Below are 144,179 nucleotides of genomic sequence, written 5' to 3'. Positions count from 1 at the left end.
CTAGATTTATCTCAAGTTACTTGTACTCAGCCTGAGCCAGACACAGCTTCCAGGTATTCGGTGAGCACCTTATACCCATGCTGCCCCTGTAAAACCAAAACAAAATGCAGTCATACAGTATCCACTCTGAAAATGGGCATGGGAAGGCAAACCCCAGAAAACCTAAAAATAATAAAGCCAAATAGCCAGTTATTTGTACAACATAAACAAATAGCTGCAGGAACAATAGCATCAGGCTACAACATCAATTTGGGATTAAAACAAAAATATATATTCAGAAGTATCTATGTACAGTGAAGTGCTTTTTCATCCATCACCTCTCTGAATCCTAGATGGGTGGCTGACTAGGTTCCTTCTGCTTTCTGGCAAACTTTTCTTCCCCAGCAAAGCCTTGGCAGGCAGGTGTAGCATTTCCTTGATCTCAGGGAGAGGAGTGATGCCAGCATATAACAGCAAGCAGTGCAAAAGATTTTATTTGAAAAACATGACTCATGGAAGCACAAAACAATGATATGCAAAAAGACAACTTCAGTTTCTTTTTTTTTTTTTTCCTACCTGCCTACTGTCTATTTGAGTTTTGTTTGGAGCCCGTTTTGCTTTGCTGAGCCTGTGATTAAACCTATAATGGTGTCCAGGTGAGGTTACCTCTGCTCAGAGTTGGAGCAGTGCAAGGAAACCTCCTCTGCGTGATGGGAGAAGAGGCACACTGCCAACAGTGACAAGGTAGGCAGCAGACATCTTGCTGAGGGATTAAAACAACCCGTAGACTCCAGGTAGTAGCAAAAGCCACTAGAGCAGTGACCTTCTGTGAGAAGCTTGAGAGGGCTTAGTGGTATTACCAGTGACACAGGCAGAGTGGGAGCGGTTTACTTGAAAAACATAGGCCTTATCTAGTGCAACTTTCAAAAAACAATTATAATATTAAAGAATTTAGTGTTATTAAGATATTTTTGTTCTTGATTAATCAGAGTCAGATAGTGTGTTGCATTAACAAAGTCATGCAAGAGTGTTAGCAGCTCAGATGATGCTTGCAAGAATTCCTGTGTTCCTAACAAGAAAAGTGTGATTTTTTTAAGTATAATCAGAATAAATAACTATAAGTTTTTATATACCTGTTACACTCAACTTAAAGCTATTAGTTAGCACACATGAGGACTTATCCAAATTACACGACCTTTCTGAGCTGCTTCCACAACATATCTTCTTCTCACTTGTGTGTCCCCCCCCTTTTCCTCCAGCGTGCTACTGAAATCCCATTTCACTGTTTTCAGAGGTAAAAGAGCAGGTTTTTTTCCAATTAGCCCCATACTCTGTTACCAGCTGCACTTCCGACAATCCTGGCTGTACGTTCTGCACCCACCATTGTTATGTGTCTACTGGCATGACCCCAGTTCTGCTGGCAATATCAAGAAAGCTATTGGAAATACACTTTTTTAATAAATGCCTACATACCTGTCGTGCTGTGGACTGTTGCCCTCTGGAGTTCAAAGCTGGGATGAGCATTTTCTCAACATAAAACATCTTTCCTGCTCAGGCAGAAGACTCGGCACTATTTGCCTCTTTTCCTTCTGTTCAGTGAGTTTACAACTAAGCAGAATTTTTCACTAAGCCTAGCCCACCTGTATAGAGAGCACTGAAATATTTGCTCCTTGCAAATGCATCTTTTGCTTTAGGGCCAAGCCATCAGTGGAGCTAATCTTGGTTCATTACATCACTAATGCTTATCTTGACTTTAGAACTATTTCAAAGAAGTTTAGAAGTCTCAGCATTTTTGGGCATCAGTGGTTTCGTGTTCCCACACATTGCCATTAACTATGGAAATTAACGTTCCAGCCCTAATAGCCAGTCCCAGTTACCACAGGGTGGAGGTGGGGGGCGGGGGAAGACAAGAAACTCACCTAACCTTTTGCAGCATCCTTTTTAAGAAAAAGTATAGGAAATCGAGTTGAAAAAAAAGAAAGTAAGAGCCCCTGCGGTTCTATTGTATTCTGTGCAAATTTGACTGTTCAGAGCCACAGGTTTTTGTTTGTGTTCAAAGCTGGTCACACAACTTAATTGGTAAAAGCTAGACATAAAAACTTGAGAAAGAGTGGGATTTCAGTTACTCATAGTTGCCAGTGAAAGACGGAAAAAAAAGCATAAAGTGGAAGGAAAGGAAAATACAGGTAGCAGAGTTTATTCCAGTGCTTGTGCCCAACCCCGCAGGCTGTTTCTGCGGTTTGCAGGGACTACAAGGGATCAGTATGGGCCGGAGGATGAACCGCCACCCACAGTGGATGTGCCAGTGAAATCAATGGAACACCAAGTCCTGTACACATTTCTTAGTGAGATATGCCTGTCTGTGGTGTGTGCATTATGTTAAGCAGCAGTGAAGTAATGAAATTACACATTTTCCTGCCATATTTTCCTTGTGCTGAATTTAGTATAAATTAAGTAGAGTACAGACACAGAAGACTGATAATTGAAACATTTATCAAGGCTTCTGAAAACCCTAAAGCTTTCTGCTTAAAAATACTTATTGATGGATCCTGATTTGTCATATTTTCCTATGGCTTATGCAGTCATGCTCCGTAAGTATGTATAATGTTTATCTGTGTATTCCCTTATAACAGCATTTGAACCCTTGATTACATATGGTTATGGTAGATGCAAGGATAGTGGTCTGAAAGAGAGTTAAACTCCTTAAGGTTTCATGAAAACAGGTGCCAAGGCAGGGCACAGAGACCTATAAATAATCTGACGGGGGAAATGGCTGTGTCAGACACTCTCCTTCTTGGACTACTAAGTGAATCCACAAGGAGACACAAATCCATAGAAAATCAGACTCCTGAAGTTCCCGTCATCCTCAAATTACCTATTTTTAAGTAAGCGTTTTGTAGGAAAGTGCCACCCCTAGCCCTGGTTTAGAAATACACTCAGAATATTCACAATATGCTTAACCAGATTTCCTGCAGGCTGCACTCCCAGACATGGAGACACATTCCCTCTCCTTCCTTTCATTGGATCTAGCTATCAGAACCCACCTTCACTTGTTGAGGTTTTGGTAGGGCTGGCTGACAGTGAAATTAGGCAATGTGCAGCCTGCGCTGTATGGGGTCTGTGGGAGTACGGGCATGAGGGAGGCAAAATCTCTGGTGGTGTTCCTTTGAGGGAACAATTTAGGCAGCAATCCTGCTGCCATTGGCATATGCAAGGAGCTCCACTGAACCAAATGAGACCATTCACAAATAGGCAAGTCAGCAGGATGTAGATGTCTAAATGGCATTGGAAAATCCGTCCCTTAAAGTCATTGATAAGGAATATTTCACTTGACAAGAGCAACATAATATAATCCTTGCCTTACCGTCGCATCTGAATAAAATTGCAGGCAGCCAGTGTTGTTAGTACACTTCCTAATGAAGATATACAGAGCCCTATTTTTGGAGAGTCTATAACAGGTCTTGTGACAGCCCATGGAGATTTATACTGCAGGATGTCCTCAGATATCTGCTGGTTTCCCTCCCACAAAGGTATTCTATGGTCCTACAGACTGCCTTCTGATGCATCTCAGGAGAGAAGTCTGCTTATTAACCGGTCTAGTGTGAAGTATTAACTGATGGCCTTGCATTACATTTTGTCATGCATTAAGCTTTGTATAGTCATTTAAAAAATCTAATCCATACCTATTTATTCTGGATTCTTAAGAGTTATTTTAGCAATAGTAACAGAAACATTTCTTGGCTTAATGCCAAAAAAATCAGATTTTTTTTTTAAAGAAGCTGAAATACTAATCGATGATTCTTTAGGCTGGCTTGGTTTTTTTACTATATTAAAAAAGTTCTGCAAATTCTTGAATCCCCCAAAGTCTGTTGAAAAAAATGAAATCTTCTTCTCCCAGACCACAGTGTGGTGAAATAAATTAGTATAATGATTTATGTTTACGGTTTTAGTCAATTCTGATAGAGATTATAGAGACAAAATGACAAACTGCCTTAGAGGTAAACTTAAATCATGTCAGCCAATCTTTAGTTTTTCCTTACTCTAATTGCACCTCTTGTTCATTTATCTTCCTAGGCAATCTTTAGAAGAAATACTAGTTCAATCAGTGCATGTGCAAACCACCAGAGATAAAAAGTTTAGCCTAATTTGTCTCACTAAATTGTAATGCCTCTAGTAAACAAATCTTAGTTTGAAAGGAAACCAAGAAAATCTAAATAAACACACTCCACAAAATGTTTCTCTCCTCTTTGCTACACATAGTATTGCTGATGTTTTATAGACTTTGCCTTTTGATGCAAGCAAAACAAAAACATACAAACAATATGCTTTTGCAGTTACCTGGGGTACTTGCTTTAAACTATTCATGATAGGTTTCAAGCACAAGTAATTTGGTATTATTACAGAAAAGTAATGCAAATAATTAAATGGCAGAATAAAATACTGTATTATGACAGTTGTTCAGTATATAATCAAAATAGATTAATTTTAATTTCTTGTTCTGTGATTTTGAAGCCAATACAGTTTTGCTGCTTACAGCATGCAGAATTTCTTAACTTGGTGTAGCTTTATTGCTGTTAATCTTATCTTCCTCTCACTCAAGTGAACAGTTTTGCCACTCACTTTGAGAGACGTAGGTTCAACCCATTAAGCTCTGCTTCCACAAATATATATCCTTTTTCAGAGGAAGTGCTCAGCATGAAAAATCATGCAAGTGTGTGAATCTTTGCAGAGTAGAGGCATAAGACAATGAACGATCACTGGATTGAAAGCATCTCTGCTATAAATTAATTCAGAGCATTCATTAGATTTCTGGAAAGTTAAGGTCCCTGAATGCAGACTGCATTTTCTAAAAAAATCCACAGCTCTCATTCTCCAACAGTATGTAGTGGCTCATTTTTAGAGGACTATTTCAATGGTTACACTTTTGTTGCCTTTCTAAAGCAAGAGTCCTATCAATGGGATGAATCTCATTAAAGGGAATTTTATCCTTATAAGGCTTTCAGGATCCAGACTTTCTGGGCATCTCAGATTAGAATCTGATCTCCATAGCTAGGTTTTCAAAATACATGTGTGTGTCATTATATAACTAAGCCCAGCAACATGAATCAGACCATATATGTGAGAAAATGAGCACGTATTTTCAAAAGCTTGCAGGATTGGGCCCTAATCCTTCATTTTTTGCAAATCATCAGGATCCCATCAGATTTTATGTCTAGCAATTTTTGTTATATATCACTGCATAAAGCTTGGTCCTGTGGCTCATGCTCTACAGGGAGGAGAAACATTTCTAAACAAAAAATTACAGCAGTATCTATAATAAGGTCATTGGCTGAGATATCTTGTTATTAGACAGCATGCTTGCCAAATACATATGCACTGGGTGGAAAATATGCTTTCTTTCTAATTAAGAAATTAGAGGGTAAAGATAAAAGTAGAGCATCTCCATTTCTGGACAACAGAGACATAACTCATGTCAGATGCTGCAATTCTTATCACTTTCTCATTATGCACATTTATCATGGTCATTCATCTACTTATCAGGTCTGCATGATGGTACCAACATCAAAAAAGCACAAACAGCCATAAGACCTCTAAAGGAGCATGACTTTGGGCCTGACCTTTGAAAATATATCAAAAATACATCATGTTCTGTCTCGTAGACAGCAAAAGATTAAAACTTTAAAGACAAGCCTGCAGTATATATATAAAACATCTCTATTATCCACATATTTTTAATGGTCTATGTCTCTTTTTGGCTGTCCTACATTTCTCATTGCTCTGCCTTGGGAGCCAGCTTCTCAAATGTTTTAAATCGCCAGAGTTCTCTTCTAAAGCTAGTCGCAGCTGTGCCAGTTTACACAAACTGAGGATCAAGCCCATGCTCTTTTCTGAAGAAGAGTCAGTCTGGTCTGCATCCTTTTGTTCCAGGGCTTTAAAAGGACCTGACTACGCTCTTATGTATTTTCTCTGCACCTCTGGGAACACCACAAAATCAGAAGCAGGTCCTATTCAAGCCGCCTCAACACTAGTGGAAACACAACAGGCCTTTTTTTTTTTTGTCTCTTGCAGAGTCTTTATACAGAGGGTCGTAGCTTGACTATGTGGATGACCTCATAAAAATAAAGGTTTCTCTCTGTTAACTTTGTCAAGTGATCAGCAGGTTCAATAAATCAGAACAATATCCTCTTAAGAAAACCTAACTCCACTTCCAGACCATGTTGACAGGCTGATTTTTATAGCTCTTCTTTGTAAGGATGGCTGTCAGAGGAGCGATATGTAGAGCATAATTACAAAATACCACTCAGACCTGTTGGTTGCTGCTACTGCAACCTGGTGGAAAGTGGAGCAAGTGGTTGAGCTCCAGCAAGCTGGTGTCCTTGCATCCATCTCATATATCCTTTGACTAGCCCCTGGGGGAAATTAAAGGTGAATGAGGGCAGCCTGCTTCCTTACCCGGTAACGCACAGGGAAGATAACACTGCATGGCAGAAATAAGTGTAGCAGATAACTGCCCACCCTGTCTGGAGATGCTCCTCATATCTCCTCAGGGTCTCATCTTGGGAGCTGGCAGCCAAAGGAGTGCGCTATGTACAGGTGCTTCACATGAGTACCCAGGAACTTTCTGATGCATTGCTTCTGAGGACCTTTGTACAAGTTTATCTTAATGAGAAAGAAAAAACAAAATACCACGCAAGGGTTCATCTTCTCATGAAATTAAACAAATATGAGTAAGGCCCAGTCTCCATTTTCAGTACAAACAAGGACAGGCAGTGGTTATGAGACCTCAGACATGGGTCTTTAGCTCTCTAGGTGTAAATTACAGAGGGTTGAACTGGATGATGAAAATAATCTGGCAAATGTAGCCTTTTCGTGAGCTGCTTAAGAATAGACCACAGCTTTACAAAATAATGGGTAATCTAAATCGTATGATGAATAGTTGATGTGGTTGATTTAAAAAAAAAAATGTGTCTGCCTACTTACAGCTTTTGCTGTAAATGCCACATCAATTGACACGCTGTGTCACACTTTCACTGAATGGCTTCAACATCATAATGAGCACCTGAAAAACCTTATGGAGCTAGGAGGTGATCAGACAAGGGGAGGCACGATCCCAGCCTTAGCGCTGCCTTAAGATCCAGGCACTGCAGAAATACATGTACCCTGGATGCCTTAATGGTAAACAATGTTGTCCCACAAGTACGTAGCTATATGGACAGTGGTGGTTGTGGTCCTACAAGTAACAGTTCCAGATGGGAACAATGTCACTGGGAGATCCAGCTTAGATTTGTGCCACTTTGATGGGGTCACCTGAAGACCCAATGTGACACCAAACATTCAGGTGTTCTCAGCAGTTCGCTAATACTCTCAGTGAGGGCCATTAAATGATATGGGAAGTGTGACCCATAATGGAGAGATGAGGATGAAAAAATAAATGTGAAGAAAGAAAGATGGCAGAGTAGTGGTCTTGGAAATCATCAAGGAAGGGTAGAGAAAGCCCTTTGCCGTTGATCTGAGATACACAGGATGAGACTTGTCAACATGTCTAGTCTAAGAATGCTGCCCTGCAGGAACTGCCTTTATGAGAAAGACCATGTTCAACCTCTAGAGTTATTAAAATGCAGACCTTTTTTCCTGAGAGTGACAGCAAAAGTCTAAATAAAAATGGTCATACTTCTGCTATGGGGATGTTTGACTATTACAACCAGGATATGACTATAACGCCATGTAAAATAAGCCACCAAAGACCTACCCTAGAATAAGACTATCAGTGGGGAGAGAAGGTGCACCACAAAAAACCCGTATGAAAGAAAATCTGTGTTTCTGTTACTGATCCCTTGAGACCATGCAGCCCATTGTTCCCACTTTCAGTGAACTCCTGCTGAGGCTCTGCAAGGATTTACAACTTTAGCACAGGATAATCAATTTTAATAGTAAAGCACAGCTCTGAAACTATCCAAACAAAAACAAACGGACAGTCACAAAGAGATAAAGTGTGTGTTTGAAAGCTGTACACTGAAGTTACCAGAACTGGATAGAGTAGTGGCATTGCATTACCAGACAGAGTTAAAATGCACAGGCAGAAGACAGATTACTAATGCACACAGCAGAAGCAGATTAAAACTGAAAGATGACAGGCTAACCATCACTGTTTTACAGACTGAAGACTGGGCAGATGGTTAAAGATGCTGATCCTTTTATGCTGCTTCACATGTGTATATGATGAGCCTGAAGCCTAGAGGGAAAAAAGAAAACACCCCTACATTGCTGAAATTATAATACAGCAATAGGTTTTCCTCTTTGCCCATGTTTGTTGGGTTTTAGTTATATTGCCATAGCATATCACACTCCATCTATTGCATTTTACAGAAAACACTGAACAGGTTAACCTAAAGGTCCAATAAATTATACACAGTGTATTCTGAGGAGGTTTAATGAAGAAAAGTATGCTTTAAAGTTTAATTCACAGCAGTTTTTTAAAGGAAGACTTATGGTCCCAAATGCCTTTAAGTGGATCTTTCAGGCCCCAGAGAGGAAAATGCAGTGCAATATAATTGCATAATATGACTTCAGTGATGGTATTAAGAAGACCTGCTGGTATTAAATATGAAACCTTTTGTGAATCTCAAATCGAATTTTGGGGATTCATTTACTATTATATTTGCACTGCTGTAAGGCATAGGCTACACTTCTTAGTTTTCTGCTCCTAAAACATTTACCTTTCTGGAAGGTTAGTTCTCAGGATAATTTAACTTGTAATTAAGAAGATAGACTTATAAGTAATAAATTTTAAAAGAAAGAGAGTGAAAACTGTCTTGTAACAGGCCTGTTTCATAGATATGCAAAACAGAGCAATTGCAATAAACTATTAGCTCCTGCAGCTTTGTACAGCAATTAAACTAACTGTAGAAGAAGATGCACATACTGAGAGAAGATTCACAATTGTTCTAGGAAGATCATTGGCAACATTTAATCAATCAGAAGAAGATCTCTTTGAGTATGAAATTTTAAACACACAAAATTAACACCTAGAGATGTCTATAGAAACATATAAAACACAGAATTTAAAAATAAATGCTATCTTGGTCGGTGACAGAAGCCCTCAGTTGTTGCAGGCTGCAAAATGGCATAAGCAGTATAGACAAAGCATGATGGGGCAATAGATCACAGTAATAACATTTGCAATAAACAATAACAGAACAAAGCAGACATCTATAAAAATCCCATGAGGAATTTGCCTTATCCATAATTTTTCTTTACATTTGAGAAACTGTGTCAGGAAAGGCCATTACAGCCAATGGCACCAATTAATTTCTGCAACTTTTAATGACATCTTTCTGGGTAAAAACCTCAGATAATACCCCAGGCTCATGATTGATAGAAGCCTGTGTTTGATTTGTACCAGACTGTTGATTTTTTTAGTATTTTTAAAGAGTCCCAGTGCAGCCAATCAAGCAATCAACATGAAATACTCAGATCTTCTCTTGTAAAGTACAAGAAAACAGAGAGACAATGGGACTTTCTTTGTACTGTTGACAGAGTATTGGTGATTTTATTTTAGTAGCTCTCCAGATGATGGATTACACAAATTTTTATTCCAGGAGAAAATTATAGCCAAAAAAGAAATCTTTGATTCTCATGCCATTCTGGATATTATTTTACCCTTAAAAGGACAGTTGAAATGCGGAGGAGATAAAAATGATTGATTTGGAGGAGTGAAACATAAGAATAAACTGATTTCATGTTTGGTTTTCTGCTTTTCAGCTAACCAACAGGTTTACAGCATATGATACAATCCAGCCTGGGGTTCTCTCATAGATAAATATTTGGAGAATTTAGAAAATGTGAACACAGGCAAAAAATTTCCTGTTTTTTCCAGAAGAGTTTAGCAACATCATTCTCTTATGCTTTGAGATCAACTGTAGAATTAATCAGAGCCTGAAAACAGAGGTAAATAGCTCTTCGTTGCTGTCTAGCAAGCTTCCTACACCCATCAGAATAGGTCCTGATGTCCCCACCTCTGTAGCAGTTGACATGTACAACCACTGTGATATTAAAATAAATAAATAAATAGATAGATAAATAAATAAAATCCCTCAATGAAACCAGGGAAAATCATCTATTTGTGGATTCATTCTACAGTGCGAGTGAGCATGTGGGAACAGTGATGATGCATGTATCTGCCTCTGTGTGTATGAGTGCTGTGGGGCGATGTCTGGATATCACAGCTTTTAGCACGAACCAAAACACAGCAGGGAAAGTGACAGGGGCTGATTTGCCTAGCTACCTGCTTAGCATGTGAGTGCCGTAATTGCCTTGCGCTGTTCTCATGGGTAGCCGGCCAGGCCTACAAGCAGCAAAAAGATATGTTGGACAGTCCTGTGAACTCTGGTTTATTGCAATGGCATAATCATGTAAGCCTGGTAAAGGGGCATGGGGAGAAGCAGTCACACAGCTACAGATCTCATACACTTGTAACACTGCCTGTGGAAATGAGACTCCCAGTGACAGAGACTTCTGATGGAGGCTTGGATGCGTGTCCTGCACAACTGCTCAGGCACTTCCCTGAGTCTCTGCGTTGACCTGTCTGTATCTGTTGGTGCCTGCCTCCGCATGCCTTTTTAATTGCTGTAGATGGGATGCAATGTCCTCATGGAGACTACAGCACAGGATGATTTCTCTGAGGTTTAGCTCTCAGGACAGCCTAACAATAACTTTTCTAGCTATGAACTCAAATTAATTTCTGAGATCTGTGGCTTTGACACTTGAAGATTGTTAGGTGCATGTAAATAAGCAATGGGAAAATGGATCCCATACACGAAAGTACCTTGAAGTGTTCCAATAACATATATTTAATTGATTTATTTGGAATATTTTCTGAATGCTAGAAAGTTTTGAAAGACTATAAATAACAAGACATGTACCATCTAAATTTGATCTTCTAATAAGCAGCAAATAACAGATCACAGTAATGATGCTTGGTGCATTGTATTTCTCAAGCTTAACACTGTTACCTTGTGAGGTAATAGTTGTTTTATTCCTCTCTCAGTGCTGATTAAGAACCCAAACTACTGGTACAAATGGTAATAAGCTGTTTAGCTAAGTGCTCTCACCTGGACTGCCAGCAAGGAAACTACCAGCTTACGGAAACGGGCTAATCCTAGCAAATTTAGTACATTAGTGGGGAATTCAGAACTGTAAATCCTATGAAGCCGATATATCTCATTCCCTCCAAGCTTTGTATACACAGTATTAGAATTACTCCTTTTTAAAAGACCTCTCTGTTACATTATACTGATTTTAATCGGTACTCCAAAGCTCTTGCAAATGAAAATACCTCTCCCCAAAACCTAATTTTCTTTTACTGTGCTCGTTCATAAAAAAAAAAAAAGAAATCTTGTATATCAGTCCCTCCCTGCCTTACAAAAAAGTTACAGTCATCCCTCCACAAGCGAGCAAATATTTCCATATTTCCCTTGGACAAAATAATTTTCCATGACAGTTTTATAGTTAATACTTCTTTCATTACAGGAAATCCTTGTTATCTTATCCATTATAGGGGTCATATCTGCTATCATTGCCTACCATATAGCTATCATACAACTATGATTGCACTAGAGGTTAAAATTTGACTCTCATAACATGCATTCTGCAAGAATCTTCAAGTTCTTCTTATCCCAAGCATTGCCCCTTTCAATTCCTTAGTGCTATCTCTTTGAAGAATAATTATCTACCACAGAAAAATAGTATCTGCTCTCATGTATATCAGATATGACAATTTCAAAGACTAGAAGCATTAACAAATAATTATGTTTACTTTTATTGGCAGACCTCCTCAAAAGAACAGCTCAGTAACTGCAATGTAGATACTAATTACTGTGTAATAACCAGGAAAGTGATTTTGGAAAAAATGCCACTGGATTTTGGATATAAGCATCCTATTTTTCTCTCCTGCTGCCTTTGTGAACTACTGGGAATACTCAAATTAAAAAGTGAAATATGTCACAAATGACTCAAGTAAGCATGCATTTGTTTTGTGAAAAGACGTGTGTTTCATCCCGGAGCCTAATTCAGTAGATTTATCTGCTACAATTACAGTGCTTTGATCACTCCAGAATAGGTGGTGTAGTGCGGGGTGTAGCTGTCCTTTTCCAATTCACTCTTCTTATCAGGATACATGTCTGTTGATTTGTGGGAAGCTGGCTGTTTTTCGTTCCTGACAAACTCCAGTGATTAAAATGTAGTGGCTTGCTCTTGTTCCCCTGATAAAGGTGACAGCTGCAGAGTTCCCAGTGTTAGTGGATATGGTCCATGCAGATTGCTTTTTAATGAAAGCAATATATTATCTTACCTAGAGACCCTGCAGCCTTACCTTGTTAATGTATTCTGGCTTGGCACCACATTCATCTATAAATTAGTTGTATTAAACATGCTTCTTACTATTTATCCAGTCTCTAAAGAGTTGTGTTTTTTTTTTAGTTTATTTTGTTTGTAACTTTTCTTCATACCTCCTCTAGCAGCAGCATCATACACACAACGAACAGCAGTGTAGATTTTTCATAAAAATTTCTAGCATTATATAATATAGTCACAGACACCTCCATACTCGATGACTTGATAATCCTTCACATTTAGCCATTAAAATATGCACTAAAGGATGTGGAAAAAACAACACTTGATTATACAAGTCATATCTGCAAAGGTTTTCCCCTTCACTGCAATTTTAAAATCAAAATGCTAGAAATAACTTATAAAATAAAACAAAACCCAAGATTAAGCTAAAAAAAGTTGTGCTTCAATTTTGTAGCCATGTCTCTTTCAAATTGTCTGAAATAAGGCGGATTGAAAATTCCAGTTGCATTGTATCCTTTAAGAAAATCTTGCAGGTCTCTGGAACACTCAAATGCCAAATTCATTATCACCATGAATGGGCTGTTCTTCAGATATAAGCAGTGCCTTCACTGTCAATAATTTATATTGTTTCCACCAACCTTCATCTTGAACTAAATTTCAGAAAAGGTCTGGAATATCACTTAGGGACCAAGTTCTATTCTTCTACTAGAAGCATTTTTCTAGCAAAAGATAAATATTTAAACCCAATTTCTCTCATAAAATATACATAAAAATACAGAAGTTTAATTACATTCCTGTTATTTATTCCTAAATTATACTGAGAATTTAGTACATTGTTATAATTCAAAGGTGATCACTACATTATCTTTAAAAATCTCCTATATTTATCATAATAAAAAAACAAGAAAAGTTTCAATAATCCAGAAATATGCACATGTGAGCTACTAACTACTGTGAAAATGTTTTATAAATCTTAAAAATTAAATATGCTATGGTCAGTACAAAGACTTTTTCAGTGGAGGGTATTTTGCATTTTGTACTTGAAATATTGGAATTTAACTCCTTTAGAGTGTCTGCGTGTCTCTGCTCCATTTGTATCTTTGTTAACAATGCATGTACAGTAGGAGAGATAAGTAAGGGATTAGCAAAGGATTAAAGGAAAGCCTTTGGTTTATATATGCTCTGAACACTGCCTCCACAGTTAATATTTTGAATTTTTACGTTTTGTCAGAAAGATAACAAAATACCATACCTGTTTATTCCTCCATCTAAACCAGCACTCTGCTTGTCCTCTCATTTCCTTAGAAAATGTTCTTTGATTGTCTAGATATTTTATAAAAATAAGGATACTCTGGAATTTCTCTTAGCAGCAGCTTTGATGCTAAAGAATTATGTTAGTTTCTTTTCTGCCTTGGTTTTCTCTGCATTGTAAATTTTCAAGTCACCTGGACCTGTGAAGTTTTCTTGTTTCAAGGGAATAAATTACCATCTTTTGCTTAAATACCACTGAGCTTGCGAATGTAGAGATAAAGATGGAGAAAGAAAACAGTAAACCTGTAATTCTGACTAGGGCCATCAAGCCTTCAGGTCGCATAACCCGGAAATACCAATTCGCAGCTTGGGTGGGAACTGCACTTTCTCATACTCCCTTTTCTCTGGCAAAGTTTGTTTCTAAAAATAGATTCACTTTTTCTCCCTGACAAACACGTGAGAGGTATTAAAGGAATAAGCACACCTCATGCAATCTTGTACTAAGTATTTTACATTCCCTCCAAAGCTCTTTGAAACCAACAAAACGGCTTCAGCTTCCTAAGTTATTTCAGACACGTGTATTTGCTCCTTGTCAATAGAGGTAATTTTATTTTTGTTTTCTTTCTTTTCCTTACAACCATCTAAAGTCCTGATTATATCATGCTGACATCTGAATAATACATATAGTAAATAACTGAGGTCATAATCAGAGATTTAATGCTTTAGTTGATAACTTAATATCATGAGTGAATTTGAGTCCCTGCAGAAGCCAATTTGATTTTTGCTGTTGCTAGAAACAGGACCTTGAATTCATACAGCTACAAAGCTGAACATCACCAATTTAACACTGTGTTTATGCCCTCTGTAGTAATCTAAGGCGGCTGTCTGCATGTACTATACATCATCATTCAACTGCCTGGGACTCAAGTTGATTATGTGAATGGGTGCCTGTCTTACCAGAATTGGTTCTAATAAAATGGAAAACATTTGATAAGAAATTTTCTTTTAAGCATTGGGTACCCTTACAAGATTGTTCTCACTACTTTGTATAATAGTATTGGCATTGCTGCCACTGCATTGCTGCATTTTGTGGAAAGTTCATAGTAAACCATGTGTTTCACGGGTCTAAAGTGTATTTTATTTCAGTAAATATTGTTTTTTTGTGGTTTTCATAAATAAAAATCTCAGTGATCAGTGAAAGAGCTTGTAAAATTATGTATTATGAAATGAAAATTTGATACCCATGTAGAAAGAGATTAAATGAAGCACCTGCATTCTCATCTCACTAGGAGATATTAAGGACCATAATTAACTTATTTTTTCTACATCTTGCCTTTGGCATGCATACATAGTCCCTTGAACACCCAGCCTTGAATTCTTAGGATGTATTCCATCCCCTTTCCTTTAATCAGCTGCGACTCAGGGGCACAAAGGCGCCAAATCAGACAAAAACCTCTGAACCTCCCCAGCCTGCAGCAGAAGCCTGCGTAACAGGGAAAGGCAATAGCCAGGCCCTGTACTGTTTCTGTGCTTGGTCCCAGATAAGGCTAGAAAGGTGAGGAGGAAATGTGGTACTGCAAAGACAGAGGATATGACTCCACCATCAGGGGAGAGCAGGGAAAAGTACAAAGGCTCAAAAGGAAAAAAAAGAATTTTCATTTTTGTCCTCATTAATCATTTAGACAACTGTACAGATCCACAAAACATATGCAAGGAAACCCAGAGAGTGCTTATTGCGGCATTTGTTCTCTATGTGTAACCAACCGTTGCTTTGCTAATTGGTTCCTCCGATATATTTCCCCACAAATAATCTGTTTAAAACAAACATTAGATACACTCTACAGATTGTTCTCCACCATCTTTTTTGTATATTGCTGTTGCACAAAGAGATTTTGATTGACAAAATAACATGCTGGTATAAAACAAGCAGAAATGCCATCTCATAAATCACAACAGAAAGAAAAGAGATTATCAAACAACTAAATAATGCAACCCACAGCAAAACATACCAGTAAATCACACAAACCAGGGTAAATTAGGTAACACTGTCCATATACAATTACACCGGTTCGCTCCCACGACAGCCTTTAAATGTGACATGTTATTTGACATGTATGCAATTAGGGCTTACAATCAATTTTTTCTATTCCATTTAAAATAAAAAATGTACTGTTTCCAAATCAAATGCTACCTTTTTAGTCAAGATGGACAAGAAGTGGTATCAGGTTAACAGCAGCATCTCAGCAGCGTAATGCAAGCCCATAAAGGATGGTTTTCCTGGATACTGTGGAAGACCAGATCCCAGGGCATTACTGCGCACTATTTATGCTCATTTATTATTCCAACTTTTTTTTTCACAGGACCTATTGTAAAACCAGGATCCACTGAAAAGCAAAAACTCTAAGGCACAATTATACTGATGACACGGTAAGCATGAAAGAGGATTTAGCTCTTTCCAGGTAGATACGCACTGTAACAGAGCTGTAGCATCTCTAGTGTGCAGTCCCATGGTAAAGTGACTGAAGGGACACCTTGGTACACTGCTGAGCACAGAGCTGGGAGAAGGGACATTGCTGCAGTGATGTTTCAAGGCTATACGAGTCACATACCTACTCTGCCACTGTTCTTTCATCAGGAAATGCAGAGCAGCAGTGCTTCCTTACCCAACTCATAGAAGCATTAGAAGCATTGACTGGTTTCAGAGAAAGTTTGAGCGCTAAGGTCACTAGAAATGTGTTCAGTGTTACAGCATCACTGGGTGATAACTGCTAGCCCGAGTCCCAGCCTCCTTGCACTTTTTGGCAACCCACTGACACGTGAGCACATCAAATGGCTCCAAGGCTCTAGGCTGACAGATGGGGTGATATGAAGTGGCCAAAAGGTTACAGAGCCACACAGATGCAAGCAAATGATCTGATTTCTGTCTTTTCCTTATTTCCACCTGTTCTGTTTCTCCATCCCTTCTCATGGCTCCCAGGTTCACAGCCAGCTGCATGGCCCTCCCAAAATCATTGTTTTCCCTCCCCATGAGCTGCTCCTCCTCCTTGTGACTCCATTTCTGCCACCACTGCCCATATGCTCTCTGCCTAGGGAGAGGAAGGCAGACAAACATGCTTACAAAAGAAGGGAGCTTGGGCAGATGAGAAACATACAAAACCCAGGGACCTGCAAAGGTTCCTGAGCTGCAAGGGGCCACAAACCCAGTTTCAGCTCTTAATCTCTGTGGAGTTTATGGTCCTTGTTGTGGGGGCACACGAGGGCTACACACAGGGTATATCCATGCTGTGCTGTGAGGTGCAGCAGCCTGATGCTCCAGCTGGTCCTAAGCAAGTTCAGCTTGATGCTACCTTGTGATGCCTTCCCAGAGATGGACTTGGTGCACAACTCTGGAGAGGACATGTAGCTTTCATCTCAAATTCTTGATTTTTCTTCTGTTTTACACACTTCTTCTTCACTTTTCCTCCAGAGCAGTCATTAAAGGCTAGTATTTTCCTGCTGGCTTCTCACTGTTTATCCAAAGCAGGTTATCCTGACAGATAGACAGTGCTGACAGTTCAAGGACTCCATCTGAATCATTACTGCATGCTCAAAATCCTTCTCTCTCCTCCATGTTTTTGTCAAAGAAACAAAACCTTTCTGATCCCCAGAAGAGCAAAGTTACAAAATTAATCACAAAAAAATTCTTTAAAAAATGTACACATTTTCCCTTATACTTAAAAAGTTGTACTTCATGAAGATCAATTGTGCAATAACTTTAACATTTCTTGTGAATTGTCCTGTAGAGAAAAAATTGTTCAGAAATGCATGTTAATCATAGCTTTTAAATAATCAGATGAGTACTTAAAAACTATGAAAAAGAAAATTATGATCTCCTTTATGCAAAAAACCTCTAAACTGGTATTAAAATAGGATTTTGTAGCCTGATGCTTTTATCCCTTCTTTCCCCTCACAGTCTATCTGTTGTCCAGACATTTCAAAAAAAGTAATGAGGAAGCGCTTTACAATTTCTTCACAAATTCTTTTCCAGGTCAACATGAAAATTTTGGCCCACCTCAGGAATCAAACATAATGTATTACATTGCACCTGAAGACAGAACGCCCCAAGAAGTGACAGCTGTGAAAGGTAGAATCCCAGGGAAAGGATAAACATCACAAGTAAATAAAAGTAATTTTTGTTACCATCCACTGTTCCTTTCCTTTTTGTTTCTGTCTTGTCTCTGAATTGTAGGTAGTTGCATCAGGGATTGATTGCGTAATCACAAATAGCTCTTGCTTAAAAAACACAAATAGAATGAGTGTGAATTATACACGAAAACTCTTCACTCTTTTATTCCTATAGAGAACATGAAACCTCAGGAAATAATACTAAAACAAACTCTTCTGCAGAGATAGCTCTAATCATGACTGTACTTTATGACAGGGTCTTACAACGAGGTTCCCTCTTGAATAGTTGTAGGCACCATCTCGTTGGCATTAATGCTGTGCTGTTGAATCAGGCCCAGAAATGAGGTGAATTCTGGTGACGAGTGCTAAATCAATTCTTCACTACCTATCCTCTAATTCTATGTGTAATTAAAAAAAATTCTGCCTCATTAGTGAAAACTCATTCTGTATTTTTTATCAGTTTCATCCAATACACTTGATATGCGAAGGGCAAATACTCTGGAAAGTTCTCATTTCGTCTTCTTGACTCATGATGGATGCAAACACGTGCCATTCTGAAATACTTTCCTGGAAAACCAGACAGGATTGAGAGCGTGACACCCTTTGTGGCTGTTTTTTCCTGAATATAGAGGAAGCAATTCAATCTCACTGGATTTCTCTTCTTTTCGAGACCCGCCCATTCCAAAAACATGCCTTAGTAAAGGGAGCAAAAACATCAGATGTGCCTGTACTGGTCACCGGGGCGCCATGGGGAAGAGCATTTTCTCAGATTGCCTGTTGCAGGGAAGGAGGATTGGTGCAGGGAAAGGGAAAAGAACACAGCTGTCCACAGTAATGCTTCTGCTGGGTTGTTAACTTTAATTTTAGTTTTGCAAAGGGCAGCACAGACAGGAGTCCGGCCAGCACTATCTCCCGTGTCATTGAAACGCTTCCACGCATCCTTTGATTCAGGGGCAGCACTTGGTAAATTTTATTTCCTTCCTCCGCTTCACTCCCTCCCCACTCGCAGACGACAAGAGGAGCCGGCGAGTGGGAAGGACACGGGGCAGCGCCGAGCGGCCGCGGCCGCAGGCGGCGCCGGGGCCGGAGCGGGGCATCCCCGCCGCCGCTGCCGGCCGGGCTGGGGGCGGCAGGGTTTCCTCCGGCTCCTGACCCCTCCGGCGCCTCAGGGGTCTCGGGGAGCTGCGCAGGGGTCTCGGGGAGCTGCCGAGGGGACGGAGACACCTCCGCCAGCCGCCTGCGTCGGGCGGTACCCGTCTCACTGCGGCCGAGGAGGGGAAGAGGCAGGAGGCGACCGTCCGCTGCCTCTTTGCGGGGCAAGGGCCCCCTCTACTGCCTTCCTCGAGGAACTGAGTTTCCAGAGAAAAACACGTTTTGGACACGGCCGTGTTGTTTTACAGTAAACGTTAAAGCCTAACATCTGTCTTGCTGGAGGGATGCCGAAAGGAAGGTTTGGTATCTCTTCTTTCCACCAAGGCTGTGTGGGAGGAAAGAGGTGATTAGGTCACTTCACAAGTGTTTTTCTCCACCTGTGCCCGTTGCTACCTGGCCATGCCACCATCTCATGGGATAACTGGTCATTTTTCTCCCCCTTGCTGCTGCTACCAGTGCCTGGATGGGAAAACACAGTAGGACACTCATCCCGTGTAGGCAGTCTCTTATCTTAGGCAGTGCTGTGAAAAAGTGGGCAGATTTTTATTTATCCCTTATTTATGATGTTAGCAGTAAGCCAATATACCATACAATCAATACACAATCAATTTTCATATCTGGAGGCAGACAGAAGGGCAAAACTCAGCAGTCATCTTCCCAGCCCTACAGTGACAAATGACTGTGTGGCAGTTCTGCTTATAAAACACTCCTGGTGGATCACATAAAAGATCAGGTCATCTACTTCATGCATGAGAAGGGGCACTGATCGTACTACAGTAAGGCAATTCTGGGCCAGCCTGCCTCCCCTGTTGTGATTGCAGCTGTATTTACTTACTAGGTAACACAGTTGCTTACTGAACCTCCTTGCTTTGCTATTTCCCTTTGACAAGCTTATCTGCTTCCAGTCTCTGCCTGGGCATCTTGTTGCTCGTTGCTACAGCCAGGAAACCCAAAGAAAATTATATAAGAGCTCAGATAAGCTCTTACCAAGTATTGGAAATGCATCCACTTCTCACTTTTACTCTGATTTTACCAGCCTGATGGGCGGCCACAGACAGCCTCTGCTGTAGGAAGGGCTGGGCTCAGAGACCAACAGGAAACAGAAATCCATAGTGCCAAACAGCAGAAGAGCAAAAGCGAAGAGAATTCAGTTTCAGATAAAATGAAAATCATCACCTTACAGATTACCTTCACCTTCCTGCCTCCTAGGGTGTACTTGAGATGTTCTCTGGCTTTATCCAAGTGTTTCATTCAAGCTTGATGCATTTGTAAAACTACAGTAAGTGTAACTGGAGGGACAGCCTCACCTGAATAAAGGCAGGCCAAACAGGCTTGTGAAGGCTTGCAGTCAGAGCACAAGCAGTAGCAGAGCTGAGGAGCTGTTGTGAAAGAAGTTGTTAATATTCCCATGCCTTTTTTTATGTAGCAATGAAAGAGAAAAGGTATTTTAGATCAGATCAGCTGTAGTAAATGCTTGGGTTGTTGTGTGCTTGTGTAAAAACTGGCCTTAAGAATACCCTGGTCCTCCAAGTTGATTCCTCTATAACAAATGGACATGAACTGATTATTCTGGCTAGCAGAAGAAATCAAACCAGGACACCACCTTTTCCTCTGCCTGGCTAAAAAAGCTGCAGTGCTACCTGGGAGGGGAATGGTATTTTCCAAAGACTGGTTTTTCTCTGTCATAGGCAATAACAGCAATCTGCTCCTACTGAGATCCTTTGTGGCTGTCATTTTGTAACAGGTTTGGTTCTATGTTTTAAAGTGCTCAGATAAAGGTGATAAATTTGGGTGCCATTTATCCCTGAAAAAGACTGAAAGCAGAAAAGCAAGTGCATCTCCAGCAGAGGCCAGTGGATATTTCAAAATAAAACAACTTCTCAAAAAATGTGCCAAATGCTGTTTCAGAGACCTGTATATACTTGTTTCTAGTTCTCTCAGCACTCACTTGCACCAGGCACAGGTATTCACATGTGGTATCACCCCTCAGTGCCTTGTCGTTCATCATTTCACAGTCCTCTCTGCCAATTACTTTTCCTGCAGTTTTGCTTTGCACTTTCTTTTCTGACACTGAGTTTTGTATTTGTCAGTGCATAAATAGAACCGGGATTGTAAAAATATTCTGCTTGGCAGCCAGGCTTGGCAGTTCCAATCAATTAGGACCATTAGTCATGATGGGATGGAGAAGGCAGCCCAGGCCCAGGGCATATAAATGTTCTCAGGGCTCAAAAATTCTCTTGGCAGGCCAAGACCAAGCGATTCAGTCTGCTTAAATTACTCTGTTTTCCAGTGAGCCTGTGCTGGTCTAGCATGGTTTGCCTCATACTTCTGGGGTAGGTGGGACCTCAAGAATTGTTTCTGTGATGCTGGCAAGGCATTTACTCACCTTGGGTCCTGAGGGTGAGCAGCAGGCATAGGGGAGGTGGTTGACAGGTCTCTGGTGAACAGTCCCTGTGGATGTGGATGGGCAGCCTGAGGTGTATGATGGGAGAGGAGCTGCAGAAGTGCCCAGCTTCCTGCACCCACACCGTGGTTATGGTCAGTCTTCACAAAAGTAATGAAGGTGGCACTTTTAGCTGAACTTCTGCAACCCTTCTCAGCTTCTAGAGTGAAGTATGGTCCAGCCCAGTCAAGTGATGGAGAAGAGCCCCATAAGAAATACATTAAAACAAAGAAACACTGGTGGTGGTCCAGCCAACAGCTCACCCCTTCCCTCTGACTAATCACTGAACAATTCCTAGCACTGATTTTAGCGGCACGTAGTGTGCCAGTGCAACGCGTGGTAAATTAATATTAGCTATTCCTCAGAGTTGTGCTAACATCTACTACACAAGTGAATTAACTTACCTATGTGTTTACTTACATGACTTCCACAGATTGAGCCACAAGGAAAAAAGGTGTTTCCAACAGCTATCTGTCTGCCGACAGTTGGGGCAGGATGTACATGCATTGCAACACTGTGTTATGTTAGTTCACCTCAGCTGTTGTGCAGAGCACAGGGAGAGACCAGGACCAAAAATAACTACATTACCACTGTAGCTATGGATTCCTTGGTTTCACTTGGCAGCAGATGCACCTTGTGAAACATAGGTTCAATTTCTCCTGCGTGGGCTGCCTGACCTGACACCAGTTCTAGCACCCAGTTTTCAGAAATAGTTCTGGGTACAGCAGGCTGTGGTAGTGACTAAGGCAAGGACAGAAGAGCTCAAATTCATCAGCTTGCTCAACACAGAGTATAGTTTTGAACTTAACATGGACTATGGTCAATAAGAAAAAGAAAGCATTCTTTGTCCCAGCTCTGCCCATACTGCAGTCAGCGGGTACCTGCATGCAGCACAGACCGTATACTGTACACACAGAGTTGTGTGTGTTATGCACACATAGTAATAGCTGATCCTTTCTATCAGATCTTAAAATGTTAGTTTTAGAAAACCATTCTGCTAGAAATGGTGCTCTGGTTCCAGCAGCGGTCTTATTTTGCTGAGTTGATGGTTCAGAGGCTGTTCTTGTGGGCAGATTAGTCTCAAGCTATGAGGACAGTCAGACATGACCGTACCCTGATCTTCTCTGCTCCATTTCTCAATCTGGTAATTTCAGGCAGCCCTTCCCCAGTTCTCAATACGGTTCACAGAGTTTCCTTGTCCTAACAAGCCCAAGACCAAAATTATAACCACAGGATCCAGGAAACAGATTCAGATCATCTCTCAGATTAACCTAAGTAGGGATCCATCCTCTTGGTTGCTAACTTCAGGCTACCTTACAAGCGTCTTCTGTTAAAATTCATAACAGACTTATTCACTGGAGTGAGGTATTTTCCCAGTTTTGTTTCTTGCCCCCCCAAAAGCATGCTTTAAATGAACATCTTTTTCCTCTGGCACTGTAAGACCTATTTGACCTACTCTTACTTCTTTCCTCCTGTCAAGGAATTCTACTTTGTGCCCCTGTACCATGAGCATGCATGTTCTTTGTTAGCCCCTGCTTAAGCTTCGCCAAACCCTGGATTGCTTACTTGCCCAACAAATATATGGGTCTCATTTACCTTTTACAGTAACCAAAACTGAAATTATTGATTACCTGTTTCCTTCAGGACATGTTGTTAAACTGCTTCACTTCCAAACCAGTGAAACTGCACATAGCAGAAACCCCCCTGAAAACATAAAAAGGTCAATGGTGCATTTGATGACATGAGTGCTTATGAAGCCACATAATTCATTTGTTACTACAGAACTTGTTCCTAGGGGGATTAACATTTGCCAATAAATATACCATATGCTGGATTCTGTATCGAGGTTTTTTAAGCTACCTTACTAAGTCATTAAGGATCTCCCATGACAACTATGACTAAAATGGGCCAAACCCACCAGGGTTCCCTAGACCAGTGAAACATGTGGGTTAAAGGATGAAGTCATGTCTCATTCGTGTACCAATTCTTCAGTGAGACGTTTACAATTAAATAGTTTGCTTGTGACTTGTCTTTTGGGAAGAACTATTACTCCTCTGTGAGGATATGGACTTAACCCTTCCTCCCCTGCAGAAGGAGAGGAAAGGAGAAAGAACACAGGTGAAGGTGAAGAAGAATTTGAGCAGCGATTAGTGGCCAATACGGTTTACATTCCAACAAGAACCATGGAAATCGAAGAACAGTTATTAGCAGTTTCCTATTACTATTGAATTGTAACTTATTTTTTAAATCAAAAGACCAAATAAAAGGAATAAAACTAATTTTTCAGAAGTTGGCCTCTCATAAGAAGGGCTCATGTGTTCCACTTTCATGCTGTCATGGTCTTTCCTTAGCAAAGTTGCCTGGAACTGCAGAGACAGAAAATGGGCTTTCCAGCAACTGCAGCAGGAAGCTGTGTGAGACAGACACAGGCATGAGCTCACTCATGGTCCGTAGCAGCCTATACCAACCAGCTGAGAAAATCTTTTTGCAGATGGTGAGAAAGCATCAAATTGCTGCTTTGGATCTCAGCTATCTTCCTGACTCCCAGGCCAAAGTAGTTAATATCTCTGTTGCCTCCTGTCAGCCTCTCCCATGTTATGCTCTGCCAGCAAATGAAACAATGGCTCTTTAAAACACACAACCTGTCTTTGTGCATGTACAGACCCAAGCACTCACACAAAACCGTGTTTGCTTTTGATATAAAAACATTATATACAGACACCCAACGCTGCATGTGCTGAAGTAAAACCTAAATCCCATTACTGGAGACAAATTCTTTGAAGAACTAAGAATGGCTGGGGGCAGTTCCACAGCATGTGAGAAACTCTGAGGATCTCCGGAGATGAAAGACATTACTTAATTGTAAACACTGGGAAAAATTCCCAGTAGAGCTGAAAATTAATGACAAAATTCCCAAGGAACTTCATTAGAAGGAATATTTGACTCATATGACATAGTACAGATGGCTAAATTTTATCATGATGGATACAGTGTAAATGACTAAATAAAACAGGAAAAGAAATGATGAAATGAAAACAATAATGGTGTATGTTTTCTAAAGTGATCTTAAAATGGATGCTTAAATTACTTATGTTAGGCTTTTGCATTCTTGAAAAACATTTTGTCCTGTTTAAGTTTCTCTTTGCACTAACAGAGAGATTTCCTGGAGCCAACCATGCTACACTAGCACAGAAACTTCCAGTTCAGGTAATATTCAGACGAATGTGTGTATAACCTGTAAGAATATATATGACTTCTTTTCTTTACCTGCTATGTAGAATTCATGTGAGAACTAGCAGAAACTTGGCAAATCTGAGAGGAAATAGAATAAGAGAAGAACAGTATGTGTCTGCTTACCTGTTTAAGCTTATTCTTAAATGTGAAAAACTTTCAATAAAGCCAAACCCAAGCAATTAACAACCAGCTAATCCTGTTGGCCTGACCAATCCAGAAATGGCATTATTTCAGTGCTACAAAAGAAATGGTTCATAAAACTGGCATACGGGACGGTTTTTCCAAACTAAATTTAAAACAGTTACAATAGCCAAAATGAACCAAGGCCAGAGCCTTACACGAAGGCACTATTCTGAACAGAACAAAGTGAGCTATCTGATTAACAGACTTTTTTTTTTGCCTTTCCATGCTGTGGAACCTGTTGTGTCTTTCTTTTTTCTCTCCTATGCTTTAAATAACTCTTCATGTCACTGTGTTTGAATAGATGAAAGTTGTAGTGTACCTGGTAATTTAAAATGAGTGCTGTGTAAGAGATCCATTCCTCCTGCAGTGATAGGCGGTACACAGAAGAAATGGTAGATTTTCTGCGTGTGTTTTGGAATACAGAGTACTTGCAAGTCCACGTTATCTTGACCATTACAGAATGGTTCTGCTCTAAGACATGTCAGGCAAATGACACTGAATGGGCTTTTAGCGAAAAACAGCATCTGACAGCCTGACTACTTGCAAATCATTAAGTTGCCTATTTTTTCTTTCCTATCAATAAGGTAAGATAGAAAGCAGAATGAAGATGTTTAGCCAGATAGGCAGCTGGCAAATCCAGCTTTTTGAGAGCAGAGGATGTTGATTAGCTGTGGTAGCTGTGAGAAGCCATCTCATTCAGGTAATTATGGTGCCTCTGAGATCTGCAGGTCTATTGCCTGGAGAAGTACCATGATTTTTGGCTGCCAGATTTTTTTCCCAGCAGTCATTGCTACAGCCACTGTAGACTTCTAAATCATTATTTTGGCTGATGAAACAGGGAAGGCTTGAGTTCATCATCCACAGGCTGATCTCACTGCTCTGCAGGTGTCAGGTCCTGGCGCCCAGGCAGAGAGGATCTCTGATGCCTTTTCAGCTGTGTTGTAACACAGGCTAAGTACAAGCACTGTGGTTATAAAACAGAATGCACTCCCCCTCTCCCCCCAGTATTCTGGCCGCCAAAATTTACATTCTTATCAACAAGTTTTGAAACAATTAAATATCAATGTAGACATGCCCTCTTTAATAACGACAAGTTTCCTCTGGTTTGGAGATGAGCTCTCGAACACCTTTTTAGTTCTCCCTCAACAAGTCTGTACCCCAACAAAGCACATATGCACGTGCTTCTGTGTTGATTTGGTCAAACCATTCATGTTTGCATAAGTATTGCATTAAGCTACAATAAAATAAAATGTGAGTCTGCCTTTATTCAGGAATATTCTGTCTTCAGCTGATATGAAGTTACGCTTCTCTCTCTCCTCATATGCACACCCACCCTAAGGAAAACAGTGCAAAGCAGTGAAGTCTCATTATTATGCATATCTATCACCGTTTTGGAAACTCACATAATCTTGTGCTACCTTTACCCTGAGCATTGCTTGCCACTTTCAGAGCTATCCTGAAATGTTACACGCTCTGTCTCCCTCTGGTGATCAACGAGGCCACACGGCAGCGAGCATCTCCGTGCTGCTGTGGTTTCTCTGTCACTGTAGTTTCTCTGTTACTTGTGTTCTACATGCAGGATACTGTTCAATTTCCACTTAAACCCCAAATGATTGCATGCAAACAATGTCTGCATTCTTCACTGCAAACCTTATTTTTTAACAGTTTGGTCCCTGCAATAATAATTTTGTCAACAGTTTGCTGAAATATGTTCCTGTAATACTTTAATGCCAGAAGCTGGAGACCACGTTAAAAAGCTATACTCTAAAATTTGCAGCACGTTGCACTTGAAGTGGCACAAAAAAAGCATCTGGAATACAGAAACTAATACTCTAAGAATAGTTGCTAATTGGATGATCATACTACTGACATGATTTTGCAGTTACTGGGTTTCAAATATAATTTCAATGCACACAGTTTGAACTTAACTTCTAAAAAATTTGTGTGTAAAATCTTTCCAAACTTATGTTGAATCAAGTTCTAAATATATCATTAGGAACATTTTGGCTCCTAAAAAAGGCTTTTATGTGAAGTATTTCTTAAATAGCTCCCTGGTGCCTTGCATAGCATGCTTTCCCTGCTTTGAAGTTATTATTCTGAACAAGCAGTGTTTGACTGGTGTATGTTCTGCTACATAAATGCATATGTGGAGCACAAAATGCCAGAGAAAACCTGTTAGTTTAACAGGTAGTTGCCAAGTTATATCTTATACCTACGTGACATCTTAAATTCTTCTGAGATATATATATATACACATTTACATACACATACAAAAGAATATCTATCCATCTATCTATCTATCCATCCATGCATCCATCTAGAGGACAAGGTTAGAAGTGAAAAATCGTTCTCTGCTAGAAATGGATTTCTCCTGTTTCTGGACCCCTGTCCTCTCTTTGCTTTCAGAATAAATTCATTCTGTTCCTGTACCTGACTTAAGAGTCCAAGAGATGGTGACTTCCAACAGCTTCAAAAGGTGCACTCACAGGAAGAGCATGAAGTGGCCTCTTGACTGCCAAGCACTTGTCTAAGAGACAGCAATGGAGATCTCCAAGTGGGTTAGCTTCTTGTTTTAATCAACACCAAACTCTCTTCCCTTTAGTCTTTGCTGGATATGGCCTGGTCCTTGCTTGAAAGGCTGTTCAGAGCAGATAACAGACCTGTTAAACACACCCGGATTCTGGCCTAAAAATTTTATGTTCAAGTACCAATCTCTCCTCTCTTTCTATTGAAAAAGGCTGGAAAGGGATGAATAACAGCTCCCTAAAGATGCCTACTATTTTTCATGTGGCAAATTTCTTTACCCAAGGAAAACAGAAATTCAAAAAGAGCAAGTGTCACTACGTTTCCAATAGTGGACTTTTATAAATAAAACCTCAAAATAAATTGGAACATACATAAGCATTTGATTGCCAGATGAATGTTTTGTCTATTTAACACTGCCTAATGAAATATGTGCGTATTTTATGTTTGTTGTAAAAGTGTAATAAAAAGCAAAGGAGGAGAATGCCTGTTTTTTATTGCTACAGCATAAAAAGGATTTTCTCCCTGTTTCTTTTTCTGTGGACTCTGTTGCAGGATTTGCTTAGCTTGTTCATATGAAGACAGCAAAAGCTTTCAGTATGGATACTTACATTGAAATTTCTTTGTGAATATTTTTCATATACTTTGAAGTACTCTTTACAGCACTTACTTTCAGCACTTTGAAGTACTCTTTACAGCACTTACCTTCAGCACTGTCAGGTTTGTGAAGACACAGCACGGTTCTACTGAAAACTGGCAAAATCATCTCCATTGCTGACACTGGATGTCACTGGATGGCAATTTTCCATCATAGAATTAGAGATACTCATGAATATGGTTGACTGTTTTCTAACTACTTCAAACTATAAAGGGAAAATAGCTTCAGAAAAGCAGTTTAGGAGAGGATGCCCAGGAACCCATCAGGCAGACACTTTCAAGACAGTGAGACATCCAAGTGACTTTTAGGTGAGAACAGTCAGCACTTTGCACACAGCACTGCTTGTACTTTGTTTAAAAGCAGTGTGTTTAAAATTATTTCTTGCAAATGCATTCCCAGGGCATCCAGAAATTATAGGCTATAGATTTTGAAGATATTTTTTCTGTTAAGATTTTATGAAGTCAAAGTACAACTGTGAACTGTAACATCATCTGTAAGGAGTGCTCTAAAGGGTATTCTCATTATCAAGTGCCTCAGAAAGTAATTCATACAAATGCAGCTGCCTCAGCCACTGTTTTGGGGCGTAAATCTTCACTCTAAGACACTGTTTATTGTCTCCTCTAGGAGAACTGTCAGGCATCATGCTCCAGGAAACAAAAGAACTTGGCTGATTTATTTACCTGGCCCTGCCCAGGTAAATAAAGGACCTGGAGCGACACAGATGTAACCAGCCTCCTGTTACGTATTGCCAAGTGAGACCTTCTTGAGCAACATCAGTGAATCAGCCTATGACACCAGCAGTAAACAGTCAGCAGTGCAGCAAGCGAGTGCTCTGCAGAACAAGGCACCCAAGAGAGTTAGCAGTACCTGTAACAGATTTACCCAATGGCATCTTACAAACATTTCCCTCTGAAAAACAGGAAAAGACTCACCAACAGCCTGTTTTACACATGTGCTTTCTCAGTACAGCTCTTATTTTCTGCACAGGCCTTGCTCCCATTGCTGGTAAAGCAGGCAGTTCTGTAGGGCACCAGCACTGCTGCCAATTTGCAGGTGTCAGGGCAGTGGAAACAATAGTGGCTATTGCTAAGTGAGAGGTGGGAGTACTTTCAGCGGCAGCTATTGCTGAAGATGCAACTCTCTTGTCCTCTTTTCCTCCCAGAACTTGGCAGAAGCAGCAGCAAGTCTGGCTTTCAAGAGCCCTTCGCCAGTGCACCCTTTTCATGCCAAGAACTCAGCCCTTTATCACTGGAATGGCAAAAGTAACTTTTCCCTGTGCTGCTGGGAGAAGCCACATTTATCTTGTTGATACCTCTTAGATGCCTTTTTATGCATATCTCCAGCAAGGGAAAGACAGAATCCATGTTTGAGTAACAGGGAAGGCAACTGAGGGCTAAGTACAGGACCAGGATCACTCCCAGGATTGCCACTCTCTCATTGCACACTTGCTCTACTAGCTTGCTTGGGCAGTGGCAGCTTCTCTTCACCAAAATGGGCACGTTTTAAGTTGCTGCTGGAGGCTCTTCCTTTTCACTAAACCTGGACTGATCATTTACCCTCTGTGAGTGATCTCTCCTGCTTTCTCCTGTGCCGCTACTGCATGTACAGTGAAATCTGAGGATGCTATAAAAGAACCTTTTCCTACAGCTCAGAAAACTGGCACATGGTGGAAACTGGCCTGGCACTGAGCAAAAGGTTTTTACCTGGTTTCTTAATGGACCAGAAACATACTTTAGCAGCTGCCACAATTTGGGTAGACATTTCCAAGGAAGCCTGAAATTATGTCACCTATTTGATTCCTTAGCAAACCTGTATGTGGATATTATTTGATCAATGTTCTCAGATAATAAATGACATATCACAGACCTCTGGCAGAATTGTTGGTTGTCTTGACAATGCTATAAAAGCCACAAGTAGTAAAGACCTCAACAGTTTTCTCTCTTAAACTGATCCTGCCACAATTGAATCACAGACCCATTAAAAGAGAGAAGCCTGAAAGCGATCTCAGGAGTCATCCAAGTTCAACCGCCTGCCCCATGGCATTTCTGATGGTTGTTGCTGGCATGTCATTTCTGACAGTTGTTTCTTCCACCTGTTCTTAAAATCCTCCAATTACGACTCTCTCACATCTTCCCCCTGGCTATTGATTCCAGTGCTATCATTACTTGTGGAAAGTTTTGCTAACACATAACCTCCATGCCCTTTGATACAGTTCTATACTCACTGCTTCTTGTTCTACCCATAGTAGGCAATGTGCAGAGCAACTAGGAGGGGCATTTATTCCCGTACTCCTTTTTAGTTGTGTACTGGAAGACAGTTGTCTTGTCTTTGTCACTTGTCTTTTTTTTTCGGTAACTCCTTTTCAGTGTTTCCTTAGGGCTTTGCAGTTGTGCACTTTTGTGTTTAATTGTTTAATGTATTTCTAGGTTTGCTGTGCATATCCACAGCTGAGAAGAAAAATGGAAAGACCGTCGTCTTCTACTGCACATCTGTACAGATATCTATCTGCATGCATACACAGACACATATGTATATGGCTGCACCACATTTTTTTGCATTTCAAAACCTCTCAATTGGTCCCTATTCTGCAGTTTTTCAAGGTTCTACAGATATCTGTACACCATCTACATGTAAGTTTATGTTCATGTCTATAGAGGAAGGCGGGTAAACGCCTTTCAGGCCTCTTCCCTTCCCTTCCAGACCCACATGATTTTGTCTTTTCTTAGTGCAGTATTGCTGACTGATAAAAGAGACATGTAAAAGCTAGCTCTGTGTTCTGACAGCCTCAGGATCTCTTATCAGTTTCCCAGATATACCCAGAATAATTACTTTCCTTCCTCCTGTACACTACTTGCCAGTAAGCACACTGGCAAAACACCTAGCAGTTAGAGTGGGAAAGGAAGTGGCTGTGCAGATGTCAAAAAGAGTAAAGTTTTCTTCAGGAAACAGATGGCTTGAGCTAGTATTTATAGATGTCCATAACGTTAGACAAAAGCAGTCCATGTTACAAAATCTGGATTACCTGTAAAACTGGTGATGCATTATTAAATGTGAGCAAGGAGGATGGATGGTGGATGCTGTGTACATAGCAGCCCTTCTTGATTTGGAAGAGGTTGTGTGGCATATTAAGAACCTACCTGATTTCTCCTGGCTTCAGTCTCTGATACTTGGGTCAAAGTTACATATTGACTGGTCAATATAATGAAGAAAAGATGGGTACAAATAGCGGGCAGTATGTCTGGTGTATGGAAGAAGCTGATATGGCAGTGATATTGGGCAGAGGCAGAGGATGAACTGCAGGTTATCCAGTGCTCAGGCTTTTTCATTTGGGCAATTTACACTCAACATAGTTCTGTGCTTGACAGACATTTTCGTTACAGGGCATGTGCTAGACTTACTTCTCATGCACAATTGTGTACTTACCTGCAACCTCAAAATGCATTTATAAACAGAGAAACAAGGTTATACAAAAGCTAATTATGTAACAGGCTATACTTGAGTACAGTTGATGTACAGTTAGAAAGACATTTCTAAACATAGAATAGGAAATGCAATATAATTTGAGAAATTATTCCTATTATGTGATTGAGAAACCATTTCATGACAGACAATTAAGCCTTGCAGTTTGATGCTACAAATGCAGGGACTACATTTTTCACAGACCTTTCTGTCAAATTTTCATCAAGTAGGTTTTTAAAAGGCTAAGAAATATTTCAAGGGTACTAGAAGCTGAATCTTAGTCTACATACAGACAAAACTTGTCTCACCATGAGAGCCATTCACTAATCCATTAATTCATACCTAGCATATGATGTGCTGACATTTTTACTTTACTTTTGACTGTATTGCATGGCAATATTCTGACATTGCTGTAATGGTAGGTGATGAAACATACAACAAATCAGCTCTCAGAGAACATGTTTCTGAGACAGTTACCATTTTATTATAAATAAGTGGATGTTGGAGTATTTTTTTTACTGTTATGCTCTCAATCGTATTTTGTTATGCCATTGATCTTATGTCAGCTTGAAGTTACGAAAAGGTTTCTGAATGACAGTTACAGTGAAATGAATATTAAATCTAAACGGTTTGTCTATCTATCTTGTCTCCTTCATATCCTTCATACACCAACTATGATGACTGTGGTTATTTTATTTATTAGTAACCTAGTAAACCAATGTATTTGCCCTCTAATATGGAGACTGAAAGGCAAATAAATAAAACATTACTAAAATGCTGCTCTACTAATGCAGGACAAAGCATAGTCCACCATCCTGCTGATGAAATATAGTACCATACTTGCAGTTTTGATACTGCATGTATCCATATGTTGCCCATCTCAAATATCTGAAACAAACAAATGAATCAGCCAATCATGAAAAAACAAGACTCCTAGCAAATGATTTTCATTCTTCAAAAGAGGAGAGCCAGAGATTACAGGAAACTGGGAATTCACTACTGCTCTCCAACACCATATTTGTCACCTTTGGTACAGAACTACACGACAAACACAGCTAGGTCTTATTCTGACATCTTTGGGGGTGACAGAACATGAAAAGCCATTCTGTGTGTCTGTGGTGTCCACAGATATAGTTTTACTAGGACACACATTGGTTCACTAGAAAATGACTTCACTACCTTGTTTTGATCAGAAATTTCTGAGTGGACAGGGGAGGACCTTTTCTGCCAGGAGTTGTAATCAAAAGCATTTTGTGCTCCTGTTAAAAGCTTTGGCTAACTGATATTTTCTGAAGATGTTTGCTGGAAAATCCCTGATCAGCTCTCCTGTCTCTGGGAAATGCTTGTGCTTTGCTGACAGAAGCCTGACTTAGACTCATGCCAGGAGGGACCTGACTGGAGGATTATAAACCAAACAGAAGGAGTTATGGCACCTGGATTCTATAGCTACTATGGGTACAAATATGCAGAGCACACGCTTCAGCCAGCTGAAGATTACAGAATCAGCATTTCTCTAATAGGCATGACATCAGAGTGTAGCACATGTAGGCAGTGGGGCCCTAGGTAGGAAAGAAACTACAAATTAGGAACAATAAAATCAGCAGTTTATATAACATGAGTTCACCTTCTCCAGAGATAAAACCCTCCAGAAACTACTTTTCATGCTTACATCAAGTTGGCCTCTCTTTTGCACTAGCTAGCCCTGAAACTGCTTTCTGCCCCAGTGTGCTCAGGAACCATGGATAGCCAAATGAACAGCATGTGTAGCTCTCATTTGAAACAGCCAGCCCTCCCCAGCTGTATTCAATTATCCAGTTATCTGGGATGGGAGTCTTTGACACAACATCAATTACCTAGTGGATATCTTTAACCACAGATCCTGAACATCTTCTGGCATCCCAATCCTATCTCATTTAGTAATCTCTATTGCCCTCCGATACTTGCATAATTTGATTCACCATGTGCTCTATGAGAATATACTCTGTAGAAATTGCAACCCTGCAGAGAGCCAGTGACTTTAAAATCCTCAGCCTCCAAAATAGGCAATTTCTTTCTTCCAGGATTTGACAATACTTACACCTTGGTCTGTTTCAAATCCTTTCACAGAAATTCAGTTTTATCCCCTGCTTCAGCTAGATACTACAGATGGCAGACTTTACACATCTCCAGTCAGTCAAGATCACTCAGCAGCATTGCTGCTTCTGCTGTTCACATGACCATAGTCAACACTCTTCATACTCTCAAAAATGCAAACTGCCGATTTGTTTTAAGCCCATCTACCAGACACAGGATCTCTCCTTCTTATGCTCTCTTTCAGCACTCTGGCAATTGCAGCACATGTGTCTCTTCTCACTTCGCATTCAGATTTTTCATATGCACACAGACGACAGGAGGCCCAGTTAGAGGTACTGCTGTTCCTGGCTGACAGATATTTTTGGAGGTTTGATTGTTTCTTTAAACAACACAGCTCAGGTCAGCTAGAGTGCTAGGTTTATTACTTAACTCAAAAATCAAAGTGTTGCCAAGTGACAGATAAGAACATGGAAAGCAACTCAGAATTTCATTTCTGTAAGTGCACGCTTTTATTATTTCTATTTGTGGATTTTTTTGCCGATCTCTCAATTGGCTCAATTTTATCCAGTAGTACTCTGTGCTTATCCAAATCCTATAAGTAGGGTGCCTGGGGCATTCAGTCATCTTGGTCCATGGTGACTGTATGGCCAAATGTGACATCACTCTGAAGAGTAACCCAAAGAAAGACATTTATCTCACTTAATTAAAGGCATCCAAATACTAAGTAACTCTTCCAAGAGCTCTACTACCTCAAATTCCCCTGTAGTAAGTAGGAAGGGACTGCTACTCCTGTAAATGATTTATCTATAATAGGTAGAATGAATCACATTCAGGAAGTCCCTTTCTCCTCTCACTGACCAGAAAGGAAGCCCAATGGTCAAGATGAACACAGCAAAAAACAGGCAGGAGAAACTGCATAGAAAGCAACTCCATTGTACTTTATCAAAATCCTCTTGAGTGTCCACATTATTTACTTACTAGCTCTGCAATTGCAGGAATTTAATTTGTATAATCTCATAACTTTTTATGTCCCTGGCCACTGCAGGGAGGTTGGAATTAGATGATATTTAAAGGTCCCTTCCATCCCAAACCACTCTATGATTCTATGATTGTCTTTGTGATAAAAAATTTCTTTGGCAAACTTCCTATGACTTCCCTATGTTCTATTAGAACGGTCAGTAAAATAAATACTCATGTATTTGAGTATTTCTCATCAAACCATAGCAGTCTTCAAATGGAAATAGATCAATATAATCAAAATAAAGCAAATATGTACATACATACTTGATACAAATAAATGTGTCAAGTAAAGATTACCTAGTAGTCTGGTTTTGGATGTTGTGCTGTATGACATATTTGCAGAATGTACTCACAGTTTACCAGAAACAAACTGAATTCAGTGAGAGATTGCATTTTCTCTGAAAGATTCAAAGAACATTCAGTCAAAGGATCATGACAGCTTTGAGAGAATATGGACTAGGTCTTAGCAGAATACTTGGTAATTTGAGCAGAGCTGAGCACATTGCCAGTGTTTGGCAAGTAACAATAAATGGTAATTTAAAAGTGCATTTATGCTTTCTTTTTATTTCTACACATTTTAAAGCTGAAAAGGGACCACTAAACATTAAAGTCATTCTTGACTCAACTGACTGACTGAACTGAAATCCTGGTACTGGACATTGTCTCATTATCAAATGAACACCAAAAAGACCAATAAAACACTTAAAGCTCAAAAGATGAAACAGTGAAGTATGAGAAGTATCTGCACTCAGTGTGTCCTATTAACACCATCTTTATTTCCTTTTTACAAAAAATAGAAATAACAACAGACAAAACATACTCAAAAAAAAATCAATGCTTTTGCCTTGATCTCACTGAGGAGCTGAGCAGGCAGAGTCCTGGCTGAAACTTTGACAGTATATGCCATTGACAAAGGGAAATAAAGATATATGACAATATATCCATGCAAGACACAAAGTACAAAATGTGTTCTGTGGCCCAACAAACACTTTGGAGGTTGCCTGTGTCATAACAATTTTCAAATTGTTATTTTTGCTCACCCATGCCTTTACACAGCACAGCTTACAAACAAGTTACATATACACATATATCATAAAAAAGTTTTGTATATGGTCTAACTGCTACAAATTAAGGCATCCTAACAGCTGCTGTTTTGCTGGTGAGGGTTATGTCTCATATTAGTGTTTCAAAAGGATACATTTCAGGTATTTCAAACAAAGTGAGACATCATGAGATGTGGTTTAGAGGAAGAATTCCTGCAGCTCTGTCTCTTCAGTATTCTTTTGACCATCGGATTTCCAGCTTTTCCTATTGATGTCATCATGCCTGGAGAGAAAAAGAAGACAATTACTCATGGTAACACTAACAATATAGAGGGATTTGCCTTGTGTTTGTTTACCCTGTTTTATTCTATTTGCAAGTATTGAACTCTGAATTAATCTTTTTCTCTGGGCTTATTTCTCTAGGCTTGTACTACACAAAATACTTTTTAATACTGTGGATTCTTACTGACTTTCTTGTAGCTCCTATTCTGAAATCAAAACTGGAAACTAATGGGACAATGAGTAGCTTTTTAAGTCATGGTATTAATTAGTACACTCTCATAATGTTCTGGTAATAAGGGACAGAATGTCCAAAAATTCCTCATCCTTGAGGGAAAAGTACCATAGTGATAAAAAGATCCACTACAACAAACATTAGACATACCCTGTTTGTTTCTGACTCTACCTGTAAGGGAATCATCTAATCCCCATTAATAATCACTAGAGAGAAATAAACACTTTCTGACGGTCATTCATTGGACTTACTTTATGTGCCTGCCTAAGTAGAAGACGGTGGCAAAGGCCAGAGGAAATACAGCAAGCAGTAATTCTGTTTCTGACATGGGGCCTATGTCTCTTTTAACATTGTAATTTAGGTAAACTCTCAATTCAGATCGTTAAGATTTTATTAGATACACAGATAAGGATAATTTCTCTGTAGTGTGTCTTCATTTCCATACTAAGTAAACTTAAATAAATTAAAAAAAAAATCTATCTATTGTGTATGGGAGTCAATGATAACTTTCCAAGTAAAGTAGAAAAAATAAACACTGAATATTTGTAACAGTTTCTTCACTTCCTTTCATATGTTCTTATTCTGAATCCCCAATATGTTCCCTATCTCTTCAATTAACCTTTCAGCTGAAGGATTTTGATTAAGCATCCAGCCCACAGCAACTTCCAAACAGGTTAAAAGGCTCATTTTTAGTTATTAATGCTGAACAGTAAAACTCCTACAATATAATCATGACTGGCTGTTTTGTTGCTGCAAAGGACAGATACTGGCAGGAGGTTAAAAACCCACAGTAAAGGGCAAGAGTATGTGTATGAAAAGTTTGCCTTAAACTCACATATTTGTGTACCTGATTCTTATAAATCAGAATAGCTTTATTCCAGTCTACAATCACCACAAAGAGCAACATATCCCCAAGAGACTGATACGTATGATGCTTAGATAACCTTGTGGTTACTTCAGGATTTAATAGAAGCCGACCCTCTCAGGGACCACAGTTGTGGGTCCCAATAAGAGGGCATAAGGGATCGTTGTATTTTAAAATCCCCTTCATTCATCTAAATTACTGTTACCACCTACCCAAAGCAAGAGCAAAAGACATAGAATTGACCTAGGGGAGGTAGAATTTGTAGGACTGAGTTTGAGGAGGTAAAAGAGGAGCACCTGACTTTTTGCCATAACCACTTTTTGGCACTGAACAAGCATTGCTGTTATCAACGGTATGTTTAGTGTTAACCATGAAGCTTTATTAAAGGGTGCTTTCTAAGGCTAAGATAATTTGCTTCAATTAACTACTGCATTAGCTTAGACTAGCAGTGCTGAAAGACCCCGTGGGTGTCCCCTGTGTAGAGGCTCACTAGGCACTTCAAAGAGCCCATTTTGCAGCTCTACAGTTGCGCTGTGACCTCACAGATGACCATTTTTAGCAATATAGATGTCTCTGCAGGTGGCAATGCTGAACAGACATGCCTTTTACAACTGTGCCTGCTGACCTGAAGGAAGCGTATTACCAATATTACTAACCAAATTTCTAATATCTTCTGGTGCCTGTGTCACCACAGAAATACTAAACATCCCCTCATGCAACAGGCACTGATGCATGATCATTACAGTTCACAACGGAACAACTGTAAATTGTCTGGGACAAGGCCTAAATTACTTTCATATTGATTTTATACTGTAGTAGTTTAAATTGTAACTATTTTATTAGACATACAGATAAGCACCCTTTTTCTAGAGTATGTATTTGAAGCGGTAATTTATCCAGCACTAGGTCTGGCAGTGGGATATCTGTTACGTTAGATCCACTTACTATTTTCGAAGCATGCCCAGTTTCCTATCTGACAGAAACCTGATGGGAGATTCTGCTGATTGACCCTGACATATGAAGCAATTTTTGCTGTTGATAGCTGTAGCTAATACAGGGTTTTGTATTGATACGGTGAGTTAGTGCTTACTTTAATGTACTGCAGATCTCACATGATTTAAAGTGGGGGAAAAAACTGTTCATTGGCATACATGTAAGATGGAAAAAACTACAAGCATTTGCTTGGAGTTGTAATACACACAAAACTATCCAACCCTTCCAAAAGGGGAAAAAGTATCCCAACCTATCCTGCACATCCAAAATTTACTCTAGGGCCTTAGGAAAAATAGGGTGTATCAAATTGTAAACGGACACTAGAAAATTTAATACAATCTTCTACTATTAAGCTGTGACCAGTCTGAAAAAGTAAATTACAAAGCCTTGATATATTTGGGTATTTTGAATGAAAAGATAAAGCAAACAAAATAAACAGATGCTGAAGAAAAAGAAGCTGAAAACTGGTGGACAGGAATGTCATCTGAATGAAGGTAGAATTTGTATAATGACTTCAGATTTCAGAGGATGCTAATAAAATCCTTTATATAAGGGTCTAGAGTTAAAATGGGTTTGGGACTGTGTCCAGAAATATAACCCCCCAATATAACAATCTACAAAGGTTTAAAACACCGAAGACTGCACTGTTTTCCAGAAAAGTTCTTCTTCAAAATAGCTCTGAAATGGTAATTACACAGTCTCCCCAGACCATCCAGGGAAAATTCAGTGTCCAGGGGCTTGTAGTGCATGTGATAGTGATGTTCTATTATTTATATTTCACAGGCTACAGGGCAGCATGCAGTGGACTAACAACAGGCACCCATTTTGCCATTCAAAAATCACAACACATGCTAAAAGGTGTCATGAAGGCTGGCTTAGAAGCTCTGAGAGCCTTCAGGTATGTGTTCTGATTTCTGAAAAGCACAATACATCTTCCATTCTTATGTGATTTTTGGAAATATGCCCACCTCCACGGGGGCAGCTTCAGGACAAGGTGCCTGGATCAGCAGCGCCTAGAGGGATAGCCAGGAGTTCAGGCCCAACCTTCACCCTCCCAGCAGGTGACTGCAGCTCTGTAGTGGCAACCAGACCTTCCCTGTCTCTCGCTGCTTCTAGGGAAACACCATGTTGCCAGGGATTTCTCACACAAGAACATTTACACAAGGCAATACCAAATAACAACAACTGGCTACATCCAGGAGACGGCTCTAATATAAGGATGAGATTAATGGTTTTGTATTACTCCATGGTCTGGACAGGCAGCTGGGTGTTTTGACTGGAGGCTGCCCACTGATGCTCCCTGAAACTGCTGCTGTGCAGTCAGTTTTCTGCACTGGAATTTCCCTCTTTGTTTTCAGGAGAGAATGAAGCCTCTTGGAAACCTTACAGTTCTGTTTCTGGTTTCACATACACTGTGCCAATGGCTTCAGAACAAGACTCCCACTTCCATTATGGAAATTGAGTTTTTAAGTATGGGAAGGTCCTGGCATTAGAAAACAAGCAAACAAAAAAAATTATTAGACATTTAGAAAAGAGTAACTTGAAAGCAATTGAGGCTTCTGAACTGCAGAATGACTAATTTATAATCCTCCCAGAAGCACCTTCAAATGTATAATTTTGGTGTGAATAGCAATAATTTCCAGGCCTAACAAAAGGATTTACATCTCAGTTTAACAGAAAAAGTATATCACAACAATTTGTACGTGTTAAGAGTTGAATAAAAATGACGGGTAATTTTTATAAAGCATTTGCTTATAAAATAAACACACATTTTGTCAAATGTTGTTTTTCCCAACATCAGATCTTGAGGGACTGGTCTCTATCTGCCTGAATAGTCCTGATGGAATACATCTAAATTAAGGAGTTCGAACACAGTCAAAGTTATCAGACTTTTAAAAAACAGATTTAACTTCAAAGTCTGAGGGAGACTAAAAAAAATGGGTAAAAATAGGAGAGAACTAGACTTAAAGTACAGCATTCTGCCTCATGTTCTCTGTACTCCCCATTTAGAGATGAACTGTAGTCTTTTTGCTCTCCTCATGAGAGGAAATTTAATTTCCATTCTCATCTGGTACTTGACTTTCATTCAACAGAGGCTGAATACTCAGCCAAAGTGCGCTATACTCCCTGGTGGATTTACGAGTATGAATACTTTCTATATTTGCTTGGAACTGAAATCCTGTAGCCAGTTCAATGGTGACATCAGCAGAAATCCATCATAAATTTCTGCTTTTCTAGGAATTTAGATATTCATATGTTTGCCTCTTTCCCTTCCTGTGCATCAATCAATTCCACTATTTCAGTTACAAATAATGTTAGCAAACACATGCAATTTGAGAAAACAAAGCAACAGAGATGCTAAATATCACCATGCATAAGCACATACCAAGCATAGTTACACAGAAGTTCTTCATTCAGTGTGCTAGAGGAAAGACTGGTGTAGCTGAAGTAAGGACCCTAAGGAAGTACAACATCATATCAGTTAAAAACATGCACTGGGCTTACCACATGCATAACATGGAAGTCTACAAAAACATGCAGTCAAATAGCCACAATAACATTTCAACAGATTTCTTTTTGAGTTAGTAAATGAGGCTGAATCTGTTACCTCTTTGAGATGTGTGCTGTGGTCCTCTGGGCTGGTATGAAAAGGTATTCTTTCCACAATTTTGATGTTGGCAACAACGACATGCAAACATGGCCTTTTCACAGACAACATGCGTTTTACAGTGCAAGTGTCAATACTGTTAGAATTACCTTATCCAACTCTTTAAATTTCTTAGGTAACTATGGAAACTGCTCATGACCTTGCCAGAACATCTTTGGAGACAGACTATCTTTTCCTCTGTCACCAGAAAATCTGAATCACTCTTTTGAAAAAAATTTCCATTGTGTTATGAAAATAATTCTATGTTAAATCAGCTGTTTGACTAGATGGTGCATGTCTTTAAAGGCTCAAACCAGTAGTTCATACTGTGATTCTGAGTAAACTTTAATAAATGCAGTTCCACTTCAATGTAGCCTATTAAGTCTCCTTTGAATTCTTCATTTCATTTCACATTCTGCTATAGCACTACTGCTCTAGCACTACCCACTAATATGGACTGCTCACTGTTTCCCAGTTCTCTCTTTCCACTGTTTCTTTTCCATACTCATTTCACCTCCTCTATGCCTAAGATTTTCCTGTGTTTTTCTCCCATTACCTTGTCATACTTTTTACAGTATATAATTCACTATTCCTCCTCCTCCTCTTGGCCTGCTTTATGTTCTTTTTTTCATCTTGAAATTATTCTTTCAGCTCATGTCTTTCCATCCACCCTTTCCCTCCCACCCTGTCTTTCACAGAGGATTAAATCATCTACCATTCCCTTTTGCTCAACTCTTTATTGTATCTCCAGATGCTCGCCCTTCTCCTCTCCGCTCTGCAAACACACTGCACTCACAGTATTTCCTACCTCTGTCTCTTTCATTCAATGCCTCTTCCTTTCTCTTGGAAGATACATTTGTTCAAAGTATTTTCTCCTTTCTTTTGAACAAGAGAGCCAGCCTCCTAACTGGAGACACCCCTCTTTCTGTTGGGATCCCAGAAAAGGCACTCTGTTGACCGCAGAGAGGATCCAGTACACTTTGCTACAGACTAACCATATGCTCCACCACGAGGAGACTCTGTGCTATGAGGAAAGGGTGGGCAAAGGCAGCTGAGTACTGACAGCTTCAACACCTAGGGGATAGCTGTAGCTCCCACACAAGCAGGAAGGACCATTCTGCTATTTTTCCTCTTTATATTCTACCACTTATTTTTATCCTGTTGGCCTCATCAGTCTTGGCTATAGGACAGGACAGGGCTAGTCCTTCAGTTCTTTACTCCTCAGAAATCCCATGGATTCAAGCGTGGCATTCTCATTGTATGACTTGTCACTCAGAGCAACATCAAACATCATTTCCAGGTGAATCACGTCTCTGTGGAAAGCCTTCAACACAGAACATGTGAACCATGTGCACTAAGAGTATGGACTCTGTTCACAAGCAATACCTGCCACTCCTTGGAAAAGCCTTCCAAAATTAAAACACTGGATGGGTTTCCTACAGGTCAAATACAGTATTTGTGTGCAGCGTTTTGCTATAGAAAGGCAGGAAGAAGAAGCTGTCAAACTTATTCATTACTTAAAGAGACAAGAGAAAAAAAAGGCTCTTCCCCCTTTCAGTGCACTCACTGGCTTGTTTCTTCCTTTTGTGAGAGCTGCTGGATTTCCCTTGCTGTCTGCCGTCTTCCTTCCTAATGAGGTAAAAGGCAGCGTTGATGAGGTTTTGATTAGGTTTGCTGTTTGACAGTTGTTGTTGTTATTTTGGTTGCCACTCAGCGTCTCCATTATGGACCGAAAGGTTCCAAAAGGCCTTTTCAGCTGGTCCCCTGCTGGCTCCCCAGAGCCAGGTGGGGCACGCACAAGTCCTTTGCCCCGGTCTTTATCCTTTTCCTCGTTTAGTTCTGACTCTTCTAGCTCCACCTGCACGACAGGCTCCTCAAAAGTTACTCGGAGTTTCAAATTTTGGGAGGTTCTGCGCTTTGAAGATGGAGACTTGAGAGCACTCTTAGGGCTGGTGGCTACCTTTTGAGCAGTGGCACTGTCTGTGCTGGATGGAGAGTTCTCTCCACAAAACTGGCTCTGAGGTACAGTACCAGACTGATATGGGGCTTCATTATCTGGATCACTGCTCTCTGAAGTAGGGGAAGGACTGTGGCCATCCACAGACTTAGAGACTCTGATACCAAAAGGGAAGCGGCGTCCTCCTGCAGAAGCGTGTTTCTTAATCATCAGGTGCAAACTCTCTGTGCTCTCAACACTCTCCACTATGGGCTGAGGCCTTGGTTTGTCAGTTCTTTTCACAGGGGTGTTCTTGTGGTCCTCAGAATTAGCTGAGTCTGTGTCAGACTCGCTGAGCGACCTCTGCATCAGTTGCCTCAGTCTCGCTAACTTCAGCTCCCTTTTCTCTGGCAAAATCTTCTTCACGTTCTTGGAGGATGCATGAGCATCCTGAAATTCCAAAGTCAGCTTTTCCTGCATACAGACATTTTCAGAGATTTCCTTCCCCAACAACTGGCGCAAGATTTTATCTGAGTCCTCATCTTTTATCTTGGCTCGAGTTCGACTAGCAGTTCCCAAGCTGCCAAGAATTTGAATCCCATCTTGGGTGTTCAATTTACTTTTTGGTGGAGACAATTCATCTGCTTCAGATGGTTTCCACTGGGGTTTGCCAGAAGCAGGAGATAATGGTGAGCTTAAAGAAAAAAAGAGGAGGAAATACCACAGCCAAATTAATGCACATATAAAATGTGAAAATGCCATTTCCAGTGTACGTGTCTGTCTCAGCTTATTGTTACTTAGCCTCTTCATTGCTACTTACATGGAATTTATTACTATGATGCCACAGTGAAGACTACACAGAGCAGGATGTAACCCTGCTTCCACTCCTAATTAGGATTTGAGTCTCTTCACTTTCTCTTACAAAGAATACTCCTTAAAATCAAAACTTAGAATGGTTATTTCAATGCCAAAGATGACTTTCTGAGGAAAACTTTAGAGAAACTACTGTTTCCTATTTGTGGGAGTTGACATGTTTTAAAAGGTGAAAAAACCTTGCGAGGCCAAATACCTACTATCCAGGTTACATCATAATACAAAAGTAGCTTATTCTAAATACTGTGAAAGTACCAGCTCTCTGCGTAGCAATGATTTCATAAATCTAAACTTCATCTGGTATTAATAATAGCCATATAAGACCTCATAAAAAGTCAGGGCCATTTGCACTCAAAACCTTTTCAGATATGAAATACTGAAAAGCATGAGAAAGGTGATATGAATTTATTTCATTACTATTAGAATAATAAATTAAATTTAGAACTCCAAATGTTCTATAGTGAGGAAACAGCAATCTCAAGTAACTCTGATTTGCAAATAATGTAAATTACAGAGACCATTTCTTTCCCTGTGACACATACCAGAGCTCATAATACTCCACGTTCTTATTTTAAACCACTTTTCCTTTAACCAAGGGTAAAGTCACAAAATTAAGGTTAGCGTGAATCAGTGAATTCATAAATTTCATTTCTTTTTTTGCAAGCAACTTCTACTCTGATGAGTCCATAGTTCTCACAGTGTACAAAATTCGCATGCCTATACTAGCCACCTCATCTTCAATTCATTTTGCACTTTTTCTCCTGTGGCAAACTGAAAGAGACACTGAAGAATATGCATGTATCTACAATAGACATTCCTAGTAAAAGGAATAGGTTCTCGTAGATCAGCTGCTGGCTCCTTGGATGATGATAATATCCACAAGTGAGTTCCAGCTGGAAGGAAAGGTAATAGCCGACAATGAAATAAAATTTTAAATAATAGAGTATCATTTTCAGACTTACTCACTTAACTAAAAACATTTTGAAACGTACGCTTTTACAGGAATAATGAATGATGAGAGATATGCTCTCACCTGATCTTATCTGATAATGAAAGTAAAACAGTCCTGGTGCTCACCAGTATTCAGATGCGAGACCACTTCGAAAGACCAGTTAGCAAAAATCACAGAAACCAAATGAGTTGGAAGACAGCATTTGGTCCTATTTCCCTGTTGAGCTGGCAGACAGGGAAGACAAAGACCATGATTCTTAAAAAAAAGGACAAAACAACTCTTTCCAGTGTGGTTTTCTACTTCAGCAGGAGTTTGGAGTTAACTGCCTTTCTTAGCTGAAGTTCCTTTACACAAATGCATCTCCAATCCCAATGTCTTTGTTATCTGCTTCTGTAACTATTTGCACTTGTCTGAAACACTGACACATGAAACTCAGGGACATGGAATGCTTGTCCAGAAAAGCACTTGAGATTCTGTGAGAATGGCAAAAAAAGCAGTCACTGATCCTACAGGTTCATACTTGATGACCCAAAGTTCTGACCATCAATGCCTGCAGAAGCTTTTATGCCGGCTTTATACTTCAATGCGTATGTAGCTCCCTAACAACTCTGAAACAAGGAGAAGCGCTGTATATGTGTTCCAGAGAGGAAACTGAATTACAGGGTCAGGATAAACCAAGTCCTATTTGCATGTGAGTTACTTAATTGCTTTCCAAGTCTTCTTCAGACAGAAGTCATTTGTTTGCTTGACTTCCATGCACAACACTGGAAGTCCATGGCAGAAGTCAGAGAGACATATTAGTAGACTCCAAATCCAGTCCTCTGTCTTTACTTTCCTCCTCTTTAATGTTACTCAGTATGTGTCTATTTCTGGGACTTCTGACACAATATGTAAACAATCATAAAATTTCTGGAGTTTTGACTTTTTATGCAAGCTACTGCAGGCAAAAGATTTAATGACCGTAAAGAGTCTTATTAATCTGAAGGCAGGTTTTGTTGGTAACTGGCTTTATGAATTACTGCTGGCAGTAATGTACGGTGGACCACTATAAGGTCAAACTTTACAACTTTCCTAGGAGTTTCTAGGATCCTCTGCTATTCATCTAATACAAAATATATTCTATTCCACTTTAAATCTGATTTTCACTCTGTTGGGAAACAGGGACTATTTTTTTCATACTCAAAGCTTCCAGTATTTATACAACATTACACACTGTCAAATTCTAGAAGCTCAGCCTCAAGCCCACAAGGTAGAAAAACACATTTACTTTACAGAACACATCTACTATTTAGACAGGTCACAGCTTCTCCTGATAACCAATGTACCATGAAACTGTGCAAATCCAGACTGCAGCACAATTCCAGTCACCTTACCTAGGTGACGTGGGCAGTGACTTGCCCTCTGACCGCTGGACTTCTAAAAGCTGCTGGAGTTGGTTCTGTAATGTCACACGTTCCACTGTCTGCCTGCAAGAAAATATAAGACCGTTTACCTTGAATTGTAAAACTGTCAGCATTAGTAAGCTACAGGATAAATGATACTACCCATTCAACTTTATATTCAAAAAAGAACATACTTCACGTATACCTTACATAGTAAATAAAAAGAGAAATTATAAATAATAGCATAAAAAGAGAGTCCGTACTTGTCTCTGAATCCCTGTGAGCATTCTGTGATCACTGTACAAGTCCAACTGAGAGTCACTTACTTGTCAGAGATTATTTATTATACTTCATAGCGTCATAGAATCATAGATTCATAGAATGGTTTGGGATGGAAGGGACCTTTAAAGGTCATCTAGTCCAATCCCCCTGCAATTGGCAGGGACATCTTCAACTAGATCGGATTGCTCAGAGCCCCATCCAGCCTGTCCTTGAATGTTTCCAAGGATGAGGCATCTACCACCTCTCTGGGCAACCCGTTCCAGTGTTTCACCACGCTCATCGTGAAAAATTTCTTCCTTGTGATTAGCCTAAATCTACCCTCCTTTAGTTTAAAACCATTACCCCCTGTCCTGTAGCAGCAGGCCTTGCTAAAAACACTATCCCGATCTTTCTTGTAGGCCCCCTTTAAGTATTGAAAGGCTGCAATAAGGTCTCCCTGAAGCCTTCTCTTCTCCAGGCTGAACAACCCCAACTCTTTCAGCCTTTCCTCAGAGCAGAGGGGCTCCATCCCTCTCATCATTTTTGTGGCCCTCCTCTGGACCCGCTCCAACAGGTCCATGTCCTTCCTGTGCTGAGGGTTCCAGAGCTGGACGCAGTACTCCAGGCGGGGACTCACCAGAGCAGAGCAGAGGCAGAATCATCTCCTTCAACCTGCTGGCCATGCTTCTTTTGACGCAGCCCAGGATATGGTTGGCTTTCTGGGCTGCGAGAGCACATTGTTGGCTCATGTTCAGCTTTCCATCCACTGGTATCCCCAAGTCCTTCTCCTCAGGGGTGCTCTCAATCCCTTCATCCCCCAGCCTGTACTGATACCCGGGATTGCCCCGACCCAGGTGCAGGACCTTGCTCTTGGCCTTGTTGAACCTCATGAGGTTCACACAGGTCCAATTCTGAAGCTTGTCCAGGTCCCTCTGGATGGCATCCCATCCCTCAGACCTGTCAACTGCACCGCTCAGCTTGGTGTCATCTGCAAACTTGCTGAGGGTGCACTCGATCCCACTGTCTATGTCATTGATAAAGATATTAAACAGCACTGGCCCCAGTACGGGCCCCTGAGGGACACTGCTTCATATAAGGACAAGTGTGGGATCATAAGCAGCAGTTCATTAGAACTGAGTGATTCACAGGAAAAAATAGTCCAGAAACAAAGATATGGCAGAGCAAACTTAGGGCCACTTTGTTTTTACTTGTTTGTGTAAAGGAAGAGGAAAGGTATGGATTAAGAAATCATTTCCTACATTTGGTGGATGGCTTTTATTCAGCTAAACAATAGCTCAGACAACTGCTCTCTCCTTTTCTATCTGCAAATGAACTCAAAGAGGAGCCTTTGCCCACTGGGAAGAACTGGTCCAATCTTCTTCAGCTGCAGGATGGAGCTAAGTATGACCCCTGATGTATTCAGGGGAGAGGCCTGCTTGCTGCCCAACCTTACCAAAGGTGCTCTGCACCCACCTTATACTCAGTAGTGCTGAACCTGCTACAGTCTATCACTTTCAGTGTGGTGTTGTGAGCTACACTGCTTTTGTTACTGTGCATACGCTACCTTTCAGCTGGAATACAATTAGTGCATTTCGTTTTATTTCCTGGTCCTGATCAAATGACTATGTGAAAATGACTTTTTATCTGCTTCTCCCAGGCTCTGCTTCTGTTGCTGTAGAAGTAATATGTTTTTAGTACTTTTATTCTTACTGGATCTGCAGAACTAATACAGTTCTCTGCCAGTGAGCTGGACTCTTTCCTAGCTTGCAAGCCATCAGCAGAGGAGTTAGCTGAGTTCCAAATGCAGTCTTTATAACTGGCAATGTCAAAGCCAGAAAGAATCCAGATGACTTTTTAGACTAAGGGTTGTACTTGCAGGGCTGGCAGAAAACAAACGTTTTACCATATCAGAGTGGATCTGAAAAGTGCTACAGAAATAAAGGTGGGATCTTGACATACTGCCTTGCCATCACATTTTACAATACAACCATGCTTTATGTAGATCCTTTCTTCTTTTAATTTTCCATCTTTCTTCCTCTTGCCTACACACTTCCTTAGACTATTTTAAAATTACTCCTACCATCTGTCAACATTGGCTTATATTGCGAGTCCCCAGATACTCTCTTTGAAAAGCCAGGGAAATTTTCATTTGAGATTAGATTGTGATGCAATGTATCTGTTTTATTTGCCTTTTATGCTTCCTTCAGCTTCTATTTCTAAATATCTAAATAATGTAGCTAACAGCTCTTATGCTTTTAGAATTAATGGAAATCTCTGACACCTCTTCTGCTGAGTTAATGTTCTCATTCCACTTAAAAATTTTATTGTGCTGAAAGAATTAAAGTTTCCTCCATTTTCACGGTTTAACTAATTAGTAAATAGCTCACAGAAACCCACACATCTTGCCAGCACTATCCCTAAAGATATATAACGCACACATATATATCTAAGATAACATTGAAAACAAGGGATCAGAACTTCTTGGCGTAACAATATTGTTAAGTATTAAAACCAGACTGATTTAGGAGACAAAATCACTGTAGCTTCAGGGGTAAGAGGGTCTACTTACTTTATGATATTTAATGCCCAAATTCTGAAGGTCTTAGTTTAGACAATGTTCCCAGTAAGTAATAAGTAAGGACCCTTCTGTGTTTACTTAGACAATTGTGGACCCCAGCTACCTCCTAATGAAATCAGGGAGCTCAGTAACTGAACAGGGAACAGGCTCAGGCCCTGGGCTCTACTGAAGTTATCTTTCATACTATGTTGCCTTACTTCTCCATTTTGTTTCAAATAAAACAAGAATGGCCACTCTACAAAGCAGAAAATGGAACAGCTTAATTAAGTAAAAAAGAAATGAACATTGTAAATTTATATTCAGTTTCTTACTATACATCTATATAACACTTACTACCACAAAATAAACCAAACCAAAACAACAACAAAAAAAACCCAAACCACCCCCCCCTCCAAAAAAAAAAACCCAAACAGCAACTTGCACAGACCTTACCATACCACTACAATAATTTTTTTATTCAGCTATTTTTACCGCTATTCCTACGAAGTTTCAGGAAAATTATGGATTTTGTTTACAGAACACAGAAAACTGGTGGCAACAGAGGATACTCACTACTTTCTCATCTTCATCTTTTGACTCATGATTTGCTTTGATCTTTGCCTTGCCAGAGATTTTGGCTTGATAGTGTAGCAAAAAGATCAACAAGTGTCTCATTCATTAATTGATTTTCACATCCTGCACTTGGGTCACAACAACCCCACTCAACACTACAGGCTTGGGGAAGAGTGGCTGGAGAGCGGAAAAGGACCTGGGGGTGTTGGTCGACAGCTGGCTGAATATGAGCTGGCAGTGTGCCCAGGTGGCCAAGAGGGTCAACAGCATCCTGGCTTGTATCAGAAATAGTGTGGCCAGCAGGACTAGGGAAGTGATTGTCTCCCTGTACTGGGCACTGGTGAGACCACACCTCGAATACTGTGCTCAGTTTTGGGCCCCTCACTACAAAAAGGATATTGAGGTGCTGAAGCGTGTCCAAAGAAGGGCAATGAAGCTGGTGAAGGGTCTAGAGCACAAGTGTTATGAGGAGCGTCTGAGGGAACTGGGGTTGTTTAGCCTGCAGAAAAGGAGGCTGAGGAGAGACTGACCTTATGGCTCTCTACAACTATCCAAAAGGAGGTTGTAGTGAGGTAGGAGTTGGTATCTTCTGCCAAGTAGCAAGTGACAGGATGAGAGGAAACAGCCTCAAGTTGTGCCAGGAGAGGCTTAGATTGGATATTAGGAAAAATTTCTTCACTGAAAGGGTAGTCAGGCACTGGAACAGGCTGCCCAGGGAAGTGGTTGAGTCACCACCCCTGGAGGTATTCAAAAGACTTGTAGATGTGGTGCTTAGGGACATGGCTTAGTGGTGGAGTTGGCAGTGCTAGGTTAACGGTTGGACTTGATGATCTTAAAGGTCTATTCCAACCTAAACGATTCTATGATTCTATGATCCAGGTCCATAAAGGTAGGACAGCACAACCCTTTGGGAATGCAGGTAGAATGGTCTGTCATCAAGCAGCATTGTAAAAGAAGTCTAGGGAAGCATTAATTTTATGTCATTAGTTCTGACTTGGTCTCTTCAGGCCAGGAAAGTCCAAAAAAACCAAGTCATTACTGCTAATGTCATCAGTGCTAGAAACCATGTATTTGTGCAGGTAAGAATTTTCTACACTGGCAACTAAGGTTTTTTTAGACAGATGAAATCAGTGAGGGAATAACTAAGACTGTAAGACCCATAAAGACCTCGGGAAGTGAAATGAAAGCCAATATTTTGTATAGACTCTGTGAGAAACTTTTGTGACTGTCCTAAGCATTTTGTTTAGTTCAGAAGGTCCTACTGGATTGACCCAACTTCTATAATTAGCAAGAGATACAAACCAAAGCTTTCATTTCTGAAGCCAGTAACAGCAGTTTTTGTGGGCCACTTTCCTTTTTACCTATAGAAAGAATTGCTTGGTTCCTTCCCCCTTTTGGGGAAAAGTCTCAGTGAATCCTCTTGTGAAGATTCGATGGAACATTTGTAGTTAACACTTATTTCCTTCTTTCAAATAGAAAGCTTTTTTTCTCTGAATGGAGACTTAGACCCAACTCAAAAGGTTTTGCTGTACTCTGTCATCTGAGCTACTTTGGATCAAAGAGCTGAAAGATGTGAAGACTGGCAAAATGTGATTTTATTGTTTTGGTTTTGTGCCTTTTTTTCAGGAATGGCTCCAAAGAGTGTGATAGATTGGGATAACTTCTCTCTAGAACTGCTCTGTGTTGCCTTGATGACTGGAAGAGCTCATGAAAAGAGAATGAAAGGTGGTACTTCCTCTTTGGCTTAGGACCTCTGAAGATAGGTCTTGCTAGGTGCTAGTCTAAGACAGTTTCTGCACTGCTGTTCTTGCACAATATCAACCATTCCAATCTTCCTGTGGTTGGGGACATACAGTGTTATCAGAGAGAGGCTCTTATCCCAGGCTAATAAAGCACCCAGAATAAAAGAAGATTGCATGATCAGCTCATGTTTACAGCAGCTGAGGGAAGGCTGGGAAGCACATAAGGGCTTCCTGTGTTGATATGGACCATTCAAGTAATCCATCGTGATGGAACCACAACTCCTCTGTCTCTAGAACAATGTCCATTAACACCAGCAGAATTAGGTGGAGAAAATACAGGAAAGCCAACTCAGCTGCCCAAGTTGGAGCTATTCCTATGTAATAGCAATTTGAAGTGACTTAGACTGTAATCTGGACTTCCATCTGTTGCCATCTGATGCCTTCAGGATCTTCAGAGGTGTTTTAGCCAATGAATTCTCTTGCTACGCTAGAGGCAAGGCCCCTTGAGAAGCTGCCCCAGGCACATACTTCGTACCATCCTTGGATTTTTATGCAGGACGGGGCTGCAAAACAGGGCAAGAGTCTTCTTCCATCATCCCCTCTGGCTCCTGAGCATGGGCCTCTGAACATGGTCCATTGCTTCTGTATCAGAGCCACTCACAGCCTGAGGCTTGCAGACCAAATAGCCATGCAAAAGCTCTTCTTTCAAGCAGAAAATAGAATATTTCACTGCCTCAGTAAACTGCAACAGGGTTGCACAAGAGGAAGAAGAGTCTTCTTTGTAGAAGAGGAAGAAAAGGCTGCTGCTGCGCTTACTGGAGCTAAATCTGAAGCCTGAAAAAACAGGCTGCTGAAGGGAAGCAGATTTAATTCCAGCTGAGACAAGTAAAGGAACCCATCAGGAACTAGATAAGAATCATTTAAATGACTTCCTATGCATGCAGTCTGTGAGGTCACAGGGGGGAGACTTGGGAAAGTGTTAATGCTTTTGTCAGGAAAGTCAGAACTAGACTGTTTCTATGGGGGTAAACAGCCTGCTGACTGACATAACAAGTCGTTCTTTTCCATATGAGAGGTAACATTTATATCAAGTACTGGGTGAGCACTGAAGAGACCAGAAACATGGAGAATCTATGGTTGCCATTTCTACTTCCTGGTGCGTGTGCATTTTTTTTTTGCCAAGTTATGGGGAAAATAAATTTCACTATATATTGAGATGACCCAGGTACCAATGCAGGCTACTCGGGAAATACCCTACATTCTGGGGTTTTTTTTCCTTTATATCAGCTGATTTATGTATTTTAGTATTCCTCAGGAAATGAACCAACTACAATACACCTGGTACTTTGAAATGTCCAGTGAACAGTGTTAGACTGTAAAATTATGAAAACTGTGAAAATTATAATCCTTGGTTCACTGTTTGTATTTATGAGAGTATAAATGTAAAAGAAGAGTGAAGATATCACAAAAAGAAAATGCCTTTATAATATAAAACTTAGAGGTACAAACATAAAAATAAGCACACTTCAAATGCAGGAAGGTATTCTGTAATGACAGAGAGGACTGCTACTACACACTCCTTTTGCTGTAAAAACAGTATGAAATAGGTACCTGATTATACCAAAAAGATGAATTAACAATACAGATAATTTTTACCCTTATTTTCAAGACATCCAGTTTGAAACTAAAAATTGTATCACTGTAATGGGTTGGCCCCAGCTGGCAGCCAAGCACGCACACAGCCAGTCTCTCACTCCCCCTATTCCTCAGTGGGATGGGGGCAGAAAATAGGAAGAAGAGAGGCAAAAAAGCTTGTTGGTCAAGATAAAGACAGGGAGATCACTTATCAATTACTGTCATGGGCAAAAGAGACTCTGCTTGAGGAATTCAACTTAATTCATTGCCAATTAGCATACATATTTCATTATTGATTCATGTATTGGGAAACAAAAAAGGACAGACATTTAAAACACCTATCCTCCCCTTTTCCAGGCTCAACTTCACTCCCAGGTTCATCTGCACTCCAAGCCCCTCTTCTCCCCCATTCTCAGGCTTCACTCCAGACACCTCTCTTCCCCTCTTGTCATCACTGCAGGTTACCCCCAGTCTTTTCCGTGAGGCAATGAGCAGCACAGGTCAGGGTTTGTGTGCAGCAGTTTCCTTCTACTGCTCCTTCCTTTTCACTTTTTTCTGTGCTCTAGTGTGGGTCCTTTACAGGCTGCAGTCCATTGGAGGAAGCACTGGCTCTGGTGTAAGCTTATCCACGGGCTGCAGTCCTTTCAAGGGGCTTACCTGTTCTAGCATGGGTACTCCATGGGCCACAGTCCCTTTGGGGGCGTGCCTGCATCGTGCACTTCCTGCTCTTGTGACCTTGTTGTTCCCTCTGTTTGTCACTCTTCTGTTCTCTCCTCCTCTCTGGCATTTTATGCCCTTTCTCAAATGTTTTCACAGAGGTGTGACCAACTTGGTTGATGGGCTTAGCTGTGTCCTGCAGTGGGTCTGTTGCAGAGCTGGCTGGAACTAGTTGTGTCTGGCAAAGGGCACCTGTTCTCACAGAGGCCATCCCTGCAGCTTCCCTGATAAGAGTCTTGTAATTTATACCCAGTACAATTACCCACATGCTGCTTGCATAAAATGATATGGTGTCCTCTAAACATGGGATTGTTAGAAGCCATTTTCATGGCTTGTGGTAGCTGACAAGCTCTTGATCATAGAACATCGTTAGGTCAGTGCTAATGGTTTCTAAAAGTCTTGTATTATGAGACTATTGACATGCTAAGTCACAGTAACTGCACCTACAATAAAAGCCAGCAATGGCACAAATTCATGTTTCAAAATAACAGGCTCTTTACAGAACCTTCATTAAAACACATATATCTCGGTTTAGCCCCAGCCAGCAACTAAGCACCACACAGCCACTCGCTCAGTCCTCCCTGGTGGTATGGGGGAGAGAATCAGAAGAGTAAAAGTAAGAAAACTCGTGGGTTGAGATAATGACAGTTTAATAGGTAAAGCAAAGGCCGTGCATGCAAGCAAAGCAAAACAAGGATTTTATTCAGTACTTCCCATTGGCAGGCAGGTGTTCAGCCATCCCCAGGAAAGCAGGGCTCCATCACATGTGGCAGACAAATGCTATCACTCTGAACGTCTCCCTTTTCCTTCTTCTTCCCCTAGCTTAATATCCTGAGCATGATGTCATATGGTATGGAATAGCCTTTTGGTCAGTTGGGGTCAGCTGTCCCAGCCGTGTCCCCTCCCAGCTTCTTGTGCACCCCCAGCCTGCTCGCTGGTGCGGTGGGGTGAGAAGCAGAAAAGGCCTTGACTCTGTGTAAGCACTGCTCAGCAGTACCTAAAACATCCCTGTGTTATCAACACTGTTTTAAGCACAAATCCAAAACATAGCCCCATACTATGAAGAAAATTAACTCTATCCCAGCCAAAGCCAGCACACCATACTAAAATATTAAAACCTGCTCCTATGAAGAAAGAACAGAATGTAAGATACTTCCTGAGTAGCCATTGTGGGCTTCGGTGACCTTCCAAGTCCAAAAAACCCCCTCCAACTACTATTTCCATTATTCCTCCCAACATCAACACCCAGCACTGTAACTGGGAAAAGCCACTCACTGTATATAAAAGCATGCTATGAGAACAGAAATTATGATCAGCAATGATGTGATCCCAAGGAATGCAAAGGGGAATGGGACCAGATCGCTTCATACATACCCTTTTCCACTCCCACTCCCTTCATCTATGCTCACAGCAAACTGCCATAAAAAGAACTGAAAAACTGAGCTGCTAAAGGTGAAGAGTCAAATGCTTGAGAGCAGGAAAGAGTGGAGAAATAAGGTAGAAATATGACTTGAAAATATCATATATAAGAAGCAGAAAACAGACACTGCTAATAAATTGAAGACAAAGTAGGGTGTTGTTATAAGAATGACCCCTTTGCTAGCAATGAAACACTTACTCCTTCAGCTGCTTAGTTAGTTTCACAACCTGAGAGGCCAATGACATACATGTCTCCACAACCACTAAGTAGCGGGAACACATGGTGTGCCCGTGTCGCTCAGCACTTTGTGAGGGTTTCTCTCCCACGTGGTTTTGCATGGTGACATTTGCTCCATATTCAACCAATGTCTGTAAAAACACAAAAAGGAAACATTGACGCCTGTAAGTGTAAGTCTCTGCTGTGACTTCTAGTCAACCACAAGAATGGCTGGATGCAAAGCGCTCCTGAATAAAATGCTTGAAAATGCTGGGCTAAGCCAATCATTTTTAAAAATCAGTCACTGACAAGTCTGTATGCAGTTTGAACTCAAAACACATACCACTAAAATCTGTCACTCACACGCAAGTATAACACACAAGAGTGAGCTGTCATTCAGAAGAACTATAAAAAGACTATATTCTTCTTTCCTATTGAACTTCCCTTGCAGTTCTACTTAATTAATTTGTTTTCTGTTCATTTGTTTGTACAATATAGCATGACTTGTAGCATTCAAACAGTGAGTGAGACCACCAAATGAAAACAGAGGACTTACATTTAGGCATCTATTGAGCCACAGTAATAAACTTTTGCAGATGCACCTGTCTATGCATTACTGAACATTGTGCTAACTTTGCATATGGTAGACCTAGAAAAGAAGACACAAGCAAGTGCAATTCAAAGGACATCTGTGCTAGATAACGTCAGGGTCCAGAGCAGCATGAACACATTGCTAGCCAGTTTATAGGGTGTGGTGATGAGCTGTAATGGCTTACCAGGTCTGGTATCTGCTGTTCTTGGGATCTCCGCACTGCAAGGCATTGCAATACACCCTTAGAATCTCATTTTAGGAATGTCTTTGCTACAATATTTGCTGACTCCTTTTGTGGTTTAGCTCTCAATTTGCTACCACAGCAGAATCCCTGGGTTTAAAACACTCAATGCAGCAGTCTCAATGTCCTGATTCCTTAGCCAAGTGATGTTTGGATATGAAAGGTATGGAAGATACTTTCCAACAACTCCTTTAGGTCAGACAGGCACAAATTTCTTTTTGCAGAAAGAAATATGTACAATGACTTTTTCAATCTGGTTGGGTTTTTTGTGGATTTGTTTGTGTTTTTGTTTTTTTTAATGCTGAAAGAAGTCTCATTGCTTTGCACTTGCTTGGTTACTCCCTATTTTCTTTTAAAGAGATACTCAAATATGTGTCAGCTTTTACTCTTTAAGAAAAATAATGGCTCATACTCTGATGTACACCCCTGTGTTACTCACAGCACTAGCAGAGAACCCTAGCTTGTTGCTGGAGAACTGTCCAGGTTGTGAGCATGACACTTGAGTTACCTCTTGAGACTTGAATCCACAGTGTTATAAGGGCAAAAGAAGTTGTGTCAGGCTGACCTTAAGACATCCAGTAACCGGAGCAAGAATTGAGACCAAACCTTCACTCCTTCTGATCTGTTTGTGATAGTATTATGCACGATTCGCTTTACTGGAGAGCCTAGAATAGGACCTAAATATTCTCAGCAATGTTCAGACATATATTGCTGATAGCACTTTGGAAAAAATTCTGAACAAAACCATAATGCATCCAAAAACTACAGTATTGTTAACATTACACACACACACAGAGAAGATGCATTGCGTGGCTGAGCTCTTGGTTGACTTATCCAAGCAGAGCTGGTAAGCCACCGAGGATTGGAGTGGCCTTGTTGACTCAGAACAACAGGCACAGAGACCTCTGCATCTGCTGACAGAAAAGAGGAACAGTGGTCTGTCTGGTCTGCTAAATCTATACAGAAAGGAAACTTAAGAATAGTCTTGCACTGCATCTCATGTCAATAAATTTGGTATAATTTGCCAATAAAGAAGATCAAGAAGGGAGAGTTATGACCCTGCAGAAAGCAATCTTATAATTTGGAACATGATAGGAGTGTCACTTGCTCATAACCACAGTGAATGAGAGGGCCAGGGAATCACTGACAGCTTGTGACCCTCCATCTTTTGTACTATTATTTATAATCTCCCTGCCTCCTTTATCACTTCTTTCTTTTTACCAGATCATTCACTGTACATTGTTTTAAATTAGACTATAAGCTCCCTGGGCAGAGGGCTTATTTTTTTTCACAGCACAACAAAACATCAACTGCACTTAAGACTGTGAGATGTTAATGAGGTGACATTACTAACATTGTATATTTTTGTTGTCATTAGATAGTTTCATGATTTATTTCTCATGGCTTCACTTCAACACAAAACATTTGTTGATTTTTGCATTTATCTACAATAAAATAATCTTGAAAATTCTAAGCCATTTATTAAGTTTCATTCTTCATGGGGAAAGCAGGGCTATTCTCTTTTTGGTTCAGTTTTATCCATGAAAAAAGCCTGCAGATGTCACCACTCTGTTCAAAATCATCTACTCTCATTTCTCCTTCAAATGCATTGTACATCTTCATGAGGCACTGTTGAGTTAGCAACCCTAAGCACACAGCCTACCATAATGGTTCTCCCCACTAGTAAGTCATAAACGTTTCTTCTATCAACTTTTTTCCAGCTGATCATAGCAATTATCTACAATAGAATAATAAAAATATAATAATAATAATAATAATAATAATAATAATAATAATAATAATAATAATAATAAATAATATTTAACATGGATGTGATTATTTGTTTCTTTTATTCTCACAAGAGTTTGTCCATTCCTGACAACTTTAACACAAAGACATGCCCTATCAATGAGAAAATGCAGAGATGGTGATGTCCTCCAAATTTTTTTGACTGTGTTCTTTTCAAGTCTATTCATTCAGCTCAACCGTCACCTGTTTTTTGTTGTGTGAGACTCTCAAACTGGCTTGTATGGAGTTATGTCTTCTCTGTGTCCAGATATAAAAATACACTACTATAATAATAATAAGCAGCTATGCATCTGATTCAACGTAGCAGTGTGCACAAATATATTTATCCCTCTGAAGAGGTTAGCTAATGAGAATTGACTAGCTGGATTTCTTTTAAGGTTGAATTAATACAAATCTTCTGTATTTGCAGTGGCCTAAGAGGTGCTATGGATCAGTTCATGTGTGGTAACAGGATTAACATGTTTAATGATATATATATCTGAGTCCTTAGCCTCTGAGAAGTACTACTCCTTCTTAGGCATCTTTTCCTCCCTTGGTCACCTTGATTTCTATTTCTTGCCTTTCTGCCATGTGGTTATTTATTCTTTTATCTATCCTTCTCCAATGACTCATTTATTTCTCAAATACCTTTCTGCTATCTCTTGGAATAATTTTATCATTATTTCTTCTTCAAACAGCTTTCACTCAAAGTGACGACAACACCTCACAGGTGTGCCACAGGAGTGCAACTGAAATGCACTCCTGTGACTAATGTTTCTAGTACCTTTGACGGACAGAGGGTACACCTGCAATTCAACGCAAAGTTCAGATGCTTCACCTAGCCATCCAGTTCAACCCTACAGCTTTTTGGTATGTCTGCATTGAACACTGGTACTGTACAGAGGTATCCAAACTGAGTTATTCAGATCTGGCTCACAAAAGTACTATAGCTGTGTAAGCCTTCTCAGGAGAACAAATTACCCTTTTCAGCAGCTCTATACAACAGAACTATATTGCTTTCAGTGGCCAAGCTGACTCATTGAGAACTAGTTAGAAATCACCATCATGCTGGATTGTTTAGCATAGATAGATACATTCAAAGATTACAAGTCTGGAAAGCATGGTTTACTCAAGGCGGAAATCCTTCAGCATAGAAGAAACTTATCTATTAGACTTCCCCTAAACTGGAGAGCTACAACTATTCATTGGAAAAAGAAACAGAAGGAAAATACCAGAACAGTAAGAAGAGTATGCATATCTACATTGGCTGCCCTTCTGTAATGCAAAAACATATACATTAGCTGCTTATGTATAAACAATATAATCATGCTTTCTTCTTGCAATACAACAGTTACTTGAGGCTAACGATAGCATAATTGAGAATAGAACCCAAACCCCAGAGCTTTTCAGTATTTCAGTCTGAGTCCTACTGGTTTAAAGTTCTTCCTTCTAGTATATTTTAATGTATCAATAATTAATCCCACTTGTTTCTATAATCATTTTAATGGTTGTTGTCATTCAAGTTTGATGTAAAGATGTTTCTGATATAGCTAACACTCTTACCTGTATGCATCCTAGATAGCCATGTTGAGCAGCTATGTGAACAGCAGTATTTCCATCCTGGTCAACTTCATCCAGTGAAATCCCTTGTTCCTGCATAAACTGAAGAAGCCACAGAAGAATTTTCTCCTAGGGGAAGGGAGAAAGAGATGTCACAAAAGATAAGAAATAATGAAAAGCTAAATGTACTAGAGGAACACTGGTACTGTCATCTGTTACTAACACTGCCCAATAATTCCTTGTTTTCAGTCTCTCTTAACTTTGTAGGACTTAGTGTATCATGGATCTGCCTCTGTCGGTTGTTTTTTTTTTTTTAAGGAAATAAGCCGATATATTTTACTTGTTTTATAAAAAGACATAATAGGAAAAATATGAGTTCTGTAACACATTCTGAGAAATTGTACATTAAAAAGCATGCATGCCTGTATGTTGGAGAGTAGACTTGAGGCAAAACAGCCTGTGTGTCAATCTGAAAATCAGCTTGTGAAATTTGGTGAAACTTCACAACCCTCTTTGGAAAATTAGAACAGGAGTATGTGCAGATCACAGAGCTGAGCAGTTAGATTCTTCAGATCTATCGCCATGCCCTGGCTCTGGGCTGCTGTGCAAGAGGAGAAGCAACACAACTAAAACCGGGAAATCTCTCTATCCTGAGCTCTCAGTGTATTAACTAATGGACCATTTGTATGTGTGCAGGCGTGTTGGGAAGGATGGGGGGACCTGGACCACAAAACTTGCAAGTGAAAGTCTGGAAGCCAAAACTGAGGCACCAACTTAATTCTTTTTAACATTGCTTTTTGTGTGCGTATGCAGGTATAATACACATTTATATGGGTTTTCTTTTCTAACAATGGAGAGTTTATATATATGCATTAAGCTTATTTTATTTCTTTTTTTCCCCAGCACGTTTATTTGCAAAATTTTTCTTTTCTCTAGGAACCTTCCATGCCTCTCCAGATTAAATTTCATTGTGCCCTGCTGAATGTGATGCATATTGAAAATCTAAAATAAATCTATAGATTACATTAAAAAGTGAGGTCCATTAAAGGATAGCTGACTATAGCTGTAGTCCCAGTTTTTGCATCTGATAGCTGAAAAGAATAAATTACTTTCTACTTTAAAACTTTTTTATTTAAACATGTATTTTTTATTATCTTCTATTGATATCTATCATGCATTATACTGGCTAGGAGCTCCAGTTCAAAAGGGCTTTGTAGATTCTAGCACTGGTGTGGCAAACACCAATGCACAGACTTAACCTGCAGTACTTCAGTAGTTTCAGTGATACAAAAGTACATAATCGCCCACAGTTAGATATGTGGGTCTGTAAGAGTGAAGTGTACCTAAATATATCAGTACTGAAAGCATGTCCTTTCCTCATAAAAAGGAGGAAAGGAAATTCTTGCTAGGAACCTCGGGTATAAACCCTTTTTTTGTATAAAAGTACCACAGAAATTTTAATGTCAAGGAAAAGGAGATGGATCCTCAGACTCTTTTAGGTGTCCTCCAAACGATTCTGTGCATTCAAGCACCTGGATCTCTGCTTACTACTTCAGAGGGCTAGTCTGTCTGGAACTTATCTTTTTCATATTTCCACTTTAACAGCAGTTTTGTTTTTATTACAGGGTGAAGGGATAGGTATTTTTACTTCTTCTTGGCTGAATGCCCAATCCAGCTGACAGCCAGCATGGAGAGATGACTTCAGATCACATATCCCTTTTAAAATACTTTTCAGCAATTTCTTGAGATGCCTGTGGTGTTGGCCAGCAGTGAAGAAGGATTACACTACTCCTATGAATTGCCCTTATGTTTTAATAATTAAAAGAAAAATATTTTAGCAAAACTCCTCTGCAGAACTGGAAGACAACTATAGCTTTGAAATGATATATTTCTTTGGAACATAATAGGGACCAGAATGTGAAGCATGTTCTGTAATTTTATGATTGCAATCAGCATGGAGCAAATGATGCTTTCTAGTCATTTATCTTATCAACATGGAAATCAAGTGTCTGGATGGTTAAATGCAATCATCTGTACTTAATGCTGTCTGTGCATCAACTAATCACAGGCACAATAGGCCTACTCAAACAGTTTGTGTTTCTCTCAAATGACTATGTTTTTTAACAAATGTATCCTTGACAAAAAAAAAAAAAAAAGAAAACAATTATTTTCTTCACTTACATCTAGGAAAAATGAAAACATAAATTAAAATATATCATATATTACTTTAGTAACACTCACATTATGTATTTGGAAGAAAAGTGTTCTTAGCGATAGGTTTATAGTTATCAGCTCAACTTACACACACAAAATGAAGGATAATAAAAAAATTCATGAGATTAAGATAATGAAAAATCATCACATATTTTTAATGTATCACAAACTGACGAATTATTCAGTATATCTGCTATTTTGAGACCTACCATGGTCTTATGTTGTTGCAGTGGTTAACATCCCTCTGGCATATTCTAGACCTAAAATAATTCAAACCTCCCTAAAAAAAGATTCTGGGAAAATGTCACAATACCTAATTTCTGTTTTGGGACAGGCTGCAGACTTTGGCTCCATCAGCTGGCTTTTGGAGCAGAAAGAACAACTAACAAAGACCAGTTAAATCATTAAATGGACTACAAATAGAAGGATTAGCATGGTGAAGAGTACTGACTCTACAGCTAACCCTAGCCCCATCACTTTATATTAATTAAATTCCCAGTATCCCTTCACAGTAGCGGAGTAGGAGTGAGTAAAAACAACACATTATCCTTGCAAAAATGATGTTAGACAGGAAGGCAAACATCCTGAGGTGCAAAAAAGGTGTGCTGTTAGGTATTTGCATATCTGAATGTCACACACTCCTCCCCACTGTGCTCTCCAGCACTACACCACTGCCAAGTGGTGCACAGAACCCCTTCCAGGTCCTCAGTCATGCTGTAGCTCTGGTTCCCCAAAGTCTCCCTAGACATTCCGGAGCTCAGAGGCAACAAATCCTTGGCATTCCTCACCCTCTGCCTCTTACCTGTGCAGTCCATGCTACCATAGCATCTGCGTTGTGAAGAAATTACAGCCCTGTGAAACTTTTAGTGAGAACCTACTAAGTGCACCTTGGAATGCACCACCATCTCCTTCATGTCAAATAGTGACTGTGCCACACACAGCTGGTACACAATCTCCCATGTACCCATGACTTATCCCTGGCATGGAGAGGCCTGCCAACAAGCATGGTTGCTTCTTGCATAACCCCATATTTAAAGAAGCCCTTGCTAGGAGGTATGCTGACCAGTATACAGGTTGACTTTAAGCTCTTCTCTTCCATCAGATGAACTTACATGGGCCCTCTCTCATTGGACAAATATAATATCGTTGAGATGTCTCTGGAGTCATGTCGTGACTGTGGTTTGATGACCTTTAACATAGGAGCTTTGCTACAAACTCCCTTTTGCTGCCCATTCTAAATGATATTCATTGAAGAAAAATATGGTGCACATGCCTAATGCCTGGGGAAACAATGGATGGACTGACTCTTTTAGAAAATGATTCAATAACAGGTCTGCCTTGTAAAAATATTACTCTTGTAATTCTGCCAAGACCAGTGTTTACATGGATTATCTCTCGTGTAAGTAATGGTAAAATAAATTAAAGCTTCGAGGATAGCGCCAACGATGCATTTGAATTTCTCAAAGCTTTTTTCTTCTTAACACAGTTGGGTAAGATAGTCTGGCATCCCTTCAGCCTCAACATTCCCTCGTGTTTGCAAGATGTTTATGGATTATAAAAAAAAAAAAGATAATTGACATTACATGTGAACTTTCTTTGGCATTCAGTTAACTAAGAAAATTTGGCTGCAATTTAAATATCACCTTTTTAAATTTCATGAGTGGCTGATTGTAGCCAGTGTTTCTTAACTGGTAGAGCTTCCGTCCTGCTCTGAAAAGAATCTAGATAAAGTGTGCCAGATCTGTTCCTGGCAGTAGACAGCATAGTTGACTGAAAAAAACCAAAGCTTCACTGGATTTAGTTTGTAAAAATATCTTTAGAGATGAGGAAAAAATTAGGCTAATCAACTGAAGATACAAATGTAAGTTCACATGAAACTTTCTCTTCCAAATTTTTTCTTCCCAGTATCAAACATGCCTTTCTTGAATCCAGTTCTGATCTGGCTCCCAGCCTCCCTATATTCAGTGCTAGGTTTACAGGCCAAACTTGCTACAGAAAGCAGGACAGAATCAATCAGTATATCCAGCAGGGTCCTAACTTGCACCAGTAATATAGTAGGTGAGTGGAGATAAGGCAATGGAGGTCTTTGCATAGCATGAAAACAAGGGTGTCTGTGTGCCTATGGAAACAGCAGGAGAAAGGGTAGACTTCAGCTCCATAGCCTTCCAAACATGCCCTCTCTCTTTCCCTCCCTCTCCAGTAAATTCATGCTTGGACAGGATCAGTTAACAGCAGAAACACGCCACAATAATTGTATGGCATGGAATGAGACAACCACACTTGTACAGGAAAGAGAAAGATAATTTTCTTAGTGGTTACATTTTGCTTGTTCTCTCTTAACAAGTACAAGAAAAAAAAACATTAGCACAAAAATAGTGGGTTCTCTGCATTTATCCTTAATGTCTGTTGAAGAAACTGAGTGATAAAGTGGCCCATCTGCCAAAGAGATTAGAGAAGAATAACTGATCACTCTTCCTTGTGTAGTAGATCCTGGAGAAGGTCCTTTGAAGAGGGGTTATTGCAAGGTCTATCTAGGAAAAACAGACTTTGTGGGAAGAGAATGTGGTGTGATTAAGCGGTATATGTTTCCCCAGACATTAGCAAAGTACCGAAACGCTGTACTTCTGTGGTTTCTCATCACTAGATTTATAGATAAGTTAGGTGTTGAACAGGATTGGTTTACAACATATTTTTGTATGTAATTCTCAATAAAACTGGCTAGAGCTAGACAGATGATGTTCAAGTTTCACCACACTTCACTGCCAGTATACTGAATTCCTGAATTGTCACAATTTGCCAAAATTTTTTGAGATTAGTCTCTCCTGGAAAGAGAATGTGAACTATCCCAAAATGTTTGATGATTTTCTGATGTGTCTTAGGAGTCCCCTAGGGATCATGACACCCAATCTCCCTAGATGTTCTTGGGATTGATAGGCTGGCCTAATGTGCCATCTAATCTTCCCTTAGTCATAACTTAAAGCTTTCAAAAAAAAAAAAAAAAGACTTAAGAGGGAAAATACTGAAAAAAATACACAGATTAAGTGGGAAAAGATTTTGCTATATTTGAACTAATTAAGAACACCTGTAATTAAAAGCCACAAAATGATAAAGATGCTTTAAATTGAAATTCTTGTATAAGCATCTAAATAATCTATTTGAAAAAGTAAATGAAAGTCATACCTGGCCATAGCAACCTGCATAATGAATAAGGCTTGGGTGGTCTTTTGAGCAACTTAATTCTGCAATAGCTTCTGTTTCGCTTACCATCCACCGAACGCACTCCAGCTGACCATTCTAAACAAATTTAAAAAAAAAATGTAAATTCCAGTTCTTTCAGTTCTAAACATACCTACAAACTAGGAAAAGGTTATCAGAATTATTAAAATGTTACGAAATTCCAGTTTGTTTAAAAATGTGGTTTTTTAATCTACTCTCATGTAATGCACTTGTTTATCTTGCTGTCCTGGATCAATTATAGTTTGGCTATTAATTATAGTGAAATGGGAAATATGAAAGTGGCAGTCAAATAGTCTTACATACACAATCTAGCCCCTACTCTCAGACTGTTCAGAGCAAAACCATAGTTCTGTTTCCCTCACTCATACAGTAAGGCTCAATGACTAAATGAGATGATTTCCTGGAGCAGACTGAACAGTTTCCCTACAAACTCAAGTCTTCATTGATCACTAATTAAATGCATGCTTCCAAAGTTATTCCTATGTATGTAGTATCTGAACACTTAATCCTCATGGATTAGGACCTATCTGTAACAGATACTGTTCAAACACAAACAAGGAGGTGATTCTTGCCCTGAACACCTCTTACAGCCTAGTCTCAAGATTCCCAAGCTGCTATGCACACTCCCAGTAGCTTGCAAATTACTGTGAAGTGGGATGTAGATGCTGTGGAAACAGATGAACATTTTCTTCAGAGCATGCTTGTGGACCAGTGTAAAGGCAAGAGTTTTTAGTAGCTTCTCTTGCTGCAGCCCCTTTTCAGCGATGGTACCTTGGTAATGCAGTTTGGCATGACCTACATTCTGGCCTGCTCTTACTTAATTTTTCAACTCTCATGTTCATAAAGGCTATTATATTCTTTATAGCTGAAACAAGTATTTCAATTGCTCAGTCAAAACCTCACAGAGGTCAACATACATAACATAAAAAGCTGTTTGTGTGCATAAAATGGAAAAGGCTGTCATGAGAAGGAAAGAAATATCCATTTCAAGTTTCAGTTTTATTTTTATAAAAACAAGGAGAAGAATGTAATAAATATTAACCCTTTTAAAATTATATGGGAGAAAGAAAAATTGGAATAAAATGAATTTGATATTTGCCTTATTCCTTCCATTTGTAACATATGTATATAAACACAAAAATGCACACCATTTTACTTTACTTACTTTCCTGTATATCTCTCAATTTCAGTAATGAAGTAAAACAATGAAACTACTTGTATTCTTTTTACTCTAGAAAAATCCTCCTCATCATATTTGGGTTCAAATATTAGTAAGCATGACTAACTAATAATTTTGTATTTTGTTTTCCTTTGTATCACAACAGTGTAAAATGTTTTTGTATTTTTAAAATTAAGGTAAAGAATTAATAAAATTAAGTACCTGCTACATAAGATAACTTTGCTAATGTGGAAAAGATTTCTCCACAGTTAGTTAAAATACCACTCCATTTTCACTTTCTAGCCCAAGGTCAGAAAGAAGTCATGAATCGAAAGAATTAGTTTTAATTAATTAATTCCTTGCTGGGAAATGTTATGCATTATCACTAAATTGTTGAAATTCCCTTCCGTGGAAATTTCTGTTCTTGCATACAAGTTTTCTTCCGTTCTGATACATATGATACGTATATTCTTGTGGAACATAGGTGCACATCCCACATGGCATAACATTATGGGAGTTACAATGGCATAAAGAAAGAGCAAGAAGAATAAAGTCCATTCTATCAGTGTGCAAAAACACTTTGGGAGTATGGATCAAGGGCTACAAAGTTTAGCTATGACAGATTACTTTAAGGCTCTCACAAAACTTTGGAATGATCCAGGACAAGTCCAGCCATGCAGGTCATCATGAGAAACACTTGAGCCTCAGCATGCTCACTTACATGAAGAACTCCATTACATTTACACACTTTTCTGTGAATGTCGAAGCATGCTCAAGTATTATAGAAATTGAAGGAACCAATTATTTAAAAAGCCAACCTTTCTGGAGAAAAAGACAAAAGGTTTTATTGGCTTATAAACATATTATATACCTAGGTTGGAAAAACAAGAAAGGAAACAATTTCCAACTAAAATTGAAAGACTAAATTGGCAGACTGTAACTATTCAGTTTGGACACAGGCCAAGGTATTGAAGCTAAATACCTTACTTTTATAACAGCATTTCATTAGTACAACTAGATATCAGTTTAATTTTATATTCACATGGCTTGTCCCAGAAAAATCAAAAAAACCCAGCCCTGAAACCTACACTAGGGCCTTAGGTCATTGAAATGACATCTCAAAGATGCAAACCTGCAGGCTGGAATCCACCAGTCCTTTGTCAGTTTCTAAAGTTTTCCCAAGAAGAAAATAACAATAAAACCTCAGAAAAGACAGAAACTCATGTATTATATTTCACTCCTTTCCTTGTTTCTTCTTAAGGTACTTAGTGGCTAAACGGAATGGCATTCAACCATTCAGTCTCACTTACTAAAGAACCAGAATCAGTATGGTTAAATTATGAGCCTTCCTGTACAGCGCTGTTTTATTTTAGTGCAGCAATAATTTTCACATTTTCCTAGATAATAGGTTTTAATGTAAGCTTTGACATAAATTTTTGCAGTTTCTGACAGTTTGTTCTGTAACACGTATATTTTAACTTTGATTCAATTGTTCTAGACAATCAAGAAGTTTCACCTCTGGATGTGGATCAAAGTTTTTTTATGCTTTGCAAACATGTTCTCACACTTGTTTTATGAGATTATACCGATATTTGTAAAAAAACAAGAAACTGTTATGCTCTCTAAAGAAAAAACTGAGTCTGAGTCAAATGAAAGTTCCTTTAAAACATAACAATTTTTTTCAGAGTCAGTTAACTGATTTAAAAATGAATGTATATGCATTGACAACAACGAATAAAATGTCAGTGTTATACAACTGATATTGTATCCTGCATAGTAATCCATTTTTATTTGCTTAGGTGGTACCAGCCAACAGTTCTTTTTGCTCTCACTTAACAAAATGCTTGAAAAATAACATCTTGCTGGATGCATTACTTGCTGCCATCACAGAAAGAAATTAAATGTCACATTACAGTAGAGACAGAGACTAAGTTACCTTTATTGCTAATCCCGCTGGAGTTAGCTGCTCAATGTTTCGTTCATTCAAACAGTCTTCACCCATCAAAGAAGTGAGATGCTGCAGGCATTCTGCATGTCCCTTTGATGCTGCTACATGCAACAGATTGTTGTCACATTCATCATGGATCTTATCCAGATTATCTGCTGCTAAATGTGGCTGTTAAAAAAGGCATTATGTTAGTTACAACTAAGGATAAAAAGATAGACAGGACATTAAGCCTCACAGCCCAAGACACAAGCCAAATACAAAGATGTTTCCCCATAGCCATGTTCTTTTATAGCTCAAAAGCAGGAGCTTTTCACTTCACTATACAGAACCTGGCTACTATTAGCAAAAGGATAGAGGCAGGATGCTGTTTCGCTTGATTCACTGTGTAGTTTCTCTCCTTCTCATGCAATTGTTATACAACAGTGCAAGGTCTTGAGTAGCTTTAAGTCTTTGTACTAGTTCGATCAATGAAGTAGCTGCAAAAATACCCACATTTTCATAATTTCTGTCTATTTTGTGTTTGGTTTCTTTCCTTTTCCCTTTTTTTTTTTTTTTGGTATTATATTGATGAGTAACGGAACAGAAACCATCCATGACTACTATAAAATGTTCCTGATTCATTTTGCTCATCACAAAAGTGGCAGCTTGTGTTAAGCACAAGAATGTAGTTAGAACACATGACAGAAGACTTTTATTTGATGGCTTGTTTCCATGAAAAAAATTGTTGGAATGTTTACCCGAAGTACTACACAACCATGACCTAATACATTATTTCTGCTCAAATCTAATTTTGAGACAAAACAAGTGGATTGAGAAACTCCAGAAGGAAAATGGAAGAAGGAAGACAGAGTTAAGGAGTAGTAATGATAAGTTCCTAAAGTTGTGCAGACTTGCCAGAGTACTGCTTGATGAGTCTACTTCGTTCAGAGGTTTCACCCTATTTGGAAAAAATATGCATTTTCTTTCCATCTACCTACCTATGATGACCTCTTCCCCCCCCCCGCCCCCCTTCCTATTTCAGGGTGAATTTAATTTGCTTGTATTTCTTACTGAGCAATCCAATATTCTCTTCTGCCTCTGTGTAGTCTTTGAATATCTGCCTTTGTTCTTGCTGCTATGTTAATCGCATGCCTTTGTGCTTGAGCTAGACTGGCAAACAGAGAAGCTAAGCAAAAATCTAACAAAAACAGTTCTTATACATACACTGTGCCTCCACCAGCCGTTCTGAGTTGAGATCACATGTGCTGCATCATTGTGTTAACTTGCATCTAGTTACTTTGGAAACCATCATTGATAGTGCCTGATCACAGTGCTAGAATTTACTAAAAAACATCATATGGGTCAGAGGCCAACAAGGCTTTAGAGAAAGCTCCTGCCTGAGAATGCTGCTGCAACAAGACAGCATAAACACTCCTGAATAATAATTAGAATACAACAGAAGCCCCTCTGTTCCCACCATCAGCCTCTAACAACCGAGGTAAACCAGCAGTAATAGAACAAAGCAATCCACAAATGTAGTGAAAGGCAAAACTCAATTAAGATTTAAATTTTATATTTAAGTGATCTCAACAGTTAAAATGCCTGCCTTCTATAGGATTTCAGTGTACTGCATAAACTAGCAATCTTGGCCATGTTTACATAAAACTAGTATCTTGGTTTTGCTACATGTTTGATTTAAAGATTAAAACTTTCCATTTGGAAGCCCATATGCTCAATTTCTAAGGAGCGTACAAGATAAAAAGGGCAGTCGTTCAAAATACACACCTCATCAGCTTTGCTGGCTTAGTAAACCACATCAGAGATCGCCCTGATTCTGTGTGTTTTATGAAAAAGATGATACTTACCAATAAAGATATTTGGCCTTCCTTTACAATGTTTAAGATGCTCTTAATTTTTTTCACCTCTTCACTCCTCTCTTCTGGGCCCCCTCCACTGCTCCAGTTCATACTCAGTTCCTCTAGTTGCTTGCTTTCTACCACTGCCGTCTGCAGGTGGAAAGTCCTCAGGTGGCAGTTTGGCATAGTCTTCTCAGTTTTGTGAGCATGAGGATCAACAAATGTCCTGCTGAGGAAGCCCTTGCCCTGGGCTTCAGATTCATGGACTGAGCTACACTTAACTAAAGGCTGGGAAAGCTCTAATTCTTCTGTTAAATGCTTGTGCTGATCAAGGACAATGGGCTGCGTTTTTCTCAGCTGAGAGCCTTTCACAGGAGACAGCACACAGAACTGCGTCCCGCCAGCAGGCGAGCTCTCTGTGTTCCCTGCAGAGCAGGTCTTGCCACTAAGACCATTCACTGTTGAACATACACCCAAAAGTTTTTTCTCAGGAGCTACCTTTGTAAAAGGAACAAGTTGCTGGCTTGATTTAATATAAGGCACATCCAAAATTTCATCCATATCCAGGTCATAGTGCTCCAGCTCCCCAAGCAGAACAACGGGCTCAATGTTTTTGCTTTTAAGGCTCTCTCCTTCTCCTGGGCTCTGGTCATCATTTGGAGGTGCAGACTGAGAATCGCTGCCTTTCTGGTATTCTCCCTTCTGGTTCTTCTGGTCATCACTTTCATTGTTCTCAGAGCTTTCTGGTTGGTGCTTTAATGGGGAAACCCTCTTCACTGGTCTGAATTTATTGCACACATCTGCAATTCCTGTTGGTTTCTGTGCATTTCCGATAAGAGGTGAGACTCCACAGTTCCAGCTGCTGCTGGAAACTAGAGAAATAGAGGAATGAGATTTAGAAGTGATTACTACCAATGAATGACATGATACAGAATGGTTTAAAGACATACCTGGCCAAAGGCTGGAAACGAGAATTATATGATAACATGCCACATTAATATCTAAGCAGATTTAATGGCATCTCTATCAAAACAGCTGAAGAATTTGACACTCCAGAAAAGAAACTTTCTTCAAACAGGATAGACATTGTAATCACTTAGAAACAAAGTGGTTTTAATCAAGCAACGGACACTAATAAGAGCCTAGTGGCATTTACAGTGGTCCTGCCCAACAATGCTAGTTTGCACTCTGCTTTTTTTATTGCACAGAGGTGCATCCCACCAGTAGGATGATTTTCTGGTAGGTCAACAAAAGGGTTAGTCAAAACTTTTTAGTGTATTTGTTTTCACAACAGTAACAACAATTTAATTTTTAAGGCCTGTTATGTCTGGCAGATGTGTTTTTCATACAAGAATTGGAAATTCATATGAACAGTGACTGAGAGCTGGGACTCTTCAGCCTGGAGAAGAGAAGGGTCAGGAGGAATTTTATCCTTGTGTATAATTACATGACAGAAAGCAATGAAGAAGAGGGAGTAGGGCTCTTCTCCATGACAAGAGGCAATGGACACAAAGAGAAACACATGAAATTCCATGTGAACACAAGAAAACACTTTTTTACTGTGAGGCTGGTCAAACACTGGCGCAGGTTGCTCAGAGACATTGTGGAGTCTCCACCGGTGGAGATATTCAAAATCTGACTAGACACAGTCCTGGGCTTAACCTGCTCTAGCTGACCCTGCTTAAGCAGGGCTGTTGGACTAGATGATCTCAAGTGGTCCCTACCAACTTAAATGACTTTGTGATTCTCTGATCTGAAAATTAAGTCTACTTATTCAGGTATGATGTTTCCTTTTCCATTTCTCCTCTGTATGTTAGGCTTCTCTGTCAAACTTTCCATCCCTTATATATATAACCTGTAGACATACACACACACACAGAGAAACATATATAGCTCTGGAGCTTCCAGACCACTATTGCAGTGCACTGCAGCATATGGAGTTTGACCAGTGAATCTGACTTGCGGAGAAGAAAGGGAGCTCAAGGCACCTGAACTTTTAATCCTACTGAAATTGAACTCAATCCTACTGAACTTGCACTATTTCACACAGTCCCAGCTGGTGATATTTATGATCTCCATAATCAGTGGAACTCTGGCAAAGAGTTTTCCTTATTTTGTTATTTTCAGTTGAGGGAGAGCACTAAAACCACTAAAGCCTTCAGGCATTTTCTATACCCTTCAATGTACACTAAGAGTTAATGCATTCCAAAAGTCAAGAATACTTTTAAACAAAGCAGATTTATTACACGTGCTAACCGTGTATCAGTGGGATCTAATTTGTGGTCAAAACACACAATTTGCCATGAACACCTTCCTAAGGAAACAGATATATACACTTTCAGTGCAACATTACTGTCTGAAGTGAAAGATTAGTATAGCTTAGTAGCTACGGATGTCTGAAAACTACCTTAATACTTTTGGAAGAGCTTAAGAATACATTTCTGAAGAAGAAATAAAAATAATAATAATGAAAAGGCATGTAACTTAGTGGGCCAATACAAAGAACGCACTGTACTGACTTATTTATGTATTGTATAAGATTCTAGGTTCAAAGGCCTACACTTTTATGTTGGTTTTATTTACATGTGAAATTTTTTCCAAGTGATACAGGGAAATGGATACCATATGTTTCCCAGCTGTTTTGTTCTGACAGGAACTATTAAGCACTCAGTATGGAAATGAATTCTGTCTGAGTTTTACGAAAACACTGCTTTCAACAGAGGGGTCTAGACAGAGGAAAAGGCACCAACATTTTGTTTGTCGTCACTTTATTTAAGCTTACATTTATTTTGTTGCTTGGCTTTCTCCACTTTCTAACCTTAATAACACACATTTACATAAACCACTGACGATAAAATTGTAAAATCGGACACTGCGAAGAAGCAATGACCTTTGTTACAAATCTGTCTTGAATCATTGTAAAGTCATGTATTTCTCTTTTCTTTCATTACAGTTAGAGCCGAGTAAGGTACTTTCATTTTTTCATTGTTTTTCTTCCCAACACCTCTTTACAAACACTGTTTTTCCAGAAAACAAACTGGAACACCGAGAACAGTTAGCAATATTTCTACTGACTTACTGACTTATGAACTTACTCTTCACTTAACTGGGACAATGAATTTACACTGCATAAAATAAAGGATTAGAATATAGCATTTAACCACATAGCAGTAGGGAAGAAAGCAAGTCAGACTGGTAGACACAATCCTTCTTTGTGCTATTTTCTACTTGAGTGCTGTACAGGCTGTATCAGTGCTTAGGCAGTTACAGCATGGTTTCCCCCTACACAACACTGAAACCATAGGCCAGACTGGACCAGGGCATGGCTTGAATCTCTTCTGTTCTGTTTTCAGATGCTTGTTCCCCGAAGAAGCAAAAGCAAGTGTTGCCTATATTCTCCAAAGCAACAGCACAGCAGGAGTTATGTGAGTAGTCTTCAACAGCTGCTCCAGGAGAAAAGCCTCTTGCTCATCTCTCCATACTTATGAACTCAGGCAGGCACCATCAAAATTCTGGGTCAAGCTAACTTGATTCCGGAATCTGACAAATAATTCCAGTATAATCTTGGATAAGCCATATCTCTTCTGTGCACCAGTATCGCAAATGTAAAAAAGTGATGACAACATTTTTTTCCCATGTTGTCAAAATTATTTCTTTAACTTTTATTCATTAATATGAGAGATTTGGACAATCCCATTGTTGTGTTGCTGAAGTAAAAAGAGAGAGGAACACAAAAACTAGGGAGATTTCACTGATATCAGTAAAGAAATGTCGTGCTGCCTGATAGACCTGAGATGCCAAAGCATTTCCTTGGCACTAAAGAAAATAGTATCTGATGAAAACCTGCAAGGGTCAAATTTGCAAAAGTAGTTCTTCAGCATATAGTGTGCTCTATGGTCTTCTTGAGGAAGAGAAAATGCAAAATGTGAATGAAGAGGCCTGTAGTCTTATTTATCATTTCACTTATTTATTTATTTATTTATTTATTTATTTATAGATGTCCTAGAACTACTGCGGGCTAATAATCAGAAAACGGGACAATTAGGAAGCAACTTCTCTTGCAATTTAATCACTTAATCAGATTTTATTTTAGGAATCAAAATTTACCTTGAACTTCCTAAAAAAGATCCTTATAACATGTTTCCAATTGGAAGCATCTGTTGACTTCAGAGCATTTTTCAACATCAGCTCTGTATCTAGGGCATGGGGAGGTGAGAGGGGGAGTTTTATCTGGTATACGAGCAGCTGTAGAATTATAGGCTAACTGTATGAGTTTTGTCCAACTATCAAGACTACTTCATGCACAGATGAAACTTTACTCTTCTGACAGACAGTTTCTGTGATACTTACAATCTAATGCCAAACATCAGAATACCTTTAAATTGTCCTGAGTATAATGAAAATAACAAAGAACTCAGCTTTTACCTCAGCTCTATAAGGAAACTACTACTGAAATTCATTCCTGATGTGCATGCAAGAGACTGTCTCCCTGGCATATGGGTACAGTAACATTCATCAAATGAAGTTTACAGCACTGGTGACACAAATAGAAGGTGGCAAAAGGCTGTATATCACACATCAGTACCATTACAAAATGAACTGACCATACTGCAGAGTGGTATTTGTAGATGTTGCTATGGCGGATCTTCACAAACCCAGAATGACTCATATTCAAAGAGCACTGACTGACTGTGGAAATGGTCAAACTCTTAACAGTGTGTTTCTGTCAGCATCACCATGGACTCATTTAGGTTTATGCTTTCACCAATGTTGTGTAGTCACAAATGCTGCTGTTGAACATCTGGGACATAAAACAGGCAGTGATGCAGGCAAGGAGGAAAATGGATGTAAAGATCTGAGTCAATTGCAGATCAGCTGGCAATTGAGTCCATGTTGCTGTAGTAGGTCACTTGACACCTACACACTGGTTTAACAGAAATGAAAAAGAGCATCACTTCACTCCTGTTCTTCCATAGGTGGCAACCAGTGATGCCCATTGCTAGGCTACATCCCTCAATGAAATCTTTCAGCCTTTTTACCTTGCTGTCTCTGTTTCTGCTCAGGATGGAGAGCACTACCTTATAGTCAACTCCACTGAACCACTGTCCAGGAGAAAAACTGGACGATTTCCCTTTATCCAAACAGTTATCAGTCATCAGTGCCATTAATGCTTCTGCCTAATGACCTGACCTGCATCCAGACTGTTCTAACTCTAAATTCTCTGTATTTCAACCTTTGTTTTGTATGAACTCCATACCCGTGCAGTCACAAACCACAGTAAAACTGTGAATAATGGAGAACAATATACTGATTGGGCCCTGGAGCTGATAGTCCTGGACTATGGTAAGACTACCTGCTGATTTTATCATGCCTAATAGATCTTTCAATGGTCTATGAACCTCTGAGGTTGAACCACGGTTATTTCTTGCTGACAAAGAAGTGGGAGCACTATGGTTGTTTCCCTAATAACACTTCCCCAAAGTAACTCGATTGCAATGTTCTTTATTGCAGCATTCATATGGAGAATAGGTCCTTGAGCAATGTGATGTAACTGGAACTGCTCTGAGCACAGGGAGGTGGACAAGATGGCCTTCAGAGTTGCCTTCTTACTTAAGTTACGCTATGATGAAGACATAAAAACCCTGAAAGACCGCTGCCTGCCTGCAGGTCGTAGCAAGCCTGGAAACAAAGTGCAAAACTGGCAGACAAGAGAAGACACTGTTTGGAGGCTTTTACCTCAAGACCTTGTCAGCATGTACTTGGAAAACTCCCAGTACACAATACTGGGAGGTACCCTCTGCCCTTGCTGGCAACACAAGAAGCTTCCTTACCATTTAGGCTTCAATTGTTTACCCTCTAAAAAGGGTAAAGAGGAGAACCTTAGGAACTACTGACCAGTCACTTCACCTATGTGCTTGAGAAGATCAGGGAACAGATCCTCCTGGAAGCTATGTTAAGGCATATGCATGACAGAAAGGTGAGTAGAGACAGCCAACATGGCTTTACCAAGGGAAAATCATGCCTGACTAATCTTAGTGGCCTTCTACAATGGAGTGACTGCATCAGTGGACAAGGGAAGGGCTACGGATGTCATCTATCTTGACTTCTGTAAGGCCTTTGACATGGTCCCTCACAATATTCTTGCCTCTAATTTGGAGAGATAGGTTTGATGGATGAACTATTTGATGGAAAAGGAATTAGCTGGATGGCTATGTCCAAAGAGTTGCAGTCAACAGCTCAATGTCCAAATGGAGATTAGTAACAAGTAGTGTTCCTCAGGGGTTTGTACTGGGACTGGTACTGTTCAGTATCTTTATTAATGACATAGAGAGTGGGATTGAGTGCACTCTCAGCAAATCTACAGATGACACCAAGTTGAGTGGTGCAGTTGGTTCACTTGAGGGAAGGGATGCTATCCAGAGGGACCTTGACCAGGCTTGAGGACTGGGCCCATGTGAACCTCATGAACTTCAACAAGGCCAAGTGCAAGGTCTTGCACCCTTATGATTATGGTGGTGAGACACTGGAACACGTTGCCCAGAGAAGTTGTGGATGCCCCAACCCTGGAAATATTCAAAGGTCAAGCTGAATGGGGCTTTGAGCAACCTGATCTAGTGAAAGTTGTCCCTGCCCATGGCAGGGGTGTTGGGCTAGATGATCTTTGAAGGTCCCTCCCAACCCAAACCATTCTAGGATTCTCTGATTCTATAAATGAGAACAAACTCTGTTAGGTTGACCCTGTTGCTACCAAAGGATGAATGCATTCAGATGACTTTAGTTCATCTGAATCTCTTCCTCCTTGCTTTAAAAATTCACTTACTGTGGAGTTTACTCCACTTTCCATCATTTCCATCATTAAGGTAGCCTGGGATTAGCACTGACAACTGCCCATACCTATTAAATATTTTTTCAAATGCAGCATTTCACCATATTGCTCATGTACTATATAATCATTTGGGGGCCTGCAGTAAGTATATACGAAGTTTCACATTTGGAGTTTTACTGTCCTCTGAAAGAAATTCCTGAGCTTCTTCCTTGTGATACGACTTCAGCAGAAACTCTTAAATCAATTAAGACTTGTACTCATTCCAGGTCCATTTAGAGCACTGTGATTCTGACTTTGTATACAGACACCGAGGTTTTGTCTACACTAGGGAAACTTTTAGAAAATTCCTCATGGTTTTTAACACCAATTTATCTCCAACACTGGCAGCAATATTGGGTCTCCAAGAGATGGAGGAAGGGATGTCCCTTACATATCGATGTACAATCAAAACCAGTTCTGAACATCTATTTACTGTTTTATTAATATCACTGAAATCATATTTAACAATTTTAACTGAAGATGGCACTGTTTTACAGTTTTAATATATTAATAAGTTCCAGGAGTACATTTTAGGGTTCGTTAATGTAAGCTCTATAGCATGAGAACCTGAATTAAAAAACAACCCTGCACAGATAAGAACAGAGAGGGTTTGTTCTCATTTAAGTGGAATTTGAAGCCACTCTAAAGAAGAAAGAAAGGGTAAACAGGGTAAATAATAATTAATCCTTTTAAATAACAATGCATCTTTTCCAGGTAATTCAAACATTAATACAAGCCTCAGCGAATGAATAAGTTTCCTTATCTTGGCTTGAGGAAGAACACTACAAAAGCTGTCATTTCTAAAGTAGTGAATATAGAAGAGGTAAAGAAATTTTCAAAATTAATAAATTGGATTTACCCTTGTCCAGACTGATCTAAGGATATAAAAGGGAGGCAGCAAGTAAAGTTCTACTGAAAAATCAGAAGAGGTCATTCCGGCACAAAGTGTGTAAAACAGGAAGAGAGAGGATGTGAAAATGAGGTAGGAAAAGAGCTTATATATAGCTATCACACGTGTCACTGCAGACTAATTACTGTTTTTTCTGAGAAAATTCTTCAGTATTCCACCAAGGAATTATCCAATCAATACTGTATTGTTTCAGACATATTTACCTGGGAGGCATTTGGAGCACAACAGACTCTGTGAATTTAATGTCATATAACACTGCCTCCAAATCAAATTTTACTTTAATTTCTCTTACAGCTAAAAAACTACCTTGAGACAGAAAGCTTGTACAATTTTATATTAACTGATTTATTTCTTCTTCTCAAATAGGAAACTAATCTTCCAAATAATTTTGTGAATGACAGTTACTTTGGGAATGAATAAAGCAGTGCAGAAGGATAACTGCTGGAGATTGAAGATGAACTTGCTTTTATCAACTTGTGAATAAAGATCTAGATTAGGATATTGTCCTCATTTGAGACATACATTTAATGACAACCAAAAGTCATCATAGCTGACAGAATATACTTGAACAATGATATAGCTCAGTGAAGCTTGTTGAACACAGATGTCTTGAACCATTTACTCACGTGGCCTTAGAAAATCTGCCCAGAAAGAAAGCAACCAATTTCATGGTTAATAACAAAAGCATAAAGGACTGATTTCTATTTCAATTCATCATTCTACATTAGACAATGCCGGAAATCAATGGGCAGGCTGGCTAACACTTGATTTCAAAAAATGGAGTTGGCTAGATCCATTTTTAAACTGCACTCTTTAATTTTCGATCTTTGAAGAAGAACAATGCCCATCCTAGTGGTTATTATGCTAGCTACAAAGATCATTCTCTTGAAGCATGATGGTAGAGAAAACAATTACCCTTAATCACTCTTTATTGTGGATAAACCAGGATTTGCCCTACGCCTTTTCTCCAATCCTATATATCTTTTACCTTGTAATCTGGGGGTACTGACACACATACTTTGGCTCCAAGGATCCCTTGGAATTTTCCTGAGTCAGAATTCCCTAAATCCAAGGAAGGACATAGAGGAGTCAGGACTGAGACTGTACTGACTGCATGACTTTCATGAACATCATGCAAAAGGGTGAGGAAGAAACCACAGGACCTTCCCACTGGTACACATCACCAGCCAGTGCTGTCCAATAAGGAGAGGTGACAGTGGGAATTCAGGGAGGAAAAACTACACATACTCCTTTCTCAGACTTTCTAATCTCTCCTTGTCCAAAAGAACAAGTAATTTAAGCAAAAGTTACAGGCAGACAAAAATAGTAAAAAAAAAAAAATCTGTTGAAAGGTCTATGTGAAATGCTTGAGAAAGCACACTGACTGGTAAGCACCAGTGTCTTTGCCTAGGATTAAAAGTGCTTAGAGTAATTTGAAAACCAAAATGTAACCGAACACTTTCGTATGTTACTAACATATTACCCAATGTTTACATGAAATGGGGAAAGAAAATGGGATTTACAGGGCTATTTACTAAACTTATCTGCGAACAATGACTAGTAAGACTTTCATAGTATCAGCCATATAATTAAAAAAAGTAATGCTACAAAGAGGAACTGTCTGGTTGAAATCTGTTCTAACAATCTTGTTGGCAAAAATGGTTGTCTGCATATTTATACATATTCTTAAGTATAAAGTTGAATCTTATTTTCTCTATACTTTTGTCTTAACTGTCTTAGCGAACTAAATATTTTTCTGAAACAAAGCTGACAGAGGATTATTTTTTAGATTATTAGGGTCCTGACATATCTCATCCTATGGCTAACTTACACTTAACTTTTAGTTCTTTTAAAAAATAATTCTTGGATAGTTCTACTTCCTCATTCTTCTCTGTTTTAAAGTAGAAATGCAACCTCTAACTGAGCAGGAGTCAGTAGGAGGTAGAAAGCTGGATCAGCTCTTTGTAGAACCTCTGAGTTTTTCTATGCATAATTACTTAAATTGCCAATGGAATACAGATATAAAATAGCATGAATGTCATGCATACTAAAGATTTATTATATAATCTGTCTTCATAAAAAATAGCATATAGCAACAATAATTTGGGGAACATTTTTTAACGGTCTACAACGTGAGGAAGGCAAGACTGCATCAAAAGCAACTATGAAAATCAACAGATGCAGCTCTGTTGATATTTCAAGATACTTCAAATACTGAAGTCTGTACAGGGATGTAAAGTGATACGTTCCTGTTCAGCACTATAGGTTTACTCAGTGACTAAGCAGAGTAAAAATAAAATAGATTTTAGTACTATTTCCAATTCATCAAAACTTGTAAGTGATAAGTAGAGAGAAAAAACAGATTTTAGTACTGTTTCCAGTTTGCCAATACTATTATCAGTACTAAAGACCTCTTTTTTGACTCAAGACTTTTAAACAAAGCTGTGAATTAATTTCCACTGGCAGACTCCCCAATGCTACTACTGTCTTCCAGCAATGCCTGTACTTGCTTCTGTCAACTCCTTTTCAAGGCAACAGATGAGTACAGATGTAATTAAAATCATCATTGAAAAACGTCTGACTGCAGAAGCGACCATGAAACAACCGAGCTACACAATAAGTTGTCATTATTGCACGGTCTTAAGGAAGAGCTCATAACTAGTGCTTCATCCTTGCTATTGGTCTGCATTTTACTTTAAGACTACTATCTGAAAAAGAATATACTCTTCTTCCTGAAAACAGATATTGATGCTGCCACTGTGGCTGAGAAGTCATCATGAACAGAACACCCAGTACAATATGTCTTAGGGGCTATTCTTGCACTCCTTCTCTGGTTCACCTTGCTCTTGGAGCAGCTGAGTGAATTTAACTCTTTTTATGACAAGACGAGCTAATGCCTTGGAGCCACATGATCAGCTGCTAACGCTGATAGGCAAAGAGAGGGGGGAAAATGGCAGTGGGGAGAAAACAGGGGGGAAGAAGGGAGGGTGAAAGAGATGAGGGCGGTACTGGGTGGGGAATTAAAGGGGTGACAATGAGGGGCAGTGAATAGTGGGGAGGAGAATGGTGAGAAGAATGGGAAGAAGGGTCTAGAATGGTGGGCAGAATATTGGGAAAGACCTGGGGGGAAAACTGGGTGGAAAAACAGGGAAAAGACTCATGGGGAAGAATAGTGGGAAAGACTGGAGAGGAAAGAAAAGGTAAGGTCTGGGGAAATGCAGGGGAAAGAATAGTGGGGTGAATATTGGGGAGAATGGGGATGAAGAATGGTGGGGAGGAATGGTAGGGAGAACAGGCGGGAAAACAGTGGGGAGAAGGGCAGAGAGAGTGGTGGGAAGAATGGGGGAAGAAGAATGGGAGGAGGAATGGGGGAAGAATGGTGGAAGGAATATGGGGAGGAATGAGAGGATGAATGGTAAGGCGAATGGCAGGGAAGAATGAGGAATAGAAGGGGGGAAGAAGTGGGGAAGAAAGAGGGAAGGAGGAGGAAGGAGGAATAAGGGAAGAATAGGTGGAAGAATGGGGAGAGAGTGGTGAGAACAGGGTTAAGAATGGGTAAGAAAGAGGGAAGAAGGGGGGAAGAAGGGGGAAGGAGAGGGGACAAAAGGGGAAAAAGGGAGGAAAAAAGGGATGAGGAAGGGGGGAAGAAGGAGCAAGAAGGTAGGAAGAAGAGAGAAGAAGAGGGATGGGGGCAAGGCAGGGCAAGGACAGTAGGGTGTAATGGGGGAGGATGGGGGGAATATGGAGAGGAAGATGGTGAAGGATGGGGGCAGACGGGGGAAGACTGGAGTAGAATGAGATAGGGCAAATTGAGGCGAGTGAATCAGGGGTGTTCTCCCTTTCCACTTCTTCCTTGCTTCTGCTTGCAGCAGGTAATACTGTGTGCGCAATCGCTGCTGTGCCCTGTGTGGGCAGCAGCATGGCAAACAGGTATAGCAAGGAGAGCTTTGCTTCCCTTTTTTTGCCAAGGGCACTGGCATATGGCTGTGATGACCTGGCCTTTAATGACTGCAGTAGATGACGTAGCTCTCAGAAAGTTTTGACTTAGTTGCACACCTCAGAAATTTACAACTCTCTGAAAGGAAATATAGAAATAAAAGCTGTTGAAGTATGGCACAGTTCTTAAAGCCTTCTACCATCCCAGAAATTCCAGGTGTCCCATTTCTGTTATAAAAGCATTTAATGAAACAACATTAATGAAAGTCCAATTAAAGCATCAGAAAGCACAATAAACTTTTCATAACTCAACAAAAATGCTCCTATCACCAATTCATTTTTCCTCCATCAGGAAGAGAAAAACAAAAGGGGATTAATCTCATATACAGAGTGAAAAACAACACTGAGTGCACTTTTTGTCAGGGGAGCAGGGGGAAGGTCTCCAGCTGGTTCTCATCTATACTTCATGATTCTTCATTTAGTTTACACTATTAAACTCAAAAACTCGGCTTTAATCTTAACTATTACAGTATGCCTTAGAGTAGATTCTATCATGTAGCATCCTTGATACAGTTTCAGACTCTGGCAAAACATCATCCCTCAAACTGGTCATGGCCATATGGGTAGTAAATGTATCCAACATTTTTTCATTGGCGCCTACATTATTACGTCTTGTCACCAATGGTTTCTCGGGTTTTCAAGTAAATTGTTGCATATACTGTGGTTTGGAGATGCTGAGATGAAGCCCTACATTTATCTGTATACAGCCAAATCCTTTTTTGGAACTTTTTTTCCTTCTAATGAACTAACATCTGTTGAAAAAAAAAAGCCATGTTTCCAGAAAGCTGTACAAAAATGAGAGAAAACAAAACAACAGAACACTGCCAAGAACCTATTGTTGCCAAGTTGTACATGATAAAAAGCAGCCTCGAAAATGATGGGTGGACAGAAGTGGGCATCATACCTGATCTGTCTTCATTTTGTGAATCACACCTTCTACATAATTCTGGGATGGTCTTGAGAGAAGTTACAGAATACTGTAAAAAAGGAAAAAATGTATGTGAAGTAATTCATTTACAAAGATAAAAAGTCAGACTTTCAAGAGGTCCTGGTGTCATGGGCACAGCCTAAGTCTACCAACCCAAGGGTACTTCTGGCAGTTTGATGGTCTTCTCAGGCTGCATGAGAAAAGTAGATGGCATCTGCTTTTGTGTTCCACCTTGAGAAATATCAAACAGACTTTCAAAGCTAGAGCAAAGCATCTCCCCACCTCAGATTTCTCCTTCCTGCAGATCACCATTATTCAAGTCACAAATACACTTTATATATCCATCCTTTCCATGGGATCCAAGATACATCAAAGGTGAGAATAGATCTAGGCTTCAGAGTAAATGTCAAGGGTCTCACTTTGCCCACCTGGGCATCTATTATGGTGATTATACTGCAATATACTTCATGATTAAAAATTAGAATTCAACCTCTCACATACCAATATGTAAAAGTAATGAAGAATATTTGTCCCTCAGAGATCTGATTTCAGAGATGGATGCATATACATACACATATCAGACAACAGGCTCATTTCTCTAACCTAGGCTTTATTAAAGCAAACTTGCATTATTACTTTGATGTGGAAGGATATGCCTGATATTAATCAGTATGTTATTCTCTGAATTCAGCATTAAAAAGGAAAAAACCAGGGATGACATATGTATCTTGCTAAACAGAAATCTTTTTCTTATGAACTTGTAGAACACCCTTGGTAAGACACATGATCCAGTGTTATAAAACTACACATTCTGACATGCAGAAATTAAGTTACTTAATAGCAAGCCTTCCTTAATCAAATGCTTAAATGTTACAGGAATCTTCACTTAAACAAATGAAAATCATTATGTCTGTGAAAGATCAATGGCTTTGCTCATATAAAAAAACCTATTAAAAGCAGTATTTTGGAAACTAAAAGAGAAAAAAGCATTTAGGATTAGCACAACTGAAAGATTTTAAAGAATATATAAACACCATATGTTTTCAAAGAAACAGATATTTTTAGCTGGTGTGCTATTGACCAATGAGGCAAAACAACTACATATAAAACCACATGAGCTTTCCACACAAAAAAGAAACGGTCATACATTGTCCTGTTTTTTGCTGACAGTTCGTCATTCAAAGTTTGATGTACTTCTGATGCACAGCTGGCAATCTACTTCAAAATAATTTAAAGTCGACCTCATGTGACCAACTGCAGAATTAATTTACTTCTCTGGTGTAAGTTTAAGACTGTTGCTCAATTGACTGTAGTTACTCCATTGAGCCTCAAAACCCTCCCATGCCTTACTTTATCCCTTGCTGACCTGATTCAGGGGTGTATCGAGAAACCTCAACTACAACAAGAATCTCTCATAAATATTCCCAGGATCAACACTGAAGTTCTTAATTAAAATGTGTAGCAGCACTCCACAGAACTATCCAGTGACTCCAATCCCCATTAAACAAGGTGTTGTCTATAAGGCTGTGACTGCTCTAGGATGTGACAGCCTAAAGCAACAAAGAGCAGAAGAACAGAGACAGGGAGAAAGATGCTACTAAATACAAATTAATACAAGTTAAACCCACACATGCACAAACACCATGTGCTGTGCTTCACTCTAGTTATTGTTTAATAAAGATTGAGCTGTTAAGCTATACATATTGCTATTTCAGCACAAAGACTCAGAAGGCAATGTTGAACTGGTCTAATAAGATTCTTAAGAGAATCCAAGGAACATGTCTCCAAGGAATATGGTAGCTTCACCAGACCAGCTGGTGCAGTTTAAACTATTACACAGTTTGTAATTCAATTAGAATGAGGCCTTTTGTATTCCATTGCTATGTGTTTCGTCAGGCAACCTCAAAAACAGAAAGCCATTTTTCTTTTTGTCTTTCTTCCTGTTCTTTCCTGGAAGAACAGATTTTCCTTCCATTTCAACATTGCACTAAAATGTATTCATTTACCACCTTCCACCACCAAAAATCTATGAAATGTTATAAATTTGATTGTGCATTTTAATCATATTGGTTTGATTTCATTAACAGATTTCTTCCCACTCACCTCTGTCCTCAAAAAGACCTCTATGCATTCATGTTTCTGTCATCTGTATTTTGTGGTCAAGATGTGGAGAACTGGCTTTTGGTCCAGGAAGCAACAAAATTACTCTTTAAAGTGGACCTTTCCCAACCATAAGCACAATCCATTGCCAGCTCTTCCCTTTAGAACCACTTTCTCTCATACTCTAGCTCCAGCTCTGATCATTAGCAATGTTTGTTAACTTTTCTTCAACCAAAAATTTCAAGGTTACTAGTGATGTCACAGAGGAACAGCAAAAGATGTTGAGATTTCAACCCTTCCCTGGAACAGAATTTTAGACTTAATTCTTATTCCATGTTATCTAAAATTAATTATTTCCCACTTTCCATTCAATAATTTTAAATTGGTTTACATACAAAATTAAACAACATTTCTCACATTTCACCATTAGAGTAACCAAGTCAACCAGAGTTGAGGGCCACGCCCAAAGGCATAAGTGACAATGTGAGAGCTAAGCACATCAGATCACTTTGTTAGTCAATGCTTACTGTGATCTTTGGTGTTTAATCAAAGTGTGTTGTGGTTGGCAGTGAAATTCAGTAAAAAAACTAAGGGCTTCTTTCCAAGATAATGCATGTAATGGCATTTTTGATTGGTGTTTGAGGCTGGGGTTCTTTTTCTGCATTTAAGGCATGCCTATGTCCAACCTTAAATAGTGAATTTCAGTAAACCCCATAAGAACTTTGTAAGATGGAAGAACAGTATCAACAGCAAACAAGAGATAAGAAGCAGTAAAAAGTATTCCAAGCAAATGCAAGAAATTCCCAATTTTCATCAACGGACACTGTTAATTCAGGGGCTAACAGAACCTCCCTTATCATACAAAGCATTTGTTCATTATGTAAAACTGCACTACAGATTTTGAATTAATGCAAATGTTAAGCTTTTAAATTTCACATGGTTCTCAAATTTTAATGCAATGAATTTTAAACCCAACACATGAGAAAAAAAACTTCTAGTAAAGCTGTTCTGTCCTGTGCCACTTGTCTGCCACTTGCAGACGCACTTGTATCGGAGAAATATCAGAAAGAACAAATACTGGATCATGAGTAGTAGCACAGAAATGTATACAGAAAATAGTAAAAAGATTGTAAATTAAAATGCAGAAGTTGTTTTTTAACACTCTGTTGTGAAGAATACCTTTAATGTCTCCTGAAATGGAGTCAAAGGGCAAAGCTGGACACATAGTGTGACTCTCAGACCATGTCATCAGAACCATGACACCCCCAAAACGCTAAGGCCCATGTCCTGCTGCAACTGGAGTCAGTACCAAAACTCAACAAATTCACCTCCACGGGATCAAGACACCAGTGACTGTGTCCCGTTCCTAAATGCACAGCTCCTTGTTTTTATTTAGATAGAGAAAACAGACCTTCATTCATTATACCTAATTTGTCTCCAGGTGTTACTATTACTGGAAGCCATTTAACAGTCTCATTTCAGTTTATTTGCTATAGTGGAAAATAAACTGTTTCATTAATATTCAAATCCCATTAAATTAATACCTTTATATTACATTTGTTTAATCATTTATATCTGTGGAACACTACCCCTTTTCCTAGACATTTATCTGTGAGAAGCAAGCTACATTGAGAACAAGTAAAGCAATAATACTTGGCCTGAGGCTGCAGGAAGATTTTTCTCAATAGTAGTGTCAATTTAAGCAGCTCCAGAGCAAAAAAGTGGAGGAAAGAGATTAGGCTGACACAGTGCCTGTGAGAAATAACATCTCCCCAAAATAAACTTTTTACTTAATGTCTGTGATCAGCATCTTTGGAGTACTTGTTAGGTTATTCATGCTATGTATTGTTTATAGCAGCTTATATAGACACTTCGTATGTTATTCTTCCCTTCAACTTTAAAGGAGACCTATATAGACACTAACACTGTTAAAAGTACAAAATGTCTGTCTGAATCTAACACTTTCTATGAACATTTTAGTAGCCATGTGCATTATGTTTCATTCTGAAAAGTGAGAGAGGGAAAAAAAGAGAATTATCAATGAGTTCATCATCTGGATGGGAAATAAATCAACCCGCTGGAGTTAGTGACCGTGCCTGCACAGCTATGTAGGACCCTCCATGCTCAGCCCTGAAGTCCTGGTTCACTGGGTAGGCAAAGTCTGGCTGTGTGCTGCCTGTACACCTGTATGAGCCTGTGGGGTGACCCAGCTCCTTCCATGGCCAAGGAAGGGTGACAGCAGGCTCAGGACGTGCCCCTTGCCAAGTAAATGGGAGGCCAGGAGATCAGCCATACTCCTGACCATACATAGTTTACATATGCCCTGCCAGGCGAGGATTGACATGAAGAAGCTTTTCAAGCTGTTTCAAAATATCTGACAATTCAACAGCTGCTTAATTATGTTTGAATTCACTTACTGCACTCACATTTCACAAACTTTCAAATTAGGCTCAGTCCTTCACTGGCACCACTGAGCCAGGCTTTTATTCATACAGAGCTATTTGAATGATCAGAGCAATAATCCATACACTGAATCCCAAATAGTTTACAAGTATCTAGCACCAGGACCTCTGGTTATGGCTAGGTTATTTGGTATTATTTCTGTAAACCAAAAAATAAAATAGTTGCAATTTGCACAATTTGCCAGTACAACAGAAATCCTGCATTTTAATTAAAGGATTAGGAAACCTTCAGGTAACCGTAACAATAGCATGCAACTTACAAGCAGGAATAAATTTATGGGCAAAATCAAGAGTACTAACAGGAAAAAGGGAAAAGTTTAAAACATACTTTTAATTTTATAGTGTATCTATCATTTAATGCAACTTAAAGGTCATAATTTTTTTTTCTTCCTTGTTAGTGTTATTTATGAAGAAATAAATGAAAATATTCAGCTTGGTTGCTTAACGTCATTGTAGACAGAATATTACTAGAATATTAATAGAGTCCCAGAAACCTATTTTGCTGTCTAAACTGGACATAAGTATTGGTTCCATTAAGCATCCTTGAGGGAAACCACCCATTACTGGTTTCCACTTGGAGATTGAGCCATTGACTGTAACTCATTGACATGGCCAATTCCTTATCCATCTAACCATCCATCCATCAAACTCATATCTCCCTGCAGAGAAGGACTTGGAGATATTGGTGGATGAAAAAATGGACATAAGCTGGTGATGTGCACTTGCAGACTAGAAAGCCCATCATATGCTGGGCTGCATAAAAAGAAGTATGGTCAGCAGGGTGAGGGAGGTGATTCTCCCCCTCGACTGTACTCTCAGGAGACCCCACCTGGAGTACCGCATCCAGCTGTGGGGCCCCCGGTAGAAGAAAGACATAGACATGTTGAGTGGGTCCAGAGGAGGGCCATGGTAATGGTCAGAGGGCTGGAACACCTCTGCTATGAAGAAAGGCTGAGAAAGTTGGGGTTGTTCAGCCTGGAGAAGAGAAAGCTGAAGGGAGACCTTCTTGTGGTCTTTCGATATATAAAGGGGGCTTATAAGAAAAATAGAGAAAGACTATTTACCAAGGCCTGTAGTGACAGGACAAGGGGCAACTGAAAGAGGTTCAATTTAGATCAAATATAAGGAAGAAATTTTTTACAATGAGGGTGGTGAGACACTGGAACAGGTTGCCCATGTGGTGGATGCCCACCATTGACAACTGTATTGGGTTTACATGGGGAGTAACTAGTGGGGAGTGTGCAGAAGTGGCTTCTGTGAGAACACACCAGGGGCTGCCCCTATGTGGGACAGAGCCAGTGCCAGCTGGCTCCAAGATGGACCCGCTGCTGGCCAAAGCTGAGCCCATCTGTGATGTTGGTAGCACGTCTGAGATAACAAATTTAAGAAAGGGTAAAAAACACTGCACAACAGCAGCTGTGAGAGAGGAGTGAGAAAATGTGAGAGAAACAACTGTGCAGACAACAAGGTCAGTGAAGAAGGAGGAGGAGGAGGTGCTCCAGGCATTGGAGCAGAGGTTCCTCTCCAGCCCATGGAGGACCTCATGCTGGAGCAGATGGATGTGCCCTGAAGGAACCTGCAGCCTGTGGAGAGCCCATGCTGGAGCAGGCTCCTGGCAGAAACTGTGGCCTGTAGAGAGGAGAGCACACAGGAGCGGGTTTTCTGCAGGACCTGTGACCCCATGGGGGACCCACACTGGAGCAGTCCATTCTCGACTGCAGCCCATGGGAAGGACCCACTCTGGAGCATTTAATGAAGGACACTATCCCATGGGAGGGACCCCATGCTGGAGCAGGAAAACAGTGTGATGAGGAAGGAGCAGCAGAGATGAAGCATTATGAACTGACCACAACGCACATTCTCTCCGTACCCCTGCGGTGATCAGGGCAGTGAGTTAGAGAAGTCAGGAGTGAAGTTGAACCTGGGAAGAAGGGAGGGGTGGAGGGAAGTTGTTTTTAGATTTGTTCTTATTTCTCATTATCCTACACTGTTTGATTGGCAATAAATTAAATTAATATCCCCAAGTCTAGTCTGTTTTGCCTGTGACAGTAATTCATGAGTGATCTCCCTGTCCTTATCTTGACCCATGAGCTTTTTGTCATATATTTCTCCCCATCTTATTGATGGAAGGGGAGTGATAAGAGTGGCTAGGTGAGGACCTGGTGGCCAGTCAAGGTCAACCCACCACAACGGGGCTTTGAGCAACCTGATCTAGTGAAAGATGTCCCTGTCTATGGCAGGGGGGTTGGAACTAGGTGACCTTTGTAGGCCCTTTCCAACCAAAACCATTCTATGGGTCTATGATTTTGGAGAAATGTACAGTTTCATTGTCTTACGTATAAATGCAACGTAAACAAAAAAAAAGAAACAAAACCCACTTACATATCTATTTGCCTTTTAAAACAAATTCCTGTCTATTTTCTATGTCTAATACATTCTGGCCATTTTGGCTGAAACTGTCTACAAGGATTGGGACTATACACAGTGGCTTTCTAAATCAGGTACTTTTATAAGTGCATCGTTTTAACAGCCTTCTTGCTGCCATTATTTTTAGTCAGTACTTTTCTGCACTGGATTAGAACCAGAGAGCTAACAGGAACAATATAAATTGCTAACACTGATGCTGTGCAGCTGCTCTTTCCATAGCAGGCTAATGATAAAACATGAAGGTCAGGTATCTCTAAAAAGGTATATGGTGAGATATGAGTAGAGAACTAGAATAACCATGAATTCTCTTGTTAATCTGGATTCTGGCAACAAATCCTTTGTTCCCTTACCTCCTAAAGCAGGGAGTAAAACTGCTACCTCTATAATTTGTGCTGGTTTTTTATTCAAGGCTCAGTGTCCAATGAAAGAACAGCCTATTAAAACAGCCAGCCTGAGCTGTTCAGCGGAAAAGTGAGTAACCTAACCCACCAGTATGCAGCAACAGCCACAATGGGAGAGACATGGAGAGGTTACATCTATTATGTTTTAAAGTTTTACAAAACTGAGTATAGAAACAGATACCAGGACATGATCTAGCATATAATAGTAATAAAAAGAAAGTTGCCCAGAATAAGGTATTTGCTCAAGATTGGCTCATTGTCTTATAATATTTTGGGCATTTGCCATATTCCTCTTTAATAAAAATTCAACGTTACAATAGGTAAAAATAAAATCCTCTCCAAAAGGAATCTGTCTGCAAATAAAGCATCTGGAATGTTTTAAAATGAATCAAGAGTCCCAAATGCTAAAGGGAAAACCAGGCCCTTTGTAAAAAAAAAAAAGAAATAAAACTGTAAAATTATGAAAAAGTAGAAGGAGATGGTGGCATACTTTCTTTGATCTGAAAATTGAATTAAAAATTTTCTTATAGTGGATTTAATTTATGTATTCAAGTCCATTGTTCATCAGACATTCAACATGTTAGCAACTCTATTACACAAAAAGCAGAAACACTGGCAATAGGAGTATTATTATGAGTAATAGAATATACTGTATCAGTGCTTCCGATAAGAACCACTAACAATGTAGACGAACAGTATTTTTGCTTGCAATTACAGCTGCAGTTGTTTTAGTTGTGACACTAAGGATCAGTGCTGTCTATCAGTCCCTGGAAGTCTTCCTGCCTTTTTGTACTCTATCATGTCACAGGTAGCTACATCACACCGGTTGATAAAATTTTCCTGTATTTGGAGATGGCTACTGGTGGAAAGGGCAAAGTAACAACTTACATGAAAAAGGAGCAATTCAGAGGTGAGATAGGCAGGAATTTTTTTACAACTGAAATACATTCAATTAAGAAAAAGATAAACTTTTGATTTTGGTGTCTAAGGCTAGCACTAGAGAGCATATAACTCATCCAAGACAATAGAGTAGAAAAGCAACCCAGAAATAAAATTCATTTATTAATTTGATTTGCAAGTTATTTTTACTACATGAAGGAGAGGAATCAAGTTTTCCTTCCAAGGTTATTAGAGATTTCCCTTACAAAACACCTTATTTTATTCTAGATTCAACCTATTTAAACATTCCTGTATATGAGGTAAAAAGGAGTGTGGCTTCTAACAATAGTGTTGTTTGTTATATTAGGATTGAGATATCTAAGATTGTCTCACCTTGAGTGAATAAAATAAGACTTATACTTACCGATATATCATCACTAAAATCTATTTCATCCAAATCAAGGTATTCAGGGGCTTCCATTATTCTTCTATGGACATTTTGGGTGAGTCAGCACAGCAGTAAAGACCTAATTAAGAGAAGAAAAATGGATTGTCTACTAAAGAGTCAAAAGCACACAGAAATGGTTTAACATATTTGCTAGATTACTGAAAACATTTGACTTGCATAATAAAGTCTTTCATAACTTAATCCTGAAAGCTAAATGTAATTTGCCATTTCTACTCTGCATTGAGAAGAAGCCATTTCCTAGTACTTGAAGTCAAAAATACTTGATTCAGCATCACTCAGTCCTTCCAGAAGTTCAATATAGGTGAAAAGACCTAAGCTGTTCAGCACCCTCATGACCCTGCAACCGCAGCTGCGCGAATGATGTATCATCTTCTCTTAAGGATGCTGTTATTTTACTGGCCTGAACACAGCAACTTCTGTTACTATAGTTGTCCTCTGCTCAAGAAGGCAGAAAAGAACTGAGAATCATGCTGCACGCAGAAAACAAAATCCTGTCACACCTTATCTCCACTTCTCTGTACAAGCAGACTAACACAATGCAGTCGGTTCTTTACAGACGGATGATTTAGCTCTCCTCAGCATGAAAGTGCACTTCCCCCAAAACAGTAACCAACACAGAACCAGAATTATATCAATGTGCACTGGTTATCAGGGGCCTTAACCATTTCCCTACAGCAAGGGAAAAAGCAGAGAAAACTCTCTTGCAAAGCAAGAAATTTGGCTAGAAAATTCAATATGTAATTCTGAATAAACTGGAGCTTAAACAACCAGAAGATCAAAGTCAATAAAACCCTCATTACTTTCTTAATCCTAACTAGAGTGAAGGTGTGCATTATCACTACAGACAAGTACAACAGAAGTAAAAGTGGAAAAGGAAGCTATTTTAAAGGAAGCTGAAAAAGAAAAGCGATAACGCATTTTTAAGTAATGTGAGGCAGTACATAAGTGTTAAGTATTATTATGGAAGCATATTAAACCCTTCTAGTACATAACAAAAGGAAATGCCTGAAGGAAAAAAATACAAGCCCAGTTTATTCATATGACAACTGCCAAGAAATATGTTTATGAATAATGAAGTCAGCTGTTGTAGGTCTAAATAAAATCACTGTGTGAAACATTCATATGCAGTTAAGAATGTCCTAGGATAAGGGGTTTGAAGAAAATGCTTTTCTGCAGGTGTTATACTGGCAAACAAAACCTCAGTCATTAATCCCCTTCATAACACCCCACCCGAGCACGAAGCTGATCTTAAGACATCTGTTCTTGAAAACTTATTAGAAGAAGAACCAAGAGGCAAATTTACAGTTTTAAGCTGAAAGAGCTGGAATAGCAAATTTTTATTTCTCATCAAGTTACTGAAGGTAAAGGACTATTCAGCATCATTTTCTCTTTAAAAGAAAGAAAAAGTATGGATTTTCTTTACTGTATTAGGATACTTCTGCTCCTTGCAATATGAGAAGGAAGGAACTCCTGGGAAGGACAAACTGGAGAGGAAGGCAGTATGTAAGAACAACCTCAGCTACCTATTATTGGCTCTCACTGTGGCTGTTAGACTTGAGCGAAGCAGTGGGAAAGGAGATGGTTACAAAAAGATAAAAACAGTATAAAGCCCTCAGTCCAACTTGATATGAGGAAACAGAAGTGGCTATAATGTGAAACTAATCAGAAGCTTTTCATTTTGCACAATTCCCAAATGCTAAGTTTATTCTTAGAGGGAACAACTAAAATCAGACAAAATCCTTGCAGTGAAAGCAATTAGCTGTTGTGAAAAGGTGTGATACATTCAAGCCTACAGATTCTTTTCCACATTAGAGATTTTGCTTTCTTAACAGAAACATGTTTTTAAGGTTTATACCTTACTGTGTTGCATTTGGGTGACATTGCAGCTTACTTGTGGCAAAGTGCACTGTCTCTCTATTGGGTTGGCATGGCAAGGTTTTAGTAGCAGGGAGCTTACAGGGTGGTTGCTGTGAGAAGATGGCAGAAGTTGTCCCCATGTCTGACAGAGCCAGTGCCAACCGGCTCCAAGATAGACCCACTGCTGGCCAAAGCTGAGCCTGTCAGTGACGGTGGTAATGCCTCTGGGATAACATATTTAAGAAGGGGAAAAAACTACTGTGCAACAGCAGCTGGGAGAGGAAAGTGAGAATATGTGAGAGAAACAACTCTGCAGAGGCCAAGGTCGGTGAAGAAGAAGGGGAAGGAAGTGCTCCAGGTGCCAGAGCAGAGATTCCCCTGCAGCCTGTGGTGAACACCATGGTGAGGCAGGCTGTCCCCCTGCAGCCCATGGAGGTCCATGGTGGAGCAGATATCCACCTGCAGCCCATGAAGGACCCCACACCAGCGCAGGTGGATGCCCAAAGGAGGCTGTGACCCCGTGGGAAACCCATGCTGGAGCAGGCTCCTGGCAGGACCTATGGACCTGTGGAGACAGGAGCCCATGCTGGAGAATGTTTGCTGGCAGGACTTGTGACCCCGTGGCGGACCCACGCTGGAGCAGTCTATTCCTGAAGGACTGCACCCCATGGAAGGGACCTACGCTGGAGCAGTTTGTGAAAAACTGCAGCCTGTGGGAAGGACCCATGTTGGAGACGTTCATGGAGGACTGTCTCCTGTGCATGGGACCCCATGCTGGAGCAGGGGAAGAGCGTGAGGAGGAAGGAGCAGCAGAGACAAGATGTTATGAACTGACCATAACCCCCATTCCCCATGCCCCTGTGCCGCTGAGGGAGGAGGATGTGGAGGAGTCAGCAACAAAGGACTGAAGTTGAACCTGGGAAGGGTGGGGTGGGGGAAAGGTGTCTTAGTTTTTGTGTTAGTTTCTCACTATCCTAATCTATTTTTAATTGGCAATATATTAAAATAATTTTCCCCAGTTTGAGCCTGGTTTGCCTGCAGTGGTAATTGGTGGGTGATCTCCCTGTTTTGATCTCAACCCATGAACTTTTTAATCTTATTTTCTCCCCTTGTCCTGTTCAGGAGGGGTAATGAGAGAGCAGCTGGATGGGCACCTGACAGCCACCCAAGGTCAACCCATCACAGTGTCCCTCCACAGTGGTAAAGACTAGCTGTCATTTTATCACTGTGATTATTGATACCAGCTCAAATTAAATTATTAAGTCAGTTTTAGAAGCAAGATAAATGCCAACTGTACATGTACTATCCTACACAAATTACAGGATTGTAGAATCTATTCAGTATCGTTCCGTAAGGTGACACATGTATGAAGTAAGAATGAGAATTAAAATATAAAAGTTTAAAGGTTAAAGACATGCATGGACCATATTACATACAAATAGCCTAAAAACAAACCACAGCTTCACTGAGTTTCAGTTTTTTCACTGGAATTAAATGGATTAACCCCCTCTTCCCCCTAGTATGTTTAAAAATCAATGGGAGAGATAAATAAAGCTACCCTAAACATGCCACATAATAAGCCAGAATCAAGAAGTGACCTAAAGATTTTATTTTGCAATTAAAACTGATTTATTCAGGTAAAAAAACCTCCATAGCTTTAATAAAAGAACTACTATTCCTGTTTACCACATATCTCAAGATTTTAGAACAAAAAGATCTCAACTTTTCAAACTTATTTTTTAGTTCTAAACTGCAAGAAGCCATTGAGGCAAAAAAATGCTGCGTCCATGCACAGCTGATGGAAGGACTGCTTTTCACCTAGAGATATACAAAACTTACCATGCCAGTCCACAGTCTTGCAACATTACTTCCCCAAAATGCTATTTCCTGTCTTCTCAAAACATAAAGAATATGAAACACACAAAGGTTGAAGAGAAAGTTGGTAACCAAAACAAACACATTTTCTCTATGGAAAATTTATCTTTCTGAAGACAGTATTCAGTTATATGTAAAGAAAGGGCAAGAGACTCATGCATTCTGTTTGTTATAAGATTTACATTTTTTTCTTGATGAGGTAAAACTGGACAGGAACTCAGGACAAATACTATGACCAAATAAGATTTCCCATGATTATACTTAAGAGTCTTATTCAAGAGGTGCACTTTTTTGAAACAATTTAGCATAGTAGAACTACACCATGTATAATGCAAACCATATGGTAAGGAGAGTACTCGAGTTGTGGCTATTTTGAGACCTTTGCAATGGCTGAATCCAGCCTATTACCAGAAATATAAACAATCTGAATAGCATTCACAAGCAGAACATAAGCACAACTGGTCAAACTCAAGGTAAAAATAATTGCAACCAAAACTGCAACTGCCAGCAATGGATGACATGAGATGAATAATGTATTTCCAGCACCAACACCAAAGCAATACAGATGACTGCCTCTAGCGTGCCAGCAGAAATGTCTGACATTTAACTGATCAATTTTCCTAACTATATTTTGGAAGCTAGTCATTAAATATTCCACAACATTTTAACCCAAAAAAGGGTGTTTCTTGTCTGGCAATTTGGCTTGCAGAGAGACACACACACATACATATACATTTTATACAGGTAAAAGAAATCCTGCCTGCTCTCAGAATTCACAGCTAAAAGAAGAAAACCACATAAACATCACCCATATGTACTCAAGAAAAAGTGTTTTTCATCATTTCATGAAACAGTTCCACCAGGAGAAATCATCCAGCTAAAAATTACCACACAGAAATGTGGTAATAGTAGTATTGGTATAATAACATATTGCATATGTTGCATTGCAACAGATACTAAACAGTGATTAGGTTGTAAAATAAAGCAAAACCCCCCCCAATCATCCTTCTCCTTTTCAAACAACAGCAAAATCTTTATTGTTTTTGAGAAACATAGATTTCCTCTGCTGTTGTCCTTCTCAGCCAAAACTAGTTGTCTCAACTCAAATCCTGGTGCTGACACACAATCAGTACAATTAGGTGAATGAGTTAAAGATGGGGCAAAGAAAGCAATTCCCAGTAAAACAATAGTTAAAAAAAGGCAATGAAGCATTAGATACAGGTAACAAATCCATCAATTTCTGCAAACACTAAAACTCCACTCTAGACTGATGGCATGCATTACCTACAGGTGAAATGCTTACATTGTTCACAGAATTCTTTTTTAAGCTGGATCAAGCCTTGGAGTTGTCTCACCACAGAGCCTCAAAAAACAGTCAAACCAACAACAATCCCTAGAGGCTGGTGTACCTTTTGAGGATGAAGAAAACTCAATGTGAGAACGGCAGGAATGCTTTACAAGTCAGTTCTGCTGCTGACTGTATTGTGAAGCCAATGGCCACCGCCTTATCCACGCTGTTGTACATGAACAAGGCCATACAGGTGAGCATTTGCTGTCTGTCAATCAAGAGTGAAAAAAGAGATTGGTAGGGCAGGCAGAAAGTAAGCAAGCACCAGGTTCAGTTTCTTGTTCTGTTTGCATGGAATAAAAAAGCATAACTGATTTGTAGTGACCCCTTTGCAAGAAGGTTGTAGCAAATTCAGTAGCTTCAGAAAGGAATCTGATCCAGTACCTCAGCCAAAAACAGTCTCAGTGCTGCATGTGAAAGACTAAATCCAAGAGGGAGCACAAGGGAAATATCCTTTATTGAGCCAAAACAAAACAAGTAATTGAGAATGCATCATTTTAATTATTTATGGATACAGAAATAACAAGAACAAATAACAATAAAAAGATCTGCTGTTAATTAAATGTCTACTTCAGTTGTAACTCTAAGAAATGCTACTAAATGCCACATGAGATTTTGTTTTCCACATCTCAGAACTACTATACCAAAATATTTGGGGATTTACTTAAACTTTCAATCAAATATAAAGTAAATCAGATGTAAATACTTCTATAGTGGTTGGCAAAAGGCTGCTTCCTTAAGCACAGTTAATATTAAAGATTTAGGCCTTAAATGCCAGAATGCCACGATGGTTGCTTTTTAATTAGGGGATAAGGTTACATTTTACAATTATAGGTCTGAGATAACAAAATAAACATATTGCCCTTTGCATCATAGGCTATAGTAGCTCAAGATGAACAAGATTCATGGGCAGAAAGGAAAGCCTTTACATCTTTAATTTAAGCACACAGTATGTGTTTCAAGTAATGCTTGAAATCTGGCAAGCATCTGAATTTTATTCCCTAACGTTAGGAAATACCAAGAGCATAAAACCGAGTTTCTTCACTTTCAAACAAATATAACAGTGCAATGCTACATTATGTTAAATCTATTTAGCATGCAGTGAAAAGCCCAGCACCCAATTAAAACCTCCAGTTCAGAAAGGCACATCATCTGTCAGCAGTAGGAAATAGCCAGAACTTTGAATTCAGTTCCTCCATCCTCATATTCCACTGTAACAGTGAAGTCCTACCGAAAAATAATTGGGACTTGTAACCCTGTTTCCTACACAGTATAAGGAAAGCACTATGGTATGTTCAGGAGCACTGCCATAATTAGGGGATATGGGAGCTGTACTGTTGAATGAAAGCAAGAAAGCTTGGCCACTGGATCCTGACAAAACTAGTCTGGGCTAGCACCACTGCCTCTACAGCTATCACACCTCTTACTGCTTCTTATGCTCCCTGGTGCCTAGCTGTATGTTGTCTCATATTAAAGACTACATGTTTTTTGAGACGGGTATTGTGTAGTCACTCTACATTTGTCTGGCTTTTTGGATAGCCTGTATCCTTGTCTATTAACAGAGCTCCATGGCACAAGAGTAATCCAATTAAATAATAAACATGATGTGAATACACTGCAATGGACCCTGGAAGAGGTCATATTTGAAGCTTTGTAGGAGATCCCCAGGACAATTGAAAATCTTTATTTACCAAATACTGATGGTGCCTCTGCAGGCAGAAGGAGAAGCATCAAAGTTGCTTGCAGTTTCATCTTTATAGAACAGAACAGAACAGAACAGAACAGAACAGAACAGAATAGAATAGAATAGAATAGAATAGAATAGAATAGAATAGAATAGAATAGAATATTTCAGTTGGAAGGAACCTACAATGATCATCTAGTTGTGAGCAATACTTTAAATTTAATACGATACATACATGCACTCTTAGAAGACTCCAGCTTCTCATTTACATTTACATTCTCTTCATTACCTTGAAAGGGGAAATTACTTGGATATAATCAATAAATATTCAAGCACATGACTTCAAGAATGTAAAAAACTACACTGCAGTTCAAATGGAGGTTCTTTGCTTTTCAAGCATACCACTTTAGCATCATGCATTCAAATAAAATGACAACCTGACATATGGTTAGACTATGTTGACACTGTTAAGTCAGATAAGGGTTTGCGATATTATAATGCAGTCTGAAGTACATTGTGCAACAAATTTTTGTTACCTTCTAGGGCTCCCAATGTGTTTTTTCTAATTATGTGAAATAACATTTTTTCTATTACTTGTCATGTTCAGTGTCCAGATTGTCTGTTACTGACTGAGCACCTCTCGTACTAGTTTGTTTTATTTACTTTTCTTCCATCTATATAAGACAAGAAAAATATATCATGCAAAGGAAATTATCTGTCCAGTCAAACTTAAAATACAAAAATATAAAGGGAAGGCTCAATAGGAGCAGCAGGAGATTTCAAAGAGTACAGATGAATTTTAAGTAACAATTTATTGTAAAAAAAAAAAAAAAGTAAAGTTAACAGTGAGGCTGAAAAATTATGTGATTTATTTCAGTGAAGGAATGAATTCTGAGACCAGGATTACCTTATCCCTTATCACATTTGGTCAGAAGTTTTCCTGAGTTTAAAAGTTCACAGCAGCAATTCATAATAGTATGATACTTCTAAAGCAAGTCAAAATAAAAGCACTGCTTTTAATCACCACACAAGTACCATCAGTGCACAAGCTACGCTGATAGGACAGGAAGAAGGAATGCAGCAAAGCACAACAATTTTTCAAGACCAAAACATGCTATTTTTAAAATTTAACTTCAGAAAAACTCCGCATTGTAGACATCCAGAAACAATCCACCTGCAGCCCTGAAGAGGCACAAATACTGAGCCTGGTTCTGTTGCTAATGAAGTCAATGCACATTCAGCACTGGTTTTAGATAAGAACAAATGTATTTGTTTCTGGCCAAACATAATCGAACTTCTCCTAGTCGTGTACCTAGACCTCAAGATCACATATTCATCCATATTGCTTGCATATAAAGCAATCCTATGGAGTCTTAAGGGAGACGATTTGAAAGAAGTCATGTGGAGGTAGGTAATACTGTATGTTCACCTACTGTCTTCTAGCCCCATGAATTGCATGGAAAATTCATCACAACTTGAGGCATTTTAACATGAAGTATTTTTAACAATTACGATGACTGACACTATGTAGTTTGTAAGTAACGTGTGTGTCAGGATGCACAGAGTGAAGATAAAGTATGGTTATTAAGACACAGTTCGTCACGTTTGTTGGGGTTTTTTTTAGCACACTGAATAGTACTCCACATAATTTACTGCAAAAGCAAAGTGTTACTCGAAGGACGACATCTGAGCTCCATTAAAGTACAAGCAACCTTTGCCATTAATATCTGTGTGACTAAGATATCACCCACCTTAAAGCAAGCAGTGTCTATTTGGCTGTTAGGAAGTACTTCCTTCTTGCTTTTCTAAATACTACTTCATTTAGTGCTCTCATGAATAACCACTACATTTAGTATTAAAAGACAGCGATTCTACTTTTTCATTCCCAAAAGGAAACAGCAACCTACCAAAAAGAAATCAATATTCAGGCTACTGAGTGATCTGACTAGCTGAAGAGTTGATTTTACTGTAGCACAACTTGAAAGACATGTGCTCACCGCAAACCACCCCAGATTTCTCATAATAAAACCATCCTTTCCACCCCACAGTTTTGTATTCCCTTCAAGATTCAAGCATAAAGAAAACTGGACTCCAAGTATTCAGCCGGAATATATGCACTTGAGCATTCTGGAATGAGGCCTAGAAAATTAAACTTGTTTGTTTCAATTAGTGTTGAAGGAGAAACCTTTGGAGTTGGAAATTAATAGCTGTTATTTTAAAACTGAAACAGCATACGTGATTCAAGCACTGTACAAAAGCTAATACAGTGTCTGCTTAACTATAATGACAGGATCAAAACAAATAAAAGGTCAACTCATCTGTTGAAAAAGAGGTATTTCATTGGCTGTATTTGATTAATTTATGGTTTTATTTCCTTCAAACTACTACAAGGCCATTTGCTCTTATTATGAAATTCCCTACAGTCATACAATATTAATATGCTTACTTCATTGTACTCTAGCTTATATGGCAACTGTATCACTTACTTCACACCAGCTAATTCTATGGGCATTAGGACTCACCGACATGCAGATCAAAACCAGATCAAACAACCCCCCTCTGTAAATGACATATGTAAATATATGTATAAATAGAGGGAAAGACCGGAGAGAAACCTTACTAGAACACACAGCAAGAATACATGCTGTTCCATTACCTTAACTTATTTCTATAATGCCACTGTTTGTAGTGCTCTAGTGACAACAGAGGCCAGATTAGGAGAGTAGCTGTACTGGATGCTCTGTGTGCATTTGGAGTGGAACATACGGTTGCTGCCTTGGATGCAATCCACAGCCAAACTGTAAGAAAAGGAGGTGGTGGGATTTACTCCAACTTCTAACATCTTAACTTTTGCATTAGAAGTGGAACCTGGTCTGCCTCTGCCACTTACCCACTTGCCAACTCGTGTTTTTAAGAAAAGCAGTGCTTTAACTGAGGTACCACGCACAGAGGTACAGTTTCGACTGACTGAGTGCACACTGCAGCGGCATCCTTGCCTCTCCACTGTGACATGTTGCTATACTTCTCGCACACAGGGACCACAAAGTAACATTAACCATTAATTTCTATAAGCTCATTCCTTATTTAGTAATTTTCCATATAAAAAAGAGATTTTACCTCTGAGGGAAGATAAAATGAAACAATGACCATTCTTCCTAGCCATTTTTTGTTAAAGAGCATTAAACTAGTCAAGTGTTGAAAATATCCTGTAGTTCTACTTATTTCCACTGCTACTTGCATCCCACTTACCTAAGCTGTGGAGTACTACTTCCTGCCAGCCAGTGACCCTATTTGGGCATGACAGCTGCTCCCTTTGCTTGTTTAAAAAGGGTCTTTAAATGGTAACGAGTTTCTGCTTCTTCCTTTAAACTGTTCTATGAATACATATTTAACCTCATGTTATCTTCAGTTACAGCTCGTTCTCAAAATGAATTTGTTCAGTCTTCCCACTAAAAATCTTTTGACAGCATGACTCTAAAATGGCAAAATGTTGCTGCTTAATGTAGAGAGTAATAGTTCTCAAATCTCTGTTACAGGAGAAATACTAATGTCCATTTAGAATTATCTACTTGTAAATTTAAAACGCCGTATATTAAATAGTCACAAAAAAAAAGAAAGCTATTTAAAGTGTGACATTCTTATCATTCAAGTATGAAAGGGCCACTTTTTCCACTCACAAAAAAGATCAGCATTTTCCCCATGAAATAGACTTGATTTTCTCATATGTTCCAATGGTTTCAAAAAAATGGACAGTTGAGGCAAACAGTGCAGTTACAAGCAGAAATAATAACAGCAAAGACTGGATTTAAAAAATATTTATCCATCAACAAAAATCAATTTTCAGAAAAGGAAAATTAATTTCCTTAAAGGAAAATCCATTTTCTCAAAGGAAAAAGTGAAAAAATGAGCAAAGACATTTCTGACAGCTTCATATATCCTCAGAAATAACTCACAGATAGATCAACATTATCTCCCAAAATAGCACAGAGTTGTTGAGGTTAAAGAACAGAATGTCTCAGGCTTGAAGGGTCCACCTGAGATCATTTAGTCCAACACCTCTGCTCATGCAGGGTCAGCTATAGCAGGTTAAGCCCAGCACTGTGTCCAGCTGGACTCTGAGTATCTCCAAGGATGGAGACTCCACAATATCTCTGGGCGACCTGTACCAGTGTTTGACCAGCCTCACAGCAAAAAAGTGTTTTCTTGTGTTCAGATGGAATTTCGTATGTTTCAATTTGTGCCCATTGCCTCTTGTCCTGTCAGTGGGCACCATGGAGAAAAGCCTTGTTCCCTCTTCCTCATTCTATCACATCAGGTATTTATACACATGGGTAAGATTCCTCCTGACCCTTCTCTTCTCCAGGCTCAACAGTTTCAGCTATCTCAGCCTCTGTTCATGTGAAGACGCTTCCATCCCTTAATCATCTTTGTGTCTCTGTGCTGGACTTGCTCCATTAAGTCCATATCTGTCTTGTGCTGGGGAGTCCAGAAGTGGACCCAGTACTCCAGGTGTGGCCTCATCAGGGCTGAATAGAGAGGAAGGACCACCTCTCTTGACTTCCTGGCAACACTCTGCCGAAAGCAGCCCAGAAGGCTGTTGGCTGCCTTTGCCACAGGGGCATACTGCTGGCTCATGGTCAGCTTGGTGTCCATGAGGACCCCCAGGTCCTTCTCTGCAGAGCTCATTTCCAGCTGGCTGGCCACCAGCATGTAGGTGCAAGGGGTTATTCCTTCCCAGATGCAGGCCTTTGATTTCCTTTTGTTGAACTTTGTGTGATTCTTCTCTCCCAGGCCATCAGCCTGTTCAGGTCCCTCTGAATGGCAGCACAACTCCTCCCAGTTTTGTATCATCTGCAAACTCAACGAGGCTGCACTCTGTCCCACTGTTTAACTGCTAATATGAAGATTTTAAGCAGTAGTAGCAGCAGTACTAACCGCTGCGGTAGACCACCCCAGCCACTCAGTTTTGAATCCATCTCCCTGTCCACTTATTTCACCCAACCTTTGTCAGCTTTTGTTATGTCAGGTATGTTATGGGAGACAGTGTCAAAAGCCTTAGTAAACAACATCCACTGCTCTCTCGTCATCCACCAAGCTAGTCACCTAACTGCAGAATGCTGTCAGGTTGTTTATGCATTGTTTCCCTTTCATAAATCAATGCTGACTACCCTAGATTACTTTCTTGCACTTCATGTGTTTGGAAGTGCTTTGCAGGAAGATTCTCTCCATCACCTTACTAGAGACTGAGGTGAGGTTAATCAGTGTGTTTTTCCCCAGGTTTTCCCTCTTGCCCTTATTGAAGACAGGAGTGACATTTGGTCTCCTACAGTCTTCAATCACCATGACCTTTCAAAGGTAATTGAGAGTGGTCACGCAATGATGTCAGCCACCTCACTCAGCACTCACAGGTGCAGCCTGTCAGGCACCATGGATTTATCTGTGTCCAGTTTAAGTGGTCTCTAACCTTGTCCTTCACCTTGTCCTCCTCATTCCTTGCTCCAGAGCTTCCCTCTAATCTCAGGTGCCTGGGATTCCTGCAGCCTGTCATACTGGTAAAGACTGACATAAGACATTGAGTGCCTTGACCTTTTCTGTGTCCTTTGTCACTAGTTCCCCTGCCCCATTCAGCAGCATGTTCATGTTTTCCCTAGTCTTTCTTTTGCTGTTTATGTTTGTAGAAGTCTTTCCTGTTACCCTTCACATCCTTTGCCAGATTCAGCTCCAGGTCAGCCCTGGCTTTCCTAACTCTATTCATGCAAGATCAGACAACAACTCTACACTGCTCTTGGGTCACCTGCGCCTGTTTCCACCTCTTGTACGTTTCATGTCTGAGTTCAGTCAGGAGCTCCTGCCTCATCTGTGCACTAAGCAGGACTGACTCCTGCAACCTTTGCTTGATTTCCTGCTTGTTGGGATGGACTTTTCTCGAGCTTGGAGGTGATCCTTGTATATCAACAAGCGCTTTCAGACTCTTCTTTCCAGAGCTGTAACCCACGGGATTCTTCCAAGCAGATCTCTGAAGAGGTGTATGGACTAGTATTGGTGGCTGTTATGTTAACAATGACTTCTTTCTCTAAGCAGTTATTTTCTATTATTTTGCTAGCTTACAAATTTGTGTGAAACTAAATAAAAGGAAGTTTACTTTTCAAACACCAGATATCGTAATGCTAGTAATGTAGGATATCCAACATTGAGACCTAAACCCAAGGCAGAGATGAAGACTAATTTTGCATTTGATATACATTTTTAAAGGTAGGCATGGTTTCAATGCTTTTTCATTTTAGTGTCCTTCTTATATAGTGAAGTATTTAACAGAGAAAAGAACAAAAACGAGACAATACTGTTTAAGGACTTTTTAGGGTGTGTGGAAACAGAAATACCTATCAAAATAATTGTTTGTGTAATCATGATACAAACAAGCTGCAATTAGGATGTACTTATCATTTCATTATGCTGCTCATTAAGACCAAGATATCCTGTTTGTTCTGCCTGTTCAAACAGAGAGAAAAAAAAAAAAAGTATTCATGAAAGCAATTCTTTACAGTGTTTCAAAAGGAAGCTGGAGCTGGTAAACACATGTTCTTATGGGAAATTGCCATAATCCTGGCTATATCCCAGCAGGCTCTGAAAATATTTCTCACAAAGTCTCTTCTATAAAATCTAGAACATATGTACAACAGACTATGTTTCACATCCTTTTAAGGAACTTTCTAGATGAATGAAGAGGACATTACTCTTGCATTTCCTTTCAAATGTCTGCCTTTTGCTACAGGTATTCTGCAATATTTGTTATCTCTCCTGTTTTTGAAATTTCTGCACTTTCATCAATCTGTGAAAGATGCTGTGAAAGTTTACATCTAGGCCTCTCACTGACAGCATCTTACTGTAGGCTTCTAATGCAGTATAGCCAACATATAGTCTATTGATAAATGCATTTCATTACATTCATACCATTAAGCTCCTACCGTTCTTCCAGGACAATTATCAGAGAAATCACTACAGTTCCTATTTTTTATGTGGTTGCTAAGAGGTTTTGAAATTGATCTTACTGGTTTTTTATTACTATTGACTGATATGTCAAAAAGAACACAAACAGATCAACACAGCTCCCTTACTAATTGTCATTCAGCTAAATATCTATAAGCCATTAGGGACACATAAAAGTCATAAATTTCTGGGTGGGGAACACCAACATTGATGAAAATTTTAAAAAACTTCACCACTTGAAAAATGTAGATCACTCCTCACACTCTAAAATGGACAGTATGATTTCCTCAGCTATTTTTTCTTCACTACTTCTGAGTTTTCATCCTCCTGCATCCAACAAGGCAATTCAGTTAAAGAAAATGAGATCACACTAGACATGGAAACATTCTGAATGCAACAAGAGAAAAATGCAAGCAATATCTTGAACTTTTTATTCTAAATACAGTTCTTTCATATTCCAAATCAGACACCTAGCAATTAGCCTTCCTGAAGAGCTCTGTGATCCAGTATCACCTACTGTAATTATCTATTTTTACCAAAACCAGAAGCAGTAGCAGTCAGAACTCTGCCAGGACTACTCTGTATGTTGCCTCTGAAAGCATGTTATCATCTCCTCTCTCAACTGCTATTTTTTCCAGAATTGTTTACCAGACAGATGAACAGGCATGCCTTATTGTCTTCTACTCACTGGAGCAGTACTGACCTTTACGATTTGTGCAAGTTTAAATTATGCGTTTAAAAGATAACACAGCTAAGGAAAGGGGGTGGGTGCACTTTTGCCCTGTGTAATTTACTACACTTGTAAAAAGTGGATGTGGAACTCCTCCATTCTGATTTGCCAGTATTTTGCTCTCACTTAGACTTACTCTGTATTGGTAGAAACAGCTGCATAAAATTCAGGAGAGAGAAAGAAAAAATCAGACCTTTAATGAACATACAGAAATTTATAATTGATGCCCTCCGTGTTGAAGTATCACAGATGGTAAGATTATGTTTTAAACCAGTGTGCTTTTCTTTACCACATGCAAAAATATTGCAATAGTATTTTTAACTTTTTGGATGTCAGTTGGCCACAACGACTTGCTACTACAGTTGGAAACCAGACCACAGATGTCCTACCGCTAAAGTTTAAATCTATCTCTTGGGTTTGACTCCACACTATAAATTACTAAAACAAACAGAAAAACTTTTCATTTGCACTTCTGTTACTTTCCATCCAGGACTCTCCTCTCCAGACAACTATTCAGACTCCCCTGCTCCATTACATGTGACTTTTAAAGCCCAAGATTTTAAGTGCTCTGCATAAAGGACTCTAGCTACTTCTGTGGGTGTCACTGTTAATTAAGGACACATGGAAAGGAAATGAAGGAGCCAAAAAGCAGCCTTGTTGTCTGGAAAAACACCAGAATACATGGACATGGGTGACAACAGTAGGAAAAATCAGAGCTGCATAACAGGAAATGTTTGCAGCTGAGAGAAACAGTCTAGTGCCTCTTGTTCAAGCATATGAAGAAGCTGAATGACTCAAAAATCAGCCTTGAGTGAAAAATTGGGGCAATGACCTCAAAGGTAATGGAAAAACAACAATATTAACAATGGTAAACCTATCAAAACTGTTAAAAACACATTTTCTCTTTATATATTCTACTCAAACTTCACTGAACAAGAAGTCATTCATAAAGCTATCAAACGATGTAGTGAGCTAGACAGTGAGAACCTAGGAAGTTTAACAGCTAAAGATGATCAGGTAGGGCCCGGTGATAAACCAGAATGGGACAACAGAGATACGCTTATGTATTGACTGATTTATAACTAAGTTTTTTGCTCAGTGGTAGCTTGATATTTGCTTCACACCAACTATATTTCTGTTCAAGGCAACAAGAAAGAATGCCAAAAACAGATGGTGCTGATCTCTGGTAACTATTAACTAATATCTAATTCTGATTCCTAGCCGCTAGCCTTAACAGGTGAAATCAAGCTATCATATCATGTAGTATGACCTCTGAAAGGGACTCTAATTTAAGATACAGGAACTGTATGCCCAAGCTGCTTATCATACAAACAGAAGGACTGAGATCTCACCATTGAGCTACCATCTTCATTTCCAGTCCCCCCAACTCCTCCACCTCCACTGAGATAGCCTGTATTGCACTCTTGAACTCTTCTCTAGTAATGACTATTGAGTCCACCAGGAACAGCTGGTACATTTAGTACAATCTGTTGACAGGGATTATTGAAAGAATGTATGGCCAAATACCACAATCTCTGTTTTTTCACTAAAAATTATAACAACCAACATTTCTACTCCTAGTTCTAGAAGGGTGTAAAAGAATAAAATTAGAAACTGGGAATACATCTATTTACTGAGGAAAAAAAAAACTGAGAACATTTGGCAGACAGCAGCTTAGCTTCACAAGCAAATATTTAGTTATCTGCAACTGACAAGTAAGCAGAAACACTGATTGGCTAGATTTGGTTTAAAATCTGCGCAAGTAATTTAGCATCAATGTTATAATGTTTAGTTTTTAAGTAAACAATATTGTCATAGGAAAGCTTGTGCTTGTGGATAGTGGCACTATAATTTGTAGTTTTATTAACAGAATTTTCTGCGTCTATAAAGCACATCATCAGCCTTGGCAAGTGACCAAGGTGCAAGTGTAGTCACTTTACTGGGAATAAATGCAGTTGGCTAGGCAGTGTTGTAAGACTGTTATTCCATTTTTCCAACAAAGGAATATTTCTTTTACTGCCTCTTTTTCCCCACACACATACACTGAAACAAGCAACAACACTCCAGGTAGGATCTGTCCCAGTTCCAGGAAGAGAAGACAGCTTTAATACTGTTCAGAACACATCAGCACCAGTTGCAACTGTTTAAGAGATTATTCCTTTTAAAGCAGCTCCAATCTTTTCCATTCACTTGTTGCAAGGTAAAGGGGCATTACATCTGGTGAGCAGGGAGGAACAAGGATTTCCTGGTTCATATATCCTACTACACAGAAGAAAGCGTTGCCAATCCCAGAATTTGCATTGTGGAATACTGTCAAAGTTGGAAACGTTATGTGGTCCAGGATGTTCATATGGTGTTTCAATTATACAGATGATTCACTGATCTTAATCATAGCCGTACAGTCTGAAAAGGAACTCTGGACTGCAATGTTAGTTCAGCAGTTAGATGCTACTGACGAATATGATCTTAGGTTGCTTGTTATCTAGCAAATCTATCTTCGAAGGAATATATTCTTGCTACTCAAAAGTCAGTTGTAACTCTCACGAATGCTCTTAGGAGATGAGAGATGATGTCTTAAAATTCCAGAAGAACCCTGGCTGGGCAAAGAAAAGAGTGCATTGTCTGCAGCTGTCAGAGTCCTCTGCGAACTGGTGATTCAGGCCCACATACAGTATGAATGTCCCTTATGTCATTACCATCATTTCTTTTTTGTGAATAGTTGCTATATCATAGTAAAACCTTATGTGAACTACAGTACAGATACTGCACTGAACAGGCAGTTATTCAGACATATAAATTTTGCAACTTTAGTGCCTTAAAAACGATATTGAGTTTAGAGAAGGCAGAATAACAGGGGCAAGTGAATTCTGAATCTGCCTGAAATGCTGGATCCAACAGTGTCTCCAACCCTAATAGCTGAGTTCTCAGCGTTCTAACCATTTATGAAGAATTTCAGCCACTTTGGCTGCTCACTCAAAGATTGAACTCAGTCACAAGTGCAGATGAGCAACTGAGTTTCGTAGCAGTACCATTCTTTGTGGATTTGCAGAAACATATGCAGAGCCATAAGAAGTGCTGGAGAGTTACACAAAGAAACTACTAAGCAGTTTATGGGAGAGTTTCTACAAGAGATTAGGCACATCTGTAGAATCGTAAGTCATAAAGACAATAATCTCTCCTCTAACCGATGGATTCAAAGAGCCCATCACCAAGATACTTACAAAGCCACATTCTTCCCTGCAAGATGACTCAACTTTCCATTTGCCTGCAAGTTAGTTAAGGCTTGTACAAATTCTCTAAAATGTAGCAGGACCTTTTAAGCAGCTATTTCCATGCTAAGGAAAGTGGATCTAAGTCAGATTTAAGTAAGATCTTTCAGAATCAGCTGGCAGTCTCACTAGGACAGAAAACACACTGTTGTGTACTTGCATATATACAGAAACTAAGAGTGTATACAACAAGCAATTCTACAGAATATCATGCTCTATCTAATATACTACAGAACCTAAAATTCAGATTTACACTGAACAACCAGACAGGATTTGCTGCTAGTGTAAATGAGATTCACCTACCCACCTGAAAACAAGAGCTGCCAAATCAGCCAGTCTCCAAAACTGAATTCAGGGGAAGATACTTTAGCCCCTAGAAGTCGTGATATATGTGCACTTTCCAGTTCAGAAATCTGAAAAGCTCCTTTTGAGTCTAGAAAAGAGCAAGCACTGATTATCCTCCTGCTTTCACCAATGAATGATGTAACAGTTCTGGCATCAGCTGCACTGGGTGCAAATCACCACCCCTCTCAGCCAGGACAGGGCACCTTAGAGTACTTCATAGCGTGTGAGTGAGGGATGCAAAAAAAAAGATTATCTCTTTCTTAATGTACACTAAATTTAGTTTTCAAAGCAAGAAAGAGAATTACTTCCTTTACTCTGCAGAATTATGGTGATATAAATACAGCACTGGTGATTTTTTCACTTTCTCAATTTTATGGAAGCAACTTCCCTCAAAGCAGGTTATTTATTATGTTGCCATCCTGGAGGGCCATGTCTAGAAAAATTGTAATCCGCAAATATTTTTAAAAGATTTTGTAAGTGCTGTAATTTTTCAAGCATCCTGTTTGGTTTAAACCACTCCATTTACGGGAAAAGAATTTTTGTGTCTGTTGGTCCTGGTGAAACTCGCATTTTTCACGTTGCAGTTGAAGATCTAAAATACACTTAGGGAACATTATATTGCACTATACCTGTAGTTAAAACAACATTTTCTCTTTCTCCCCCATCACAGTAATCAATCTTACTATGTTTTTAAAACTAAAAAAAATAAGAAAAAAATGCTTTTCTTAATTTGGTTTCCAAACTGTTTCAAGAGGCAAAATTACAGCAATGGATTGATACTGCCATATTTTCTTATGAAGGTTCTAATAAGATTGAATTTATGATTAATCACACTGCACTATCCCCATAATCAAAACAGACTCTGAAATTGCAAGATCTCAGCAATCTGTAAAAAGCAGCTCTGTTAAGAAGGTCTGTGAAAGGGCTTTTTCCTTTGCTTATTGAAATGCTGAAAAAACATAAAGAATATAGTATCATTGAATGGACTAAAACAAAACAAAACCAACTGAACAAAAGGAAAAAAAAATCACACACCCTATCAAGCTATGAATAAGATTAAATTAGACCATAAGCACAATCTGGAACAGTCAGTAATAGAACTGCACAACAGTGGGAAAACTGTCATTGATATATTTTGGAGCACTGAATGTACAAAGGCTCAAGTTTAAATTGTGCAGCTAGTAACTAGTTCATTGTACCTCCTCTGTGCTTTAAAAATATTTTCTTAAGCAGAGCTACCCAAAGAAGTCTTCAAATACATTTGTTTTGAGTATTGGTAATTTAATGCTAACACTAAACCCAGGTTAAAATAACACATTCACATATAGATCAGGAGATTGTGTATGACATAACTTTCCATGGAAAATTATGATTGAGCAGAAACATCAGGAATTAACAATTCTGTTCTTCAGTCATTTTAGAAATGTGAAATCTGACCAGAAAAGCATGTTAACAAAGTAAGCTTAAAAGATATTAATCTTTTTTCTCTACTTCCTGTAAAATTTTAGGAAAAAAAGCCACTTCTACTCCAAAGTGTGACTCCTTGGAGAAAACGCACATACAATATTTGCAATTAGTAGGAAAAACCCACTGTAAATTGAATTTATGACTTTACAAGTGAAAATACAGCAGCTGAACTAACAAAATCAGGTTGAGTGTTGGGGTTTTTTATAACTACTGCTTATGTCAGTAAATTCTATGGCAGAAATAAATTTTATTCCATGTTACCTATCTGTTTTACTTTAAATACCAATGGCAATGCAGGAAGTTCATAAATGTGAATCCTCAGGAGGCTTACATGCATCGTTGAGAACAGTAAAATGAATGGTTACACATCTGCAGTCTGAACTTTGAGATGAATACAAGCAAATTGTGAATGCGCATTTTTCAAATGATTGCACCCATTATTTTCCAGTGACTCATGATTGTTGGCAGAAATGAATAATACATTTTAATATAGTATAGAGATTCAACAATCACAAATATAGAGTACATATGGGCACATATCCATCTTCTATGCATACATAATACTAAGGCTATAGGTTGTCATCTGTTTTTCATACTAAAACACCAAATAATTTATAATGCAGAACTGTAAAATATATATAGAACACTGCATCAATCATGTAAAAGTACTAGTGCTGTTCAACATTTCTGTAAATCCTCCATTAAACTTAGATTTGAGACTGAACCAAAGACTTGTACGGATCAAGTCATGGTTGCTTGGAACACTGCAAGAGAGACATAAAATGCTGTGCTATTTCATGTCAAGATTATTTGCAGTTCACTTCATTATTTCAAAGAATACTAGTGACTGAAATACAGTGCACTCCACATTAAAGCCAGTGCTTATTCATTTTCTTTAATTCAGGAGGCAACTACTAAATGACATTTGGGAGATCAGCTGACAGGACTCTTAAATTATTTGACACAATCAGTACACTGCTAATGTAAGCAATGAAATAGCAGAGCCTTCTGCAGCTATTCAGTAACATTGTCAAATAAGAAGAAATTAACTATTTAAATACTAACAATGTCTTGCTTTGCATTTCCGCATTCCCTGTCAAGCCTCATAATGTACCATAAGCCATTAGTCAAGACAACAACCACGACTCGTTCTGTGTGGAAAACACAGAGAAAAATGAAAATTCAACCATTATATCCTAAATGGTGGTTGAAAGTATAAAGTCCACGTGTTGCCTAAAACCACTCCATAGTAACATAAAACTTTACCAAAGTAAAGAAACACCACGTGAGAAAGTGTGTGTGAGTGTACACATCGCCCTTTTATTTACTTGAGCAAGACTTCAGAGACATGCATTTTTAGGAGAATTAAACATAACATTCAGGAAATTAATGGTTACATAAGATTCCCAATCAACTTGAGAAGAAAGTGATACATACAAATATGCATGATATTTTTCTTTAACAGTTTACTCCAGGTACAATTTGAAAAGTACTGTGCCGTAAAAGTGTTCACAACTTCTAAAGTCTTTTGGCAAAGGTAATGAATATTCAACATCTGCAGGGCTGTTGCAAGTTCATGAACTACAGAAATAAAAAAGATGCCTTCTTTTGGTAGCATAGTTCTTGTGTAAAAATCCAAAAATAATACACCCTAGTAACAGCATCCACAGGGAACCAGATACTTGGCCCTGAAGTAAGACAGAGCAGCAAAGGTCTTATGGCAACTACCACTGCTAATGTAGGCTCCAGCACTTATGTTAGGATGAAATCAAGCATAGCAGAGCTATGGCTTGGCTAAGGCTGAGGCCTTTCCAAACCATGCGTTGGTTTGGGGGGAGGTGGGGAATTCTGTGTCAACGTCTTTAATAAATCAGATGTGACTCATTGCACTCTCATTTAAAATCAGAAACTGAGGTCTCTCCTTTTTCCACTGAATCAACCACAGCAGCACTGGGGGCAGTAGTACTGGGGCAGCGATCCTTCATAAGTCTCTGCTCTCAGTACAATCAGTTCAATTAAATCCTAGTGTCTGACACTGCAGTTTCGTGACACAATGCTCAAATCTTGGCTTTGGTTTGTTTCCTTAATGTCATGCAACACCCTTATTCACCTTATCTTCTGCAGTGGCATTGATCATATTAAAATGTGGAATTAATTTAATCGGATACCATCCCCATAAATCTTCTTAAGCTGCTTTTTTCATTGAAGAACACATTTCATTTATAACTGTTGTTTCAATAAACCAAGTAATCTGAGATATCTTTGCTCAATATATTTTGAATGCTGAAAGCATCTGTTAGGTCATGTTGGGTTTGGGGTTTTTTTATTATTATTTTTAGGATGAGAAAAAAGCATTTTTCAAACACTTCCCTGCATCTTTCATTTTCTCATTTAAATTCCTCAACACAAATTCAATAATCATCCATTAGAATTTCAACACCTTGTAGTCCCATAGTGGTCTGTTCAATTACTTTTAGAAATACTCTGGGAAGGAACTAATGCCAAACGGTACTCTCTTAAGTTTGTAACATTCATATGCTGTATTTGAAGTTAGAAATTTAGAACTTGCCTCATTTACATTTGCCTGCCAAAATATATATCCTGCGTTTAGTCCCATGATTATTTTTTGCTTCATGTGAGCTTTAATTATTAATTCAAGGGAAAACTCCTATGTAAGTAACATTCCCTGCACGGGTCACAATATGTGAAGTGTATCCACCATTTGTGTGAAGTCTATGGACTGCCCTCCTCATGTGTGGAAGGCCTGTTTTCTCTGCAACAAAGGCCAAACCACTTTCCCATTCTGTCCTCCAACTGCACCCTTTTTTTCCTCTTTTTTAACTTTTGGACAATCAACTCTACTGTCCCATCCTTTGCACACTGAAATTCACTAGGACATTCAATGGCTAAACTCTAACTAACTGTAATACTCCAAATTTCAAAGTGAAACTTCCCATTGATGCAAAGTGGATTTTACTCGTGGTCAGGATCTGGGGCACCAGTGGGTAACCACCATTACAGTTCCATTTGGTATGTGAGTCAGCCTTAGGCAGGACATAGCATACGGAGCATATATCTGTGCATACTGTGGCCATGGACCAAAAAAAAAAAAAACTTGAACTCAAAAACTCACTCACAAGAACTCACTCTCCTTATCACTCAAACCAGCCCACGTTCATTTGAGACTACTTGATGAATCAGACAAATTTGACCGTATGCGTATGGTACAGATATTTACTTTTAAAGCAAACAAATACTATTAAAAAACATTTAACAATTTTACTGCATGTATTAACTTTTCTCATAATTAGCAATGGCACTTGACCATTAACATCTATGCAAATATCTTTATTTTGATACAATTAAAATGAAGAAAGGACAAAATCTTGACAATTTTTCATACCTTATTCCCCAGACATAGCCTATGATGTTGTTTGCAAAAATTCTTAGAATTTAAACTGTAAACTACTGTAAATTTAAGCATTATCAAAGAAGAACTTTTTATGTCAGTTAAAGTTTGGTGGAAACTGGAAAATGCAATGAAGAACAACTAAATAATTCTTGAGAGACATCTATGCCTCTGAGATTAGAGTGTAGTCTTCTGAAACTGTCATTATTTTTTCATTTGAGAAATCAGAAATAGATTGCAACTGCACTTCTGCAGCTATACAATGCTATCCGACATAGAATACTGCTATCGAATAGTATTTGTTTTAAATATTATGGGCAGTAGATATGAACCAATATTAGTGCTCAGTTGTACAGATATTGGTGCTCTAACAAAATTGTGGGACGAGATGATGGCAGAAATGCCAACTATAGAAGTAGTAATACTATTTTAAGCTGTGATTTTGTAGTGTCTTCTTTCAGAGATTCCTAAAACCCTTTACAAAAATTGAATTACATTTTTAAAATTGTTAAAGAAATAAACCCCACTACATCAAAAACTACAATGTTACAAAATCTACGCATGGGGACCTTCATTAGCTTGTACTGATTTTGATACAGAATGTAACTGAAGGATCACACTTTAATGTTTTACAAAAGGAGGTCTACTTCATGCAAGGCACAATCAAAACTACTCAGAAATATCAGGTGGCTATTCCATTTCTTGTTTTCCCCTATCCAGCATTTATCTAGTCTAAGTCTTATTTATTTTAGTCTGCCTAAGCCCTGCAGTGAATGGAAGATAATTTATATCTTTACTGCTTTTTCAAGGATGCTCATCAGTGTTGTCTAAGTGTTCCACAAACATTCATTAATTCATTCACAATCTCCATTACAAGATGAGAAAGCATTATTACCCCCATCCAGAAATTGGAAACAGAGACAAAGGGACTTATGGGAAGAAAGAATAACACAGCAGAAGGGCCAGGATCAGTAACAGCACATGGGAGTACCTGAATTATCTGTCCATATCTCCAGACTGTATTGATCGCTGCCAGAAGTGGAAGACAGCTCTCACAGCAGTTCATTTCTTCCACATATCAGATGCCAAAAGGCTCAATGTAGACAACCTAAACATGAAAGCATACAGCTTTCATGCCTACCTGCTATATAATGATTTAGGTTTCATGCTTACCATCCTCAAGTAGCATCAGCTAAAGCCAGTTGCCCAGGACTGCATCCAGGCGGCTTTTGAACATCTCCAAGGATGGAGACTCCACCACATTTCCGGGCAACCTGTGCCAGTTCTTGGTCATCCTCACAGTGAAAAAGTGTTCCCTGATGTTCGGACGGAACCTCCTGTGTTTCAGTTTGTGCCTGCTGCCCCTTTTCCTGTCCCTGGGCATGACTGGAAAGAGCCTGGTTGCATCCACCCTGCACCCTCCCTGCAGGTATTTATATGTATTGATGAGATTTCCTCCTGAACCTTCCTTCTCCAGGCTGAACAGTCCCAGATTTCTCAGTCTTTTCTCATGTGAAATGCTCCAATCTCTTACGCATTTTTGCGGCCATTTGTTGGACTCTCTTCAGCACATCCAGCACATGTCTCTCTCGTACTGGGGAGCCCTGCACTGGACACAGTACACCAGATGTGGCCTCACCAGTATTGAGCAGGGGGGAAGAATCACCTCCCTCCACCTGCTGAACATACTCTGTCCAATACAGCCCAGGATACCATTCACTGCCTTTGCCAAAAGGGCACACTCCTGGCTCAAGTTCAATCTGTTGTCCACCAGGACCCCCGGGGCCTTTTCTGCCAAGCTGCTTTCCAGCTGGGTGGCCCCCAGCATGTAGAATCATAGAATGGTTTGGATTGGAAGGGACCTTAAAGATCATCTAGTTCTAACCTCCCTGACATGGGCAGGGACACCTTCCATTAGACCAGGTTGCTCAAAGCCCTACCCAACCTGGCCTTGAACACTTCCAGGGAAATGTCCACAACTTCTCTGGGCAACCTGTTCCAGTGTGTCATCACCCTCATAGTAAAGAACTTCTTCCTTATATCTAATCTAAATCTACCCTCTTTCAGTCTAAAGCCATTACCCCTTGTCCTATCACTATGCTGCCTTGTAAAAAGTCCCTCTCCAGCTTTCTTGTAGGCCCCCTTCAGGTACTGGAAGGCTGCTATAAGGTCTCCCTGGAGCCTTCTCTTCTCCAGGCTGAACAACTCCAACTCTCTCAGCCTGTCCTCATAGGAGAGGTGCTCCAGCCCTCTGATCATCTTTGTAGCCCTCCTCTGGACTTGCTCCAACAGGTCCATGTCCTTCTTACGTTGGGGCCCCAGAGCTGAACGCAGTACTCCAGGCAGAGTCTCACAAGAGTGGAGTAGAGGAAGAGAATCACTTCCCTCGACCTGCTGGTCACGCTTCTTTTGACACAGCCCAGGATACAGTTGGCTTTCTGGGCTGTGATCGCACATTGCCGGGTCATGTTGAGCTTTTCATCAACCAACACCCCCAAGTCCTTCTCCTCAGGGCTGCTCTCAATCATTCTCTGCCCAGCTTGTATTTGTGCTTGGGATTGCCCTGACCCATGTGCAGGACCTTGCACTTGGCCTTGTTGAACTTTATGAGGTTCACAAGGGCCCACCTCTGCAGCCTGTCAAGGTCCCTCTGGATGGCATCCCTTCCCTCCAGCGTGTTAACCGCACCACAGCTTGGTGTCGTTGCTGAGGATGCACTCAATCCCACTTCCCATGTCACCCACAAAGGTGTTAAACAGCACTGGTCCCAATACCAACCCCTGAGGAACACCACTCATCACTGGTCTCCACTTGGATATCGAGCTGTTGACCGCAACGCTTTGAGTGTGGCCATGCAGCTAATTCCTTATCCACCGAGTGGACCATCCATCCAATCCATGTCTTTCCAATTTGGAGCCAAGGATGTCATGCAGGACAGTGTCAAATGCTTTGCACACGTCCAGGTAGATGATGTCAGTTGCTCTACCCTTATCCACCAACACTGTAACCCCATCGTAAAAGGCCACCGAATTTGTCAGGCACAATTTGCCTGACAAATTGTGAAGCCATGTTGGCTGTCACCAATCACATCCTTATTTTCCATGTGCCTTAGCGTAGTTTCCAGGAGGATCTGCTTCATGATCTTGCCAGGCACAGAGGTGGGACTGACTGGCCTGTAGTTCCCTCGGTCTTCCTTTTTTCCCTTTTTAAAAATGAGGGTTATGTTTCCCCTTTTCCAGTCAGTGGGAACTTCACTGCATTGCCACGACTTCTCAAATACAATGGATAGTGGCTTAGCAACTTCATCCACCAGTTTCCTTAGGACCCACAGATGCATCTCATCAGGTTCCATGGACTTGTACACCTTCATGTTCCTTAGATCGTCTCAAACCTGATCTTCTCTTACAGTGGGTCATTCTTCATTCTCTCAGTCCCTGCCTTTGCCTTCTGTGACTTGGGAGGGGTGGCTTCAGCACTTGCTGGTGAAGATTGAGGCAAAAAAGTCATTGAGTACCTCAGCCTTTTCCATACCCCAGGTAATCAGGTCTCCCATTTCCCTCCAGAGAGGGCCCACATTTTCCCTAGTCTTCCTTTTATTATCAACATATCTATAGAAGTTTTTCTTGTTGCCTTTGTCATTCCTATATATATTATATATATAGTGGTGCTTGGAGTTGTTCCTCCTCAGGTGCAGGGCTTTGCACTTCAGTGCAGCAACCTGAGGTTACTGTCAGCCCACTTCTCCATCCTGTTGAGGTGCCTCTGGCTGGCAGCATGACCCTCTGGCATATCAGCCACTCCTCCCACTTTTGTATCACCTGCAAACTTGCTGAGGGTGCACTCTGCCCCATCATCCACATCATTAATGATGATGTTAAACAGGACTGGACCAAGATTTGACCCCTGGGGTACACTGCTAGTCACTGGTCTCCAACTAGACTTTGTTCCACTGGTCGCGACCCTCTGGACCTGGCCATACAGCCAGTTTTCAATCCACCTCACTGCCTGCTCATCCAGCCTGTACATAAAGAGCTTCTCTGTGAGGACCTTATGGGAGACAGTGTCAAAGGCCTCACTGAAGCCTAGGTAGACACCATCCACTGCTCTCTCCTCATCTACCAGGCTAGACATTTCATCATAGAAGTTTATCGAGTTGGCCAAGCATGATTTCCCCACCATGCTGACTACTACTGACGATTTTCTTGTCCTTCACATGTCTGGAAATGGTTTCCAGGATTAGCTGCTCCAGCATCTTCCCAGGGACTGAGGTGAGGCTGACCAGCCTGTAGTTTGCTGGGTCCTCCTTCATGCCCTTCTTGAACATTGGGGTGACATTTGCTTTCCTCCAGTCTTCAGGTACTTCTCCCAGTCACCATGATTGATCAAAGACTATTGAGAGCGGCCTCACAATGACATCTGCCAGCTCCCTCTGCACTTGTGGGTGCATCCCATCAGGGCTCATGGGTTTACGTATGCCCAGTTTGCTGAAGTATTCCCTGTCCTGATCCTCTTCCACCAAGGGTACATGTTCCTTGCTCCAACCTTCCCCCAGTCTTGCTAGTAAAGACTGAGGCAAAGAAGACATTCAGTACTTCCACCGTTTCCATGCCCTGTGTAACCAGGTCCCCTGTATAGTTTCTTTACCCCATTATCTATGTGCCTTCCAGCTCCATTAGCAAATGGGCCAAGGATATCTGCTAAACATCTCTGACCACCATGCAACCTGCCAAAAAGGGTAAGAGTGAGGACAGCATGAAGTGGCTCTCCCATTTTTTAATTTAAAAGCAGCTGACTTCATAACCATCACAAATCTTTTAACTATTCATGTAATTTCCAATGATGGCTTTTTTTTTTAAGGAGCTTCAACCAAAAGAAGACACTGAGTTCTCCACTTCCAGCACACAACGAGCTATCTGTGTAGAGCACTGTCATGTGGGAGGGCTTCCCTAGCATTACGCAGGACCACTGAAGGGACTGAAGAAGACTAAGTACACCACGGGAGGTACACTCAGCCTCTAGCACCTTCAAACTATGAAGGTGCTGGAGCTGTTCAAGAAAAGGATGAATCTTTTTCATAATGAAAAATATTGTGCACTGTTAGATCTCCATACTACAAAAAGATAAGGGTATTGACAATTCTGCTACTGCAGTTCCCTAATGTATTTTTTTCTCATTTTATAGGTAGATAAGTGAAAAGAGTTAGATAATTTATTCAAGACCACATAGTGCTAGAACCAGGCTTAGCTGGTATGTGCTTGTATTCTTGTGCTCCATCCGGTGAATCAAGGCTGTTCTTTTTCCTCAGAAAGGTGTCAAGGACAGTCACAAGAAATACTTTTTTTAAAAAACTGTTTAAGGAAAGATGAGGGAATATTTTATTTATTTCAGTTCAACCATTTATCTAGAAACAAAATACTTTCTTGGCAGATAAGTAAGCTGCAACATTCACCAGGCTGAAAAGCTCAGCTTCACCTTCCTCCTCTACAGTGTGTCTCATGTCACAGAAACATATGCTTTGTTAGAGTCTATTTTGTATTCCTCTTTGTTTGACAGTACTTGCTTTTATGTGAAATATTTTTCTGGCATGAAAAAAATTTGCATGAATTCATCTTTTTATATCCTAACCTCAATTTTCAAGCCATGTTTTCTCCCTTGTCTTTGTTAAATAGCATGAAAATTGCACAGTAAAAGAATTGAATGCTCAACATATCTTTTCAGACTACATCCTTAGATACAGATCAGTTTTGCTGTTTTCTGTGGTTTTGTTTGTTTGTTTGGTTGGTTGGTTGTTTTTTAATGAGGAAGTGATAGTCTACTTCAGAATAAAAACCACTAAAATCTGTTGTGCAAGTATACTTCTTGTTGTCAAACTTTACTCTTACAACATGGTACCTTAATTAGAAGCACACTTCATTGACAAGACTTAAGTTACTGGAGTAACTTAACAATTAATCTGACTGACAAAGCAAAAATAATACTTATTATATCTATTAAAAAAACCAAAACAAAACCCAAAGCAAAACAACAAGAAACTCTTAGAAGTACAGGATTCTTCCTTGAAATGTTCAAAACCCATACATGTTACTTCTCTTAAAAATACATTCAAATCCTTTTACTAAAGTTAGACTGTGTTTTATATATGATAATCACCTTACAGTCATTGCTGATATTTTTCATATAATTTCACATTTTTTTCACACAATTGTGGTCTAGATTCAATGCTTTCATACAGAACATTTTAAAACGCTAACTTTCTAACATTACTCCATCAACCTTGCCTCTCATCTGGATTTTAACACTTGCACAAACATATGGCCTGGATCTGGAGGTTCTTTAAGGCTGAGCTTAACAATCAAACTTGGAATAGAGACTATAAAATGAATTTTTGGAGTGGAAAATTGCCAGAAGTCTCTCCTACACTCCATTGCCCTTTCTATAATTCCTTACAGAGGGGAATTAAATTGTGAAATAAACAACTAAACTCAGTGGAAAGGAAAACTAGACTGTCTCAGTACCAAGAATAAGGGACACACACCCAGAGGCAGAGCATCCACCGACAATGTTGTAGGGAAGCAGTGGGCATGCCATTGTGAATTTATGTCAGCATGTGTAGGAGAATCCATGGTGGTGCTAATCTGGATAGCACAGTTAAAAATAGCAGTGAAGACAGATGAAAGCAGACTTCAGCATGGCTTAACAATCTGGCTTGGACAGCCCTCTCCTAAGTCTAGGCTGGCATGTCTTCACATCACATATAGATCAAAGCTAGTACAGATCTGTCTGCATGTCCTGCAATCACACTACTCGATTGCAGTGTAGACACATCCAGAAATAGTGCTACTGTAGATATGTTAATCTAAAAACTGCATTTGCAAAAAGCAAAGCCTGGGAACATACCATAAAGCATATGGGACCTGATGAGGAACACATGCTGGAGAGAGTGTCCATTTTGCTAAATTGTATTAGCTGGGCTAATTCCTCCCTCTACACAACCTGCTTCCCTTGTACTGCTGGAGGACATCGTAACACATGCTGCTTGGTCTTCTCTGTGGGGATTCACAGAGTCAGGCCAGATTAACCTGATCATTCAGGTACAGTGACTCACGCAGCTTTACTGTCTAATGACGAGACACTGTTACACTCTACAGGCAGCTGGAAGCAACCATGTTACATGTAAACGGCACTTATTCCTCTTCTTAAAGTACTAACGCCAGATGCCGAAGCCCTAACCTAAGTGAGCACATGAGTTATCTGCTGTTTCAAGGCCAGAAACCCAGGAGCTGATAAAGTCCTGCAAATTCAGGACCTCCTCCCTTCAAACAGTGGTTTGCTGTACAGCTGCAACACTAGATCTTCTACTAGCTACAAACTACAAACTACTACAAACATTACATCCTCTCAAGGATGGCTTACTACCATCTGTCCAGCAAGTGACCAAAGGGATTTATGCATGTTTTTAAACTGACTGCGTAATGAACGATTCACTCCAGAGAGATTTTGTGTGCATTTTGCTAAATCACAAACAGAAGACGAGTTAAGAAGGAATGCAGTTCTTCAGCGCACTTAGCTGCCTTACGAGGAGAGTATAAAGACACAGAATCTAGTGTTGACTCAGACAAAGTTCTGGTAGGAATCGGATCACAGCAGCAGGGATTACATGCAGGCTAATTTACCATGGGAAGAAGCAAGCTAGTGAAATACGGAAAGCTCTGGGTGCAGGGATAAAAATCCCATGCTGCTGTCTGTCTCTCTGAGGAAACCCTGATTACGTGCACAGTCGTGCTCCACTTATCTGTCCGGACCTGGGCATCTCAGCACTCAATCACAGCTAAACCTCCAGTCATCGGGCAGTGCTGTTCCAGCCATTGCATCTCAGATCCGACTCGTGAAGTGCTTTACTAGGAAGTGCAGAGAGGCAATGGTTAACTCCTTCACACAGGGAGCATCACAGGAAAGAGCAGAAATACAATTTCCATTAAGCTGTTTGCTAATGTGCTTCATCTATGACCCTCAAGAACAACTATAAGGAGGTGGGTGAGAGTTTAATTGCTCTCTGTTCAGTCTTAGGGAATGACAGCTAAAGTTGCCAAGTATGGTGTGAAAAACCTACCCATTAGACTGACATTATCAATACTTTTGAAAGCACTACCAAGCAGCTGAGATAATTGCTAAATTTGTGTCATATATACCAGTAGCAGACTCATAATGCTGAACAATAAGTAATGTTTATATTAATCTCTCAGATATTGGTGCTCCCAAAACTCTGTTCCAAGAAATGTTGTATTGAGCTTCTTGTAAACAGAGGCTTCCTGAATCTAGAATTAAGAGTCAACTTACCACCAGAAGCAGTATCATTACCATTCATCAAAGATACAACATGGTACACTAACACAAACAAACATTCACAGAAACATATTGAACTAAATCCAAAACCTCAAAACATTAATTTTGGAACAGCACCACACGCTCTGTAACAGTGTATCACAAATTTGGTTCTCTTTTAACTTGCAGCTAATTGCTTTGACAGCATTTTTTCCAAGATCTGGCCTGTTCAATCATAACGGCAACTAATGTTACTGTAATTAGACTTTAGGTCTAATTCTCATTTTCCTATGGAAAAGGTAGGTCTCCTTTTCCTGTGGAAAACTTAAAATGCCATACACAAATAACTAATACAAAGATGTATATATAGGAATACAAACAAACTCAGCCTCCTGAAAATTATGCTATCAAATTGCTTTAAGCAAATATCGCATCAAGATGTTGTAGAATGTATCAGATTCAAAAGGACGGTGAAAAGCTGTATCCTCCTTTTTCTAACCTGGTGCTTGTTCCGTGGGTACACTGTCTCACTCCATTCACACCTACCACAGGGATGCCCGTTAACTTAAACATGAACAATGTCAGTCAAGGGGCCCAGGTGACTATGATTCTGCAGCTATGATGTGAAAAGCATTGGCGGAGTTCAAGATTACAGTATTTATTCAAAGTTGCTTACGTTTAGACACCATAAATTCCTTTACCTCTAATTTAAAAGGTTAATGAAATGCAAATAATTAATGATGTAAGTATAACTCAACTTGCTAGTGATTCCACTCTGTAATTCAAGACAAGTTTTTGACCATGTCCTAGCAACAAGCACAAATATTGTGCTTTATCCAGTGCTCAACATATGAGTTTGCAAAATGATAATATCCCAGTAGTTAACGTAATTAGGACACATACCTTAAGACTCTTGGAATGTGCAAGAAGAGAAATTAGTATTCTTAGACTGAGCACAATAGAAGTGGGGGTCAGGGGAGGTGACATGCAGCTTATTTACCTTCCTAGCACTCTTATGCTTCTGTGTGCACTAAATTTCCCAGTTTTATTTTGCTTTATTTTGTTTGTTTGTCTGTTTTTTGTTTTTAAAAACATCTTAGACACAGCATTTACCAATATTCAATAAATCTCTCACCATGCTGACAACTTCAATATTTAAAATCTTGAGCCAATTCAAAAGCAATTCTTGGGCTCTTCATAAATTTACTACTGTGACTCAACTGGAACTGACAGCGTAGCATACAAAAGGCAGAATACTTACAGTTATATTTTAGTAAGAAAGAACACGAGATATGTACATGCACATATAAACATGCCAGCAGTTATATGTTGTCAGTCTGGACAGTTAAAGGTATTTCCTATTTCTTAAGAAAAATGCCAGTGAGCATGGCCAGATCCTGGTAAAGAACTACATGGATGACTAACCAGCAGGGCAGTATAGCTTCACGTCATAATCCTGTGCATACCCCTGTCGTGCACATGTGAGAAAGCTATGCAGCACAGCCTGATTTTTACTCACAGATGTAAACAAGTTTGCTAAAGTGGGGGCATTGAAGGGAAGTGTTAAGTTCCTGATTAGAATTTCATTTTAAATGGTAAGTTCCAGGTTGATACAGTAACAATAAAACAGATGGGGGGAGAGGGGGGAGGATTTATACACAAGGAGAGGTCATGTAATACACTGTATTGAGTTTAAAAGATAAGTGAGACAATGCCTTTTTCTCCGGTATAAACAAAGAAAAATAATGCCAGCAGTTTGACTGCAAACAAGAACTGGGGAGGAAACGGAACTGAAAAGGAAATGCTTACAGCAAACCTTACAAACCTAATGCTATATTTTAACTAGAAAAATATATTTTCAAGCATTACTCAATAATTCTTTATAAAGTGCAAATCAACCACATTCATATTCAAAATGAGCTTTTGTAAGTGCTCCTTAACATACAAGAAAATATACCTGATGAAGGATTGCCTCAGCTGCCGAACTATGACAGCTGAATTGTACTTCTCTTTGACATCTCTAAGATCTTCAGTCCTCCAAATCACTTGGAGCTTTATCTTAGAAGATGAAATTACAGTTCCACCTTAGGTAAGCAGCAGGTGATATTTCTACTGTATTAATTAATTAATTATTCCCCCCCCAGTTAAAAACTCTCTTTGGACCTTAAATCAATAAGGTATCTGATGCATATGTTCTATTTTCTTGTTTCCAATGGTTCCACTGTGCATATAAATCTATCATATAACCCCATTTGCATTTAAAGAGAAATTCCCTTGTGTTTACTATGCACCTGCTCCATGTAAGCCTATCTTCCCTGTCTCCTTTGACAAACAGACAGATCTGCCAGAAAAAGAGAGAGCACAGACACAACGCTCCTCCAAGTCCTCTTGCCAATTATCTAAGCATTATTTCCTTTAGTTTAGTTATGGTCCTAGTCTGACAACAGTTGAAAAGAACAACTACTTGCCCTTCCAAAATCCAATACTTCTCCACTTTTTTTAACATATTTTTCATCTTGATAACGAACATATACATTTCAGCTGTACAAAATCACTGTATTTTCTAAACAATATATAGTACAGCATTGGCAAACGGGTTCCTTACAAAGATGTTCACCTGAAAAATATGAACTTTTCTTTATTTTACTTAGCATTAATTAACATGGCTGCATAAGGAAGGATGAGAATATTCTCCTTCTGGCATTTTACCTTCAACTGTAACCTGAAATAGATGTAGGTTTATTCTAATAAAACTGAAATAAAAATGGTAATTATTCCCTTCTTTTCCCCTTCTTGCTCCTGTAACCATGCTCATGATTCATGGGTTGCTTCTGGACCTTCGTGCAAGTAATCAGAGACAGACAGGGGTGGAAAAAAAGCTCTGCTGCACATCCCATCTAGTCAGCTGAAACATTTAAAAACCAGGTGAGGGGAGATAACATGCTGCATCCCACAAAGGCTGCTGGAACTACTGGTCTTCGTGCTTGCAAGGTGCAGCATCACCACTCCATGCATACATGACACCAAACGATGCCACAGCTATGAATACCAGCATCCCTGCACTATTGCCAACACAACATTTATGCTACTGTATGCGACAGTCGAGTCCCCCCCACCGGGCTGCCTCTGGCTGTGTGCTCCCCTTTCTTGCTCGCATCTCATCACAGTGTGGAGGCCGCACTACCCACATGTCTCTGTTTCAGAGGACAGAAACTAGAGTGGCTGCAGCAGGGCTGTCCTGCTTTCCCCTTCCTGGTTCTAATCAGGCGAGTGTCCAAGCAGGACAGAGCTGCTGTGGGTGTAGAGACATCTGGGGCCTGGTACACCCTGGAAGAGGACTGTGTGAGAAGGAGAGCTGTACCAGTGTGGGTGGTATCCCACCTCAGGTACGTGTGGGAGGAAGACTTCTTCCACCTATGGAGTTTGCATGGGGACAGGTTTCAGCTCTCAGCAAGATCAGACAATTGGGAAGCAGAGGGACAGTAAGAGGCACTTCCTAGTTTCCTGAAGCTCTGCTGATGTCTTGGCAAAAAATGGTTACAGAATATGTAGATATTTGGGATTACTGTTTTCCAGTCATGAAAAAAATAAATGCAAAGTGACCTATCACTTATTCAGAGTACTCAGGGGAGGGACTGCACCTCCAAAGGTACCACTCAGTCACCTTGTCCAACCAGTCTACCTTTTACACGTAGCTCTTTGTAAATTCAGAAAGTGGCCCAAATAAATCACATCATACTTACTTACCACATCGTTGTCATTAGAGAAAAAACATTAAAGAAAAGGAGCAGTTTCTATCTAATATAATTTACTATCTTCTGTACGACTTCCTTACCTGCCCATCTCCTTATGCCAAAATGCTACTTAAAGTATTTTGAGTAGCCCACACTGGACTACTTGCTCAAACAAGGAGTTTTTTTAACAAGCAAGTCCCTTACAGACTCCTCAGATTTGGAGGTAACTCTTCACAGGTCCCTTCCTCTGATATAATTCTATTTTACCCACTTTTTCAGCAAACTACAAGCCACACTTGCTTTCTGCAGCAAACTGAGTCAACAACACATACCAGAAATCACAAAGATCTGAAAAATGACTGAACTTCTGGTTTAAGATACCGTTAGTGACTGGGTGAAGTGGAACAGTCAGTTTGTCTAAGTCAGTCTTTGACACCATGAAAACATGCAGAAATGAAACTTATCACACCTTACAAAGGGAGCCTTTTGTCACCAGGCATGGGCACTATACCCTTGTGTTAACTGAAGGAATACCTAAATGAAAAGTTACTATACAATTTTGGAACTACAACTACAGTGGTGAGGCAAGTTTCTTCTTGACAACTGGACAGGTCAAATTCTAGTTGTTTTATTCACGTGAAAACCCCTTCTCACTGTGTTTGAACTCTCTCTTGAGCTACCCCTCAAGCCTGCTCTCAAGACCAGGTTTCCAGCCTAAGTGCAAAATATTCAACATACAGCTCCAGTATGGCACCAGGCATGCTCTCAGGCTTAGCAGTACAAGGAGAGAAGTGGCTTATTGTGTTCACCAGGCAGCCCATGAACTAGCAGCAGAGGATTTTAGGGTGAAGAAGCTCATGTTTAGGAGTGGTAGTAAGGCAACGGGTCATATTATTTATGGCTCGTTGGGAATACATATACCTACTAAATTCAGTAAGGGCAGGACACTTACTGCCACTATGAAACTCTGCTACAGCACGCTGTGCAAGGCGTAAATACGTGCACACCATTCAACATAATTCCTGGCTGCAGGATCAGAGCTATTAGCACAAGATATAATGTAATTTTGATTGTCCTACACTACAACTGTATCCCTTTCTTCAGCCATTTAAATACACAAAAGGGTCCAACAATCAAGTGATTTGCTTCAGAAAATTTTTTAAAATTTTTTAAAAACTTTTTTTGTTACCTTTTGCGGTTGTATCACTGAGGTATACAATGAGGCTTCCCAGATTTGCTACGGAAGCATAGGCAGTAGCAGTTTTCTGGTGGGTTTTGGGGTGGAGGGGTACTTCTTGAGAAGCAGTTGTGACTGATTAATATCTCTCTAAGAGCTGTGGCTTTAAGCCAACCACTGAAAGTGCCACGAGGTGATAACACTGACAATGACGACTAAGACTAGGAGCTGCTTGGTATCCAGTACCGTCAGGACATGATCCTCGAGCTCTTCTTCATAAAAATTGCATTTGCTCGCATAAAAACGCTCGCTAATATGAGTATGAAAAACGTTTGATCCCTGGTGCTGCAAAAACACGATCTTGGACTGACCCAAGTATAAGCCAAGGCGCAGTTTTTCTACCAGACAACTTTACATTTGCTTCCCCCCAGTTACAAACATGCAACTCCTACTTGACTTCCTTCCAGATTTCGGCATGCCCCGGTGGGACAGGAGAGTGCTGAAGGCTGCGTCCCCGCCAGAGACGCCCGGCTCCGAGCAGAGCAGAAGCAGATCTGCGCCCGCTTCGGGGGTCAGCGGGTTTCACCGCGCTACGAGGGATTTTGCAGCGGCACTTCGCAGAGGTGACATCACGTATGTGCTCAGCCCCAGTACAACCCCCCGCGTTCAGCCCTGATTTCATGCGGAAAGCACTTCCCCGGGGCGGGCAGGCGGGGTCGGGGCTCGCCCCCCACCCCCGCTCCCGCCTCCCGGCCGCTGCTCCCGCCGCCCGGGCACCCCCGCTCCCGCGGCCCCCGGGGACGGCCCGGCGCGGGGAAGCCCGCAGCCGCGCCGGGCGCCTCCAGCGCTGCCCGAACGCCCCGTCTCCCCCGCGGGGTCCCCGAGCCCGGCTCCGCGCCCCCCTCCCGCCGCCCGGGGGGACAGCGTTGTCGGCGGCAACAAAGCCCCCCGCCCGCTCCGCTCTCTTCACCTCACCTCACCCCTCCGCTCCGCTCGGCCGCGGCCGTTTCACGGCAGCCGCGGGGTGATGGAGACGGGGGAAGGACCCAGGTGCCGCCTCTCGGCTGCCGCCCCCCGCCACTCCCCCGCCGGTGCAGGCAGGGCTCCGGCAGCGGCCCGGCGCCCGCTGCCCCGCCCTCCGCCCCTGCCCGTCCACCGGCCAGTGGCCGGGAGGAGGGAGGGAGGGAGGGAGCGGGGGCGCGGCCCCGCCGCAGCCTCGCCTCCCCGGTCGCCCGGCGGCGCGCTCCCGCGGGCGCCGCTCCCGCGCTCACTCACCGCCCCGCCGCGCCCGCGCCTCCTCCGCCTCCTCCCGCCGCCGCCGCGGCGGAGGCCTGCTGCGTCACAATGCCGCCGCGCTCCGCGGTCTCGGGGCGCGGGGGGCGCTGCCACGTGACCGGCGGCGTGGGGAGGGACGGGGGGGGGGCGGGCGGGCGGTACCGGCGGCGCCCACCCCCTCTCCCCATGCCGGGGCGGGGGGAGAGGCCCCCGCCGAGGCGCGGGGAGCCGCACTGGGCGGCGGAGGTGGCCCTGCTCCGCCGGGAGCCCCGGGGCCAGCGCCCGGCCGGCTGTGGGTGCCTCCTCCCGCCCCGCGGCTCGCTGGCAGCGCCCCACGCGGGATTTACGCACGTGCAACGCGGTGCCCGCGGCGCCTGGAAACGCCGCGCCGTCGCGTCAAATGCTAAGCGCGGGGCACTGCGCTGCTCTAAAAATACCTGAAAATATTGAGTGCGATTCGCTCACATCTGTTTAAAATAAAAACTTGGTGGGTTTGGGTTTGGTTTCTTTTTTTTTTGGTCTGCTATAAAACCTGGAAAGCGTCGCTGCTTCCCACCGGTTCTCGCGGAGGGAGCCGGTGGCACCCTCGAGCACCTTCCCAGGGAGCGGGTTTCACCTGCCTCGGCGAGAAACCCGTGTGTCCCCGGGCTGCTGAGGGTGAGCGGAGCTGGGAAGGGCGCTCCTGCCCCCGCCGCCCTGCGCGCTCGGGAAGCCTGCCAGAAACCCGCCGGCGGCTCCGCGGGGGCTGCCGCAGCTGCGTGGGGGAAGGAGTCAGTCCCCCTCGCAGCTCGGCCCGAGGACACCCTGCCACCGGCGCATCTGACGGTAACAGGAGATGAGCAGAAAAGTGAACCTTTGGCTGGTTTTCTTTGTGATTTAGCATGTTCTGTGCCGTGTGCTTTCACACCATTAACGGGGATTTCCCCCCCCCCCCCGCCCCCCGTTCACAGGCACATTTTCCATCCTATTTCTTAAATATATCCCTTTATATACCTTTCCATCTCCCCCTGCTTTTGTGTGCTTTTACATTTCAAACACAGAACTTAGATTTCATTTTCTCTGGTGAGCAAACACTGCAAAAGCCCAAAAGATGCATGTAGGAAATTAAAGTGAATTTATGCTAGTTTGGCATTTTGGAAAACCATTGCCCGCAGAAGACACAGAGCACACTCAGCACTACCGCGGGTATGCCCACATCAGTCCGCGCGTAGCACTGCTCTGGATGACTATCTCTGGAAACGGGGAAAACAGTTCAGTCTCCAGCTCAGTGGGTCTCTGTCCTACCTATAGGGATTTCTAGTGAAAGTGCTAATCAAAGTGTGGCTACTGGACATAAAAAATAACTCATTCTGCTTAATACTGAGACACAGTCATCAGGCAGTAACAACCTTGAGAAGCTTTTCATCTGAACCCAGTGACTTGGAGACAAAAGGAAATACAGTCCTCCACCATAGCCCTCCTTGAGCTATCTAGGTGCTGCAGCATCACGCGTTTTTAAATATTTTGCAGCTCATTTGACATACTTGCCCAGAAGTGAAAAGCTGTTATATTTCTTTCTTCTTAAATTGCACTTTTAAGATGTGTAGAAGACAAGCTTGAATATGAATTACAGCGAATTCTAATCGTCACATGCAAGGCCAACTATGCGGAGCGATGCTATCTTAACCACCTTAAAAATGTCTGTGCTGATTGAGGGAGGGGGGGGAAGGTTTACTTTGGAAAGGTCTGTTGCTTCTATGTCATTTGCTGTTATGAAAGGGCATATTTGGACGCTGCACGTTTCACACTTGTACATATATGGAGATTAAGTAACCATTTGGGGTATTTGTAATGCATTTGATTAGGTGGTTTTATACAGGAATGTTGGTCAGCTGTGTGTGATTAAATGGTTTGAAAGGAATGCAGGTCAGCTCCAGAACACAATGTCATATAGGAGTATGGCCTGCTTGACAAACAGCGTTGATGAAAAACCAAAACCAAAAAAATCTTATTTTAATTTGGAGGCTATAAATACCATCCATATGCAAATACAGCTTGTAAGATAAAAGCTTGCCAAGTGTCTTTGTATGTGTTATATGTGATAGTATCTCAATTAGAGCTGATAACCCTGTTTATATACCTACTTCTGAACTTGTTGCTGGAAATATTGTTTGAATAAGAAGTGCTGATTAGGCTATATGGCTGAACAAAAACTAAATTGTGATATACAACTTAAGTTCTTGTAAGAATTTCAGGATGAATTTTTACTGCCAGTTACATGGCACCATCATTATTTTTTGTCTAAAATGAAATCACATAACGTGCACAGATAGAAAATTTTGCTGAAATAGAAACAACTTCTCATGGGTAATCCTATTCCCAGTGGAGTAAAGTGGTTCAAAAATGTGTTGCACATTGTTTTTCTAGTACGTTTCTCCAGAATCATTTAATGGTTTCTTGAACCTCAGTATTCCTTCTTGATGAAGCCGAGGCTGATATTTGCATTAGAACTGCACAGCGTATGGTTGGATGCACATGAGAAAAAGACAGATCTTCTGTAGGCTAGCAGCACTTGCAAAACTGAATTCTGTGGCCCCTGTCAAGGGCCTATGGCAATCACAGCAGCAGTCACAGCATCCATCAGTGGTCACATCCACTGACGTTAATGAATACGAGACAAAACCCTCCATTACTTTTGAAACTCCTCTAACAGATGACCTTGAGACAGATTTAGAAGTATGGTGCTTGATAATACTGTGCATGAGGACATGACAGTTAAGGCACAAAGCCCATGGAGATATGTCCTGAAGAAACTATTCTGTTCCTGTGCAGGACCAACTCTGGTGCCTCTATACTTGTTCCTGGAAAAGTGCAGCAGTCCTGCAATGGAAAAGGTGGGCAGGAACAGAAAGGAGGCAGAAAGAGCCTGGAAGAGATGAGTCCAGTAAGGTACAGTATGGTGCTGGTTTTTTTTCAGAGCCGTAAGGCTGGGAGTCTGTGTTCTGCTGTAAAGGTAACTTAAACGGTCATTTACACCGTAGGGTTTTTAAAGCACTTCATATATAAAGGCAGCCTGTGGACTTCCAGATGGTGACCTAGGACTGCTGACGTGTGATATCTCCACCAAGGAACATCACCAACAGTATCACATTAAGCAAAACCTAGCAATTACAGAGTAAGTGTATCTCCTGATATAACAAAGAGCAAGCTTTAACTCGGTCATATGGTGATCCATGATGACTCACAGTCATTCAAAGCAGTCATCAGGGCACTTAGATATTTGCTTTAAAAAAAACCCTCCCGTTCAGCTTTGAGGACCAGTAAGAATAACTACAACAGAATTTCGGTACTCATTTCAAAAGACTGAGCCCAAGCCAGGTGCATTGTTCCTATCTTCACCTTTGGATTCTCAGTGGAGATAAATGGGTCACAGATCAAGTCAAACTTGCATCTAACTTTCAAAAAACATCATTCTTAGTTTTTCCCACCTCCAGTTTGCCCTACAATCTATCATATTTTGCTCAATTTGGAAAAACATTTTCATTCTGAAAAGCATGTAAAAATACAGCAAATATAGGTATAGGCATAATTTGTTAGACTCAGAGAACGACGACAAGATTGCGTAGGCTGTTAGAAGTACTGACTTACTGTTTCTCATTAATTACAACAAACTGTGAGACTGTGTACCTGGAACTGCAATAAAAATGAATTGTTTTTCTGCTGTGTTTTTGTACCATTTTCAGTGTTTATAGTGTCTGAACCTGATCTGTTAGCCCACAATGCAGCAATCTGCTGTCAATAAATTTCAGAAAGCAAGAGGTTGCCTTGAAAAGAATGCAGATTGGATCCTCATCCACAAGAAGAGACAGAATTACAAAAACTTGAATAATTAGTTCAAAAACATGTTTCAGTGCATACAGCTTTGTTTCTGGGATCGTGCAGGAAGGTATTTTCTGCAATCTTAAGAGGCCGTTTACTTGGCAACTAGCATGAGGGGAGAGGAGTCTCAAGCCTGGGCTTTATTAAATGTTCATTGATTTTATCTATTCTGTTGGGGGAATGACACAGAGAATTTCAGAATGTGGCATGCAAGGTCCTGCTCACACATTCCGCACAACTGTGCAGAAGAACTGAACGTAATATGTGTGGTTGGAAAGCTAGTACATGGCATTACTGGATCAAAAGGTCAGAGACAATTACCATAATCAGCTACTCTAGCTTCTGGCATAAAGCCCCATAATTCCTGGTTGAACCAGAGAATGTTTTTCAGAAAGTGATCTAATCCTGATCACTACACTCCTAACAACATTGTTGTAATAGATAATTAGCTTCACTGGTAAATTACGTATGCTTGGTCCAGCTTCTTATTCAGCTGTTTAAGTTTTGAAATTCTGACACTGGCTTTAGTTTTGCCTTTGCCTGCTGTAAATAAGAAGCTCTCCATTCTCATAGATTTTCTTCCCATCCGTGTATTTCTACTATATTTTCAAGCCTCCTTTCAAAAGTTTTTTGAATGGATTGTACAAGATTTATTTTAATTCTCCAAGATTTTGAGAATAATACAAGCCCACAATTTTGAATTTGTGAATATTTGATGTAACGGATTTTCATTCTGAAAACTAATGTTCGCAAATTGGAAAGCTTTTAAGCGTGGTCCTCAAAACAAATTACAGATGGTAATACATCTTCTTTTTTCTCTCTGTTATTCCTCTGCTATATGTACAAAGACCACCTTTGGATATGGCCACATAAACAAGTTGCCACAAGGTAAGATGGACTTTGAAACAGTGGATTACGTCCTCTGCTCCGTAACTGCCCTGGTGTAGCTCCTTCTCCCTCCCAAGCTCTAAGGGAATGTGCTCTTGTTAAGGGGCAAGTGAGCTTGCACTCAGCAGAAGGTGAGAGCATGCACAGAAGCAGATCCCACAAAGCAGTTGAACCCCACCGGTTCCTGTGTTAGCTTACGGCATTATAGCTTGCTTGTGGGATTACTCGGCTACTGTTTTATACTGGGAATACATATGTAGTTGGCTGTCCAGAATTACATTCCACTTTTGTCGCATCCTGTATGTGTGAACTGCATTCTTTGGTGTGACCTCATTAGACAAGAAAAACAAGGGAAAAAGGAAAAGCTGTTTTTTAATATGATTAGAATATAAAGATGTTGTATGGTGCCAATTTAGAGATAAGATAAAAAGTCAAAAGTCTTGGAGTTTAAGTTCAACGTCAATTTACACATATCCTTTTCAATTCAGTAGGGGTATGAATGAGTCATTAGAGGAAATCCTGACTGGGCAACACATTAAATTGGATTAAGACCAAATATTATGTTTCACTTGAGCCTTAAGCAAAATCTGTACCACCATGAACTTATTGTAAGAGCTAAAAGTGAATTCTAATCACAGCAACCCTATGAATTAATGAAAAACTTTACAGCTATAACCGATACATCACTCCTAATTCAACCGTTTTGAAGATGCTCCCATTAATAAGATTATTCTGAGAAATTTTAAATCCACGCTTACTGTCAATCTCTTGGCAGAAGAGTCTATCTCCTGAATTAGGTCAAAGCAAGACATTTCAAACAGTCTTTAAGTAACTGCTAAAATAATGATATGAAAAAACCAGTCTGGAGAAATCTCTGGAAACCAGCTGACTGTGTAATAAAGGCCTAAAAGGAAGGCAAAGCAAGACTTCTAGACTACTTCATAATAAATCTCTACATGAGAAAGGAGGACTATTTCTCATTAAAAAGTTAAGGTGAAAAAGCTTCAACTTTGGGCGTTGACCAAATACCTATATTGAGGCCTGGTACTTCTCTGCTGAAATGAGAAATTTGCAATAATTCTTGGTGGAGGCAATTTGGGGGCCACAGAGACAAGATGAGCAGTTTCTAAGCAGTTAGAGAGGTGGCTCTTTTCGGTTTTCTTGTCCCGTTGGATCTCAGACAACACATGCAGATGCACAGATGCACACAGACACACACATCTATCTGCATATCCGTCTATGTGAAAGGAACTTGTCACAGTGATAGCTAAAACTAGCCCTGAAAATCAGTCCTTGGAAGAAAACACCAATTCTTTATCCCTCTTAATTCACTGTGAATCACTTAGAAGACAGGATTCATCTGTTGGGTTAGCTGAACAAATGAAAGTATACAGTTGTCTGCTTTGCTTCTTATAAAAGTAAGGATGCTAACACTGGCCACACTGCACAGTTACAGATCACTCTCATTGGCATGCCTTCTTAAACAACCTCTCAAAATACTCCTGTCAGGATCAAAGACAATACTTTGGGTGAAAGTAATATCAGAGTTTCAATATATTGAGACAGATGATAGTAAATGAACGTGGCAGTTGCACAGAAGTTGAGTACAGGCATTTCGTGGAGTGTTGACAAGAGGCTACGGCCATGTTCACTAAAGCTACTGCTTTGTCCTGGAAAACAGACAGTTCACCTGTAGCATCAAAGAAAAGGGAGACTTATTTTTGTGATCAGGTGTTGAGGGTTTTCAGCTCCTTGGTGGCTGACAAGTTGCTTCCGAACATTAAAGTTCACACTAAGAAAAAAAAATTCCTATTTATGTGACTTCTTATTTAGCAAATCTATGTTCACCAGAGCTTACTAAAACCACCTCCCTGCTTGAACTTCCACGTATAAGATCTGAAATAGTAATGTGAACAAAGAAAAGCACAGGAGAATCGTGCTTTCATTTACCATAATTAACATTTCGAATTAAAGATTTTTACATGGTATTATACATTCCTACTGGATAAAGTGAATTGTTTTGTGAATCTTCAAACTGACTTAACCTGACTGCTTGATGACTGTATAGGGAAAGCCTGTTTTTCTTACCCTTGTACAGAGGCAGTTACAAACAAACTTATTTCAGACAGCATTTTCCTTTGGCTATGTTATGTTGTATTTCACTATTGTTTTCTTTTACTGTTGTAATTATTTATCTGTTTGCCATCTCTGAGGTCTAGCACATAGCTATTTAAAGTACTGTAAACTAAAGAAGAAACAATTTATATTCTTTTTTCTACAACTCTGCTGTTGCTACTAAGTAATATGTGCTCCTATTTGTCTGCAATAAATAATTTGTTAAAGAATCACAATTATAAAGGTGTATTGGATTGTGGTACTCTTTGTAAATATCCTTGACAAGCAGATAAGGACTGTGGGCAAAATAGACCAAAACCTAGAAATAGACCAAAATAGACCAAAACCAAGAAAGAATAGTTTCAAAGCAAAAGCTGAACTGAAGTCTAAACTAACTCCCTCTGAACTCAGAATACCAGTTCTCCTGACATGGTCAATGATACAGAATTTAATTTCTCCCTCTCCCAACACTCAAACATGCAATTATGAACCAGCAATAACACTATTTGGTAACTATCATTTGAAGTCATCATTTAGTTGTTCTGATACCAAATAGGGTTTCTGCCAAAGAAAACTTTGTTAGTTATTCGAGTAGCATTGCATTAAGCGTTCAAAAGACTTCGAAGACTCGAAACAGCAGACACGTCCCATGGGATTCACAGCTCATATTGTCAGTCCGTTCTCTGTCCCGTGATCATCACTGTGATTTACAAAAATAAAACCAGAAAAAAACCCTAAAAAACACTATGGGCCAAATAACAGCTGTTCTAAATTGTCATAGCTTTTTGCAGTCAAGGAAGAATGATGCTGATTTACACCCGCGGAGATTCCAGCTCTGATCTTTCATTTTCTTCCTTCCAATATGTCAATAGGGATCATAATAGTAGCCAATGGTAACACATCTTATGTAGTATTCATATTTTCTTTGTATTTGTCCTCTTAGTATTGTGTACTACACTAGACTTATTTTTCTCTTTTCTCCAGACGTTTCCTTTTCTCCTCCTCTTTCTTTTGTGTCTTTTCCCTTGAGATATTATTGTTATTTGAACTGGCAAAGAAACAGGTTCCAATTTTTTTTCTCCAGAAGAAAATAGATTTATTTGAATCTTTCTTGGCAGCATGTTCCCCACCCATGGGCCACCATGGAAGTACAAGCCTCTGCGCTTATTGACAGCTCCATTGTTCTAGACATTTGTTGTTCTTGTGGTGTGCCTGCATAATGAGAACAACTCTAGAATACTTAGTCTGTTGAGAGCTTGGAAAATGAAGATGTGAAATTATATTTTCTCTCCTTCTTCTAGTCTCTTTACCATATGAGAGGATTACAAAGGGGCTTGAAACTTGTCAGCTGCCAGAATAGAATTTCCTAATTTCCAAGGAAGCCTTATGTTAACATCTAGCTGGTTTTTTACACACAATTTTTCCTCCTAGTGCAAGAACTGGAAGCTGCATAATCAAGGCATGACTGCACTAGGATGTGCTAACCTGGCAGATGGTTCCTCTGGAGCTGCTAGCAGCTGATGTAGTTTAGAAATGCCTTTTGGTCGCTTTGAACTGTTTGGGAGCTGGCATTGGACCAACATGAGGATCAAGCTATTCAGCCCTCCTCCCCCCACACCCCTTTATGTGATTGCCAAGTCCAAATTGAATGCCTCAGAGAATATGCATCAAGAATTTGGAGTTTAACCCAGAAATCTACTGGATCAGATGCTGTATCTGTACTATCAGAATTTGTACAGTGATAGGCTGTCACATCCTTTACCCTGTGGGAAATTATTCTGGGCCAGATATGGTACACTGTAATAATGAAGCCCGAAGGCTCACGAGCTCATTGGTCATCCTAGCCAAATCTCCATCTGCCAAAACGGGCTGTCTGCTGGCCAGCCACAAAAACCAAGGTACTTTTGCCAGCTATTCCTTTTTGCGTATCTAGTAATGGTGAAGCATGAAAAGGCCAAGTTTAGAACGAGACCTAAGAGTCTGAGGTCAGTTCTTTCATTTAAGAATGATATCAGCAAAAGTAAAGTGTAAGTGAAAGTTCAAGCATTGGTGATCATGGAGGTAACTGTGAATTAGGTAAGAAGGATTTGTGCATTTTAAGGACAAAATAGACAAAACAGGAGTAATTGTGATCTGACATTGATAGGTGCCAGAACCCCGCATCTCCCTTTGAATCCATCCCATTTAAGGAAAGCAGGGGAATTTGCAGTCTCAGCACCTGTCAAGATTAAACACTCTGACTTCACAAAATTTTTCCAAACATAGGTTGGAACATGAAAGTGGAGAGAATCCTGAAAGCAGAAAAGGAAGGCACAATGAATAGAGAAAAATAGGAAACATTCAGGAGAGGGCTTATACTGCGTCTAGTGTGAGTGGGTGAGAACTTGATCGTGGCATGTAAGAAGGCTGGGAGTACAGTCAGCAGATCCAGACAGAATATAGGTCAGAGTGGTGTTAACTGCAAGAGAAATACCTTCAAGGAATTTCAGACCATATGGAGTAATTATAAAATGTATTGTTCTTTTGTTGGCAAGAACAGAGAGTAGTGCCCAGGTAGATGCCCAAGTGACCTTTAGAAGGTAGAGAAATTCTTCCATATATTCTTTTTGTTTGTCTTTTTACAGGAAAATCAAATGTCATTGCCAGTGTCAGCTCCGTGTTAACCATCTATTCTGACATTTCATAGAAATAGCATATGTCCCTGGACTGCTGGATGGCTTTTCAATGCCTTATTGACTTAAAGGAAATAGTAAAACATTTCGTGCAGTTGAATATGAAGTAATCCTGACCCAGCACCGAGATGCATATCTCTGGCATTGTTCTTCCCCTTGCCAAACGTTCTCTCAGCCAGCTGCTATTTTAGATTTAATATCCTTGACTTGACGTATCCCTTCTGTTTGCTCTATTTGCTTCTTTTTTTCAGTTCATGTCATTCTACCATATGTAACACTAACCAGGGATAAACAACAAGAAAAGAACCTCAACAAGAGCATCATCAGGAAAAAGCAAACAAACAAAATAACCTCATCTTATCCAAAATCCTGTTTATAACTACACATGTAATTGTTGTCCAAATTAAATTCAAATTTACTTGCCACATCTAATTTCCCTGGAGTTGACGTGTTCTATTCATCACTCATCTTCTCTCTCCTTCTTCTACTTTAGCTCCTTGCATTTTGACATATCAATTGTGGAAACCTGCATTTCCCTACTTTTACTCCATATCTATCCTGCATTTTCCCTCATGGTCAGCATCATGACACTATGGCAAGTAACAACAAAGAACACATGACACTTAGAGCTGAATCTCTACTTCATTCTGATTGCAGAGTGGCTTAAGTTAAATGTGCTAGGGATGCATAGAGTGTTTGGTGAACATGCTGCAGTGGAATTAATTTGATTTCTAACCTGCTTCAACTATCCCATCAACAACAGGCAAGACAAATTCATCATATTTTTAGATACTCATGTCCATTGGAAAGCACTGTCCATTATCACCATTTCTCTCTGAGTTAGAGCCAAACTAGGTTTCCAACATAAGTAGTCAGGAATACAGAAAGTATTACATATGTTGTGAACACCATGATACACTGAAAAACTATCTTATTAGGTAAGTGGATGAAGCTTTAAGGTCAGAGTTATAGTTGACTACAGAAACCTCACTATTTTTAAGATTTCAAGGAAAAAGTAAGTATAAAAAAATAATATAAGGTTTCTTTGCATTCTCTTCATCTGCGGTTGGTGAGTTTTAGTTCACCATTCCTGAATATTTTCATTCTTGAAGGTAATGGAAGACTTCTTTTCTTTTCTTTTTTTTTTTTTTTTTTTTTGTGGATGAAACATATAGTAACATAGGTCCATCTTCAATAATGCATGGACCAATTCAATCTTTCAAGGACTACCTACTATTAATTTTATGTTGTTAATTGTTGTTTGCTTTGTTGTTTTGACACAGCTGTTCAGAGTAAACTGCACAATGCCACTAAATCTATGGTGAAGAGAAGCAGGTCAACTAAGTTAAAACAATCCTTTTCGGTGTGTTTCTCTCTTTTTTTTTTTTAAAGAAGTACAGGGTTCAAAGTGGGTTGTCAAAGTGTTGCAAGCTCCCATGCAGAGTGTAATTCTGGCTCCACTGAACAGAAAAAGACAACCTTTCCACTGGCTTCACTGGGGTCAGGATTTTACTTGAAAGATGCCATGTTTCCATATTGCAAAAGTCAACTCATTTGCCACTTAACCTGTGTTTGCTTCTTGCATGTCCTGTGAGGCAGACACATAAAGTTTGGATCTTTTTAAGAGATTCAGAGAGTGCAACAGCTGCTAAAATAGGAAATCTTTTATTTGATACAGTTCTATACTTCTGAAATCAAACTGTTGTCACTGTTTAAAATAACAAGATATGTTCAGATTAGTAAGAATGGGGTTGGACTGCAGATTAGTCCTGAAGTATCAGATACCTCAGTTCTGCTAGACAAACAGTTTTAAAAGCAATGCTTTATTTCAGGGTGGAATAAGCCTAGGCTCTCGTTTCTTTTTTTAGATTTAGGGAGGACATTATGTGGTAAGGCAAAAATGCAGATAGTTGATGGAAATAGACACTTATTTATTCCACTAAGCTGTCATTCTTAAAACCAAGGAATAAGTTCATCACCACTATATTTTTTTCTTCACATGCTTTTGATGTTACTGCGCATTTTCAATGTACATAACACAGCCTACAATCTCACACAACTAAAGTTATAAATATCTATGTGCCTTGTTTAGCGAAAGCAAATTGTTTAAAATACATATCTTATGAAGTTTAAGAGAGATAAAAGAATAGGTAGGTGTTCAAAGACATGAATGTTGGAGAAATACTGATGGATTTTTAGCTACAGAAGTATTAGGGAGCACTGCCATGGTAATAGTATAAGCTGTCCTAACAGAGTCTATAATAGGATCAAGCTGGATAAACCTTTCTTCTTATGCATGAAAGAACACCTTTATAAGTCAGTGTTTTTCTCAGTTATAATCCTGGAAGTCCAATTCATCAAAAGTTTATCATGTAAGACTTTTTCTCAAGGACACTAACACAGTCTGAAAAGTAGGGCAGGAGTTAGATCTATCAGCTCATGTTTGAGCATGCAAGTAAATTCATTTGCTTTAAAAAAAAATTGTAGTAAATAAACGGCAGAACATCAGACCAATCTTTTCTTTTGCTGCAATGAATTATTCTTGTACACAAGAAGAGCAAACTCAAGTACTTGTACTCTATGATAAGCTGAAATATTTGAAGACCCTAATGGTTGGGTGCATTGCACATATTGTTACTGGGGGTGACGAGAAACAGGAAAAGGAACACAGCTACCTCCTTCCCCAATTCCCCTCCTGAAATGTTGATACCCTTGAGTGTATTAAGGTGTTGCAAGCACAGCAAAATTTACATACTTTGTGGTCAACTGTAACAACCACAGCAAATTGGTATGCCTTTGGAAAACAAAAATACAGTGATGGAAAGTTCACCTGTCCTTTGTGGTCACGTCTTCTGAAAGTGTAAAATATCCAGTAACATTATCCAAAAAGTCACTCATTGTGTCTTTCACTATGTTTTCAATGAAATTTGACTCAAAGCGAGGTCCATGAAATACACAGTCACAGCTAGGTTATTATAGGCTAGAGAAGAAGGGCTCTCTGTTCATAGGTTGAGAAGACTAAAGGGATAGCCAGCCAAAGTAAGCAGGTCGCAGGAAAAATGGGCAGTAAAATGAAGGAAAAGATACCAAATAAGAAATACATTATAGAAGAACTCGGACCAAGGTTGGACAATAGAGATAAAAATATCCACATTGCTGTTTGTGTAGTACCCTTTGGCACATGGAACTGAGGCATGCAAGTTTATTCTCTGTTCCTATCACCTAGTTTTTCTTTATTCCTGTAACTGGAACGAGTAAGGCTCTTCCATATTTCAGAATCTAAAGCTCTTTGCTTCTAGAAGTCTTTGACAACATGTTTTCTTTGCAACTTAAATCTCTCCTGTTACTTCCCCATTTACAACTGCAAATTTAATGTGATCTATTTTTTTTTTTAAACATTGTCATGCTACCTTCTTTATATCCATGAAGAAAAGATGATGAAATTTGTCTTTCCTCTGCTGCTGCTGCTGGATGGTCTCCATTGTTTCTTTACAACAAATAGCCATCTAATTCAGCTCTTTTTTGTTGGTGTGAATTTCCTGTTAAAGACCCTATGTGAATATGACCATTGTTCAGGCAGTAACTAATGTAAAATGATTTCTAAGAAGATATGACAGCCAACAGCTTACCTGTGAATTGTCATCTGTAAAGACTGCTGTAAACATTTGACAGTCACAGGCTGGTATTTGAGTTACATGATCGGTCCATTCTTTTGTATTCACAGAGAGGGCTAGAGCATTTAAGTGAGATAAAGCAGGGGTAAAGAAGTACCAGAAACAATAAAACATGCTTTTCCTTTGCCTTTTCTGCAAGTGTACTACATGCTGTCTGATGATGTGGTTGCCAGCATCAAAAGCACCTTTCTGTCTCTCAACTGAGAGAGACAGAAAGCCAAGAATCACTGAAAACAAGATTAAAAAAATATAGAGAGGAAAAATGTAAATTAACTATTCTCTTGCCACATTCATGAAAATGGGTACTCTTTTCTGAAGGTGCTTGGTAATTTTTGAGTGAAGAGTACTTCACTCAATTTATGTGTCTCTTGATTTGTCTTTTCAGTACCGTGCCTCTGGCCAGAGGCTAGGGTAAACTGTCTTCCTATTCCTATGTAGGTTAGCACATGGTTGCTTCAGTGAAACTTTCCACTTTTTCACTGCTTCTTCTTCTTAAAATAGAGATATCTATCTATATCTATATCTATATCTATATCTATATCTATATCTATATCTATATCTATATCTATATCTATATCTATATCTATATCTATATCTATATCTATATCATCTATATCATCTATATCTATATCTAATCTATATCTGTATCTGTGTCTGTCTATATCTATATCTATATCTATATCTATATCTATATCTATATCTATATCTATATCTATATCTATATCTATATCTATATCTATATCTATATCTATATCTATATCTATATCTATATATCTATATAATCTATGTCATCTATATCATCTATATCTATATCTATACCTGTATCTATATCTAATCTATCTGTCTGTATGTCCAAATTACTTAAAACAGTGATTTCTTAGGAGTTGGGAAGCCTAAAAAACTCTTCATGTCCACGTCCAGAACTCACTTCCAACCTAAATTATTCTCTGTAAACCCTTTCCAATATTCAAATCGCTTCTGTCCTTTCCTACTCCTGGGAAAATCTGTGATGGAATAGTTGCAGTTTCTTAAAGTTAAAAATACCAAATGAATGGCAAAATTAGGACTAAATTTCTGAGTTTGACTCTGAGAGCATGCCTGTATGAAAGGCTGCAAGGAGACCGATACTTGCTCTAGTTACTCTGAATAGCTGAAGCTATATGGTGCTTTAGCATGGCAGTGGGCCTGAGATAATATGTTTGCCTTTCAGCAAAACTCTCAGCAGACCCTACTGAATTAGTTACAGCACTTGACTACCACTACTAAAATCACTTCCAGATTGGAACAGACCCATCACCATCTAGCTTAGGGCACAGGCAGTGGGGTTTGCACCTGCGTAAGAAGACACAATTCTAGCTACTTTCTAATAAGCATTATGAGCATCTTCCATTTCCAGCTACTACTTCTAGCATACTGCATCATGACACTTTAACCTTATAGTAATCACTAACTAAAACGGATCATGCAATTTTATTACCATTTTTCTTGTCACAATATTTGGTAAAGACAAATTCTTATGCTTAAAGAAAAAATATTTTGAAAGAGTCAGAGTTTCAATTAATGTCATTTCATGAATTATGAGGACTGTAATGAAGAAAGTGGTGAAAAAGCATAATAGTAACTGATCCAGCTAGTACCTACCCCATTCCAAAATGGCAATCATGAAATCATCTCTTTCATTATTTAGGACTGACATTAACAATTCTGATGTAACTCTTGAACATGGAATTCTCAAATTATGTTTTCTTGACACAGGGTTGCCTTGTCATCTTAATTTTCTGCCATTGCCATAATACTTAATCTCAGGGATTCCAGTTCAGAATATGCCATTGCTGAACATATGCTATGAAAATAACATTTTCTAAGTTCTTTCAAGAAAGCACAGTTGGCCAGCCCCTCTCACTCCTTTTCTTTACATAGCTTGATTAAATGTAAGAATCTATGCCATTTATATGACAACGACAGTCTGATGAAAAATTACATGTTGCTTTTGTTGCAACAAATTTTCATGGGTTTTACATGAACCTTGATTTAAAGGAAGCCCAAGAGGATTTCACTTCTTAATGTTCGATATACTACTGAAAATTTTATTACTTTAAAAAAAATTACTTGAGCTGACTTGTAAATCTTATAACAATAGCAACAAAATCAGTCATCAGTTTATTCATATACGGCAGAATTCCCAGTTTTGCCCTTTAAGCCCTGTTTTGAGGGCTAGTCCTCTGGTCATAGGTGATGGGTACATTTCAGTCTCACATGAGTGACTGAGCAAGTACATCCAATGAACTGTAAAGACAAAGGCCTCCATTCTCTGCTGGCTAGTCTCTGCTAAAGCCTTTTCACATGGCACAGAAAAAGCAATCAGTGTCTGGACTTTTCTGATGCTTGCAAAGATGGCAGGGCTTTCTACCAAGAGAGGACTTGTACAGCAAGGTGATGTCTGTAAGCCATTCCTGGTCTTTTTAAAGTTACCTTGTTGACCTCTTGCTTTATCTGCAGACACCATTGTTATAAAATGGACAACCACTGCCAGTAAGAGTATCATATAAAAAACAACTGACCAGCATCAGCTCGGGTTAGACAGAGCCAGGGGTGCTTTAGTACCATGGGTTCTGAAGGAAAGGAAACATTCAGACCCAGACTGCATCCAGAAATAACACACTTCT

General features: G+C 39.8%; 1 protein-coding gene across 4 annotated transcripts; it reads right to left on the bottom strand.

The window, feature by feature from the left end:
* Positions 1 to 35,246: 35,246 nt before the first annotated feature.
* Positions 35,247 to 128,415, bottom strand: SNCAIP (synuclein alpha interacting protein). 4 transcript variants are annotated; one of them, XM_087741664.1, is made up of 12 exons: positions 128,307 to 128,415; positions 90,783 to 90,885; positions 82,066 to 82,138; positions 69,400 to 70,262; positions 67,544 to 67,723; positions 64,392 to 64,505; positions 59,001 to 59,126; positions 54,799 to 54,968; positions 45,687 to 45,779; positions 42,120 to 43,182; positions 40,292 to 40,362; positions 35,247 to 35,816 (listed from the first exon to the last, which is right to left on the bottom strand). In XM_087741664.1, the coding sequence occupies exons 2-12, from the start codon at positions 90,837 to 90,839 to the stop codon at positions 35,732 to 35,734; spliced, it is 2,895 nt and encodes a 964-aa protein (XP_087597790.1). In that variant the 5' UTR covers positions 90,840 to 90,885; positions 128,307 to 128,415; the 3' UTR covers positions 35,247 to 35,731. The 4 variants fall into 4 exon arrangements, with proteins under 4 accessions (XP_087597790.1, XP_087597789.1, XP_087597791.1 ...); XM_087741663.1 differs by lacking the exon at positions 128,307 to 128,415 and adding an exon at positions 128,007 to 128,109; XM_087741665.1 differs by lacking the exon at positions 128,307 to 128,415 and adding an exon at positions 128,012 to 128,048.
* Between the last annotated feature and the right edge of the window lie 15,764 nt (positions 128,416 to 144,179).

This window comes from Nipponia nippon, unplaced genomic scaffold (genome assembly GCF_047370975.1).
Source record: "Nipponia nippon isolate SJK-2023a ecotype South Korea unplaced genomic scaffold, ASM4737097v1 scaffold_8, whole genome shotgun sequence".
NCBI lineage: Eukaryota > Metazoa > Chordata > Aves > Pelecaniformes > Threskiornithidae > Nipponia > Nipponia nippon.
Note: the sequence above shows the minus strand (reverse complement) of the source record. Positions and strands in the feature narration are given on the sequence as shown.

Bases quoted from the DNA above. Each gene is read 5' to 3' on its own strand.
- SNCAIP (XM_087741664.1), bottom strand. From the start codon at position 90,839: ATGGAAGCCCCTGAATACCTTGATTTGGATGAAATAGATTTTAGTGAT. The intron at 70,263-82,065 runs GTATGATGCCCA...CTATTTCTCTAG, and splicing joins ACAAAATGAAGACAGATCAG to TTTCCAGCAGCAGCTGGAAC. The intron at 64,506-67,543 runs GTAACTTAGTCT...AAATTTGTTTAG, and splicing joins CAGCGGGATTAGCAATAAAG to AATGGTCAGCTGGAGTGCGT.